The sequence below is a fragment of the Ranitomeya variabilis genome, chromosome 3, assembly GCF_051348905.1.
Source record: "Ranitomeya variabilis isolate aRanVar5 chromosome 3, aRanVar5.hap1, whole genome shotgun sequence".
In the NCBI taxonomy this organism is placed as follows: Eukaryota; Metazoa; Chordata; class Amphibia; order Anura; family Dendrobatidae; genus Ranitomeya; species Ranitomeya variabilis.
Genome location: NC_135234.1, coordinates 580,573,432 through 580,717,610, shown reverse-complemented (window position 1 = coordinate 580,717,610; position 144,179 = coordinate 580,573,432). Strand labels below are relative to the sequence as shown.

Below are 144,179 nucleotides of genomic sequence, written 5' to 3'. Positions count from 1 at the left end.
CTCTAATTCCTATAGCAAAAAATAAAATTGAAAGAACTAGCAAAAAGGCCTTCAGTATAGGCTCTGTTGTGAGTGTGAACCTAGCCTTACTTTTCTAGCAATTTGAGCACTATTTTTCTAGCATTCTCATGTAGTAGAATTAACAGAATGAGAAGTGTAGTATTTTTTTGCACAGTTTTGCTTTACATTTCAAAATCCAGCTTTTCGATGCATATGATTCCAATCAATACACCACATCTATAAAATTTTGTCATAGACAGACTTTTGTAAACCAATTTTAATAGAATTAGGCAATCGAAGGTTAAGATTACACATGCATCATTTTGCAGCACAGATAATGATGATGGATCCGATGATGGATCCTATTAATTTTTATGGGACTCAAACTGATGCCAAAGAACATCAGTTGTAATCAGTTCTCTCATGATCTGTTAATTGGAAATGGAATTGAAAATCTGTTTCAAACACATCAATTTGTCATCAGTTTTCAATCAGTTTAGATCAGTTGGTGAGAAAAATACACCCTATTGTCTTCGGAACCTTAAAGAATGTTGATAGTATTTCCAAGGAAGAAATATTTACCAGATGTGTACGGCATCTGTTTCTTCGTCATGTAACAGTCGGTACAGTCAGTGGAGGCAAACATTACAGTGTTGTACTATAATGTACTTCATATTTACAGCATAGAAAGAAGTATACAAAGATCTTCCGGCATATGCAACGTATTCCTCTGTGTAGGTGTTTAGTGGAATACATTGTCCTTAGACTTCCAACAAAACATTGTATACCGTATTACAAGACAAAGTGATGCAGAAGCCAATTATCTTCTGTTGGCCCCCATCAGGTAAATGAAGCTCTATGGATCTTTAAACATGATGTGAGCATACTGTTAGTTTTTCCTAAAGTCAAGAACCTTAGTTATGTAACAGCTAGTTTTAATTAGAAATTGCAAAGATTACGTGTACAATAATTCAATCTTTGAGACTATTCCTTAAGAATTAAAGGAAATGATCTAAATTGTAGAAAAAAATATCATCAATTTATTCATTAGTCAACAAAAAATGTATTTTACAACTATAAGTCCCCCATAGTCACCCATAGTCCTCCCACAGTATAATGGGCCTCACATAGTTCTCCATGCAGAATAATGACCCCACATTAAAAAAAAAAAAATACTCACCTCTCCCTGGTCCCCCACTGATCCAGTCTCCTCAACATGACTTCTGCAGCTCTGCACTCAGCACAGTGTATGCAAAATAGTGATGTCATTGTGACTGGTATGCTGAGCCATCAGATGCAGAGGGAGAATGATGGAGGAGGAAATGTCAGCTGACGCTCTCTGCTCCATCAATGCTTTCAACTGTACCAGCATCCAGGACGCAGATACAGTTGAAAGTGCGATGCAGGGTGTGAGGGGCCGAGGCACGGTGTCGCAGGCAAAATATAATCACCCTGCTTTGTCAGATTTGGCCCACAGGCCAGAGTTTGTAATTTGTGAACTGGAGCCTAGCTGCACGATTGCAGACATTAAAGTATTTGCCAGTGTTTCAAAGAAAACATACTGTAGTTTGAAGAGCCAGCACTATTATAAGTGATTGACAGTAGTGTAGGTATGCTTAGTGAGAGACCTGGGAGCAGTGAAGGGGAAGCCAACCCTGGGTGGCACTAGACTAGCCCCATTTCTGCTTATGGTCCACTGCCGGATCTTTAAATGATAATTACTCTGGAACGCTTCAGCGCTTTAGAGAAACATGCCTGGCTGTAAATGTGCTGCCGGGCTCTAGGTTGGTTTGGAAGTGTGAGTCGACTGACAGGTTCCCTTTCAAAGTGTTCAGACTTAAAATATGTTTATATTGAATGTGTGCACAGATGGGGCTCTTTCATACATGTATATGGATGAACAATAGAAACACACAAGTAGCCAATAGTATCATAAGCAAGAAAAGCGTCCTACTTGCAAGATTAGGCCATTGTAGAATGTGTTATAGAGAGCTCTCTCTGTGTTAGTTTTTTTAAATTACTGAATATTTATACATTAAGATGGAACACTTTAGAGCCAAACCTGTCCACTACCCTGCACTTGCTCACACAAGACTGCTTCTGCCCCTTGGTTTGAGAAATCGATGGTGGTCTCAGGGTCCAGACTCCTGCTTATTAACAATACAGAACTATTTAAGAGGAGCTACAACATATTAAAATTGAATTTTGTTCCATGTTAAAACAAAACAACTTGCAATTTTTATTTTTATTTTTGGCAAATTTAAATTAAAAAGAAAAGTACATAAAATTAATAATAATCTAAACCAAAGATTAAATTTCTTAAGTGGCTGCTACTTTACTCTGCATATTAATTTAGTTTCTATATCCTCTTTGCGCCATCCTCGTCAATCATCCCCGTTGATTATACACTACATAACAGCTATATGGCTCTTGATGAGCTGCACGCTCCACTTATATTTTGGGGACGTGGTATCTGCCTCTGTTGTCTGCCTACTGCTTCGGTTGTTTTAGTGGATTCTTCTGCTGTGCGACAATTACTAAAGCTCGCTTACACAGCCGAAACCCAAAACAACGGTAACACATTTCCCTGTCTGTGCACGTTCAATTATTTATATATTTCTATAAATTTGTTTTACAAATTAGGAAATACATAATGTGAACTTGTTATAAAACATGTCCGTATTCCTTTACGATTAATGCATTGCAAACCTAGGCAAAAGCTAAAAGCCTGTGCCTTTAATGTTCATGCAACAAGCACTTTTCATAATTATGACAGTAACAAATGGAGATGTGAACAGAATTACTTCCCTACTTCAAACTCCACACTCGCTGCTTGTCATGTTGGAGAATTTCTCACCTGGAGCGCTGCATTATTTTATACTTGCTGTGCAAACGACATTAGAAACAACTCAATACTTATTGTTTGGGCTGTTTTTCAACAGATTACTGTGTGCGCGTGTTTCCTTAGCCTGAGATCCACTTCTAATATACAGTTGTACCAAGGGTCGTCTGGCAAATTTTAGCCGGGGCAAGTATAAAGCTACGGCCCATGAGCGGCATGTCTCAACTTTAGACTTGGGGCTCATGCTGCGCTCTGTGTGCATAGTCCATGACCAAGGAACGACTACTAACAACTCGTTTCAGAAAATTCACAGCCTCTTTCTGATGTATCATTAGAAATTAATCACAGATGGTTTACTTATTGTTAATCGCTGCATATTTTCTGCAGAGCCATGCTGCTATTAACAATAAGCTAGCAATTTGTAATTAATTTCTAATTATATAGCGAAAAGATGCTTTGATTTGAATGACCCCCTATGTGATCACAATTACTTACACCCTCGCATTTATATTCCACCATACTGTAACAATAAATATTCCCTCCCTTCTGGATTATACTATATCGCCTAGCAGTGATCACCCATAGTATAACAATTAATTCCGCCATTCAGGATGTAACATTCCCCCTACAGTAATCAGTAGCTCCTACCCCCGATTAGAACCCCCTTAATTGTATCAAATATTATAATAGCATAATAATTAATGATCCCTCATGCATTTAACATACATCCCTTCAAAAATCATTCTCCTTTTCTTGATATTATAATCTCATACACCCTGTAGTATAAATATTATTCTTACCCCACCACAGATTATTAGAATATCCTCCATACAGTGCACCCCTGTTGTATGGAAATGTATACATTCACCAAAATCAATCATTGCTTACAGTCCCTTATATACAGCCTTATTCTGTAGCCCCCTTCTGCAGCACATCACTCCTCTCAGCTCCTCTATTTACAGCCCTATCATTCTGCACATCGCTCCCGTCAATCCTTTACACATACTATGTCCTCCTGCAGTATATAACTCATCTAAATCCCTTTATATATAGTCTTACCTTGCAGTGCATCAACCCTTTCAGATTTGACTATACTACCTCATATTGCAATATATCACTCCTCCCAGCCCCTGTATATACAGTAACATCATCCAGTATATAATTTCTTTCAGACCATTCTATACAGTTTGTTACTGCGGCATATTACTTCTCTCAGTGCTCCTATGTAAAGTCCAATCATGCAGTGTATCACTCGTCAACTATATACAACATCCAACAATATATTACGCTTCCCATCTATATACAGCCTCTTCCTTTAGTACTACAGTCTTTGCTTCTTAGCCCATCTATATACAGCTCCATCATGCAACCACCTCTTGCAGTACTTCAGATCTCTCAGTTCTCTGCTCGTCTTTATGAGGTAGTAAGAGATGTGCATCATGTAGCTTCATGTGCATGTATTACAGATTCTGATACAACTGCAGATTTAAAGGTACAGCACCGCTGAAGCACTTAGCGGCCGGGTAATCCTAAACAGTTGCTAGCCTAGTAACTGAATAGAATTGCCCAGCTTTTGGATGTTTTAGTGACACAGTCTCTTGCTTTAAATCATTTGTCACCACTTTACAATCTATAAGATGATCTGCAACTTTTACAGATAGTGATAATGCCACTCAATCAGCACCAGCATCACTGTCCCTGCCTTCTGACAAATCAAACATGAAAAGGAAGTCAATAATCAGATGTAGCCCAGACTTCCTCTTCATGATCGATTTGTCCGAAGGTGGGGACAGTTTTAAGCTGGCACTAATTGGGTGCTGGTGCCAGGTGTCACAACATGAGAGCCCCGGGAAGAGCGAGTGCTGACACCACGGGAACGGCCCCTGCATGGGAGGTGAGTATAAGCTTAATTATTTTATGGGGGCCCAACATTTTGATCAAGAAGAGGTTGTCCACTATTAGGACATAATATTATACTGCAGCAAATTTCCTAAAGCATCATAACAGTAACATAATATGAATAAAAATCTCTCCAAAAGGTTTTAGCTTACTTTTCAAATGTTTTTTATTCCGTTTTTGCATCAATATCAGTCTTTATATACCTCAACATTGAGAGAATAATGAATTTGTAGCACCAGTAAACAGTCCAACAGGCTTGGCATTGAACATTTCACTGGGAAAACAGAAGGATTGGTTGAACTAGATCAAGTCTTTTTAGTTATAATAAGCACTTAATATCACTGAAGCGTAATTATGATTAAAGACACAACTCCAAACTTTTCTTAGAGCATAGAAATATGCTGCATTGTTAAAATGTCCCTCTTGATCATAATGAAAGTTTTACAATAAATGCATAATGCGGAGTTAACCCCTTACTGACCTCGGACGGGATAGTACGTCCGAGGTCAGCTCCCCTGCTTTGATGCAGGGCTCCGCGGTGAGCCCGCATCAAAGCCAGGACATGTCAGCTGTTTTGAACAGCTGACATGTGCCCGCAATAGGCACGGGCAGAATCGCAATCTGCCCGCACCTATTAACTAGTTAAATGCCGCTGTCAAACGCAGACAGCGGCATTTAACTACCGCATCCGGCCGGGCGGCCGGAAATGACGTCATCGCCGACCCCCGTCACATGATCGGAGGTCGGCGATGCTTTAGAATGGTAACCATAGAGGTCCTTGAGACCTCTATGTTTACTGATCTCCGGCAGCTGTGAGCGCCACCCTGTGGTCGGCGCTCACAGCACACCTGATTTTCTGCTACATAGCAGCGATCTGATGATCGCTGTTATGTAGCAGAGCCGATCGTGCTGTGCCTGCTTCTAGCCTCCCATGGAGGCTATTGAAGCATGGCAAAAGTTAAAAAAAAGTTAAAAAAAATGTGAAAAAAATAAAAAAAATATAAAAGTTTAAATCACCCCCCTTTCGCCCCAATCAAAATAAATCAATAAAAAAAAAATCAAACCTACACATATTTGGTATCGCCGCATTCAGAATCGCCCGATCTATCAATAAAAAAAAGCATTCACCTGATCGCTAAATGGCGTAACAAGAAAAAAATTTGAAACGCCAGAATTACATTTTTTTGGTCGCCGCAACATTGAATTAAAATGCAATAACAGGCGATCAAAAGAACGTATCTGCACCAAAATGGTATCATTACAAACGCCAGCTCGGCACGCAAAAAATAAGCCCTCACCTGACCCCAGATCACGAAAAATGGAGACACTACGAGTATCGGAAAATGGCGCATTTTTTTTTTTTACAAAGTTTGGAAATTTTTTTCACCACTTAGGTGAAAAATAACCTAGTCATGTTAGGTGTCTATGAACTCGTACTGACCTGGAGAATCATCATGGCAGGTCAGTTTTAGCATTTAGTGAACCTAGCAAAAAAGCCAAACAAAAAACAAGTGTGGGACTGCACTTTTTTTGCAATTTCACCGCACTTGGAATTTTTTTCCCGTTTTCTAGTACAAGACATGGTAAAACCAATGATGTCGTTCAAAAGTACAACTCGTCCCGCAAAAAAATAAGCTCTCACATGGCCAAATTGACAGAAAAATAAAAAAGTTATGGCTCTGGGAAGGAGGGGAGTGAAAAACGAACACGGGAAAACGGAAAATCCCAAGGTCATGAAGGGGTTAAAATACAGTGTGCCCTCTTTGATTGTCTCCGTTGATGTTAATCTAAATCCCAGTTCAATCTTTATTTCTATAAAATGCTGCCCACTCTCAGGCTAGGCTACGCACTCTGGGCCCTGATAGTCTGAGACACTCCCCTATGCCCTTGGTTGGACTATATTAAACTAGGAGTGATTTTCTCAGGTTAGAATATGCTCAGCTTAATTTTGCAACCTGAGAACTTCACCTCTGCTCTTGAGGGGATCAGCCAAGAGTAGGAAGAGCGTCTCAAACTACCAAAGCACACGGTGCTTAGTCAAGCCTAATAAAAGGAAGTGTTTCGTAATGTTTGATAATGTTTTTATTTAAGACTTAATAAAGCTCTACATTTAGGAAAGGAGACTAACCTAATATTAATGTAACCAGTTACGTAGTTCCCATGTAATGGTCAACATTAACTACTGATGACCACTTATGTGGGAGGGAACATCTGCATCATGATATCATGTTAGTACCTAAAAATCTTGAAGTAGACTCTTTAGTTCTCCATAGAAGGTTTGTAAAATTTAATGTAAACCAAAGCATGGGGCCTTAGTAATTTAATTAAGTATAGTTGAGCTTCTATAGCTTTATGATAATGACTTGCCCTAGGAATTTTGTTGGAAACTCAAGTTACTCACAGTCGCCAGTCTAAGTTATCCGCCCAGTCTATGCAGTTCCTATCTGTATTTCTGGACCGTTATGTCTTGAGTTAATGAAATTTTAATGCATATGCAATTCGGTTGAAAAGTAATGGCTTAAAAATTGAATTTTGCGTCATGTAAAGCTTCAAAAATCACATTCCAGTACCCAAATGCCCAATGATAAACATAGCTTTACTGTACTGAGAAAGATAGAGATACAGATACAAAAAGAACAAGCCACAGAGAGGAAAACAAAAAGAGACAGAGATTGATTTTCCTTTTTTTGTCCCAGCTACAAGGAGTGAAGAAAGGACACTTGCTCTATTAACATACATCTATGTATTCCAACTGAACTAATCAATGTTGAAATAGTGATTATGTTCTTATGTGAATTATATTATGCGTTCTGAATAATAATGGTCTCTCGGAGTAAAGGTGTGCTCAGACCATCCAATTCACATTCAGCTCAATTCGCCGCAGTAACCATAGCATGCTTCAGTTTCGATCCCCTCATTAAAATACTTAAATATGACCACTTAAAAACTTCTCTTCTAATGCAAGGAAAAAAATGACCTTCATTACAGCAGCACTGCCGGAGAAAGTATGTTGCATTGAATTAATGCATAGAGCTCTTAGAAAACCTTTTTTTTTAAATGGAAAATATCAGAACATTGGGGTAAATGGAGAGAGAACAATGCAGAAAGAATGTGTCAGGAAATGTCTTATGTTCATATTCACATGACATGCAAATATACATTTTGTATGCATTTACTTAGTCTCTGACTACATTTCTGAAGTCACAATTAACCAGCCTACCTCCTGTTGATCGTCAAACAGAGCTTCCCCACATGAGGCTACTTCCATATTCTGTTTCCATTACATTTGTAAAAAATGAGAATATTCTTCTCTTGATTGTAGCATCAAGCTCCAGTGGATGTTTTTAAGCTTCATTTCAACTGACAATTCTGTATTGAAGTCCATATTAAGAATGCAGTGAGAAATGTATCAGATCAAAGGATGACTTATTGTAGCAACAGCGGGCAAAGGAGGAAACAGCTTTAGTATTGTCTTTATGGAATTCTTGAAAAAAAATAGTCATAAAAATACCATTTTAAGTGTCAAGCGAAACCATTAGGATTATTAAATTAAATATAGCTGTAATAATAATAGTATTATAATCAGTATAGTTTATGCTATTATTATTTTATCATTACTTATTAGTTTTGAACAAATTTCTCAAAAAAACTGAAGTTGACTGCTCGAATTTGAATGGGAAAATCTACATGTAGAGAATTTATTTTCAGGGTCTTCCAGCATGTTTTACATTTCCTTCGCTGACTAGGCTGTAAAGTTATGATGTCACATAATGCACATCATGATGTCGCGTGGTGTGTTACACACACTAGTCAGTGCAGGAAAGGCTAAAAATGTCCAGCACAGAAGATACTAAAAATGGCCAAGTAAGGACCGCATCAGTGACCAAAGAAGACAGATTATGATCAGGTATTGTTTGTTTTTTTAAATCCAAAATGGCAGCCAAAATGTAGCGGGTTCACTTAAACTGAATTTGGCGAATCAAAAGTTTTTGTGAAATTCGAGGTGAATCAAAATGATTTATCTGTTATATTTTGTTTTGTGGTTACTCGGAGCGACTTAATCATATGCTTTGTAGTTGTGTGTAATCTGAATAAATATCTTATTCATATATGTTGCATTACTTCCTATGATTATTAGAAGAAATTACGGAAGAAGACTTAATTGATGAGAAACATGCCTTCGATATGTAAAAATGAACTGTTGAAACTATATTTATTCATGTATAGTGCACTGGTTCAATTTATTAATGCCATCTTGCGTTTGTATTTCTGTTGATTAGTAAAGCATGAGAAGAAAAGTAAATTATAGCCCTTTCACATAATTAAAATCAATGGCCTGTTTACTGATACAAAGTGGCCTGAGCATAGGAGAATCTATGTGGTGATATGGGTTACACAAACTAGGTCAGCCGAATAATATATATGGTATATCTCACAGGGTAAATAAAACAGCTTTCACATGATGTGACGTTTTGGAAAATGCACCTTTTTTAACCAGGTACCCAATAAACTGTTATTATTATATTATCAAAAATTGAAAGAGCTGATAGAAATTGTGCCTGGGTGCCTACATTGAACACATTTATAGACCGCTGTTCAGTAAGCGTTGGGCAACTTGGTCTTTATTCAGATAGTTTATGTCACAACTTATGGGTTTTTTGCTACATGGACTAGTTTAGCAGATTGCATCACTTCATATAGTTGCATATACTTGCACCCAGTAAAAAGGTATACTTTCATTTTTACAGTGACATCCTATAGATTTAATATGTATAGTAAATGGGATTTCCCACTACACTGATCCTGATGATCGATCCATAAAATAGGTGATAAATCTCAGATCGGTGAGGGTTTGACACCTGGCACCCTCACCAATCAGCTCTTACGAGCTTTGGGAAGGCCAATCTAAAAATTCTGACAGTGAACAATGTGAATAGAAAGCAATGGTAATGGGAGGCACCTGCCAGAAAAAAAGATTGCCTTTTTCTCACAAGGGACCCAATGTAGAGTCCATAGGGTGAGCGTAGGTTTTTGGAACACCAGGAGCCCATTAACATTTAACATAATAGTAATGTAGAACTACTATAGTCCAGACCTATATTTACATTTATCTATCTATATTTATCAATCTATCTATCTATCTAAATACAGTCATGGCTGAAAGTGTAGGCACCCTTGAAATTGTTTCAAAAAATGAAGTATTTATCCTAGAAAATTATGGCACTTACACATTTGTTATGCACAATCTTATTTCCTTTGTGTGTATTGGAACAACACAAAAAAGCCAGAGAGAAAACAGCAAATTGCACATAATTCCACACAAAACCCCAAATACTGTCTGGACAAAATTGTTGGCATCTTTCAAAAATTGTGGGTAAACAACTTTGTTTAAAGCATGTGATGCTCGTTCAGATTCACCTATGGCAAGTAACAGGTGTGGACAATATGAAAATTACACCTGAAACCAGATAAAAAGGAGAGAAGTTGACTCAATCTTTGGATTGTGTGCCTGTCTGTGCCATACTATGGATAGAGAAGAGAAATGTCTGAGGACTTGAGAACCAAAATTGTTGAAGAATATCAACAATCTCAAGGTTATAAGTTTTTCTCCAGAAATCTTGATGTTCCTTTGTCCCTGGTGTGCATAACAATCAAGAAGTTTACAACCCATGGCACTGTAGCTAATCTTCCTGGATGTGAACGGCAGAGAACCTCATCGTTGACACTGAGACATAAAAAAGCTAGACTGCAGTTTGCCAAAATGTACGTTATCTATGTACATATCTACACATCTATGTTTTGAGAAAGCATCTTGTGGACAGATGAGACCAAGATAGAGCTTTTGGTTAAAGTGCATCATTCTACTGTTTATCGAAATGGAATGAGCCCTACAAAGAAAAGAACACAGCACCAACAGTCAAATATGTGGAGATTCAAAGATGGTTTTGGTTGTTTTGCTGCCTCTGGCACAGGGTGCCATTACATCATGAAATCTGAAGATTACCAACAGATTTTGTGTTGATATTTAGTGCCCAGTGTCAGAAAGCTGGGCTTGTATCCTAGTTCATTGGTTTTCCAGCAGGACACCTGGGGAGAGATCTTAAAATTGCTATTGGCACTAGCTGCCTTCAAATAGGAAAGACCTAGAGCAATTTGCAAAAGAGTGGTCCAAAATTACAGTTCAAAGGTGCAAGAAGCTTGTTGATGGTTACAGGAAGCTATTGATTGCAGCTACTTATTCCAAAGTGTGTGCAGCCAAATTAATTTGAGGGTGCCAACAATTTTATCTGGCCCATTTTTGCTGTTTTGCGTGAAATTATGTCCAATTTACCTTTTTTCTCAGTTTTTTGTCTTGTTCTAATACACACAAAGGAAATAAACATTTATAACAAAACATGTGCAACTGCAAAAATTTTCTTGGCGATCTACTTCACTGTCTGGAACAATTTCAAGGGGTCAACACTTTTTGGCCATGACTATATATATATATATATATATATATACACTCACCGGCCACTTTATTAGGTACACCATGCTAGTAACGGGTTGAACCCCCTTTTGCCTTCAGAACTGCCTCAATTCTTTGTGGCATAGATTCAACAAGGTGCTGGAAGCATTCCTCAGAGATTTTGGTCCATATTGACATGATGGCATCACACAGTTGCTGCAGATTTGTCGGCTGCACATCCCAAAGATGCTCCATACAAGGCAGGATGGATCCATGCTTTCATGTTGTTTACGCCAAATTCTGACCCTACCATCCGAATGTCGCAGCAGAAATCGAGACTCATCAGACCAAGCAACGTTTTTCCAATCTTCTACTGTCCAATTTCGATGAGCTTGTACAAATTGTAGCCTCAGTTTCCTGTTCTTAGCTGAAAGGAGTGGTACCCGGTGTGGTCTTCTGCTGCTGTAGCCCATCTGCCTCAAAGTTCGACGCACTGTGCGTTCAGAGATGCTCTTAGGCCTACCTTGGTTGTAACGGGTGGCGATTTGAGTCACTGTTGCCTTTCTATCAGCTCGAACCAGTCTGCCCATTCTCCTCTGGCATCAACAAGGCATTTCCGCCCACAGAACTGCCGCTCACTGGATTTTTTTTCTTTTTCGGACCATTCTCTGTAAACCCTAGAGATGGTTGTGCGTGAAAATCCCAGTAGATCAGCAGTTTCTGAAATACTCAGACCAGCCCTTCTGGCACCAACAACCATGCCACGTTCAAAGGCACTCAAATCACCTTTCTTCCCCATACTGATGCTCGGTTTGAACTGCAGGAGATTGTCTTGACCATGTCTACATGCCTAAATGCACTGAGTTGCCGCCATGTGATTGGCTGATTAGAAATTAAGTGTTAACAAGAAGTTGGACAGGTGTACCTAATAAAGTGGCCAGTGAGTGTATATATATATATATATATATATATGTATATATATATATATATATATATATATATATATATATATATTCAGAAATTTTGCAACGATAGGATTCAACTGTATTGCTCTCATATGCAAAACTGCCAGGGCGGGATTTATCGATTCAATGGAGAAGAGTAAGACATAACTAATTACATATTATATAAATGTAGAGGACTTGTACATATACCCCTACATATTCTAACCTGTTCGGTGTAGATTCAAGAATCACTCTTGGAATTATATTATTCACATATAAATATAAATGAGGAATAGAAATTCCAGAGTTACTAACTGTGCAGCTATTCTTTAAGAAACAATGTGGAGAAATATTGGGCTTAAAACAAGAGATCCATGACAAGCGGTGGGATAATAAATGTAATGACTCTTTTTTCATCTTTCTGATGTTTTCATCTCCAGCTCCACATGAGGTTTTTGTCCACCCAGAGAGCACTCTGGGATTCTTTAATAATAAGAATGACAAGTACACCTCCCTTCTCAGGCTTCCTACCAGCCATTGTCCTTATACCAGGTTAAAAATGTATCTCATAAACCTTACTTTTTTCTGCTTCCCTTTTTTCCTCTCATTTTTACATTCTTAATAATGAAATTCCTTTTTGTATTATAATTCAACAGATTGTTCGGCATTACAAGTTATATTACACTTTAAATGTCAAGTAAAGCTATAGATTGGCGAAACCGAAATGTAAGAGAACTGTATTAATAGCGACTCATTATGTTAATAATTCAGTTGCTTGGAGCATTGTGAGCCCTAAGAGATCCCTATTCGTAGAATAAAAGATGCCATATGGGACACCTGCATTTTGGTGAGAAAAACAGTATGGAATTTGGGCTGGGTCTACATTTACATTGCTTCAGTTTTGTATTTTGTACATTTTATGATTTTTCAGTATTTTCATCAAATTTTTCTAGTGTTTAAATCTATAATTTAATATCTGTTTTTAGCTGTTTTTTTTTCCTTATATTGAATATATACAAATAAAGAATCTTAATATAAATGGCATGTCAATGTAAATGATGAATCTGAATTACAGACCCCTTTTTTCCAGACTCTGTTGACTTTTGGGGGCGTTACATTGGTATGATACCTAAAGAAGCATGTTATTACATTATCCTAAGAAAATGCATATTCTAATAACCATAACCAATAATCATTTATGTTTCAAATTTCATTCATTCTATTTTGTTATACCGCTCCTTACTATCTGAAAGTTAAATTATTGGAAACCATTCTAGTTCTAAAGAGCAATTCTAATAAATCATCTGTCGCTGTTTCTAAGTCAAGTATTCCTTCTTTAAAGGGAATCTGTCACCAGAATTTTGACATCGAACCACCACCAATGATTGGCAGATTTCTGCCTATGCACAGTGTACACAGAAAGCTTCCAATCAGTGGTGGGGGCGGGGTTATACAGAGCTCAGCATTCAGAGAACTTAAAGGGAACCTGTCACCACGTTTTTGGAAGATGGGATAAAAATAGCGTTAAATAGGGGCAGAGGTGGGCGTTACATTAGTGTGTGTGTTATGCGTTTATTACCCACCTAAGTTGCCGAAATAACTTTGCAAAGTCTCCGTTTTCGCCTGTCAATCAGGCTGGTCAGGTCACATGGGCGTGGTGTCTTCACCCAGATTTGGCGTAGTTTTCCGTTGGTGGCGTAGTGGTGTGCGCATGCCCAAAGTCCGGAATCCTCTTCCAGGGGATTTAAAATAGCGCGGTGTTCGTTATTGCATTGGTGATCGGTGGGCGCGGCCATCTTCCTTTGGCCGCGCGTGCGCAGAAGCGGCGCTCTGCTGGCCGCGGCTTCAGGAAAATGGCCGCGGGATGCCGCGCGTGCGCAGATGGATATCGCGGCGGCCATTTTCCTGAAGCCGCGGCCAGCAGAGCGCCGCTTCTGCGCACGCGCGGCCAAAGGAAGATGGCCGCGCCCACCGATCACCAATGCAATAACGAACACCGCGCTATTTTAAATCCCCTGGAAGAGGATTCCGGACTTTGGGCATGCGCACACCACTACGCCACCAACGGAAAACTACGCCAAATCTGGGGGAAGACAACGCCCATGCGACCTGACCAGCCTGATTGACAGGCGAAAACGGAGACTTTGCAAAGTTATTTCGGCAACTTAGGTGGGTAATAAACGCATAACACACACACTAATGTAACGCCCACCTCTGCCCCTATTTAACGCTATTTTTATCCCATCTTCCAAAAACGTGGTGACAGGTTCCCTTTAAAGACGTGAAGCAGAAAAATCAATGATTTATCAAAACTACAGAATTCAGACCAGTGAACTATACATCACTGGAATTTGCTGCTTTTAAATGGTGAGAGATCTCCTTTAAATAAAATACATTAAGGTTTCTATTTCTATGATATGAGAATTAGGACATTGCTGGTACCCCATAGCGTGTTATTTATTAAGAACATTGTTTTTATCTAGTGATGAGCGAATATACTCATTACTCGAGATTTCTCGCGCATGCTCGGGTGTCCTCCGAGCATTTTTTAGTGCTCGGAGATTTAGTTTTTCTTGCCGCAGCTGAATGATTTACAGCTGTTAGCCAGCATAAGTACATGTGGGGATTCCGTAGCAACCAGGCAACCCCCACATGTACTTATGCTGGCTAGCAGCTGTAAATCATTCAGCTGCGGCAAGAAAAATTAAAATCTCCGAGCACTAAAAAATACTCGGAGGACCCCCGAGCATGCTCGAGAAATCTCGAGTAATGAGTATATTCGCTCATCACTATTTTTAATTTGATATTTTTCAGCTTCCTCTTTACTTTGTGAGCACTATACACAGGCCTACCTTTGTACACGGTAATATGTATATTCATACATATTCGTGTGCATGCTTACAAAAGGCAGATTTATCTGGAAACAACACGTTAAAATTAGGGTTGAGCGAAACGGGTCGATCATTTTCAAAAGTCGCCGACTTTTGGCTAAGTCGGCGTCTCATGAAACCCGATCCGACCCCTGTGCTTGTCGGCCATGCGGTACGCGACTTTCGCGCCAAAGTCGCGTTTCAATGACGCGAAAAGCGCCATTTCTCAGCCAATGAAGGTGAACGCAGAGTGTGGGCAGCGTGATGACATAGATCCTGGTCCCCACCATCTTAGAGAAGGGCATTGCAGTGATTGGCTTGCTGTCTGCGGCGTCACAGGGGCTATAAAGGGGCGTTCCCGCCGACCGCCATCTTACTGCTGCTGATCTGAGCTTAGGGACAGGTTGCTGCCGCTTCATCAGAAGCAGGGAGAGCGTTAGGCAGGGTCCACTAACCACCAAACCGCTTGTGCTGCAGCGATTTCCACTGTCCAACACCACCTTCGGTGTGCAGGGACTGTGGAAGCTATTTTTTTTTTTTTTTCCCCTCAGCGCTGTAGCTCATTGGGCTGCCCTAGAAGGCTCCGTGATAGCTGTATTGCTGTGTGTACGCCACTGTGGAAACCAACTGCTTTTTTCAAAGCACATATCCTCTTGTTCCTTCCTTTCTGCACAGCTATCTTTTCTGTTTTTCCACACTTTTTATTTAATTTGTGCATCAGTCCACTCCTATTGCTGCCTGCCATACCTGGCTTACATTACTGCAGGGAGATAGTAATTGTAGGACAGTTTTTTTTTTTTTTTTGTTTTTTTTTTTTGTGGGAGATTAAGATTGGCATTTCTGCTACAGTGCCATCCCTGTGTGTGCCATCTCTCACTGAGTGGGCCATAGAAAGCCTATTTATTTTTTCCGTGATTTGTGTTCTAAAATCTACCTCAACACAAAAACAGTACATCAATCAGTGGGAGAAAAATATTGGCCTCAGTCAGGGCTTGTGTGCCACTGCTGTGTGTGCTATCTCTCATTCAGTGGGCTATAGCAAGCCTATTTTTTTTTTTTTTTTTTTAATATTATTTGGTTTCTAATTCTCCCTGAAAAAAAAAAAAAAAACCTAAAAAAACAGTGGGAGAATAATATTGCCCTTTCAGCTTGTGTGCCAGTCTTGACTCCTGGGTGTGCCACCTCTCTCCCTCTCATTCAGTGGGCCATAGAAAGCCTATTTATTTTTTTTTTTAAATATTATTGGGTTTCTAAAGTCTCCCTGAAAAAACAAAAAATACATAAAAAAACAGTGGGAGAGTAATATTGCCCTTTCAGCTTGTGTGCCAGTCTTGACTCCTGGGTGTGCCACCTCTCTCCCTTTCATTCAGTGGGCCATAGAAAGCCTATTTATTTTTTCCGTGATTTGTGTTCTAAAATCTACCTCAACACAAAAACACTACATCAATCAGTGGGAGAAAAATATTGGCCTCAGTCAGGGCTTGTGTGCCACTGCTGTGTGTGCTATCTCTCATTCAGTGGGCTATAGCAAGCCTATTTTTTTTTTTTTTTTTTTTTTTTTAATATTATTTGGTTTCTAAAGTCTCCCTGAAAAAAAAAAAAAAACATAAAAAAACAGTGGGAGAGTAATATTGCCCTTTCAGCTTGTGTGCCAGTCTTGACTCCTGGGTGTGCCACCTCTCTCCCTTTCATTCAGTGGGCCATAGAAAGCCTATTTATTTTTTGGTTTTTTTAATATTATTTGGTTTCTAAAGTCTCCCTGAAAATAAAAAAAAAAAATACATAAAAAAACAGTGGGAGAGTAATATTGCCATTTCAGCTTGTGTGCCAGTCTTGACTCCTGGGTGTGCCACCTCTCTCCCTCTCATTCAGTGGGCCATAGAAAGCCTTGTTTTTTTGTTTTTTTTTTAATATTATTTGGTTTCTAAAGTCTCCCTGAAAATAAAAAAAAAAAACATAAAAAAACAGTGGGAGAGTAATATTGCCATTTCAGCTTGTGTGCCAGTCTTGACTCCTGGGTGTGCCACCTCTCTCTCTAATTGTGGGCCATAGAAAGCCTATTTATTTTTTGGTTTTTTTAATATTATTTGGTTTCTAAAGTCTCCCTGAAAATAAAAAAAAAAAATACATAAAAAAACAGTGGGAGAGTAATATTGCCCTTTCAGCTTGTGTGCCAGTCTTGACTCCTGGGTGTGCCACCTCTCTCCCTTTCATTCAGTGGGCCATAGAAAGCCTATTTATTTTTTGGTTTTTTTAATATTATTTGGTTTCTAAAGTCTCCCTGAAAATAAAAAAAAAAAATACATAAAAAAACAGTGGGAGAGTAATATTGCCATTTCAGCTTGTGTGCCAGTCTTGACTCCTGGGTGTGCCACCTCTCTCCCTCTCATTCAGTGGGCCATAGAAAGCCTTGTTTTTTTGTTTTTTTTTTAATATTATTTGGTTTCTAAAGTCTCCCTGAAAATAAAAAAAAAAAACATAAAAAAACAGTGGGAGAGTAATATTGCCATTTCAGCTTGTGTGCCAGTCTTGACTCCTGGGTGTGCCACCTCTCTCTCTAATTGTGGGCCATAGAAAGCCTATTTATTTTTTGGTTTTTTTAATATTATTTGGTTTCTAAAGTCTCCCTGAAAATAAAAAAAAAAAATACATAAAAAAACAGTGGGAGAGTAATATTGCCCTTTCAGCTTGTGTGCCAGTCTTGACTCCTGGGTGTGCCACCTCTCTCCCTTTCATTCAGTGGGCCATAGAAAGCCTATTTATTTTTTGGTTTTTTTAATATTATTTGGTTTCTAAAGTCTCCCTGAAAATAAAAAAAAAAAATACATAAAAAAACAGTGGGAGAGTAATATTGCCATTTCAGCTTGTGTGCCAGTCTTGACTCCTGGGTGTGCCACCTCTCTCCCTCTCATTCAGTGGGCCATAGAAAGCCTTGTTTTTTTGTTTTTTTTTAATATTATTTGGTTTCTAAAGTCTCCCTGAAAATAAAAAAAAAAAACATAAAAAAACAGTGGGAGAGTAATATTGCCATTTCAGCTTGTGTGCCAGTCTTGACTCCTGGGTGTGCCACCTCTCTCTCTAATTGTGGGCCATAGAAAGCCTATTTATTTTTTGGTTTTTTTAATATTATTTGGTTTCTAAAGTCTCCCTGAAAATAAAAAAAAAAAATACATAAAAAAACAGTGGGAGAGTAATATTGCCCTTTCAGCTTGTGTGCCAGTCTTGACTCCTGGGTGTGCCACCTCTCTCCCTTTCATTCAGTGGGCCATAGAAAGCCTATTTATTTTTTGGTTTTTTTAATATTATTTGGTTTCTAAAGTCTCCCTGAAAATAAAAAAAAAAAATACATAAAAAAACAGTGGGAGAGTAATATTGCCATTTCAGCTTGTGTGCCAGTCTTGACTCCTGGGTGTGCCACCTCTGTCCCTCTCATTCAGTGGGCCATAGAAAGCCTTGTTTTTTTGTTTTTTTTTTAATATTATTTGGTTTCTAAAGTCTCCCTGAAAATAAAAAAAAAAAACATAAAAAAACAGTGGGAGAGTAATATTGCCATTTCAGCTTGTGTGCCAGTCTTGACTCCTGGGTGTGCCACCTCTCTCTCTAATTGTGGGCCATAGAAAGCCTATTTATTTTTTGGTTTTTTTAATATTATTTGGTTTCTAAAGTCTCCCTGAAAATAAAAAAAAAAAATACATAAAAAAACAGTGGGAGAGTAATATTGCCCTTTCAGCTTGTGTGCCAGTCTTGACTCCTGGGTGTGCCACCTCTCTCCCTTTCATTCAGTGGGCCATAGAAAGCCTATTTATTTTTTGGTTTTTTTAATATTATTTGGTTTCTAAAGTCTCCCTGAAAATAAAAAAAAAAAATACATAAAAAAACAGTGGGAGAGTAATATTGCCATTTCAGCTTGTGTGCCAGTCTTGACTCCTGGGTGTGCCACCTCTCTCCCTCTCATTCAGTGGGCCATAGAAAGCCTTGTTTTTTTGTTTTTTTTTAATATTATTTGGTTTCTAAAGTCTCCCTGAAAATAAAAAAAAAAAACATAAAAAAACAGTGGGAGAGTAATATTGCCATTTCAGCTTGTGTGCCAGTCTTGACTCCTGGGTGTGCCACCTCTCTCTCTAATTGTGGGCCATAGAAAGCCTATTTATTTTTTGGTTTTTTTAATATTATTTGGTTTCTAAAGTCTCCCTGAAAATAAAAAAAAAAAATACATAAAAAAACAGTGGGAGAGTAATATTGCCCTTTCAGCTTGTGTGCCAGTCTTGACTCCTGGGTGTGCCACCTCTCTCCCTTTCATTCAGTGGGCCATAGAAAGCCTATTTATTTTTTGGTTTTTTTAATATTATTTGGTTTCTAAAGTCTCCCTGAAAATAAAAAAAAAAAATACATAAAAAAACAGTGGGAGAGTAATATTGCCATTTCAGCTTGTGTGCCAGTCTTGACTCCTGGGTGTGCCACCTCTGTCCCTCTCATTCAGTGGGCCATAGAAAGCCTTGTTTTTTTTTTTTTTTTTAAATATTATTTGGTTTCTAAAGTCTCCCTGAAAATAAAAAAAAAATACATAAAAAAACAGTGGGAGAGTAATATTGCCATTTCAGCTTGTGTGCCAGTCTTGACTCCTGGGTGTGCCACCTCTCTCTCTAATTGTGGGCCATAGAAAGCCTTTTTATTTTTTTCCTTCATTTGTGTTTTAAAATCAACCTCAACACAAAAACACTACATCAATCAGTGGGAGAAAAATATTGGCCTCAGTCAGGGCTTGTGTGCCACTCCTGTGCGTGCCATCTCTCATTCAGTGGGCCATAGAAAGCCTTGTTTTTTTGTTTTTTTTTTAAATATTATTTGGTTTCTAAAGTCTCACAGAGAAAAAAAAAAAAATAAATTAGGTGGGAGATTAATATTGACATTAGTGCTTGAGTGACAGTCCTGCGTGTGTGTCATCTCTGTGATTTGGTGTCACAGAAAACAGAGTGTGTAACATTGTGCCTGATTTTCCTTGTGGTCTCACCAACCTGTTAAGGGATATTGAAATCATACTGAAGTTATAGCTCACCGTGTAAGTTGTTTGACAGCAACAAATAAAGTTAGTTTGGTTACGATTTTTAAACAATGAGGAAGTCTGGTGCAAGAGGTCGTCGTGGGCGTTCATTGTCAGCTGGTAATGATGGTAGTGGTAGTGGAGCATCAGGTGGTCGTGGGGATAAAAATATTCCACCTAAGTCTGGAGCTGTGGAGCCAGTTTCGTCGTCAGGCTACACAAGGCCTCGAACGCTCTCTTTTCTGGGAGTAGGAAAACCGCTTTTAAAGGCTGAGCAGCAACAGCAAGTTTTGGCTTACATTGCAGACTCAGCCTCTAGCTCTTTTGCCTCCTCTTCCGAAACTGGTAAATGTAAAAGCAGCGCGTCGCTTGTGGATGTTCACGGTCAGGGACAAGTCGCTTCCTTGTCCTCCTCAGCAAAAACTACAACAAGAGAGAAGGATGCAGCAGGCGACACAACGGGTCACTCCATGGAGCTCTTTACACATACCGTCCCTGGCTTAGAAAGTGAAACATTTAACAGGCCATGCCCATTACAAGTAGATTCTGACATGGAGTGCACTGATGCACAGCCACAGCCAGAGTACTATGCTGCTCCTTTGACTCAGACCACCACATTGCCCTCTCAGGGTACAGATCCACAATCAGACCCTGATGAGACTATGTTGCCCCGCCACAAACGCTATACCACCGACCGACACAGTGACACAGACGAAGTTGCACACGAGCTTGAAGAGGAGGTAATAGATGACCCAGTTATTGACCCCGATTGGCAGCCATTGGGGGAACAGGGTGCAGGCGGCAGTAGTTCAGAAGCGGAGGTGGAGGAGGGGCCGCAGCAGGCATCAACATCGCAACAGGTTCCATCTGCCGGGCCCGTATCTGGCCCAAAACGCGTGTCAAAGCCAAAACCTGTTGGAGGACAGCGTGGCCATCCGGTTAAAGCTCAGTCTGCAATCCCTGAAAAGGGATCCGAGTCTAGGAAGAGTGCAGTCTGGCATTTTTTTAAACAACATCCAACTGATCAGCGCAAAGTCATCTGTCAAAAATGTTCAACTAGCTTAAGCAGAGGTCAGAATCTGAAAAGTCTAAATACTAGTTGCATGCATAGACACTTAACCACCATGCATTTTCAAGCCTGGACTAACTACCAAACGTCCCTTAAGGTTGTAGCACCCTCGGCCAATGAAGCTAGTCAGCAACGCAACATCCCTTCCGTCACTGTAAGGCCACCATTTTCCGCACCACCGGCAGTATCTGTGCAGGTTTCTTTGCCAGCCAAAAGCAGTCAGGGTCAGGGAATCACCAGTTTAGTAGGAGGAAATATTGCATCTAGGGCACCGGCGGAAACAATACCGTCTCCAACCGTCTCTCAGTCTGCCATGTACACCGGCACACCCGAAAGTTCCACGATCTCCTGCTCTCCAGTCCAGCTCACCCTACATGAGACTCTGGTTAGAAAAAGGAAGTACTTATCCTCGCATCCGCGTACACAGGGTTTTAACGCCCACATAGCTAGACTAATCTCGTTAGAGATGATGCCCTACCGTTTAGTTGAAAGCGAAGCTTTTAAAGCCCTGATGGAGTACGCTGAACCACGATACGAGCTACCTAGTCGACACTTTTTTTCCAGAAAAGCCATCCCAGCCCTGCACCAGCATGTTAAACAGCGCATCGTCCATGCACTTAGGCAATCTGTGAGTACAAAGGTGCACCTGACTACAGATGCATGGACCAGTAGGCATGGCCAGGGACGTTATGTGTCCATCACGGCACACTGGGTGAATGTGGTGGATGCAGGGTCCACAGGCGACATCAATTTAGGGACAGTTGTGCCTAGCCCACGGTCTAGGAAACAGTTGGCTGTAGGCGTTCGCACCCCCTCCTCCTCCTCCTCGTCCTCCTGCAGAAGCTACAGCTCTTCCACAGAACGCAGTCGGCCAACCACTCCATCGGCAGATGACACTGTTGCACACCAGTTGTCCCATTATGGGCCAGCTACTGCCAAGCGTCAGCAGGCTGTATTGGCTATGAAGTGTTTGGGCGACAACAGACACACCGCGGAAGTTCTGTCCGAGTTCTTGCAACAAGAAACGCAGTCGTGGCTGGGCACAGTAGATCTTGAGGCAGGCAAGGTAGTGAGTGATAACGGAAGGAATTTCATGGCTGCCATCTCCCTTTCCCAACTGAAACACATTCCTTGCCTGGCTCACACCTTAAACCTGGTGGTGCAGTGCTTATTGAAAACTTATCCTGGGTTCTCCGACCTGCTCCTCAAAGTGCGTGCACTTTGCTCACATATCCGACGTTCGCCTGTACACGCCAGCCGTATGCAGACCTATCAGCGGTCTTTGAACCTTCCCCAGCATCGCCTAATCATAGACGTTGCAACAAGGTGGAACTCAACACTGCACATGCTTCAGAGACTGTGCGAACAGAGGCGTGCTGTTATTTATTTGTGGGAGGATACACGGGCAGGCAGTAGGATGGCAGACATGGAGTTGTCAGGTGTGCAGTGGTCGAAGATACAAGACATGTGTCAAGTCCTTCAGTGTTTTGAGGAATGCACACGGCTGGTTAGTGCAGACAACGCCGTAATAAGCATGAGCATCCCCCTAATGCGTCTGCTGATGCAAAGTTTGACGCACATAAAGGAGCAGGCGTCTGCACCAGAGGAAGAGGGAAGCCTTGATGACAGTCAGCCATTGTCTGGTCAGGGCAGTGTACAGGACGAGGTAGCGGGCGAAGAGGAGGTGGAGGACGAGGAGGATGATGGGGATGAGTATATTTTTAATGCGGAAACTTTCACGGGGGCACAGGAAATTGGTTGCGTGTCACGGCCGGGTTCTGGTTTTTTGAGGGACACAAGTGACGTAGATTTGCCTGCAACTGCCCCTCAACCAATCACAACCGGAGATTTGACAACTGGAACTTTGGCCCACATGGCGGATTATGCCTTACGTATCCTAAAAAGGGACACACGCATTACGAAAATGATGAACGATGACGATTACTGGTTGGCCTGCCTCCTTGATCCACGCTATAAAGGCAAATTGCAAAATATTATGCCACATGAGAACTTGGAACTAATATTAGCAACCAAACAATCAACTCTTGTTGACCGTTTGCTTCAGGCATTCCCAGCACACAGCGCACGTGATCGTTCTCACACAAGCTCCAGGGGGCAGCAGACTAGGAGTGTTAGGGGTGCACACATCAGAAGTGGCGTTGGACAGAGGGGTTTTCTGACCAGGTTGTGGAGTGATTTTGCTATGACCGCAGACAGGACAGGTACTGCTGCATCAATTGAAAGTGACAGGAGACAACATTTGTCCAGTATGGTTACTAACTATTTTTCATCCCTTATCGATGTTCTCCCTCAACCGTCATTCCCATTTGATTACTGGGCCTCCAAATTAGACACCTGGCCAGAATTGGCAGAATATGCATTGCAGGAGCTTGCTTGCCCGGCAGCAAGTGTCCTATCAGAAAGAGTATTCAGTGCTGCAGGTTCAATATTAACCGAAAAAAGGACTCGTCTGGCTACCCAAAATGTTGACGATCTAACATTCATTAAAATGAACCACAACTGGATTTCGAAATCTTTTGCCCCACCTTGCCCGGCCGACACCTAGCTTTCCTATGAAAAGCTCTTGCCTGTGAATTACTTTTCTAATGTCTAATTTGCTGCAGCTGATTGTACAGCATACGACATGTTTACACCTCCCTAAATGGCAAAACTCCCCACACGGGGCCGTGGTATCGCGACTTGGCGCAAGCACCCGTGAGACTGCTGTTTGTCTGAAGAGGTGGGTGTGCTCGCTTTTGGTTGACGGCATTGCTACTGGGTCCCTCATAGTACAATGTAGTGTCTCTGGCGGTGGTGGTGCGCACCCAACGTCAGACACACCGTTGTAACATGAGGGGCCCTGGGGCGGTCCCGCCGGCCTCAAGAGAGTTCCCCCCTACCCCAGCTCAAAATGTGCTCTACCACGTGCAAAATTATGTCGCACAGCTCCACCAATCTTTAGTCTATTCGCTGACATCATTCAATGTCTGGCACTGACAATACAAATTTGTAGACATCTATGATGCAACTTAAAGTAGTCTGTGTCTGTGTCCTATATTGGCACCATTAAATAGTTACTGCCAAATTACAATGTCAGAAACTCAGTAGATGAGCCCACCCCTGTACCTAAGTATGCCACCTTTTTTTTTTGTTTTGGTTGTTTTGCGAGACATTAACATCTATTTATATTTTGGGAGTACTGGGACAGACACTCCTTGCACTACTCCTCCACTCACCACCAAGCTGCCTGTGTATCCATGTAACCGCTGTAAAACTGCCATGAGCCTATTGTTTGTTATTTTAGGCCTTTGATAGCCTGTCTGCGGTCCCTACTTTAAATACTCCTCCACTGACCACCAAGCTGCCTGCCCGTGTATCCATGTAACCGCTGTGAAACTGCCATGAGCCTATTGTTTGTTATGTTAGGCCTTTGATAGCCTGTCTGCGGTCCCTACTTTAAATACTCCTCCACTGACCAGACCACTGCTGCCCGTGTACCCCTGGAACCAATTATAAAGTGCCTACAGCCAGCCCATTTTCTTATGTTAGGCCTTTGAAGCCTGTCTGCGGTCCCTACTTTAAATACTCCTCCACTCACCACCACCAAGCTGCCTGCCCGTGTATCCATGTAACCGCTGTGAAACTGCCATGAGCCTATTGTTTGTTATTTTAGGCCTTTGATAGCCTGTGTGCGGTCCCTACTTTAAATACTCCTCCACTCACCACCAAGCTGCCTGCCCGTGTATCCATGTAACCGCTGTGAAACTGCCATGAGCCTATTGTTTGTTATTTTAGGCCTTTGATAGCCTGTGTGCGGTCCCTACTTTAAATACTCCTCCACTCACCACCAAGCTGCCTGCCCGTGTATCCATGTAACCGCTGTGAAACTGCCATGAGCCTATTGTTTGTTATGTTAGGCCTTTGATAGCCTGTCTGCGGTCCCTACTTTAAATACTCCTCCACTGACCAGACCACTGCTGCCCGTGTACCCCTGGAACCAATTATAAAGTGCCTACAGCCAGCCCATTTTCTTATGTTAGGCCTTTGATAGCCTGTCTGCGGTCCCTACTTTAAATACTCCTCCACTGACCAGACCACTGCTGCCCGTGTACCCCTGGAACCAATTATAAAGTGCCTACAGCCAGCCCATTTTCTTATGTTAGGCCTTTGAAGCCTGTCTGCGGTCCCTACTTTAAATACTCCTCCACTGACCAGACCACTGCTGCCCGTGTACCCCTGGAACCAATTATAAAGTGCCTACAGCCAGCCCATTTTCTTATGTTAGGCCTTTGAAGCCTGTCTGCGGTCCCTACTTTAAATACTCCTCCACTGACCAGACCACTGCTGCCCGTGTACCCCTGGAACCAATTATAAAGTGCCTACAGCCAGCCCATTTTCTTATGTTAGGCCTTTGAAGCCTGTCTGCGGTCCCTACTTTAAATACTCCTCCACTGACCAGACCACTGCTGCCCGTGTACCCCTGGAACCAATTATAAAGTGCCTACAGCCAGCCCATTTTCTTATGTTAGGCCTTTGAAGCCTGTCTGCGGTCCCTACTTTAAATACTCCTCCACTCACCACCACCAAGCTGCCTGCCCGTCTATCCATGTAACCGCTGTAAAACTGCAATGAGCCTATTGTTTGTTATTTTAGGCCTTTGATAGCCTGTCTGCGGCCCCTACTTGCAATACTCCTCCACTGACCACAATGCTGCCTGGAGTGCCTGCCTGTGTATCCATGTAACCGATGTAAAACTGCCATGACTGCCTACTGTTTGTTATTTTAGGCCTTTGATAGCCTGTCTGCAGCCCCTACTTGCAATACTCCTCCACTGACCACACCAATGCTGCCCGTGTACCCCTGGAACCTATTTAAAAGTTCATAGAGCCTAGTTATATATTTTATTTACTATTAATAAGGCCATGATGGACTACGCTGTACCACGCTACAAGCTAACCAGTCGACACTTCTTTTGCGAGAAAAGCCATCCCAACCCTCCACCAGCATGTAGGAGACCGCATTGTCCATGCACTCTGGCAATCTGTGAGTACAAAGGTGCACCTGACAACAGACGCATGGACCTGTAGGCATGGCCACGGAAGATTACGTGTCCATTACGGCGCAATGGGTTAATGTGGTGGATGCATGGTCCACAGGGGACAGCCTACTAAGTCTGTCTGCAGTCCCTAATTCAAATTGTGCTCCACTGTCTAAATCGGAACTTCCACCTTCTGGCTTTCGGCCTATAGTATCAGAAATTAAACTGCATTTGGCCTTCAACTTTGGTTAGGGCCTACTAACGGCTTCTGCCCCTCCCTGGTGTTGCCCTCAACTAAATAAAGCTGAGCTTCAACCTTCCGGCTCTCATTATGTGGTTTTAAAAAAAAAAAAGGTGGTTAGGGCCTACTAACGGCTTCTGCCCCTCCCTGGTGTTGTCCTCAACTAAATAAAGCTGAGCTTCAACCTTCCGGCTCTCATTATGTGGTTTTAAAAAAAAAAATGGTGGTTAGGGCCTACTAACGGCTTCTGCCCCTCCCTGGTGTTGTCCTCAACTAAATAAAGCTGAGCTTCAACCTTCCGGCTCTCATTATGTGGTTTTAAAAAAAAAAAAGGTGGTTAGGGCCTACTAACGGCTTCTGCCCCTCCCTGGTGTTGTCCTCAACTAAATAAAGCTGAGCTTCAACCTTCCGGCTCTCATTATGTGGTTTTAAAAAAAAAAATGGTGGTTAGGGCCTACTAACGGCTTCTGCCCCTCCCTGGTGTTGTCCTCAACTAAATAAAGCTGAGCTTCAACCTTCCGGCTCTCATTATGTGGTTTTAAAAAAAAAAAAGGTGGTTAGGGCCTACTAACGGCTTCTGCCCCTCCCTGGTGTTGTCCTCAACTAAATAAAGCTGAGCTTCAACCTTCCGGCTCTCATTATGTGGTTTTAAAAAAAAAAATGGTGGTTAGGGCCTACTAACGGCTTCTGCCCCTCCCTGGTGTTGTCCTCAACTAAATAAAGCTGAGCTTCAACCTTCCGGCTCTCATTATGTGGTTTTAAAAAAAAAAAAGGTGGTTAGGGCCTACTAACGGCTTCTGCCCCTCCCTGGTGTTGTCCTCAACTAAATAAAGCTGAGCTTCAACCTTCCGGCTCTCATTATGTGGTTTTAAAAAAAAAAAGGTGGTTAGGGCCTACTAACGGCTTCTGCCCCTCCCTGGTGTTGTCCTCAACTAAATAAAGCTGAGCTTCAACCTTCCGGCTCTCATTATGTGGTTTTAAAAAAAAAAAATGGTGGTTAGGGCCTACTAACGGCTTCTGCCCCTCCCTGGTGTTGTCCTCAACTAAATAAAGCTGAGCTTCAACCTTCCGGCTCTCATTAAGTGGTTTTAAAAAAAAAATGGTGGTTAGGGCCTACTAACGGCTTCTGCCCCTCCCTGGTGTTGCCCTCAACTAAATAAAGCTGAGCTTCAACCTTCTGCTCCAAATTACCATTTTAAAAAATGCAATAGGCTTTTCCGGCCTACTAAAGGTGTCTGCCCCTCCCTGGTGTTGTCCTCAACTGAACAAAGCTGAGCTTCCACATTCTGGCTTTCGCCCTATACTATCAGATATTAAACTGCATTTGGCCTACTAGTGTGGTTAGGCCCTTGAAACAGTGTCTGCTGCTCTTGGGTTTGCTACTCCACTGAACAAAGCAATGCCGCCTGTTTAGTCCTGTTACCAATTTTGAACTGCATGTAGCCTACTTTATTCTTTGGCCCTATATCTGTTTCCTCCTCATCCTGCCCATTGCCCAGCCACTGCTAAATGAGTCTGCTGGTACATTGACCGAGACCACTACATTCCCCTTGTACTCTACACAGCCAGAATCTGTCCCTGCTGAAAGTAAGGTTCCCCTTCCCGCATGTTATACCACCTTACACAGGGACAAAGAGGAAGGTGCAGATGAAAGTGCAGGTTCCTTCATCAGGTGGGGGGGCATACTCGTTGGCGACGTCACTGGCACAGGGCCCCTCAGAGTACGCAAAAGTGTCGCTGCTGGTGGGAGGCGCCCCCGCCATGCAAACACACCGCCGTACTTTGAGGGGCCCTGTGCCAGTGGCAATGCGAACGAGTGGGCCCCCCCCCTGCTTGCTCAGGATCACAGCACTTGCAACTTTTAAATAATTACCTTTCCCTGCAACACCGCCGTGACGTAGTCCGCATTTCCTGGGCCCACGAAAAACTTGAGCCGGCCCTACTCCCCCCACAACTTTTGCCAAATGACCCCCAATTCCCTATGCCCAACTATTATTATAAAGTTAATTAAGATTGACAAGCTTCAGAAACAAGAATGGATGTTTTTGGCATTAAAATGGGCACTGTAGGTGTTTTCCTGGCCTCCACTCACTGCCGACTATGCTTCCCCATTGACTTGCATTGGGTTTCGTGTTTCGGTCGATCCCCGACTTTTAGCGATAATCGGCCGACTGCACTCGACTCGACTCTGGACAAAATCGGGTTTCCCAAAACCCTACTCGATCTTAAAAAAATGAAAGTCGCTCAACCCTAGTTAAAATATGTGCGCTTCTCCGGTGACTTCTATGGAAAGCTTTAGTGCTAGCTGTGCACTTTCCATTCTGCATATTTTGTATTTCTAGCTAACTGCAGGCAGGCTTTTCTCTCTTTTGTATAGAAACCTTCACAGGCCTGAGAAATTCTGTCATTCACCAGAAATGAAATCTCCGCTCCAATGGCTGGCTAGTGGCTCCTTTGAGAAATGTGCTGTAGTATAATGTAGAGTTTGGGGCTGCATCATAGCGGCAATCTCAAGGACACAAATGGCTAGCTTCTCGGAGATTCTGTGGATAATGCTAAAGGCAATTTGGTCATCCACAAAATGCGTAATAGTCTGATTTATTCATTTGTGTTCCAGCTGTTATTTATTTCAGACCGTAAGCAGCTTACTTCTGTTATGTGTTTATGTCGCTCGCTCCTATTACAATATGACAAGCCGTGACTTTATTATTGGAGTCAGAAAGTATTTTGTCACACTGTGGCAAGTTTTAGCGAGAATGGAAAGAATACGGCCTTTTTTAGGGTATGCCCATACTAGCAGATATTGCTCTTTGCTTTACTGTGTATATGTTTCTGCAATTTATCCAAATTGGTTGAAAAATAAAATAAATGTTTTTTTTGCATCCATTTTATTATTCTTTTATTGGATAGGATTCCATTTTCCGGACCTAAACGATAGGGCATAATTCATATTTTACATATTTGACAGTTGTAAGACTCATTTTTTGTTTCGAAAAATGCATATAGCAGGAATGCTTCTAACTTTTGCGTTTAATGGAAATCCATGTTGGATTCCATGTAGTGATATCTGTCACCCATAGGAAAAAAAAGTGCTGTATACTTTTTTCTAGTGACGACTGGTGAGATATTCCATTGAGCAAAAACCACATAAAATCTGAATGGGTGACTGTAGAAGTTTGAGTAAGCATTTAACATATGTGCTTGTAGCTTTCCAGGTGTATATAGAAAACGTGCTACCAACGCAATGTAAAATCAATATTAGTAATGTTTACTACGTTTGTTACCAAATATATGGTAGAAAGGGGACGTACAGAAACCATGAAAAGACTGGGATTGGGTAAACTCAATGTTTATTTTATAGTTGCCTAATGCACAAGTGCCAACCAGTAGGTTATTTCTCACATGACTGGCTGGTCTTCTATGTCATTAATGTTAAACCATAAAAGGATAGTCTTCCTTTATACCAGAATGATATTGAAGTGTCCCAAGTGTCCTGATTTCCTGCAGCCGGTTAAGGAACACTAAGAACGTGGTTGGACTGAAGTGAGGGATTAGGTCTTTTCCGCTTGTTAAATCTACATTTTTTTTAGGTTGAATGATTACAATTCCATTTAAAAATACAAGGTCTTAGTATTAACTTACTTTTATGTAGGTCTCATGGCCCCAGAGAATGTAGGGCTAATTAAATATAAAGGTATAACAATAAAACAGTAATTCAGTCCTGAAGATATACACCAAATGATGATGACATCTGACAGGAACAGTAAAATCCCCTAAGTCAGCTTGTAAAATATTAAAGAGACTTATATAGGAAGCTATTCACCACCTGATTGCAAATATAAAATATTCTGGTTTCTTAGTTACATTTATCCTTTAATCCATATGTTCCTAAGGATATTTTGTATTAATTCTGTAGGAATTTTTCCAGAAAGCTCTTGGATATATTTTACTGTAGTAGAAGATTAAGGCTACACATATTCATGCCTTTAATTTTAGAGTAGGGCCACCATCTGAAACTGAAATGCAAAGAGTCTCGCTTCAGTTCGGATTCTGTGTATGCTACCTTGTGCGATTTATCTGGAATTGCGTGGGTTTTTTTTAAGAACGTGTAGTTGTGTATTCACAAACCAGATGATACACAAAAATTAATGTGTGCATGTTCATGTGTGGTCATTTATGTGGAGCTCTACTTGAGAGCTAGTTGCATTATGGATCTTCATAACAAAGTTTAAGGGGGTTGTCCACTACTCAAGAAACTCCTTCTTAATCACTATACTTACCCCATGTAAAATAATAACAGATATACTCACCTGCAGTATCGGCACCAAGTCTCCCAGGGCTTGCGTGACATTGTTGTGTCATGTGAGCCCTGCAGCCAATTAGCAGCCTCTTCACTCTCATTTCCTTTGAACAAAACTTAAATTCAGAATAGGTCTAAATGCAGCTTTCATTTTTCCAGGTGTCAGTTTCATCTGAAGGAAGAAAGAGTGAAGCGGACGTTGATTGACTGCAGAGCTCACATGACATATCAGTGTCATGTGAGTCCCGGGAGACTTGGTACTGGTACCGCAGGGGACTATAACTGTTATTATTTTACATGGGGGAAATGTAATGATTGAGAAGGGGTTGATTGAGTAGTGAGCAACTCCATTAAGGCTGCTATCCTGCAGTAGACTGTATTCTGTGATTGACTTTTGACAAGGGATGTTACAATATTGCTTAGCGCATCAGGAAATAGGGAAAATACACTACATTTCTAGCAAAATTTATATAGCTGAAAAAAATATTGTGTGGTGTGTGCCAATTTGTATTTTCACAACTGCTTCAACATGTTTCAAAATGTCTAAGTAAAAGGGACATAAGTAAAAAGAAATTGTAAAATGTGACAAATGTATTAAAACATGAACAATTATTAAAACTGTTCTAAAAAAGGTACTGAAGAAAGAAAATCAACAAAGCTAACAGATTTATCATTCCATGTGTTCTAGCACAATTTCCACCCACTTGTGAATTTTATGTGTCTCACAACACTATTGGTAAATCTTGCCTAAAGTGTCATCCCATTAAAGAGTGCAAGCTGCCATCAAATTTAGCTCTACTGTGTCACCATCCCCTGTAGGGTTCAGGCAGACATTTTTATTATTTCACAAATTCCATAGTCCTTTTTTTTTTAGTTTCTGAAATATGCAAGGGCTAGGTAACTAAGGGTATGTTTCCAAATACATTTTTTTTTAAGAAACAAAAATCAAATGCATTTCTTAAGGGAAACCCTGCTTTTCTTTTCATGTATTTTTTTCTTAAAGCGATTCTTAAGTAGTTTTGAAGACGCTATTAAAGCAATTTTTCCCACATGGTATTATGCTGTCTTTTGACTTGACACTATCAAGTATGAAGCAGATTCCACAGGAAACCACCTCAAGGAAGCTTCTTTCTTTTCAGGACCTTGTCGGAAACCCTGGACGGAAAAAAAACTCTCGAAAGCTGCCAGATGAACATCAAAGTTGATTTTCCATTGAAATAATTTGGAAGAGTATTCAAAGAGTATTTCAAGAGGTGTTGATGTGTGGTTTTTAAAGCAGATCAGTCTCAAATCTCTGTGTAAATAACCTTTAATACTATCACTAGTAAAACCCTCTTAATTGATAAATTCTGTCTAGAAAGTATGATCTTTAAAGTAATTAAGATAGGAACCCCAAATTGTTGTAATTTTAAACTATAAAAAAGCATCACATATATTCCAAATGTGAAAATTCTCTCATTTTAATTCATGTGACTATAATTTGGGATAGTAATATTATTTTAAAACCCAGGATCAAAAATACACATTCTATAAAAACTTAATGTGAAAAAAACAAAACAAATAAATTCAGCACAAAGTCTCCAAACTGTATAAAACAATTCATCAAACTTTATTGTTAATTTTACAATTACATTTAGGAAAGATCTCTATATTTCATATAATTAAACGTATCATATGGAAAAAAAATACACATTTTAAAGCAAAAGACAGAACAGGTTTGAAAAAAAGTCACAATATATACATGAATGAGTGCAATTAGCTTTCAGACATCATATATAATAATCCCATTCATAAAATAAATTAATATGCACACAATTTAATGGAAAAAGAACACAAGGTAAATTGGCACACAGAACATTTGCAACTATCATAAGATCTTAATTAAGCATCCATTACTTTATATAAATGATCGTTTACAACGGCCCATTATATTACTGACAGTTTCAATTTGTATTTCCAGTAATGCTTAGCAAATACAGGTTCACAGAGCAATATTTTCAAATCAGTGTACTGCTAACATCATGCAGCTATCACAGGCAAGAAAATAAGATGGAAATATCTATTTCATTATCCTTTAGAGCTCTACTCACAATAGCAACAATCTACAATATTCTCAAATGCAGAATCAACTTTATATGATGACTTTTACGGAAACATTTCCTTTTCATATTTCAGAACAATAACACATCCATTTTCTTAATTAACATAAATGGATTTGGGATTAAATGAAAAAAAAAACAACAAAACAAATTACATTATGATATATGGAAATAAATTCATATTTAAGCACTGTCTGTAATGATTGCGTTTATTAAATTATACCTGTATTTCAATGCTGATGGCATGGAAGTGAAATCCGCTCATAATTTAGAACGTGGATAGCAAAGTAATCAACCAGTGACCATTCTACAAAATTATGCTGATGGACAAACCCAACGGCAGTTACTACGATTCCCAAGGATGGCATCGAAAGATGGGAAAGTTGGTTCTGCTTTTTATCAGAAATAGTAGATTCTTGTCAATGGGCTATGTCTGATTCGGCAGTTTAGTAATAGTATTAATATTTTCACAGCCGATGGACATGAGTGCACTGTTTACATAAGATAGGATGGCACTGGTGATAAAAGACATGATGTTGGCTATTCATATAAAACCAGTAGTAGACATGAGAGAACCCGAAATTAAAAGTTTGGGGTTTGTATCGAATAAGGATGAGCAGACCTGTGGTTCTGATATATGACACAAGCTTTAGTGCAAATTTCAGTTTGAGTACCAAGACTGGACCCAAATTGGAACCAGAACACAAACCCCATTGAAAACAAGTGGGACCTGAACTTTTGATTTGGAAAATCTCTCACTGCAACAGACTTTCCCCCGGAATTCCGAAAAGTGCAACGGACTCCCGGGAGAAGTCATTGTTTGGCATTTAGCACCAGACAATAACTGTCCAGTATGAACCACGACCTTTTAAGACTGGGTTTGTTCATCTCTTGTACTGAACAGTTAGTGTCCGAGGCTAAACACTGAACATGGACTTCTCCTGGAAGTCCACTGCAATATTTGGAGTTCTGAAGGAAGTCCAGGAGAGAGAGAATTTTCTCTCTCAAAAGTTTGGGTCACCATTATTTTGAATGTGGTTCGGGTTCTGGATCAAGTTCAGGTACAGTTCTGGTACCCCAACCAAACTCTTGAATAAAGTTCGGTTCGGGCACCAGAACCTGAACTTCCACAGGTCTGCCAATCCCTAAGCAGTACATGACTAAACAGGAAAAAATATCCAGATATTATATCTCTTAGTGAAAAGTTTTCACTTTGTCACAGTCAATTATTAAAGGTACCTTCACACGAAGCGACGCTGCAGCGATAGCGACAACGATGTCGATCGCTGCAGCGTCGCTGTTTGGTCGCTGGAGAGCTGTCACACAGACCGCTCTCCAGCGATCAACTATGCCGAGGTCCCCGGGTAACCAGGGTAAACATCGGGTAACTAAGCGCAGGGCCGCGCTTAGTAACCCGATGTTTACCCTGGTTACCAGCGTAAAATCTAAAAAAAACAAACAGCACATACTTACATTCACGTCCCCCTGCGTCCACTTCCTGACTGACTGAGCGCCGTACAGTGAGAGCAGAGCGGTGACGTCACCGCTGTGCTGCTTTCACTTTCACTTTGCGGCGCTGAGTCAGAGGAGGAAGCAGACTGCAGGGGACGCAATGTGAGTATGTGCTGTTTGTTTTTTTTACATTTTACGCTAGTAACCAGGGTAAACATCGGGTAACTAAGCGCGGCCCTGCGCTTAGTAACCCGATGTTTACCCTGGTTACCAGTGTAAAATATCGCTGGTATCGTTGCTTTTGCTTTCAAACACAACGATACACAGCGATCGGACGACCAAATAAAGTTCTGGACTTTATTCAGCGACCAGCGACATCACAGCAGGATCCTGATCGCTGCTGCGTGTCAAACGAAACGATATCGCTAGCGAGGACGCTGCAACGTCACGGATTGCTAGCGATATCGTTATAATGTCGTTTCGTGTGAAGGTACCTTAAGTAAAATGTGTAGCAAAATAATTAGCAGAAAAAAAGCATCATTTATTTTTTAAAGTGATAGCACTGGCACAATCAATTTGAATCCATAAGCATTGAATTAATTTCATATATAAAGCTGGAATCAGACATTACATTTTGTGAGTTTTTGTTGCAGCTTTTTGAGCCAAAAGCAGAAGTGGACTGGAAGAGAATGGGAATTGTGAAGGAAGAACGTATGCGTCTCCTTCCTGCTGGATCCAATTCTGGTTCTGGCTAAACAAAGAAAAACTGCATCACTAACTGCATGGATGTCTCCAGCCTAAAGCTATTGTTCTCTGAAAAAGGCATACTTCACTTTATTTATTTAAAAAAATATATATATTATTTTTTTACATGTCACAGAACTTCACAAAAACTTAAAAATATCATTGCATATTCACCAATGACCAGTGTTAAAAGTAATATTTTTTTTGTGGAATGCTCATTAATTAGTAATATGAATTTTGTGACTTTTGTAAAAAAAAAATGAATAAATGAAATTGCATATATTTAATGTACATCAACAGTAATTCTTTTTATTTATTTTTTTCAATATATTAACAATGCAAAAGGAAATTCTAAACTTGAACCAAACCGATATAAATGAGTCCTGTACTTTGCTTTAATTTTATTTTTTTTATAATTCGATGGGACAATATTATAACTATTCCATAGGTGAATAATTTATATTGATTTTTTTTTTATTCTTTGCCTTTACTGTTACATATTCTAGGGTTGCATGGGGATTCTTGTCAGTGTGAGATATTGAGGCCATAGTATGAGAAGCACTTAATCAACATCTCTGGTGCTAATAAATCCTTTGCGTTGTCGGTTGCTGCAGTGTTTGTGGTGTCTCCTGGATCTCACCATCAGTCAGATGGAAATGTCATCAGAACTATTAACATTTAGTTTATGTTAGGAATGCATATGCAAATTGACTATAAAATAAGCTTCAATACGTCAAGCCTCTGGCTGTGCACAATGGGAAGAGGAGATAGCTAATATTCATATTCATTGATTAATATAGAGCTGCCGGTAAAAGTAAGGCAGGTTACGTATGTAGTACAGAATGAGAAGTACTACAGGCATGACAACAAATACATGTATGCATATATAGTGTAAGGGTACAATATATCATATGCACTCCAATAAGTCACATATATCGTCTGGAGAACACTTGCAGCATAAAACACTGAAATCCTAGATATATGTTTCTATTTTTTGCTGTATTTATGCTGAAATATGTATTTATACCATATGTTGTGTTAGGAAAAATGTCGCTATTACAATAGGATTTCCCATTGGACTGCACGGATTAGTACTGAAAGCTCTGGATGTCATAGATGGCCATTGTTTTCAATCGGCACTTCATCATAGAAGGCTTTGTAATAGAATCTTTTGCATCAGCATCTGGCACTGAGACCCTACTGTCAGTGCTTTCCAAACTGGACAACCCCCGTATGCAGTAATTTCACACAAAGTCATTGGCACAAAGCTAGTGCGTGATAAAAAAATAACAAAAATATCTAGTGATCTCAAGGGCTGAAACACTAAGGTTAATGGTCCTATATGCCAACAAAGACAATCACTGAGACTGCCTTTGTGTCTTTTCCCTTCAATACCATAAATGTGAATATATAAGAAGCTCCTACATAAAAAGAAAGCTGATTTTAATCTGTGTACTGACTTTTTTCAGCACCAAATGCTCATTACGCAGTATAGATACATATTTCTTCCAGCACTTGCGGGAAAATATTGAATAATTTGAATTTTAAATTGCTTTTAAAAAGTTGTTTGGGCATTAAGTGTTCATGAATCAGTAGTACAAATAAAATAAAAATTTTCATATTTCTCAACATGGGAAAAAAAAAGCTTCTTCCACTCATCAGCCAGTCCTCCTCCTTCCCTGCCTCATGCACTGATCAGTCACTCTCTAATAACTGATGCTGCTTCAGTCTATGAAGAGAGGATGGGGCAGGAGAGCAGCTGCAGAGAAAGAGAGAGAGAGGCACATACACACACATATACTGCTGATGCTTCTAGTAAGTGTACTTTCTCACCCCCAGAGCTGGATTCACAGCTACACTGCTCAGAACTTCTGTTCATTGTCCTCTATGCTCCTGTTGCTGCTTCTCCATGTGTCTTAGAGATTTAGGGCAGCAGGATCTCCTCTTCTCTGTGTGGGCAGTCTATGGGAGATACCATTGCAGCTAGTCTTCCCTCACTCTGGAGCTGAAATCAAGGAAACTGAAAACTAGAAATCGAGCCTACAGAATCGAAAAACTGCCAAAAAATGGCAGATACAAGTCATATAATGGGCAGAAAGAGTGTAAGACATGTACACACATGATAATTCAATTGAAAAAATGTGATATAGAACTTATAGTTAAAAATGCATCACACTAATTTTTGCAGTGGTATGTGATTTGAACAACCATGCAGACAACAGTATTTCAGTTGGGGAGGCCAATTATCATTGCTTGCTTATGTGTTCACCACTTACCTAACACTTGACTATGACTGTGTGTGTATATATATATATATATATATATATATATATTTATATTGGTCTGTACATTACAATTTTATAATGACCTATTGTATAAGATCAAATGGATCTTTCAATATGCCTCTAAACATGCAAGGCCAACATGTAAGGCCTCTTTCACACTTCAGTCTTTTGGCGTCAGTTTGAATCCGCCGTTTTCGTCAAATAGCGGATCTGCCATTTTTTTCCCATAGACTTGCATTAGCGACGGATTGTGGCGGATGGTCGTCCGTTCCATCCGCCATGTGACGGATCTGTCGAGATTTGGCGGACATCATCTTGACATTGACAGACATTATAACGTTTTTTGTCTGCGCCGAAATGGCGGTTCGTGACGAATCCGTCGCGTCCGCCATTCCATAGAATGGCCGCCTATGGGCGACGGATCCGTCGCGACCGTCATTTGGCGGATCCGTTGCCCCAATCCGCTATTTCAATGCTCCAAAAAGTAGATACTTTTCCCAGACAACCCCCAAGTAACGGATCCGTCAAAAAAACGGATCCGTTAGAACCATTTTCTCAACAATTGTGACGGATCCGTCGATCCGTCACTATGTCGGAGCAGACTGACGCCAAACAACTGAAGTGTGAAACTAGCCTAACACACCACCAAACATAATCTATGGGTCTCTATATGTTTAATGTCTCTATATGTGTAATATTTTCCAGGTGGTAAATCAGTTGTAAATATTGTAATCTGGACCCGTTGAAGCGCACACTGCGCAAAATGGCCGTCATCCACCTTCCTTCCCCGCATCCCTCTGCACACCTGCCGTTCCCATGGATTTTGTTTGTTAAAACCTTATATGGCTTAATAAAGACTACGACTTCACTGCAAAGGGGTGAGTGCCGCATTTTCTTCAATTTTTGTATATATTGTAATACAAAATTTATCATGAGGTTGTTCTATAGAAGCACATGTAATGTTTAGGGTAGCAGGTGACATTTCCGTCTCATTCCCAAAAGTCAACTGAGATAAGTTTTGCCTTTTAGGACAGTTTAAAGTGGATGGCCACTTTATCATTATTTTAATAGTAAGTGTACACAAAATTAGTTCCTTAAAGCATTTATTAAAGTAAAGATAAAAAGGGATCAACCCCTTTAATTCCTAAAAGTGCTGCAATATTTTGTAATATGGGCCCTAAAGCATGCTGTTTTGTGTATTTTCCTTTCTTTTGCCAGTGTTGCCACAATTTATTGCATATGTGATAACAATTTATAATTATGGACATTATCCATCCCACATAATGCTTATTTTCTATAAATGGAAGGTTATAATTGTATAATGACTAAAATGTGAAAAATAATTTTACTTCTTCACATAAAGAGCAGAATCAAGCACAGAGAAAAGTGCACATTGAGTCAAGTTGTGTCATTCGGACTCGATCAGAACTGGATGTTTTCAGTCTTTAAATAGAAACAAAAATGTCTCCGTTCACTGACTGCAAGAAGAAACCTTAAAGGGCATCTGTCATGTGAAAAAACGCTATTACCCTTCAGATATGGGGTTAATCGGCAAGTTAATGAGTTAATCGGCAGACTGAGAGCCCCGTTGCCGGGAGGAAACAAACTTTAATCCTCCTGGCAGCACTCAGTACAGAGTCGGCTGTCAGTCAGTGCTGGGATGTGGTTTCAGCCACCATTCATTATGTACTGAGCCATCATTCAAGTTGAGTCGGCTGCACCTCTATGACTGAAAGGGCTCCTTTTCACTTGCGAGAAATACGTGCGAGTCTCGCATGTTAAAACCCTCTGGTGCCGGCACTTGGGAACGGAGTGTGCAGCTCCATGTATTGCTATGAAGCCGCACGCTCCGCTCCGGAGTGTCGGCAGCAGAGCTTGGTTTTAACCTGCGAGACTCGGATGTATTTCTCGCAAGTGAAAAGGAGCCAAAGACTGAGGCTAGTGGGAGAAATAAAGTTAACTTCCTCCTGGCAGTGGGTCTCTCAGTGAGGTGGCTGCATGGCTTCAGGAGGCCATTACCTTGCAGATTAACCCCAAATACACAGTTTAATAGCGATTTTTCAAGACAGGTTCCTTTTAAGAGCTTCCTAGCAAACTTCATTAGAACGATAATGCTTTTTGGATGTGAAAATGTCCTAGATTATTTCGATTTTATCTTTAGAACATTGAGGTTTTGAATGCAGAGAATCCGTTATTGGTTGATAGGAAAAAAGACTTTTAGTTATGTCAATCTAAAGGTCCACTTACACTGCACGCTTATCATGTAGGAACGCTCGTGTCATGACAATTGTGGAGAATAAGTAGGCTGATGATCACTCGACGAGCTAGTCAGGTGAAATAAACTTTTGTGCTGCGCAGGACGTATACTGCCGAGAACAATGAGAGTCTTTGCGCACTGAGAGATGTATTATAGATCGTTCAGTGCACATCTGATGCTGGGTCAGCCAATGTAAGCAGGCTTTTAAATGATTACCGGCTGACAAGCCTATTGTCAGTCAGCGGTTATCACTAAGTATAGCCTAATGTAAGCGCACCTTTACTTTTCTTACTTTTCTTGGTACAATTCCTTTGATATTACATATTTTCTATTGCATGATAATCGAGTAAGTTCTTCTGCACCCAGTACGTCACATGGATTATAAATACAGAACCCATATAGGTACTGTATATATTCAGCCTTTATTGGAGCCTCCAACTTTACATGAATTTTTTATTAAACTAAAAAGCAAAAACAATTCTGCCAAGCTTCAATGGATTACATCTTACCATGTTATATCGTTATACCATTTTGTGTCTCTATAAACATGTCACTGTCGTGTGCTTTAGCACTAACTGACCAGATACTCGAGAAAGCTGTCAGCTAAATGCTACTCTTTGGGGTTTTTTTAAACAGGGAGAGAGGAATAAAGCTTAATGGAATCCTGTCACCAGCAAAAATGCTATTAACATGCAGATATGGGGTTAATCTGATGTTTAATAGCGTTACTTACCTGCCCGGCACCTGCACGTAGCCAAATACTGTGGGGGAAAAAATGAACTTTATTCCCCCCAGCAGCGTTTGGTTTTGGTCACGGGGCAGCACTGGTGCTGGTTCAGTCCCCGCTGAGAATAGAGTGGTGGTGGTAATCGTGCCCCCGGCCCAGACTGACACTGGCTCTGTATTGGGACCGGCTGCCAGTCAGGGTCGGAGACACAGTTACAGCCGCCACTCTGTATTCTCAGAGCGATGACTGAACCGGCACCAGCACCATGCCCGTGATTCAAACCAAATGCTGCCGGCGAGAATAAAGTTACTTTTCCCCCTGAAGCGTTCGGCTACATGCGAGCACTGGGCAGGTTAGTAATGCTATTAACCTGCAGATTAACCCCATAAGATATATTACAAAGTTGCTTATTTTAACATGTTCTATTGATTTATGAATACAAAATTAAACTGATGACTACACTTTAACTTAAGGGACACTTAGTTGGGAATGAAAGTTCATAAGAATGATCATTCACCAAATTCTACGTCAACTATCAGACCATCTGAACAGGCTGGAAAATACACAATGAACAAGCACAATGCACACATAGAAATCATCGTATTCAGCAGCATAATTTAACGTAAAAACAAATGATGTGCTGCACAAAACATGATATTGTATGCTCATGAATTGTATTAATGATCTTTCTGTGAACATTGATCCTGCAATCGGCCTATTTAAACATGCCCGTAAGTGACCACCGACTGGATTGTACGGAGCCCATTGATGTTACTTTTAACAGCCAATATGACTTGTGTAAAAGGGCCAAACCGTCAAAAAATGGGCATGTTGAGATCCAACTAGCATGATAATCAATCTCTTTTGCCGATATCTGGCATTGCAGATAGTCGCAAAATAGATCCCAAAATCACTCCACAGCCGCTCCAATTGTCTTTTAACTATTGTAAGGCTGTGTGAACACGTTGCAGATCTGGTGCTTTTTTGGTGTGCTTTTACCTTGCTGATTTTCTACATATATCCTGAAGCAATCCTGATGCCAGCAAAGTGAAAGAAAAACCTGAAGTGTCATGCACACGTTTATTTTTGACTTGCAGATTTGGTGCAGAAAATAATTAGCTTCATGTTAATTCTCTGTGCTTTTTTCCTTGCGTTTTTCACCATTGACCTCAAATCAACAAAGAATGCAGCCAAAAAGGCAAGCAAAAAACACAAGAAAAATGGGCATTTATGCATCTGCGTTTTTTTTCTGCCAGAATATGCAGAAACAATGCAGAAATTTTACTCAACATGTGCACATACTCTTAGACTGCAAAAATTACATCAGATTCCCAAACTATTGTTTAAGTGCTTCATTGTTAATTCTGTGCTTAATGCTGCCCTCTAGTCTGCTAATATTTAATGTAGCCATCTCTTTTCCACAAATCAAATGACCTTAAAATAAAATGCAAGTCAAGATCAAGATGTGGTTAATAGTGACATAAGTGACTGTGACAGTTTAAGCCACAAGTTGGATTCAGCCAGGCTTCCACACGCTTCCTTCTCATGACATGTATGTACAAATAGCACTTGCCAATAAGTCTGATGTTTCACAGCACCAGTTCAAGATCTATACAGACATATACCCCAAGGTACATTTTGTCATACTTCATTAATCCTTTCAGTCTTTCCCAATGTATTGAGTAGCTCTATGATAATTCTTGATTATTATAGGAGACATACTGAAAAGACTTGACTCTCCTGGAGGCATAATCTGACTACAGGAAATCTGTTAAACTTGTCTCTTGAATGTCTGCATGGATCAAATTTGCTACTTATGATCTTAACGAGTCGCACCTCTGTCAGTACAAATTATCGCTAACATCCAGAACAGCAATGCAAATTAAAGAATCTTTACAAAAGAACTAGACACATGTTTTTCCCTACTATTTGCCACTTTTTTCCTTCTTATCCTTAACTGATCTAATTGTATACTGAAGCTGCATTTACACTGAAAGACTTGTTGTTGGAGGTGCATCGTCCTGTGTGAACAAGGCTCGCCCTGCCGAGAACCATGGCAGCCTATGCGCACTGAGCAATCCATTACCGATCACTCGGACTGCATCGTTTACTTTGGCATGCGGATTAGTGATGAGCGAATATACTCCTTGCTCGGGTGACCTCCGAGTATTTGTTAGGGTTCAGAGATTTAGTTTTCATCACGGCAGCTGAATGATTTACAGCTAGTAGCCAGGCTGAGTACATGTGGGGGTTGCCTGGTTGCTAGGGAATCCCCACATGTAATCAAGCTTGCTAATAGCTGTAAATCATGCTGCTGAGGCGATGAAAACTAAATCTCACAGAAGTCATAAAAACTCGGAGACCACCCGAGCAACGAGTACACTCATGCTAATGCCGATGTAAACAGTCTATTAAGTGACTGCCAAACGGTAAAATTTACCAATCGGCAGTCATATTGTGCTGCTGAATGGACGGTATAAAAAACTGCATTTACACTGCTGATCACCTGATAAACAAGCCAAATGCTTGTACATTTGATGAAAAGATCTTTTGCACAATACATAAGATCATTTGTCTCGGAGATGCACTACCCTGTGTGAAGAAGAGTCATTCTGTCGAGAACCATGGCATCCAGCGTACACTGAGTGATCTATTATATATTGTTCAGTGCGCATCACTTACTTTAGACTGCATTGTAAACAGGCTATTAAAGGGCGCAGACTGGTAAAGTTTTGCGGATTACAGATCATATCATGCGACCAGTCGGTCCAAGTAAACAGACCCTAAGTAGTCATTAATATACCCCCAAATATTTTGATTACTACCACGAAGATCCACACATCTGCCTTTGACTTGCATATTTTTTTTACACAAATTTACAGTTCAATTGAGTAGTAGAGATGAGTAAACTCAAACTGTAATGTTCAGGGTTCATGCCAGACACCTAGTGTCCGGTACTGATCTTAGATCAAGGAATTCTTCTGGAAGTCTGTTTTACAGTTTAGGAGGAGAGGGAGAGGTTCAGGTTCAAGTTCGGGTACAGTTCTGGTACCTGAACCAAGCTTTGGTCGAACCCAACAAACCCAAAATTCCACGGGTCCGCTTATACCTATTGAGCATATTTCAAAGCAGTTAAGTGATTCAGTATCCTGACTCATCACACGAAAATAAAGCCTTGCCCATTAAAGTGTACAGCCGTGCAAATACAGGACTATGTAAATAAAGTTAAATATTCGAGAATATAAAGTATTTAAAGCGACCTAAATACATTTGTAGGGAAAATATGATACAAATACCAATGAAACAATCAATGAGCTTGAAATAAAGACCGTGGAACCAAAACCAACCAAGGTGACTATTTAACATATGAATTACATATAATGCAATCATCATTTTTCATATATACTGTTGAAAGAAAATTTAGTGTATCAGTGTTAAGATTATAAGATTTTCAGAGTTATAGAATGATTTCAGATTTATTTGCCAACTGGTTCTGTGATACTGAAATGTTTAGTTTTATTGTAGGTATGAGCAGGGAGGGATGATAGGCTTTCTGGATCACAGCGTGCTAGATTAGGAAAATGTTTTTGTAGAAACATAATAAATATATACATAGACATATAAATATATACATAGACATTAAAGATGAACACTGAGATTTAAAGTCCCCAACCCTGAGACCTGCGATTCTCCTCCTACCTAGTCAGGCATGACGTCTTTTTTGCGGAGCAATGCAAGCATGACATTGTGCCAGGCATACTAATTAGAAGAGACACCGGGGATGCCAACAGTGTCATAGGGCTCTAGTCCGGAGCCACAGATTACCAACGTGACCGCTCCACCAGTGTCCTGCAAATTTTATTGCTCAACAACTATAGATGCAAATTTCTGATATCAAATAATCCATATATAAGTGTTTTATATTATTGGATTATAAACAAAAGCAATTATTTTCTGTAGAAATTTATAAATTTATCTATCATAGTCAATATCCGATTTTTTTCTAATGAAACATTACTTTAGCAAAAAGAGTCTCATGAATTAAATATTTTCTGGTATTTTCCAGTTTGCACTGCTAAATAATATTTACTATGGTAAGCGAAACAGAATTTCCACATCCAGCAGACACTTTACCATTAGGCACAGAGAATCAGGGCACAGCACATTGCCAACTTCCTATTTCCTTCTCATAAACAAGACGAGCCCAGGGGAACCTGTGCAGATTAATTAACTGTAGTAGGTTATACACACGGGGCTGCGTCACCATGGGGAACAAGAAGCTATATCCGATTTCTGCTGCATGATTTGGGATTTATGCTTCATGGACATGATCTTCACTTCAGAGTGACGGAGAGTCAGACAGCATTTCCCATGAAAATTAAGCATGAACTTTTTACACTAGGATTAACAGAAAGCCAAGCATATATAAAAAGAAATGGATGAAAGGGTAAAATGAGTAAGCGCAGAGCAGATGGACCAAGTGGTAATGTCTGTAATTAATCTTTATGGATTTAAATAGGAAGGTGTAAACAGCAAGGATGTGATGTGCTCCATAACAAGCAGATGTAAGTTTACATTACGCCAATATTTACTACATTGCTGCAGAAGTCCTAGTTATAACATTGCTGTCACGTAAATGTGTGTGTCTGTATGTGTGCGTATTTCCATGTATGTCTGTGCATGTGTACTTCTGTCTGTGTGCGGGTATGTGTGTAAAAGTAAATGTACATGTGTGCCTGTGTGTGTATTGTGAGTGAATCTGTGCATGTGTCAAGTGTATATGTGTGCCTGCCTGTGTACATCATTGTGTGAGTGTATATGTTTGTGTATGTGTGTGAGTGTATACGTGGCTGTATCTGTGCATATGCATGTGTATATGTGTGAGCATATATGTGCATGTGTGTGAGTGACCTGTGCCAAACTGACATGTTTATATGTTTGTGTATGTGTGCTAATGTATATATATATATATATATATATATATATATATATATATATATATATATATATATATATATATGTGTGTCTGAGTATATGTGTATGCATATTGTGAGTGTATAAGTGCATATAAGAGTATATGTGTATCTGTGTATGTGCCTCTGTGTATGTGTGTGTATACTGTGCTTATATGTGTATATGAGGGAGTATGTGTATCCGTGTATGTGCCTCTGTGTATGTGTGTATACTGTGTTTATATGTGCATGTGAGGGTGTATGTCTACATTGTGTGTATGTGCGTGTGAGTATCAGGGAATGGATGTGTATATGAGGGTGTATCTGTATATGTGACTGTGTATGTGTGTATATGTGTATATGATGGTGTACATGTGTGTGTGTATCTGTGTATCAGCCTTTCTGTATGTGTGTATACATGTAAATATGACCATGTATGTGTGTAAGTGTATCTGTGTATGTGCCTCTGTGTGTATGTTGTGTGTGTATGTGTGTGAGTGTATCTGTATATGTGCCTGTGTGTATACTGTGTGTGCATATGTGAGTATATGTGTGTGAGTGTATCTGTGTATCAGCCTCTGTGTATGTGTGTATACATGTACAGTATATGAAGGTGTATGTGTGTGAGTGTATCTGTATTGTGTGTGTATATGTGGGTGTATGTGTGTGAGTGTACCTGTGTATGTGCCTCTGTGTGTGTATATTGTGTGTGCATATGTGAGTGTATGTGTGTGAGTGTATCTGTGTATTTGCCTCTGTGTGTGTATAGTGTGTGTGTATATGTGGGTGTATGTGTGTGAGTATACTTGTGTATGTGCCTGTGTGTGCATATGTGAGTGTATGTGTGTGAGTGTATCTGTGTATTTGCCTCTGTGTGTATATTGTGTGTATATGAGGGTGTATGTGTGAGTGCATTTGTGTATTTGCCTCTGTGTGTATATGAAGGTGTATGTGTGTGAGTGTACCTGTATATGTGCCTCCGTGTGTGTATATTGTGTGTATATGAAGGTGTATGTGTGTGAGTGCATCTATCAGCCTCTGTGTATGTGTGCATACATGTATATGAAGGTGTATGTGTGTGAGTGTACCTGTGTATATTGTGTGTGTATATGTGAGTGTATGTGTGAGTGTATCTACGTATGTGTCTGTGGTATGCATTGTGTGCAGGCACATTGTTGACATGTATCCATTTCTCTATCATGCCTTGTTATTTCAAGCCTTATTAGCTGCCAATATCTGACTTTAGGTCTCATTACATAACACATGCAAACTACTCAGTGCAAGTTCAGATGTATTTACGGTAATTCATTTTGTTATATGATACCTCATACACAATCCTTACCATACAGGATTGTGAAATAACACAGCTTTGAGTTTAGTATTTATATGCATTGTTACTGTAAAAAAGTATATGTTTAAGATAATGGGGATATTTATTTATCACTAATCCATAACAATAATGATAATAATCCATGTTTCACAGCACACATGTGGCAGTGCTGAAATTACCATGTATCACTTCAGCCACATCTCCTTGTGCTTCGCCCCAATTACCTTTTGGAAAAATGACAGGGACAAAATGCCAAAATAATGCTACATTTCTGAGCAAATATCTCCTGTGCCAAATTGTGTTAAATTTCACGTTTGTGTCTGACCACCCCTTAAGCTAACATACACACATTGTGCCAATTGACAGGATATATTCATCTTGCACTGTTACATTTCTACCTCCGTGAAAATGCTGTCGCTGACAAAGTCTTTACTGCTCCCTTTAGTGCTACAGAAAAAGTACATTATGCTGCCAAAAAATCGCCACTGATTATGGAAGTCTTTTCAGTGATAAAAGCTTTACTACTTGTATAAATAAATATATATTTTTTGTAGTAAAGACAATAGTTGGTATAATAACAGCTCTAGCACATATTAACAAAAGGAACTAAATCATAACTCCTTATGTTTTATGAAAATAGTGACTCCCATCTTTTCCTCTACCTTAGCGGTGTATAGCCTTGGGTGCACCTCAAGACACCTTGTTCAAGTATTACTGTCACCATATAGTTTTCCCTTTATATTATATTCCTTTCTTTTATTCCTCTATTCCCATCAATTCATTTTTTTCATTTGCAGTAAAGACAAAAACAGTCAGTGATCGACCTGCAAAGTTAGTACACCTCCCGCTGTGATCTGATTGTTCGTGTTTACCTTGCGCATTGCATTATTATCCATTATTATTGTCTTTATTCACTATGGTATCTTTTTTTTATTCGAGAAGTTAAAGAAAAACATCTACACAAATATACTAACATATTGTATCTAGTCTTCGGCACTTGTTATTGATAACCATGCCCCGAATTACCATTGAAAATGTTCCTTTTTTCTTTTAATAGCTAGAAAACATCTCAGTGTTAGATATTGCAGCTCACAAACGACCTATATAGCAGAATCCATCACCCAAGTTTTCTGCTGTGCTCCGATGTTCACATTCAGTTTCTTCTGCAGCTGTTTGGCTAAGTTCCTTGTCAAACATTAGGTCATCTGGAATGATGACTGCAAATTCTCTTTCCTCTGTACCGGTGTCAGCGTAACATTAATCCTCAGCATCTCTTAGACTTTTCGAGGCCCATGTGGGCCATCTAACATTTTGTGGCACAGAACTGCAGGCAGAACACTTTAGACAACCCTACTAATCTACCTAATTCATTAATCATAAGTTTACCCAGAGGAATGACAACTTTTTCTTTGCAGAACCTTCTGCCATTTGTAAGAAGTATACCTTTCCTTCTAGATGGTGTCTTTTTATAACTAATGAGTATCTTAAATAGAACATTTTCTTGGAGAAATCCCTGGCGTTTCGCATAGTTAACCTGTCCTTATCCTGCGTATACTCTGGTTACCATATATCTCTGCCAACTATCCATCAGCCATTCCAAAGTCGAGTCAATTGACCTTGAGACATACAGCAGTTTGGAAAATCAATCATTTTTATGTTAGATTTATAAAAAAAAGGGACACTCTAAATGGTGCAGCATTTTCAGAAAATGAAACATATTGCTTAAGTGTAAAACATCTGCCAAAGTATCAGACATATATCAGAAATTCATAGACAGACACATACTGTTCTCTACATTGACCATCAACCGGGGATGCAAAATACTTTTGGGTACCTTGTGGAGTGGCTGACATCTAACTTTTGGGCTTTGAAAGCCTTTTGCATTTTAATGTACATGACATATTGTATTATCGTGGTGATACGGTAATATTTTTTTTCCACATTTTGTAATGCTGATGACTTAAAAGAAGCAATCCCACTAACTTTCCTATTGATTAAATGTATGTGCATGTAGTTTAGTGTGAGTGTAATAATATAGTCATCTACTGCCGCTCTCTCCGGTGTCCTGCACCGATGTTCTGCTCTTCTGAATGCCGTCACCGCTCTCCGTGCCCCAGAAATGACTTTTACAATGTAAGTCCATGGAACATCAGAACGAAGCTCCATAGGCTTCCACTGTAAAAGAGGCTTATGACTGAAATGTAGAGTATAGAATGCGCCAGCAAGTCTCATTTGCGGTGATGTCACTCAGAAAAGCAGAAGAATGGTGCTTGACACCGGCGAGAACGGCGGTAGGAAAGTATAGTAATGCACTCATACTACATTACATGCAAATAAACAATCCTTTAATCAATAAAATATTGGTGGGAGTGCCTCCTTAATGACATATACATTGTAGGAGTTGGGAACTCTAGGTCAAATTTTTTGAAATATCTGGGAAACTATAATATAGCTATCTTACTAATATATACTGCTTAAAATGTCTGCACTGTTGGAAGCATTCTGTCATCTTAGTACATTCAGACGTCTACCTGCTGTAGATGAGCAACAGTCTTCAATGATGATGACAATGATGGTGATAATAATAATACATGCAGCACAGATTCATTAATTATATTAAAATTGGATTTAAAATGGCAAATACGAAATTCTCTCTCTTTGTAATGTTTTTATGTTTTTCTTCCTTGATCTGCAGGAAAAATGTGGAGAAATCCAGTAACCAGGGCGCCAGATATCATTCTTTTGGTAACTTTATTGGTACAGAAAAATCACAAGGTTTCAGCCACGCAGGGCCTTTATTAAGGCTTGATAAAGGCCCAGAGTGGCTGAAAGTTGCTATTTTTCTGTACTAATAAAGTGACCAAAAGAATGATATCTGGCGCCCTGGTTCCTGGATTTCTCTGTATTGCTACAACTTTGTGAAGGGTTGCATCAAGAGTTCATGGACAACAGAATGGTGCATGGGACTTATTTATTGCAGATGTTGGAAAAATATTCTGCTACTACATTGAAGCCATCCACAGAATGCTGTTTGTGGTCCTGCTCTTAAGTCCCTGTATTCAATATTTTTATTACTGCTTATTATAGGACTTAATGACTTTACACTTTAATATTCACTGCAGTCAGGTAACAAACATTGTCCCACAAGTTGAACGGGTATTCCCACCCCACTCACTTCCACATTGGAGATTAGCACTGCCGATGATGCCTCATCTGCCCCTACCTGCTGAGACACATGCGTGAGGTATCTAACTTACTGATCTTTTTGATATTTTGATTTGATCAGATGAAGGATTCAGGACTAGAAATAGGAAAAACCCAATGTGGCTAAACAAAGAAGTAAGACAGGCAATTAACAGTAAAAAGAAAGCATTTGCACTACTAAAGCAGGATGGCACCATTGAAGCTTTAAAAAACTATAGGGAGAAAAATACTTTATCTAAAAAACTAACTAAAGCTGCCAAAAAGGAAACAGAGAAGCACATTGCTAAGGAGAGTACAACTAATCCCAAACTGTTCTTCAACTATATCAATAGTAAAAGAATAAAAACTGAAAATGTAGGCCCCTTAAAAAATAGTGAGGAAAGAATGGTTGTAGATGACGAGGAAAAGGCTAACATATTAAACACCTTCTTCTCCACGGTATTCACGGTGGAAAATGAAATGCTAGGTGAAATCCCAAGAAACAATGAAAACCCTATATTAAGGGTCACCAATCTAACCCAAGAAGAGGTGCGAAACTGGCTAAATAAGATTAAAATAGATAAATCTCCGGGTCCGGATGGCATACACCCACGAGTACTAAGAGAACTAAGTAATGTAATAGATAAACCATTATTTCTTATTTTTAGGGACTCTATAGCGACGGGGTCTGTTCCGCAGGACTGGCACATAGCAAATGTGGTGCCAATATTCAAAAAGGGCTCTAAAAGTGAACCTGGAAATTATAGGCCAGTAAGTCTAACCTCTACTGTTGGTAAAATATTTGAAGGGTTTCTGAAGGATGTTATTCTGGATTATCTCAATGAGAATAACTGTTTAACTCCATATCAGCATGGGTTTATGAGAAATCGCTCCTGTCAAACCAATCTAATCAGTTTTTATGAAGAGGTAAGCTATAGGCTGGACCACGGTGAGTCATTGGACGTGGTATATCTCGATTTTTCCAAAGCGTTTGATACCGTGCCACACAAGAGGTTGGTACACAAAATGAGAATGCTTGGTCTGGGGGAAAATGTGTGTAAATGGGTTAGTAACTGGCTTAGTGATAGAAAGCAGAGGGTGGTTATAAATGGTATAGTCTCTAATTGGGTCGCTGTGACCAGTGGGGTACCACAGGGGTCGGTATTGGGACCTATTCTCTTCAACATATTCATTAATGATCTGGTAGAAGGTTTACACAGTAAAATATTGATATTTGCAGATGATACAAAACTATGTAAAGCAGTTAATACAAGAGAAGATAGTATTCTGCTACAGATGGATCTGGATAAGTTGCAAACTTGGGCTGAAAGGTGGCAGATGAGGTTTAACAATGATAAATGTAAGGTTATACACATGGGAAGAAGGAATCAATATCACCATTACACACTGAACGGGAAACCACTGGGTAAATCTGACAGGGAGAAGGACTTGGGGATCCTAGTTAATGATAAACTTACCTGGAGCAGCCAGTGCCAGGCAGCAGCTGCCAAGGCAAACAGGATCATGGGGTGCATTAAAAGAGGTCTGGATACACATGATGAGAGCATTATACTGCCTCTGTACAAATCCCTAGTTAGACCGCACATGGAGTACTGTGTCCAGTTTTGGGCACCGGTGCTCAAGAAGGATATAATGGAACTAGAGAGAGTACAAAGGAGGGCAACAAAATTAATAAAGGGGATGGGAGAACTACAATACCCAGATAGATTAGCGAAATTAGGATTATTTAGTCTAGAAAAAAGACGACTGAGGGGCGATCTAATAACCATGTATAAGTATATAAGGGGACAATACAAATATCTCGCTGAGGATCTGTTTATACCAAGGAAGGTGACGGGCACAAGGGGGCATTCTTTGCGTCTGGAGGAGAGAAGGTTTTTCCACCAAAATAGAAGAGGATTCTTTACTGTTAGGACAGTGAGAATCTGGAATTGCTTGCCTGAGGAGGTGGTGATGGCGAACTCAGTTGAGGGGTTCAAGAGAGGCCTGGATGTCTTACTGGAGCAGAACAATATTGTATCATACAATTATTAGGTTCTGTAGAAGGACGTAGATCTGGGGATTTATTATGATGGAATATAGGCTGAACTGGATGGACAAATGTCTTTTTTCGGCCTTACTAACTATGTAACTATGTAACTATGTAACTATGTAAGGTACATGCACGATTCCTGCTGTTATTCATAGATATGACATCTTCAGAACCGTTCACCTCCAGATGTGGAAGCGATTGACACTGGAATACCAATTTAAGGCATGAGCACATTGACAATATTTTTGACAGTCTAAACTGCATATATTAATAAATTGATCTCTTATATCTGTGAGGCTGATGTAGTCCAGCTACAGTTTGACTTAAGAAAACTTCAAACAAGATAATGGACATTCTAATAAGGCTTTTCAAAGTAAGTACACCCGTCACCTCAGGCACAAGAGGGCTATTTATTAATGTTTTGATTTTGAAATATAATGGAGAATCCCCAACAATTTATATCGATGAGCAAAAATATTCCTTGAAATTATGTTATTAACACAGCATGAAAACCTTTATAACTGTTTCTGATAAACATGTTGTCCTCATAAAAATGGTGTTCTACCTAAACCCACATATGTTTCTGCAAAATTGACTAAAACCTCCATGTTCCAATTAAAAAACATGAATTTGAATTAGAAATTAACAAAAAAGAACACTTGGAACCTGCAATTATTATTCCCATTTGAAATAATAGAAATAATTACAAAAAATCTTTCTATCCAACCTATTTGCAGTTACCAAGTGACCTCTTACAATACTGAACCACTGACTAATTAGCTGCACAAGTATCTGTGTTAAGTGACATGCTGAACAACAGTGTTTAATTAGAGCAATAAACCCTTTCTTCATGTAAGAGGTTGAAAAAACTGAAAGCCACATTAAAACACCTCGGTGACAAATATACAAGAAGAAGCCATATTTCCAATTGGTAATGTTCTAATAAAAGTTCATTAATAGTGGTATCTGCTGAGAGGCAAACTATAAAAAACAGCTTTCTGTAATAGTTGTAGATTAATTTTAAAACTAATGCAAATGAAAGTGCTATCTGTTTACTAGTTGTCTTATTTTCCCCAATGCCATGAATTTACCCCATCTCATATGTAACCAAAAGTAGTCATGTAGTTCTCAAAAAATAGTCATGATAATAACAATTACATAGGCCAAAAGACAATATTAAAAGACTTTATATTGTACCACCCAAAAAAGTGGATTGGCAGGATATATATATACATATATATATGTATATATATATATATATATATATATATATATATATATATATATATACATATATATATATATATATATATATATATATATATATATATATATATATATATATATATATATATATATATATATATATATATATATCCTGCCAATCCACTTTTTTATATATAAACACACAAACAATGGGGAAAAAAGTATTTAGTCAGCCACCAATTGTGCAAGTTCTCCCACTTAAAAAGATGAGAGAGGCCTGTAATTGACATCATAGGTAGACCACAACTATGAGAGTCAAAATGAGAAAACAAATCCAGAAAATCACCTTGTCTGATTTGGCAAGAATTATTTAGCAAATTATGGTGGAAAAAAAAATATAATAATAATAATAATAGTATATATATATATATATATATATATATATATATATATATATATATATATATATATATATATATATATATTCCATATATTTACTTTTAAGTATCCGCTCTGATTGAGAGTCTTGTCCTTTTTGGTAAAAACCACAGCATTTATTTAAATAATTACGGTAATTGCTACTATTTTAGAATTACAATGTTCTTGTCTATGTCAATCAAAGGGATGTGTTTTTGAATATATGGCAGATGTAATACTTCTATGGCCTTCAAACACTGGACATAATAATGACATCTATTAATATATTATCTATATTTATGTCATATACCACATTGATCACTGTGCTTGAATAGGCCTACTATATGGAGAACCCTCATAATTTGTGTCTATCATGAATGACCAACAAAATGGAAAAATAAGTATGGAAGGACAAAAGTTATAGAGTAACACATATACAAACTATAGAAAGAGTATACAATGAATGGATAATCCAAAAAATGTACGTTGCTCCTTGTTGTGGGTTGTGTCGTTCAGTCCCATAGAATGTAAGTCCGCAAGGACAGGGTCCTCTCCCCTTTGTACCAGTCTGTCACTGTAAACTTGTTTACTGTAAATGATATCTATAACCCTGTATGTAACCCCTTTCTCATGTACAGCACCATGGAATTAATGGTGCTATATAAATAAATAATAATAATAATAATAATAGTTTGATGTTCTAATTTACAGACAGAGAGAATTTTACCAGAGTTAGAAGCATGCTCCATTTACAAAAGTCTACATATGCCATGGTATTGTGATATGGTTATGTTTCTGGTCTACACATTACAAATCCTTCATTAGTGTGCCTGAACCCTACCGATTAGGGCAGGATTACCAAAGGTCAAGATGTGTGATGAGACAACATGTACAACAGTGCCAAACCACCAAACCAAAAATATTTTGTGCAATGATCAAGACATGTAGTATCATTACCATGAGCAAAATACTAACACCAGCAGAGCAGCGTGATTACCCAGCTATTAATCAGAACCGCTCTTTATCTTTAAGGGAATGTGTCATCAGAAAATGACAAATGACAAATCAGGTTTTTAATTTAAACATATTTTTTTGTGTATTATTAAGTATGTATCCTTTTTATGATTTTTTATTATATTATATCACTAGTATCTCTCTAAAAATAAAATTGCCAAAAATCTTGAAATTTTCACATTGGCCTCTAAGGCTTATATTAGACTCATTTTCTGTTCTCTATAGAACACTTTACAGCAGTCTCATTATCATCATAGACAGGAATGCAAGAAAAGCTAACACTTCATACAGCCTACAATACAGGATCCACCATTCACAATAAGTGGTGTCACAGTTCACCTCCACATCCTCCTTTCACAATTATCTATGCCCAGTTTAGACTATGTTTAGTTTAGAAGCTGGGAAGGCTTCTATACAAATGATTGGGTTGGGGCGATATAAAAAAGGTTATTAAAAACATTTTTTGAAAGAAATGTAATATAAAAACCTGTTTAAAACAATAGGACATTTTCTCATGGTGCGTTCCTTTACATAAAGTAATTTAGATAACAGAAATATATAAAAGAATAAGTTCCAGCAGCTTTGACATACTGCGCAATGCCTAGTACATGGACTAAATAGGCTGTGCCATGTTTGCCAATTTGCCTGCTGTGTTCCCTTAAGTATTTGCTGATAATATAATTTCCTGCCATCAAGGATCGCACACAAGGAATCCTTCTTACAATAGGAAACATCAAAATGTACATTTTCATTGACATCTCCAGGTATTTCGTTACCACTGATCAACAAATGTTATTTAGAATAATTTTCTAACCATAGATTTCTATTTTATCACTTATGCCACCGGAATCATCTGTGTGCCGATATCCGCAATAAATGGCTGAAGAAAATAAATACGAGGAATTCTTACACCGAGTATCCGAGGCATTGGAGGCTATCCAACTATGACTGATGGCTAAATGTTCAGGAGTCAAACCATTCCCCTTCCGTAGGACTCTAATGCCTTTTTTTATATTCCGTTTTAGCAGCGCAGAAGTGCTGTTCCAGCTTTCTAGACTGTTTGTAGATGGCTACACAAGATTCCTTGGCCGATTACGGCTCAGGGCAAAAGGACTTAATCTGTGAATGCAACATTGTGTGATAAATGCTTCTTAATATAGGCCGTGGGAGGTCTTTGGCAGAACTAAAGTATTTTGTCTTCCATATAGATTTGTATATCAGGAAGAAGTCTATATACAAGAATCATCACAGATGTAATTATTTTCGAACAGGAGAAATAATGGATAGTGATGCATTTGGTAACAAACCATTAAGGGAAAATGACTTGAAGGGGATGTCTGAGATTATACAGCTCCACTCTTGTCTACTGGCAGTTTTGGCACAGCCTCATTCAAGCTATTATACCACAGTTCATGAACAAGAGAGAAAAAATATAAAAGCAATGTTTTCAAACCTCAACTATAAGCTCGTTAGAATCTTGAGTCCCTAGAAAAAAATTGGCTCTGTTCTTAGGGAGTGGAATTTGTTAGGTTATTCCCAACTTGGAAGGTTATCTGACCATTTGGACTCCCAATGATCCCGAGAATTATGCTCTATAATGACCAATTAAAATGGAGCAGTGGATATTATTCATTGACTAAAAGTATTTTAAAGATACACAGCTCAAATAAAAATTGAAGTGGTGGCAACCATGCAGGGACAATGCTCCATTCTAATGGAGAATTTTTAGAAATTTAGAATCCCATTCTTGAGATTGGTGGCTGAATCTCCTGCAATTATTAAGTTATCATATAGCACGTGGCTTGGTAATAACAGGTCTAGTTGTGAAAAACTGTTTAACATTTGCTCTGTAAATACACATAGTTACTATTCCCATACCATCCATAATCCAAAAAAACAAAACAATGAATCCTGGCCCAAATCTCAAGCATAACATATTTTCTTCAAACATCTAGCTGAGGACAACCTAGTTGGCACTTACTTTTGAACCAATCACTTGCCAGAAAGGTCTCCTTCTTATGGGTTATGTTCAGAATTAGTCCTTCTAATTTGCTGAAGGTTCCTCAATCCTACACTGTACCTTGTATACAAAAATCATCACTTTTTGAAATCCATTGCAAATTGAGATGAACAGATCGCTTCACGCAACCCTGGTCCATGGTGCAGGTCACTACTGTCTGGCCGTGGACAGGAGTTGTGCAAATTTCCTGAGCATCTGTGCTCTCCAGCACAGAATTTGATTTGCCACCCTGGTGTGGCACTATCTTTGCAGTGTGCGGCACACAGGGTGACATCTCACCAGCCCGGCTAATCATAACCAAGCCTATGATCCAGAAGGTAAGGAAATGCACATCACTCCTTTCCTTGGCTGTAAACTATAGCTCTCCACACATATTGTAGTTTCTTTAAAATAAGTTTATATTTCCTACACCAAGAATATATGATTCCTTCCTTTTCAGTACTTCCTTTCGCATTGTGGATTTATCTGATCCTACAGCAGCTTCAATTTAATCCTTCACAACCAAATTATTTCTTGCTTTGTATTTCTAGAACACATATTAAATTGCTCTTTCACAAACAATATACACAGTATTTGTCTGGTGGACTGGGCCATTTGATTTTTACATTGTATGCAATGTAATTATTTTACACAGGCATATTTTTAGTACTTATCCATCCTTGAAATTTCTACATTTCTGTCTGCTAATCCGTAATGAGCACCAAACATTAATGAAACTTCTTGAGAAAAGAGAAAAAACAACGCAAGTTATTACATTTATCACAAAACAATGCTGTGTGATATGGATTTTTATTCAGTGTCTCAAGCTGCACAATGATATATGACACCGAGCAATTGTCTGAAAGCTAGAGTGAAATTGAATACTTTGTATATCCATATGTGGTCTGCTTATTGCTTAAAATTTCAGTCATTGATATAATCCAATGTATTACATTTACGTTGTATCATAAGAGGTATGTACATAGTTGAAAAAAGCAAAATCCTTTGAGTTTCTATACTTATACATGTTTTGTTTGTTCAGGACAGAGATATAGTTTTTGCAGAACTAATAGTTTTTATAGGTAGTGTTTTGGGGTACATACATTAAAATAAATTATTATTTTTGAGGGGTGAGTAAAAAAACAGCTCTCCCACCAATGTCTTTTTCAATTTATTACTATGATGTTCACCATACAGTTTACATGACGTGAACTTTATGGGTTGTTAAAATTACTGTGATAAAATAAAATTGTTTTTAACTTTTCCTAATTGTTCACAAGGTTTTTTTTTTAATAAACAAATTGCGTTGTTGCATTCCACGATTCATGATTGTGCATTTTTCCATGGGGATAATTTTTCATTTATGAGTTTTTGTAAACTTTTTATGGCTGTTTTTGCAGGTGAGGAAACAGCTATTCTAGCATTATTACTTATTTATAGCATTTAATATTATGGGTTGTTGTAGATGAAGTGATAAATTAAGTGCCATTTCCGTATTATTTTTAAAACGTTACATTTTATCAAAGTAAATACGTTTGTTGTCTGAGTATTTTTTGTAATTCCGCTTAGATCTCATGATCAGTTATTGACACTTAGTTCCTGCAGATTAATCATTAATAGATTAATTAGATGAGTTATTAGCAAGTTTTCTCACTCCTTTTCTTTAAAAGAAAAGACAGCTTCATGTGTGACAATCAGATAGTACATATGTTTCCCCATCCCCTGGGATCATCCTCAGCTAGTAACATGAGGAAGATCACAGTCTGCCAGACAATTCCCTGCGGGTCTCTCATTTCCTTATCCACAATATTGAAAATAAAACTTAAAATGCAGTGCCCCAACCTGTTCTAGGTCAGGCATGAAAAGTAATCCAGATCTTGAACTTGAAAAGTAACCTTAGGGTATGCGCACACGATCAGTAAACGCTGCAGGTTGGACTCTGCGTACTTGTGAAGCATCCAACCCGAAGTGTCCAGATGTTACAGCATAGTGGATGGGATTTCAAGAAATCCCATCCACTATGTGTCCACAGACACCAGTGGATCACCCGAGAAGACAAACATGTGGCGCGTCTCTTTGGACTGCAGCATGTCAATTTTTCTTGTGGTGACGAGAGTCTCTGCAAGAGAAATTTCACCCATACAATGTATTGGATGTGTTGAATCCTCACAGTTTAGTGAACACATGCAGAATCACCTGTGTTCAATAGACGGCAGTGCTTTCAATGCAGCAAACATGCACTGCATCCAAAGCGCTGCCAGTTCGAGATCGTGGAAAAAAGTGAGTTTTCAAAACTTTTGTTTTTACAGAAATCTGTCTAAAAAGCTTAGCTGACTCACCTTCAATGTGCTTTTTTGTCAAGATTTTATTTCTCAGGGTATATGCTCCTGTAAATTTACCTTCTTTTGGTGAACTTGGTGTCAATACTACTACAGCCTCGGGAATAAGGACTGGCAAGGGACTAGGGAAGCATCAATATTAGGGGATAAGCAAACTGAGTATTATTTATTTTGATGCTTAGGCCATTTATAAGATAAATCATGGGATTGGACAAATCATTTAAACACTAGAGGCATAGTTCTGAGTAGTACAGAGACAGACAAACACCATTTGTCCTAATAGGAATCATCCTTGTACTAGATATACATGATCTCTATAATTGTCATTGGATCATATAAGAAGTAGCATAAAAAGTGTAGAAGTAGACCGGAGGTCTGAACTTGAAAATAATGTCATTAGCATCATTTTTGACAGCTACAAGGATTACAGTAGAGGACTAACACCATTTTCGGTTAACAAACCAGAATACTCAAATGCCCTGAAATTTCTTCTTCATGAATAAAATGCGCTCCCACTTAGAAACCACATGATGTAAAAAATTTATAACAAATGATTGCTAGCAGCCTGCTAATTTGTGTATGTCAGGGATATGGACTATAGGCAAGTAAGCAAGATTTGTGAATATAGGGCATCACTCAGCTGGGTGACCACCATTGTTGCATTATTTAATAGGAATTGAATTGTATGAGAGTATAAAAATAACCCAAGCATTAGACTGATTTATTGTTAATTCATACTTACTAAAACAAAATGCAGAAAAGTTTATAGGACATGAAGTCATTCACGTGAGATAAACTCAAATGTTACTTGAAAGTAAATAATTTCTTATTCTTTATGAACTTATCATTCTTATGTGATTCTGTCCTTTTAAAAATAGACATTTTTTATGATAAATTCTCTTTAAAGGTTGGACTTCTGTCAAGTGTGAAAAATGCATTGATGCATTTGTGCAAGATGGGCACATCTTAAGTAACTGAAATACCTTTCCTCATCTACTAAAAAATAAATTCAAAGGAATTTAATATTTTGAGAGTAGACATTCTAGATTTCTTGCACATATAATTGGGAAGAGGTCTGGGTCGGAATAATCTTGGCATAACATGCAGAGTGATGACCTTGGGGTTCAAATGTTAGCTGGGTCTGTAGTGTTTTAGAAGCTATTGCATTAGATCAACGTGCTTGAGTATTTATTAAAGTCATGATGAAAGCTAATCCATGAAATAGAGATTTAATATTACACTGGAACTCAAATTGCTTCTGGAATCATTGCAAGTTATACTACTAAGCCCTTAAGTTCCAATACTTTAAGTGGAGACGATTATTGCCTAGAGTGAAGTGGAAAGTGTTTTATTGACTTCCAACAGCAGATACATTTATACTCAACCTCCCCAAAATGAAGCCATAAATTAACAGTAGTGAGTCTTAAACAATTATGGAGAGTATTAAAGAGATATCAACGAGGACTAAGACAAGAATGAAAGCATTGCTACATGAACATACATGGCACATGCATATTCGATTAACACTGTGATTATAGCTATAGATTTGACACAAAAAGAGTAAAGATTGGTAAATTTAAAGGGAACCTATCATGTTCAAAAACACTATTTACCTGCAGATATAGGGTTAATCTGCAGGTACTGTAAATAATGATAAAATCCTAAAAGGCTAAATTACCGGAACAGCCATTATAAGGAGAAAATTAACTTATATCCTCCCTGTAGCCACTCATATCTAGTGATAGTGGAATTGCAAGGAGTGCTGGTTTTGGAGTCAGTCTGATCTTGCAAATTGTCTCTTCAAAGAGGAAAAGAACTAGAACTCTAATGCCACCTATTGGAAGTAGCAATCCTAAAAGTGAATGTCAACCCTCTCGCGAGTCTTGTCACATGACTTAGGATAAAAGCCAAACCAGAAACTCAATTTGTCTAATCTTCACACACATGCTTTGAAATAGCCTGTCAAAGCGCAAAGACGTGATTACAGCCACACTCACTGTGTAGTAAGCAGTGACTAACTATAACAGCTCCCTGACTTGCCCCGATAACTGGAAGTGAGTAGCTACAAGGTAGGATAATATGGTTTTAACATTATTTACCTTCACAGTAACCCTATATACTGTATATTCTAAGGAAACAGGAGATAAAGTCCTGGATGGTAGGAATGTGTCACCGAGGTGGCTGACCTCGGTGATGTAAGTCCCGGAAAAGATACACCAGAAATGGTAAGTTACTGAAAGGAATTTTATTGGCATTGGATTGTGGGTCAGGGATTTGGGAATGACCAAAAGAGCCTGGGTGGGAAAGGTCTCTTCCATACTTCCAGTCTGTGGCTTGCAGGTCTTATAAAAGGCAGCTGGGTTTACTCAAGTTTGTCTGTTATGTTGGAGCTGGAGAGTGACCATTAATGGTGATCACATTGAGTTTCAGCAGTGCAAGTATTGTTGTATGGGTGATACCTCGCTGTTTACTTTGTCCACCCTGAAAAACAACTGTGTTTTTGTTATTTGGAGTGAAGGAAAGCATTTCATTTTGGAAGTTTATGTAGAAAAATAAACTTTACTCTGTTTGATATTAAACGTCCATGACGATGCCTACCCTAGCACCTACTAGAGATTTTTAACCCCTATGCTATATATATGGTTATTAAATATTACATCCCTCCAAGAAAGCCAATATGAAATGCATTTTGGAGCTGATGGGTGCACGTTGGAAAATGACAAATATGGGTAAGCACTATTCTTTCCTGATTAATTGTTGGACATATACTTAGGTATGCATTACAGCATAACCACCCTTTGGATATTCGTCACTACTTAGAGATCAAGGCCTGCCTGTAGATTATTATCTTATGTCATAGTTGTGACTAGATTTTGAATCTGATTACTATATACAGCTCATGGGTATACATCTATGGTTATTGCCAATTTCTGCATCCATTTTTCTCCTTAATTTATCAATTTTCTTGCATTTTTTTTTGATTTGGTGTTCTCTCCATTGATCAATTTCAATACTCTAGTTATCCCTTGTGCCTTTGATTTGTTTATTTGATTTATAATAAAATTTATTACATTTTTTCACATTTACTACACTTTCATTTTATTGGCGTTATTTCCCAAATTCTTTATAGATTTCATATATTATTTGGAGTTTCTCATTTTAAATTCATTGGGAACATGGTTTCCCTGTTTATACACACCCTATGTGTTTGGATATTGATTATAATATCCCTATATCTGTACGTAAATAGAGTTTCTGGATAAATGTGTATTTGACATCTTAAGAGGCTACACTTTCACTTTCATAGACATGTATGTACTTATGCATCACTACTATCTCGTATACAGGTTGAAGGGTATATCCGGACTATTCCTATGTTAGGCTCACAGCGGTGTATATTTACTAAAATGGTCTCAAAATTAGAAAACCTAGAATTAGAGTAGATGTGCATAATTTAGCTCAGTGGCACAGTGGCTCATCCATATAACCCAGTTCCAAGTAAAATGCAATTACCACGGCAGAGAAGCTTTCTTGGTTTCAGAAGTATCACTCTTTCCAGTCCATAACACGACGGCTGATGGAGTCCAGATCCATCCATCATTGGCCTCCAACGATACATGTGCATAAGCAGTGTTGTTCATTGAAGGCCACTAAAAGACAGATTTGGTCACATTCCTCTCCATTGGCCATGTTCCGGACTGGAGTGCCATACTATGAAGGGGTTGCATTTTTCAATTGAGGACATTATTTTTGCTCTGGTAATTACATTCTAATATTGCGAAGAAAGGTTAATTAGTTTAAATAGAAAGGTGCCAATCCCTTTAAGCTTTACTACATAACGAGATGACTGACTGCAACTTAAACCTAGCATGAAAAAGTGCCAGTGCCAGGGAAAGAAGCCATACAAGAATGTGTCGGGATGTGTCAGAATGTGAAAATGGCACATAATCAGCCACTTCTCAAGCAATCACTGCGACGTCAAAAAAGAAATTTTCAGCACTCGCTGCGCCACAGTCACATTCATGTCTCTGTTCATAAAATAATCATAGCCTCGACATTTGCCTTTAATTTCTGCATAAACGCTTTACAAATATGTAAACTTCTGTGGTGTAGGATCCTAATGCAAACACTAATGGTATCCATACATCTTAAAGAACCTTTGATGTACAATAATTCCTTAATTGTACAGCCAGCGGAAAAATGTTAAATTATGGATGGAAGCCAGGTAAATTGGGCCATTATTTATCAATGAAATATTCAGTGTAGCTGGTTACAGCAACAATTTCTGAAATAAGAGCTAGCATTTCAAGTACACACAATGTAAGCACTACACATGCTGGACGGCCCGGATATTCGGTGCTGTCATGGGTGATGCAAATGTTTACACTAAAAGAAAGAAAAAAGCATTTATTGTGCACAGAAGATGGGGAATCGAATGACCCACCTGCATTTTTGTTCCCAATGATAAAGTGACAATTTAAATATTTATCTGCCGAAGTAATTGTGGATTTTAAGAAAGCCAAGGCTGAAGAATACCCGTGTATCTGAAATATTTATTTTGTATTTTACCTATGCACTTGACCTCTAGCTTTCACTAATAAACAATGGATGAATCTTACTATACATGAGGAATTTGCCTATTGATGTTCTAAATAGAATGCTACATTCTCAGCACAAGAACGGCTACTCTGCCTGGAATCTAAATTCACTCCTAACTACAGAATAGCATTTTCCTTGGCAGAGAGATGATCTCTTGCCTTTGTGCATACTTATCTATTCAGATGTTTTTCTTTCTTTTATTTCTTACATTAAAAATGTATATTTTTTAGCCAAAAACAAGTCACATATTTATCCACCGGCTCTTAAATTAAGATGAGTTTAATCTCTGGCTGAGGAAGTCACCCTGTAATTCTTATATAACAGGTGTAGTGTGCTGGATAATGTCGTTGGTAATGGAAAATATTGTGGATTTAAGCCCTGTGTAGCCGGCCTCCAATAAGGATTATAAAAGGGCTGTGATTTAATATATCAGATAGGTTCACAAATCATGCGGAGACACTGAAATCGTCTGCCAAGTGTATGCCCCAGGCTCATGCAACAAATGTTTAGACCTCCACGAACTTCCAATATTTGTACAGCATTCTTTTTTTTTCATACAGTTTTATTAAAAATAATATCTGACTGCAAAGATATAACAATTTACTTCATTCTCGGAAAATGTACAGAAAAAAGGACATTATTTCTGTACATGCCTGGATAGTGATTGCCTATAAGCCTCCACCTCCCTGCGCCATGACCTCTGCACATATCTCAGAGCATGTCTAGAAAACTCTTCCACAGAACTCAATGAACATCTCCTTTCCACAAACTGCTATGATCCAGAAGGCTACTGTAAAGTATATCTCTGAATGCCGCTAACAGTATTTTAGGCAAAATGTCTATCCCAGAAAATAGAATAAAAAAAGCAAAGCAAAAACATTTAAAAACTAGTATGTATTACTATCTTGTTTTATCTTGCAAAAGAAATATAGTTGATATCCCCAGTAACTCTTAAATCTATTTTTGCAAATCTCTATGCTTCTAATATCTGTTTATAATAACACATGCAATATCCTTATCTGTAGCCACAGATTTAATTATAGTGTCCTAGTAATATGAACTGATTTAATTATATTAGTTGCTAAATTGAAGTTGTTATAGCCTCTCTGAGAGTATTTCCATATTTTACATTCTGACTGCAAACGTCTGCAGAAAGCTTATATTTTAAAATGAGCTAGCAACTGAGATCATACAAATTGGTCTTATGTATTATAGAACCATGCAAGTAAATTAGCAAATTGCAAACAAATGCAATGGTGCGGTGATATCAGTAATTGTACATGCTGAAGAATGGTTTACAACAAATAAGACCAGTCCAATCGCTATCAATACTGGTCCAATATTGTGTCTTCAAATTCCAAGTCTGTGGAGAATTGCAGGATTCCTTTTGCCTTGTACTATGAAGCCATGAGCACTCTGTGGCATATTTATCAATACTAATCGTTAGACAATGCAAACTTAGAACAAACAGTCTTAAAATGTGGCAAATTTATCAAAGTCGCTCATGTTGTTACTCCAGCTACTAGTTGACTTTCTTTGCGTCAGACATTTGTGCCAAAACCGCGTTGCACATTAAGACAGTCCCCTGTCCAATAATCCCTTCCCCTTTCCATTGAAATCACACATCCTTGTCAGACAAGGTTTAGAAAATGTCTAAGACATATAACTATGGTCTAAATAATGAAATACAGTTTTTTGGCACAAAATATGCCCAATTTCTAACACATTTGCTTAATAAATATGCGCTTTTTTGTCATTACAAGTTGCCCCAGGACAGCAGCATGTTACAGAAATATTCTAGTGAAGAATACATACTTAAAGCAGACCTTATCAGTTTTAGAATGTCAAACAGGCCCCATCATGGAATAATGGCTGCAAAACTGAATAAAACATTTTTTTTTTTTTTTTTTTAATTGCTCATATCTATTGCAGAAATATTAGCTTGTCAATCTTAGATGGGAATTTACACTAAGACTAAGAGGGCTTTAGCAGAGATTTCTTTCTGGGGGCAGATACTAATGCATGATATTGACCAATCATAAGCAGGAGCCGTCAGAGGGGAAAAACGAACACACAAGAGAAGGTTAGAATGGGGTTTCTCTGTGTGATGGATGCAATGACACACAACCATGTTCTCCTCACTTATCCAACTGCCAACATTTACTGTGCATACAAGTGGTAGAGAGGAATAGAGCAGAGCTGTGTGTTGTTACAAACACCTCTTGCAGCTCTCATCTTACAGCACTGTCAGCTCTGCTCTACTACCCCTCTTGACTACTGTGAGATAAGAGCTGCAAAAAGTGTTTGTAAAGACACACAGCTTTGCTCTACTGCCCACCCCTGCTTTTTATCACAGTCCCCTCTTACTGACTGATAAGTCGTACCACTCCTACGATCGCTTATTCGTCATATGTTGGCCTGTTTAATCAAGCCGGTAATCATTTGACGAATGAACAAAATGCTTGTTTATTGGACAAAATCATTTTTAAGTAGGCTTTAAAAGCATTGTTCTTTGTAGCACATATACGCTGCAGAGAAAATTACATTAAGAATTGTATTAATGACTGTTCTGTGTGCACTGTCTAAATACACCAATAAATTACCACCGATGATCTTCCATTAAGCTGATCTGCAGTTGTTTAATGGCCATGATCAGTCTGTGTAAAGGGTTCTAATTTCTCTCAAGGTCGTGTGCATCTCTGTGTGCTATTTCTTCTTCCAAATAAATTGTTTTCACATGTACAACTTAAACCATTGATGAAAAATGTTCATTAGTATTAAGTTATAATAAATAAAAAAAATCTCCCGACATTCTCATAATTACGTTGCACATGAATTGGTATCACATTGAAAACAAATATCATAACTATTGATAAGCGACACCAAAGTGTTATATTGCGTAGCTATTATAGTCAATTACCTACTTGTCTAACAAATAAACCTCATGTTTTTCCTGTACTGTTTTAACTCCTGAATACCTAAGAATGCAGCTCACAAAAAGCCGTATATCAGCATAACTGGATTCATCACTGTAGACTTCTATGTGTATATGGACTATGAACAATTGCCACCTAAACACACATTTTTACTTTTTTCTTACTAGACGTTTTCTCTTTTACCAAGAGAATTCCCAGCTTTAGTGTTAATTAATTTAATGTCTCTGACAAACCAATGCAGCACATCACTACATCTGATAAATATTCAAAAGAATGTCATCTGTGTGGAACATGTTCTCCATACAATATGGCTTTATGCCTTGCAGTGAAAAGTCTGGAGAATTACATGTCCTTTCAGAACAGTCATAGTCTTACCTTGTGAATACCAAAGCATTTTTGCCAGTTACCCAGCCTAACTGTATTGTACAAAAAGCAGAGCAGAGCATTAAAGACATACTGTATGTGGGGAAACGCTCCACTCCACCACTGTTTCGGAATATACACCCGGCCACATATATACTGCACAAAGGAAAAGATTTACTAAGCTAAAAGCATCAAATTCAGCAAAAGTACTAGTGTACGTATCTTGTACCACATGTATGGTACATATATACATACACACAGGCTCGGACTGGCCCATAGGGTAACAGTGGAATCCCCCGGTGGGCCCCCAACCCCACTGTATGGGCAGTGCTTGTATAATTCACTTGATTCACTCTCTACGGAAAAAAGCAACATCTCATTCATTAATCAAACTACCCAGTTAATTATTATATATATAGGTATATTTGTGAATGAGGGTAGTGTAATATTTGTATGCAGGTGAAAAGTGGGCCCCCCAAAGTGAATGTTACTGGTGGGCACTTAGCACCCCAGTCCAACACTACATACACATGTATTCTGTGTTTTAATATGACAGAGCATGGCTTTGGAAAAACGGTATGACTTAGAAAGAGAGGTTACAGGCACTTGCATATATACGCCAAGAGGATCGTGACACTTAAAGGTTGCTGTAATTGACAGCTGCATTTAAGGTGTTAAACAAGAGCTAGTCTAGGTGATGACTGTATAACACATCCGGGACTTCTCAGCCAGTTCTGTGAGCATGCACCTGACATCTACTGCAGATGGGTTATGATTTGACAAAAGGCCTCATTTAAAAAAAACTGTCTAAAAGAAAAACTGTATTTGGGCAACTGCACACAACGTTTATGAGACTAGTACTGTACTTGCATTGTTTTTTAAACAGAAGATGCAAAGTTTTCCAAAAGTGTCTTCTTCAGAGTCTTTTTTGTTATCTTTGACATATTGTTCCTTTGTTCAGTAGATCAAGTGACATGAGCTATTGTTTGTGAATCTGTCCATTGATCTTTGTTGTATGTTAATTTGTGGAATGCCTGTTGATTATATATTGCATCAACTCGTTTGCATATTTGTCCTCCAAATTGTGCAGACTAAAGGTACCGTCACACTCAGCGACGCTGCGGCGATATAGACAACGAGCCGACCTAAACTAGATCGCTGCAGCGTCGCTGTTTAGGTCGCTGTAGAGACGTCAAACACAGCAACTCCAGAACGATGCAGGAGCGATCCAGTAACGTAACGGCGACTCACTTCTCATTCTCGCTGGTTGTTAGCTCCATGTCAAACAGCCGGAGTGTACCGACTGGCTAGAAGGAGACGCTGCAACGCCCCCTATGCTCATTGCTGGCGTTGTTGCTTTTGATGTCAAACATGACGATACACGCCGACCTGGCGACGAAATAAAGTTCTGGACTTCTAGCTCCGACCAGCGATGGCACAGCGGGATCCAGATCGCTGCTGCGTGTCAAACACAACGAGATCGCTATCCAGGACGCTGCAACGTCACGGATTGTTGTCGTTCTGTTTGCAAAGTTGCTGAGTGTGATGGTACCTTTATACACAGTCTAATTGAACAATTGAACAATGAGGGATTACCAATCCTGTGGGAGAATGCCCTGAAATAAGAACTGTGGGATATAAAAGGGGCCTACCCCTATCACCAGAGAGACTCAACAGGACATCAGCAGAGGAAGAACAGCTCCAACTGGTGGAATACAGATCTGTTCCACTGCCCATCACTGAACTCACAAAAATATTCAGAGTGTTGGGACAATCAGGTCACCAGGCGGCATACCTCACTGTGCTCGATCACATTCCTAAGCTTGCCGCTATCTCTTCTCTCTGGGTGACCAACAAAAACGCAGTGCTACTGTTTGGGGTAGTTGGTCCTGGATGCCCCAAAGTGGCGAGCCAGCAGAAGGTTGAAACTCTGTCATTTGCACCAATAAATCCAATATATTATTACTATAGCGTGTTACCCTTACACTGCATTGTCTGAGTAGTGTTTTGCCCACTGGTAAAGGCGTTCAGTGGGATGAGCCCTGACCCATGTGGTTTTTCTAAAGAGCACCCACTGACTGATTTTATTGAGTGCTTTTTCACGTGGGCACATTTTGGAATCCGCTTGAAAAAAGCCGTTTTACACATTCTTTGTTGCCCCTACCACTCAATGAAAGCTCAATTATTATTTCTTTAACAGATCTCATAAAATAAAAGCTTAGGTGTGATTAGCTACTATGGCAATCATAGTCAGTTTTCCCTTTAGACAGTTTTCGTTAATCTGCCCTATAAGGTGTAAAGTTAGTAAAACTGTTTACCAAGTGTAAGATGCATGATATGTATAACATAATGTGCACCACAATGATACAAATGACACTTCTTCAGATTGCCTGGTCTGCTTGTTGAAATATTAAACTGGATTGGTAAATCGGCCCCAGAGTGAGACAAATTGATATGAAGATCAGTCATTATTCCATAAGCTTGGCTTTATACCTGAAGAGGTGCGCATTATATTGAGGAACACGTTATACATTGCGCTGCCCTTCTCCCAAGGTCAATAAATATGCACTTGTATGTATATATACTTTACAATTAAAAGAACATCAAATACAGAAAGAAGTGGCTCCAATTGTCAGTGGGTTCATTTTTAAGCAATGCACCGAGTTTTGGATTACTTTTTCCATTTTCTCCGAATATATTATTTTCATAGTTTTCATTAAATATGACTCATAGGAATGTACTACATACAGGTATTACATTTCTGTTACATTTATTTTGCAATCTAAAATAAATTTCCATTAACATTATAAGATGTAAACTAGCTTATCTGCTGTTACACTCCATGCATTCCCATTGACCCCTCCAAAAAAACTTGCTAAAAAAGTAATTTCTGACTGGAAGTAATTTATCTGAACCTGTATACACCCACATATGTTGTGAGATATAATTTTAGCAATGGACATTCCTCTTCTATGTTTAATAATGCCTGTTCACAAGAAAAAAAATATTCGATTACACAATATGTTACAAATATTCACTTTCCCTGTAAAAAATATTGAAAACTGAATAACAGAATTTATTTTATAGGAAGAACAGTTCATGAGAAAAAGAAAATTATAAGGGAAAAAAAATTGCTCTCTTAATTATAGGTCTTTGCAAGGTGTAATAACAGTCATTTTTTGAGCCTATATTGTAGGTAAAATTAGAAATGGATAATTATCAACACAACAGAGCTGTTTTCTCGAGAAGCCGTCGTACAGTAAGAAGTAACGGCACATTGCTTGTCAAAGGGTAGTCTATTTTAAGGCCATTGTAGAGTACCATTCAGATAAGCCAGCTAGTGACTGTGTATATAGACAGCCTGCTGGGAAAACTGAACTTCACAGAGTTAAATATTGTATACTAGAATGGCCATTAGAACATACCGGAGCTGCTATTTGTTATCAATGGGAGTCAAGTGATACAGATATTGTCAGCTGTTATACAGGTCAGAAACAAATACTACTTCATTTAAACCCCAAGGCTACGATCACTCCCGGCATCCAATATCTGTATTGTTAAATTCATGCTCTACTTTTTTTTTTAGCCTGGGACAGGGAGTGATTCTTGAAAATAGTGTTTGGCTGGATTCACATATGGCTGGCTCTTGCATCTTAGTATCTATTCAGCACTCAACTAAAACAATAGAAGGAAACTTAAGAAGTAACTGATCTCATTATATTCAAAGGGATCGTTCCCTCCTGTCTGGCTCATCAGGTTCTACACCAGACAGGTGCAGGTGTCGGTCGAGTGACCTGATCACAACATTTAATTAAACAATCGGATTTGGCCACAATGCAGCAATTCGGACTACATTGCGGAAAAGCATGACGTCAACTGATGTGTTTTTAACATTAGTCTTACCATACATTCTGATTCAATGAGTTGTATCAGACTGAAAAGACTAAAGGCCCAGATTAATCATTTGTATTTGATTAAAGTCGCTTTTTTCTGTGTCTTGGGGCATTGGTTGCCAAATTCATCAAAATGGCGCAAACAAATCATGAATTTGGCGCAAAGTTAAGATTTGGCATTATTCCTGTCTTGAACTACTCTTGCAACTTTTGGCACCAAAATGTTGGCATTCTCGGGGGCGGGAAAGGGACTGCAATGAAAATGAGCCAAATGTTAGGACTACAGGCTAAATCATCTGGAATTCCTAGACTCCACCCAAGAGAAAAAAACAATTGAAACAAAAAGATGATCACAAAAAAATATAATAACGAATTGGGTGCAAAAAAAGACTCAAAGCACAGAAAACTAACCAAAAAACAGGCAGTAGAGCAGTGATAAATTGGCACCAATGTAATATGTGTGATCAAAGCCTTAGTGCATTCCAATGTACTTTATATGCGCTACGGTATTTATATGGAAGTGGTGGTAACATAATGTTGTGTCTTCAGATCCTGCCAACCTGATTTTCTAGGTTTTCAAATATTGTGGACAGTTTTACATAAATCCTGTGCATTAAAAACTGATATTCGCTTACAGATGAAAATACTATTTTAAACCTACTAGGACAGATTTACTAAAACTAACATTTTTAAGACTTTTCACCCTTCCCGACATGCCTAATTTCTGTTTTCTTTTTTTCCCTTTAAAAAGCAGGTTTTACTTTTGAAGAACATCATTCATTGTACCAAATACGGGACTTGAAAAAAATTTCTGACATTGATTTTTGGGAATTGTTTTTACAGCGTCCTTTATGCCATAAAAAATAACCTTGGATCATGATTGTTAAGGTGTGTTTTATATTATTTTATTGGTTGAAAATAAATTTGTAGACATTTTTTTTTATTGTGTGGTCATATTTTGAGATCCATAATGTTTTCATTTTCCAGTTAATGAATCTGTGTGACAGCTTCTTTTTTGCAAGGTGAGCCAAAGTTTTTGCTATTACTATTTTTGGGATAAATATGCATTTTTTTATAACTTCTTACTGCAGTCTTTGCAACGTTGCGGTGATCAAACAATTTATTTTTAGGGGTTTCCATTTTTTTTCTCTTTCCGGAGTTTACCAGTTGGGCTAATTAATTTAATATTTTTAAAGATCAGACTTTTATGGACATGGTGATATGTGTATTTTTTATTTATCTTTATTTTAAAGAGATAAAGGGAATTAATTTAATTTTTTTGCATTTTTAAAAACTTTATGGGTGGCCAATGGGCACGTAGAATGATGTGCCCCAATGCCGATGCACTGTTATTGACCCCATCAGATATATACAACGGCATTCGACAGGTTAACAGTTGTAGGCAGAGCTCAACTCTCCCTGTGGCTGTCAGAGGCAAACCCTGGCTGTGACACTCCCAACACGCCATACACATATAACGGATGTCGGAACGGGGCTAATATCGGTGCACTTAACTTAATAAAACTCCCCTTTTATTGTCATGTAGATCGATATGTGAAATAATGAGGATTCTAATTAGAGATGAGTGATCCTGAACACAGACTTCTCCTGGAAGTCCATTTTACAGTTCGGGAGGAGAGAGAAAGAATTTTTCTTTCTCCTTAGTTCGTGTCCCGATTGATTTTTATGAGGTTCAGGTTCATGTTTGGGAACAGTTCTGGAACCCGAACTGAACTTTGGACTAAAGTTTGGTTGAACCAGACAATGCCTAACTTCCATGGATCCGCTCATCCCTAATTATAATCACAATAATAATTACAAGCCTCCTCAGACCAGCTTAATAAAATATCTGATACATCTTTGTTTCTAGCGGACGCTGGAAAATGTTTCCTATATCTATGGACTGTATGGCCAATTATGGCGGTTGGCAACCGTGAGCAGTTTACATCACATGTTGTATTGAAAGCACTGAAGCGCAGATTTAGTGATTTCAGCTCACAGTCATTTACTCTTAACTAAGATTTCTCAGGTAGAGATTTGTTTCTACAAATTGCATTGCTGATGGCGCAGTGTACTATATCTGTGCATATGCTAAGGGTGAAGCTTAATCTATTTTCCTTGGAGTGTTCTTATTCAAAGCAAAACAGGAGCTAAATGATAATTTGTTTTCACGTTAGAGAAGAAAATTCTCTCCAGATTACAAATCCAGCACATTTCGTACGAAGCAATATAAAAAAGCTGGGGCTAATATCACCGTTCTCATCAGCCCGGATTCTGGTACAGTTTTGTTCTATATATTTTCCTGCAAAAAAGCTATAGCAAGACTTTACATTGTAGTGAAAGAAAGGACTACTTGCAACAATGCGTAGAAGAACTGAATGCTATTTAGGGCATAATGCTTTATCCACACATCTTTTTTTTTCCATTTCTTGCTCCATCTTCAAGCTCTGAGTTTTCTGGGTAAAATGTAGAGAAAACAGTGCTTGTGGGTTTCCAAAGAAATGGTATAAAAATGCTGTTGCCAATAATGGTGCCATTATGCATGAACATAGCACTGGACTATAGCATATATTGTGTATTTTGAATGAAACATAAGTATATGTATTATGGACCTATAGCTATGGGGATCCATGAAGCCCTTCAGTTTCATATGGATGAGTTATTCTGTATGTACCAATAATATGGCCTGTTACACAGGGCGTAAGCTCAACCATATTTCTACCATATCACATCTCCAGAGGAACATAATGATGCACAGTTCAGACAAGTAATGCAACCATGCTGCTGATCCAAACTGTCAAGCAATTAGGAACACACCGACCCTGGGAAACTAAATGCTGGCAGGCTACTGATTGGTGAACTCCAGGAGATTAAAGTTGAAACAACCCTTTAGAAGAGTTATTTAGGACTATATAATTTTTTTACTACGGACCTAAGCACTAGCAGGCAGGTAGTTACTAATTACCGGTCTATTGTGTCTGGTGCCGATCTCTGCCAGTACAATGTGGTTACAGACAGCTTCTAATGGTGAGTCAGTGGGTTTTACTGATGTCATGTCGACAGAGTTGTGGCTTCTCTTCTGTTCTGCTCTGTTGACAGGGAGTGACTGATGTAATGCTGATTGACAGCTGACACCCACTGCATAACTGTGGGAAGCCGGATATTAATCAGCATGACAGTGGAAGTCATGTCTCATTGACAGAGCAGCCCGTAAGAAGAAGAGCTGCTCTGTTGACGTTGACCTGTTGAATTGCCTGCAGGAACAGTTAGTGACTAGTGATAAGTAAGTGTACTCGTTGCTCGGGTTTTCCCGAGCACGCTCGGGTGTCCTCCGAGTATTTGTTAGTGTTCGGAGATTTAGTTTTCATCACGGCAGCTGAATGATTTACAGCTACTAGCCAGGCTGAGTACATGTGGGGGTTGCCTGGTTGGTAGGTAATCCCCACATGTAATCAAGCTGGCTAACAGCTGTAAATCATGCAGCTGAGTCGATGAAAACTTAATCTCCGAGCAGTCATAAATACTCGTAGATCACCGCGCATGCTCGGAAAACCCAAGATACGAGTACACTCGCTCATCACTATTAGTGACTACTCAGATGCGGTGCTGGGTAGGACAGGCAGGTAGTTGCCTCGGTTAGCAATTATCTGCTTGTTAGTTTTTAGGCTCATATTAAAAGTCCAGGACAACCCCTTTTAAAAAAGTGCATATTGCAAATCGACCTGAGCGTCAAACCATAAACTCTTACTTCTGATTTTATTTTATGTCTCGTGATGCAATTTAAAATATTGTAACTAATATGTAGAAACATATTCTGAAATGTATGACGTTATACTCTTTCATACTAATTTAATAGTAAAGGTCTGAAGCCTAATTCTTGATCTAAGTTATACATTCTTTTTTGGGGTGTATTAGTAAATAGCAAGAGGAAACTACACACCTGAAACAAAGAAGCCAGAGGTTGTAAAACATGTAAAATAAAAGGCTCTGTTATAAAGTAGGATCTATGTACAAGTATAAAATCATATAAAGCTTTTATTACGGAAAACCCTTTAACCGCATTGTTTATAAGCCTTTCGTGGCCTCTCGGTTATGGGAGCACTTTTTGACTCCCGTGTATCTATTGCTTTATAGCTTGTGCTTTAACATGATACTTTGGCTTAAATGTATTTTTGTAGCTGCTGTATCGTTCTTGGCAGTGTATACTGTTTTTATTGTTTTTAATTCATAGAAAACAATTTATCGTAAAATGTAGTATCTGTCAAAGTTATTTATATGGTTGTATATTTATTATATCTTACGACATTAGATTATACCAAACATCTATACGTGTAGAATGTAATTATATTAATAGTGACTCATCAGCATATAATACAGCCACATATTACAGATGTGGCAGGGAGGCAAAACGAGAATCTACTGAATCAGACACAGATCACCACAGAACCCAATGCTGATCTACACCACTGAGGAGGTGGTGATGGAGAACTCAGTCGAGGGGTTCAAGAGAGGCCTGGTTGTCTTCCTGGAGCAGAACAATATTGTATCTTACAGTAATTAGGTTCTTTTAGAAGGACGTAGATCTGGGGATTTATTCTGGCGGAATACAGGCTGCACTGGATGGACAAATGTCTTTTTTTTGCTCACTATGTTGCTCACTATGTTGCAGCTCTAATATTAATGCTCAATTTCACACATATTACTGCTTTTTATTCATTTTATTTTATATTTTTTTAGCAATATAGTGAATGTTTATATATCAGACTTTAAGTCAGAGTTGTACAACCTTTATTGGTTCAAGGACCATATTGTCATACAGAACCAATTCCAAGGGCCGCACTTTGTGTGACATTTATAGTATATTGAAAGTACATATCATAAGGCTATATTCACGCTAGGAGTTTTATCAGCATCAAAACCTGCTCTCTTGGTAGTAAAGAAGCTGTAGAAATAAGCAGGTTTTTCATGCATTTTTTAATGCATTTCTTGTGTTTTTTGCGGCATTTTTGTCATGCCATATTTGTCTCTTGTGCGCAAAAAATAAAAACAATCTGATTCTACTTCATCAGGTTTTGGTACAAAAAACGCAGCAAAACCTGATACCTGAATTTTTTGCTGCGCTTTTTCAGCATTTTTTCCCCACATCTTTCTTTCAATGGGTGAAAACATGCTCTATTCTGCAAAAAAACTATCAAAGGTACAAAATACTGACACAAATAAACCAATGTGTGTGCATGAGATTTCTGAAATCTCATAGACTTTGCTGGTACTGTAAAAGGCAGCTGAAAATTAGCATAAAAAATGCTGCAAAAAATGCCCAGTGTGAACATAGCCTAACCGTGCAATTTTACTTACAGGTTTCTCGCCTCCACCAATCAGCTCTCAAATACTAAGTTCACACAAAGTTTTTTGATTTACAAATAGATTCTTCTGTCTGCTGTTTTTGTAATTAAGGAATCCAATAACAATGCACTTTCACACCGATTCTTTAATATCAATTAAAAATAATTTGAGATGAATAAATAGGTTGAAGTGAAATGGAATTCTACTCAAATTTTTTAAAAATATGTATTTATAACTGAAAAAAATGACCTGGAGTATAAGTTGGTATACATGCAAAATAGGAGCATGTTCACACTGGCAATAAACAAACAAAACGTAAGACAGAGACAAAATGAGCATAAACCCTGTGCTAAGTAAATCAGTATAAGCAATGCTGCATATCAAGAACACAGGGTACTTCGTAAACTCAGATTTTGATTAAAAAAGCATAAAAGTCATCCCATCAGCATCAAGATGTTCCACAATGGACTATCCCAATTGTACAGGGTATATGTTCATTTTGGTTTTGTCTTTTTTTAACCATGTATTTATCAAAAAGCAGAATTTTCTGTAATTTGCTGCTCTCAAATCTGCACCATAATGGTCCATGAAAAGGTTAAAAAAAATAAAAATGATTACACTCAGCTCTTCGTCCCTTCCACTACTCACCACCACCTGACCCTGTATGTTCTGATCAACCAACACTCACATTTGAATATTCGGTCATTTTACACTGTGCCAGACTTCCTAGTGTCATGGCACCCAGGAGGGTTCTGCGCATGCGTGCAGAAGGTCACGGTCAACATCATGATGTCATGAGTTACCACTGACCTCCCGTTCAACTGCACAGCACTCTTTAGGGTGCCATGATACCCGTTAGATTCCAACTGGATTAATGGAGGTTCACAAGATGTGAAGAGGACTGTACAGGAGGCGGTGAGTAGTGGAGGGGCTGAAGAAGTGAGCGGAAGGTGAGTATATTGCTTTTTTTTGTTTTGAATATCATGTTTATTATGCTCTGGTCCCTGCCGAGAACCCAGACCATAATTTGAGACATTACATTTGCAAAGATTGACATCTCCATAAATCAAATTTCCCAGAAAAAAATGCACAAACAGATTAATTCAAATTATGCCTGATCCGCTCATCTCTACAACACTAGGTAAATTTGGATGAAAGGTGAACACTATCTCATGTCTTTTTGACTGTAGTAATGGTGCAGTGGAAGTATAAATGTTATTGATCACAAACCATCCAAGCATATTTATATAGCCTGTAATTTCATAGATGTATTTTCTGTCAAAACGATAGCTTTCAGGCATGCTGACGACAATGTGACCTAAGACTGACAACCTAGAACAAAATTCACTGACATTTCACTTGTCAAACTTGCTTCTTCCTTAAAAATAATCAGGGAATCTTTTTTTAGTAGTAAAACTATTTGTGTACACTCCCTGACAGAAGTTATGTCACTTATCCATGTTATGTAAATAAAAGCTTATAACCTGACGTTAAATTCATTGCTTGGTTGTATAAATTATTCTTTTGAAAGCTGAAACCCTCCGAAATGTGGTTTAGGTTAAGAAAATAAATTGGCATCAATGCAGAAATATTGATCAGTTAATGGACACAGAATGGTCAGATTTTGCAAGACAAAAGTTGTCGCCTGGCCACATAATGCACCCAATCCTAGTTTACATCCTCCCCTGTGCTCAGTAAATGATCGGTTAAATAGTGGGTGTGAAAAAACAGAAGCCCAGCACCCCATACCTTCACTTGAACTGCAACTTGAGCATCAAGTACAAAGAATTAAAAAAATATGTGAAGAGACTGGAGATGTGTTTGACAAGCCCAGGTCCGGCAGACCCCGCAAGACAACTGCTCAGGAGGAACATTTGTTGGTTAGAATATCCAAAGCAAGCCCCTCTTCCACTGCAGCAGAGCTCCAACAGGCCTGGATACCTCAAGTCCCTGTGTCAACTAGAACAGTTTGTAGGATTCTATCTCAAAATGGCCTCCATGGTCGAATCAGTGCCCAGAAGCCAGCACTAAAGAAAAGGCAAATAAAAAACCATGTGGCATTTGCAAAGTCCCACAGCCTGCTAAACGGATGGATGCTGAAAAAGAGGGAGAAGGTGGATTCCTCTGATGAATCTTTGGTAGAATTACATCACAGCCACCGCAAATACTGCAGGAGACCTACTGGAGCTCGTATGGATCCAAAATACACCCAGAAAACAGTTAAATTTGGTGGTGGAAAGATCATGGTCTGGGGTTACATTCAGCATGGGGGTGTGCAAACCATTTGCAAGGTGGAAGGCAATATCAATAGCCTAAAATATCAAGAAGTATTAGCTACCTCATATTCCAAATCATAAAAGGGGTCAAATTCTGCAGCAGAATGGTGCTCCATCTCATACATCCATCTCTACAACAAAGTTCCTCCAGGCAAAAAAGATCAAGGTACTCATGGACTGGCCCGCCCAGTCACCAGACATGAACATCATTGAGCATGTTTGGGGTAGGATGAAAGAGGAAGTTTGGAAGACAAAACCAAAGAATTTAGATGAACTCTGGGAGGCATGTAAGACTGCATTCTTTGCTATTCCTGGTGAATTCATTAATAAATTGTATGAATCATTGTTGAACCGCATAGATGCAGTCCTTCAAGCTCATGGAAGTCACACAAAATATTAAATATGACTCTAATAGCACCACAACTTCATTCACCAATGTTATGCAATATATATTTGTATTTTAAGTTAATTATTTGTTTGAATATCACATTAATTTCTGTGGACGACAACACTTTTGTCTTGCCAAAATCTGACCATTCTGTGTCTATTAACTAATCAATATTTCTGCACTATTTTTATTTTCTTAACCTAAACCACATTTCGGAGGGTTTCAGCTTTCAAAAGAATAATTTATACAACCAATGGATGAATTTAACGTCAGGTTATATGCTTTTATTTACATAACATGGATAAGCGACATAACTTCTGTCAGGGAGTGTACAATAGTCAGGGGCTTACCGACATTACAGAAGACTACACAAAGTGCAGTCAAGCTGATATTAGTGTGTTCCTGCTGCGCTTACTCCTTGAATGGTCAAATGAAATGAAGGTTGTCAACGGCATGAGAATATTATCTATGTGTATAATGTTTTACATTATCACATCTCAAATCAATAAGAAGTAAATTTAGGGTTGTGTGGTATTTAGAGGGTTTTCTGGGATAAAACTAAACTTCTACATTGCTTTATGGCACTGCAGGTAGCCAAATTCTGACACTGTGCAGATTGCACACTGTCTGGATTCTGCTCTGTTGTCTGCTCGAATGGTCATCACGTGGCCGAAGTATGTGATTTGCATAGTAGCATTCAGGTGCTGACTAGCTTCTTATCCACTTCGCTCAGTAGAATATTGGCATTTAAAGGCATTAGCTTCACATTAGTGATGAGCGAGTATGCTCGTTGCTCGAGTTTCTCCGAGCATGCTCGGGTGGTCTCCGAGTATTTCAGCATGCTCAGAGATTTAGTTTATGTTGACGCTGCTGCATGACAGCTTTGCGGCTGCTAGACAGCTTGAATATATATGGGGATTCCCTAACAAACAGGCAATCATGTTGGTCACATGACGACTGCTCAAAGAAATCAATCATATCGTGACCCTGACATTGTGCATATTACAAACAGTAAAAATTCGTCTCCTTGCAGCGCCATAGAAAAACTGCAGAATTTTTCTTTTAGAGTATGTGAACACGTTCAGTATTTGCAGTATATATTTCTGGGCCAAAAAACAGAGGAAAAACACTGTGGAAAATATGATCAACGCGTTTTTACATTTGATATATTTACACTTGTTTTTTTCTTATTCATTGACTTGCTGCAGATTTTTAAGAAATGGTTCAAATTCTCAAGTAAAAAATAAGTAGCATGTCCATGAGATTTCATAAATCTCATTCTCAATCACTTTTCTGGTACAACAAAATGTTCGGTTATTTCCTAGAAAAAAAAAAGTGTGGAAAAAACGAGCCACAATCAAAGTGTGAGAACAAGTCCTAAGTATGGAAAACCCCTTTAATAGTGGAACGCCCTACTTTTGTTCACTAACTTTCAAAGAAAATAATAAAAAAGATAACCACTTACATTTGCATATCTTAATGTAATGAAAACATATTTGCCTCTGAGATCTAAGTACTTTTTAAGTGTAGTAATTTCTGCTAGTGTACGCTGTTACTAATGCTATCTCTGCATGATGTCGTCTCATTTATGTTATGCCTCTTAACCACTCGGTCCTTTCATATATTCAATGTGAAGAGTGGTGACATTTGCAGTGTTAATATTGGAATCAAATGTTTAAAAATCTTATATTTCTATGCCTTAAACAGTTCATTAAAATCATTTTGTATACAACCAAAACATTATTACCAAGATCAACGTTTACACTGATCCTACTCTGTAAAAGGGTTGAGTGTTAATGCGCTAATGTTCTACTGTGTCTCCGATTATCGGGAATGTAAGTTTGGCATTTGGGATGTTTTCTTTACTAAGGAACTTTAAACTTTGTGAGTACTTTGAAACGTTAATCAAAAAAAGGTTGAAATATTTATTATTTGATTTTGTCTAAAGAAGAGAAACTTCTTTCTGTCTAGAAACAAAAAATTAGAATAAAAAGTAATTAAAAGGTCTTATGTACCCAAATGTGATACAAGTAATGCACTGCGCTACTAATGTAGTGCAGTGTAAAGGCTACATTAAGGCCGGGGTCACACTTGCGAGTGCAATGTAAGAAACTCGCAAGAGTCTCTCGCATCAATACCCGACATTGCCACCGGCACTCGGGACTGGAGCGTGAGGCAGCATGTATTTCTATGCAGCTGAACGCTCCGTTCCGAACTGCCAGTGGCAGTGCCGGGTATTGATGCGAGTTTCTCGAATTGCACTCGCAAGTGTGACCCCAGCCTAACACAAAACAATTTTCTAACACCAAAAGCACTAGGACCAATGTTATTTAATTGGCCAAGTTGTTCGAATGACAATCAGCCATACTGAAAAAAAAATCAACTCAACTCAGCATGAAATCGCCTCTTCCTAATTTCGGATGAGTCTTGCCTATTCAATTCTATGGGTATGGGTGCACAAAAATAAAAGAATTTCCCATGTAGGTCATCCACATTACATTTGATTTTTTGAAACACATTGCAATTATTAATATAGGAATCTGCTTTTGGCTTCTAAATGTATTCAGTGCTGAGATTTAAAAGCGGATGCTATACGGAAGCCATAAGGATTGCATACGGGTGACAATACAGATGGAAAATTGCTTTTTTATAAATGAAACTCTGAAGTATTTTATATGATTATTTGAACATGGTCTATGATCATAGCCGTAGAAACTCATCGGCAGCCTGCAATTGCATCGCAAGAGTCAATGGGTTGACAGAGGGAGCTCCCTCCTTCTGTCAAACTCTATACATGTCCCATTCACTGGCACATGTAAGCAGTTAATGAATCCATAAACTAATGGCAGATTGTGCTCACTTGTGGCTGGTGTGACCTTGCGTGCAGCAGGGAGTGGGCAGGGTGAGATAGTGGAAGTTGAACTCTGTAAGGCTACGTTCCCACGTTGAGCTTTTGGTGAGTTTTTGATGTTGCAGATTTTCTGCACTCATTAAGTAAAATAGGTTACTTGCATTTTTTTCAAAAATACACATGAAAAACTCATCAAAAGCTCATGGTGGGAACATAGCCTAAAGGTTGAGAAAGGATGCAGTTCACTCTCTGAATCCAAGATTCAAGTTTTACCTTATTTCTATGTTAAATAGATACAATTTATATAACAATGATATAGACAGCTAGGAGGTTGGACATTTTCACTACAATAATTTTCCATTCTTCACAGACAAGTAACAAAATAACTGTTAAAAAATGACAATAAGACCATTTTCTTATTTATGAGTAATTTCTACCAGTCTACGATGTATGTGAATGTTTCGTGTACATGTGTAAACACCGCAAAATGTTATTTTTCATTTTGTCTGCATTACTGAATAAAATAATAAATCTTTCTTCAGATTGTTATCTCAGGTCTCCCCACAGACTTTAATTACATTTTTGAAGCTAAATCCTTGTGGTAAATTTATCTCAATAAAATCAAATCCTTTGTGTTTTATCTTGAATTTTCATTTTCACTATATAAACATTTATGGAGAGATTTCTTTCCATTGCCTACTGTTCCGCTAGATAAATAATATATTTAACTATGTTTATGTGTGCTTTTCTGCTTGACTTATTATATAAGATTATTTCAAATGCATGGTGAGATTCTGACACATGTAAAGACATAGTGACATCACAAAACTCCGTGGCTCCTAGGTGACATCACTAGGTACACATCTGCATACATCACATATCTAAAGGAGTGCTACAAGACACTGTAGGTACAATAACAGTTATCTAGCACATAAAAAGTGTGTAAAAAATATCAATACTCTTACAATATATTTATTAGGCTGGCCTGACATTCACAGCCTGGGAACAGACCCCAATGTCCGGAAGGCCCACGAATCTCCTGACTCAACCTCAGCATCCTTATATATGACTATGAGGCTGCTGACTACAGGTCAGGATGCCATTGCCAATAAAGATTGTGAATATCAAACTAAGCCTTAAGCCCGCATACACAATTGATGGCTGTTTGACAAACGATGGTTCGGCCGATTGTTCAGCTGCCAGCCATCTTGGCCGGCTCTCCCATATGCGAGAATGTTCATTCGGCCAAGTGCTTCTGTGTTCCCGTGAGAAATATGCCACCAAATATGTCTTATCTCTGGGGGTTCAAAACAATCCGCCATCCAAAATCAGACATGACAGATCGTATTGATCTGGCGTGTCCGATTTTGCATTGTTTCCCCTCAACAATTCCCTCGGTAGATTGTTTCCATAGGCATCAAATTGTCCTTAACTTCTTACATTAAAGTATTGTCTGAATCCGTCAATTTTGGTGGGTTCAGTCAACAATAGTCTTAAGTGTATGGGGGGCTTAATGTTTGCAGCTGTTATGTGCTAGCATCCCGATTACACAACATTTTGTACGACCAGGAACAACAGCCATTTTACAATGCAGTAATTGCAAAAGCAATGCTGACTGCTGATATTGTAAGTCCCATGATATTTGTGCAGGTGGATGCTCATTTAGTTCAGTAGAGAAGTTGCGCAGGCACCACAGTGGTGGCTACATCGGTTATAAGATTTATATCAACATAAAAGTCCTGATGGCAAGGCTGAAATCGAAAATTAAAAGGCAAGAGGTGTGTGAGATGTGTTCCACCAATAGCTTAGTGCTTTGCTGAAAGTGAAGGAAAATGGCCAATATATTCATGATGTATAAGCGTAGCACATCAACCATCAGGAAGGAGGCTCCTACATCTATAAATGCATCTCGTCAGTGTAAACCAACAATGAAGCAAAATGGGAAAACAATATCAAGGAAAGTTTTTAAAACACATTAATTGACCTCATACATGCGTCAAATAACTTTTCATGAAGTGAGGCTACACTAGATGACCCACTCACTACTTCTGGACCTTGTTTTTGGTCATATTGATAATCATATCATTGGATAGTTATGTCAAACTGTCAGAATTTTTTTTTTTAAATATCAGTATATCAGTTTATAGCACTAATGTGACATGTAAGAGCAAGATCCAGAACTGATCAGTAGAACCGAGTTCATGAATGAGCACCCCTCCTCATGATCACAATGTGACCTGTAAATTAGCATTGGATGGCGGTAATTCTAATGTGATAGCGGACAAAATCAGCATATTTATATCTCGGTATGCCAGAAATACACGCATCTGCAGTTAACATCATTTCAATAATTACCATAACTGGATTTGCTCTTGGGGATCAAGATCAAATTCTAGATACTCTAATACTATTGAAGACATCAAATGCTTTTTGTTAATAAGCTTTATATATACTTTCTCACTAAATCCTTTTAGCACTGTTTGCTTAGGATGTCATGAACACTGACAGAAAATGACATCAGCGTAAAACTATTGCTTTATATTCCCATGAATTACACTGTGAATGTGTCCTCACAAGACTTTCGGCCAAGAGAATTTGTTCACAGTAAACTGGCACCGGAGACATCGGCATTTAGGACAGCACAGAGAGCACATCCTAATATAGAACCTCTTTTTCCACGTCTGAAATCATGATCATAATATCTAACCACGTACAAGATAACCAAATCCAATCAAATCACATTACGCTGTTAATCCACTGACTTTTGGGGGTCAGATTTACTGACAAAATATTCTCCTTTTTAATATGTGTGATGTATGCTTCATTTTCTAGCAAAAGTGCGGTAAAAAAAAACTATTCTTAAAACGTACCAAGACTATGAAGAGCTCCCCATTTTTTTTTTATTTTTATCAGAAAGAATGGAGAACAGGCTTCAAATGCCCAGATAGTGGCAGCAAATATGTTAATAAATCTGTTGAATGAACATCATTTCGGAACTCGTAAAATTTAGACAGACCTTTAAAATACTTTTGTTAAGACTGTAGTTAGGTTAAATATTTTTCATAGGTAAGAAAAAAATCCTAACACCTAAAGAATATCTCCACAAGGGTTGGACTTATAGGCGCTGATCTGCGGAGCCTGTTAGCGACTGCTACACGCTAAATGAAGCTGAGCGGTGCAGTTCTGTTCATTGTTTCCATCTCGCCACCATGGAAGCTAATCACAGCTGATCAGTGGAAAGGCTGGGTGTTGGACAGTAACGATCTGATACAGGTCTGCAATATCATATTTAACTAATTCCATAAAATGTAACAGAATAGGTGACATACAAAACTGCAAAATAATGTTTTGAGTTAGTTACACAGCACTCTTTATGTGTTAATGAGTTTTTCCAGACTAAACATAAATTTCTGCAGAGCCTCTTGCTCTCTGAGGATGTCCAAATTATATCAGGGTGCAATATGCATGCTGTCAGGATTTTATTTTCTTTTTTTGTCTGCTCGAGCAATTGTCGCATGAGGTGACTGCTCATATTGTATTTGTATACTTGCAGTCACATGCACACTAGCTACTTTTTCAGCTTCTCTCAATTTTTTTGGAGAGCAGAGAATGACTGGTTTGTCAGTATGGGACCAAGAGTTTGCAAATTGTGTATGACCGTGATTACTGTTCGAGCAGATAGAGTGGAATCCTGACAGTGTGCATATTTCGTTTGGCAATCTGCGGAGGTAAGGGGGCATTGTAGAAATGTATGCTTAGCCAGAAAAACCTTTGTCCTACATATATAGTGTTGTGTATACCACACACAGAAAACATACCACTATGCCACATACATCGCACTGTTAGTTGTCAAGTCCCAGCAATGAAGAGGCAACTGTGGTCAGCCAAGGTCAAGGTTTGCTTCTTTCCTTAGGCCTCTTTCACACTTCCATCTTCCAAATCTGCACAGGATCCGTCAAGACGTTGAAAAACGGATCCTGTGCAGATTGTGGAAAATGTGTGCACTGGGCCCGTCTTTCTGACGGACCCGTCGAGGCTATGTGCACCTGTTATGTATGTGTCTTCGCAGTGGTTTTCCGTTGCAAAAACGCATACACAACACAAACCAGGTTTAAAAAAAAAAAAAAAAAAAAATTCGCAGTTTTCTCACCTACCGGCTTCCAGTGCAGCGATGCTCCTGGCAGCTAGCGTTACTTCCTAGTAATACATTGCGAAATCTCGCGAGACCGCGACTTCTCGCGAGATTTCGCAATGTATTACTAGGAAGTAACGCTAGCTGCCGGGAACATCGGTGATGCTGTGCGGGAACGCCGGTAGGTGAGAATATTGCGATTTTTTTTAATTATTATTTTTAACATTATATAATAATAGTAATAATAATCTTTATTTATATAGCGCCAACATATTCCGTAGCGCTTTACAGTTTAACAGCTTCAAACACAACAGTCATAAGTAACAATGTTACTATTATATCTTGTTACTATTGATTGATGCTGCATAGGCAGCATCAATAGTAAAAAGAGAAAGAGAGCGAGCGAGAGAGAATTTCCCTAACGGGAAATTCTTCCACGGATGCTCTCTTTGAAAAAGCGGGACCCGTCGCTGGATTCCTGCTTTTCACAGGCAGCTGACCGATTTTCCGACGTGCAGAAAAAACATTCCTCTGAACGTTTTCTCTGCCCGACGGACCGTTTTTTTATGCAGGATCCAGTGAAAGACAGATGAAACGGATGGCCATCCGTCACAATCCATAATAATAAATAATACAAGTCTATGAGAAAATGCAAGATCCCGCATTCTCAAAAAACGACGGATTGTGACGGGAGCTGAAAGACGGAAGTGTGAAAGAGGCTTTAGTTGTTTTTGCACTCTCTTCCCCACCCTATCCTGTCTGTTCAGTAAGAGCGGCCACCTTTGTAAAAGGAATTATCCGGGATGTTTATTATTTGTTACTATGGGACTAAGAACTAAACAGTAGGTAGTTGTTAACTAGCAGGGATGGTCCCGTGCACAACAGGCAGGTAGGTAGCAACTCCCTGCCTGTTAGTTCTTTGCCCCACACACAAAAATAATAAGAACCCTGGATAACCCCTTTATGCTAGAATATCTAGCAAGAAGATCTGGCTATCATATGATAAAGTTACACAGGCAGAAGAGGAGGGGAGGTAAGACCTTCAACAATGTTCCTTTTGAGCCTTCATCCATATTCCTACCTAACTACACCTGTGGACTGTGTCCTGCCACCCACCCAGCTTATTTACAGGTAACATGTATTGCATTGAGCAGCTTTTGCAGAAATATAGATGAAATGGTGCCACTACGATAATTAATGCATCTGAAACAAACTTCACTAAAAAAGATTTGTCTATTTTGTATTCCAGCCTTTGGAGACTAATTATAGTTTAGAATGAAGGTACTTCTCCATCTGTTTGCAATGACAATATAGTGATTGTGACTTTAAAAATCCTGTGCTCAGAATCACAGAGAGATGATAAACAGGACAGATGAATCTTTACAGACATGGAAGGTTTCATTTACATCTGCGCTTTCCATCCTTTTGTTCCATTATACCCAAAACAGAAACCCACCGATGATGGACACCAATGGAGCCTGATAGACTTCATTGACTTTACTGGGTTTGTTGGGTGCCTGCCTTGGTGGCCATCATTTTACCAGACAAAATAGAAACGCATGCTACACTAATTTGTTACGTATTTTTGTCAGAATCTGTGGCTGAGGCTTTAGTGTCTATTCCCTGCATTTGCTTGTTGGAAGACACCAATGATCAATTCACTATACATCCATTAACCCATTACGTCTATATTATCAGAATAGAGCACAACATTTTATATACAGTACCTGAAATGCAATTTTTATTTTGGATCATCCTGTCATTATATGAACAGTGTCTTGTAGGTTTCTAAATATTAATATATCATGAGGTACCTTGGGCCATTTCACTTCATCAATCCAGAAAATAAATCATTTTAGATTTCCTACAGAAGATTTGCTAACAACAAACCCAAACTGGTCCAGAGTCTGCATTATATCACACTGCTAAAGTTCCTAGGGACATATTGGCCACCTACACCCTTTACTGTTCTCTTTCCTGTGCCTCAGGCCTACATTAGTGACTCTACAGAATCCTGCTCACAATTCGGAATGAGCCATCTTCTGATACATAGGGCATGATGTTACCAGACATAATGTGTTCAGGCAGCGAGTTATACAATGAAGGCAGCAGAAAGAAGACTATTCTCCTCTACAAAGTGAGTTAGAGGGATCATTGGGGTAATAGAATCAAATTGTTACAATGCGGTCTAGGTTAGCGAGTAGAGGCAATGATTTTAGGAGTCTATTTGGGATCTCTTTAAGCTGTGGCTAATGACGTCTAGCTACACCCTCCCATTGCCGTCTTTACAGACATAAACATGGACACTTGGGTAGTGCAAACATGTGGTTTTATAAAAGGATAAAAAAGCCCCTTTTTGGTTTTATGTTCTGTTTATAGAGAGCATTACTGATATTTAACACTAAAACTATTCTTTATGTTGATTAAACTAAGTCTACGGATAACATGAAGAAGAGGAGTAGGTCATGTATTGGAGATTCGGCCATTTTCTCTACATATGGAGGCTGACAGTAGCTGTCTGGGAATTAGATATTGATGACCTATCATTAGAGTAGAACATCAATATTAGTTTAGTGGGGTCTGACACAAAGCAAACCCACTAATTAGCAGATTCTTGGTTATCAATATACCAGTCCTGGACCATCCCATTAAAATATTGCTAGATTCACTTTTATATTGAAATATATGGCAAATATAATCTCTCTTAGATGTTTAGTAGTGATGAGCGAGTATGAGTGTGCTCGTTACTCGAGCATGCTCGGGTGTTCGAGTATCTTGAGCGTGCTTGTAGATTATGTTTGAGTCCCCATAGCTGCATGATTTGTGGCTGTTAGACAACCTGAACACATGCAGGGATTGCCTGTTTGTTAGGGATTCCTCACATGTATTCAGGCTGTCTAGCAGCCACAAAACATGCTGCTGCGGGGACTCAAACATAATATACGAGCACGCCCAAGATACTCAGAGACCACCCGAGCATGCTCGGAAATCTCGAGTAACGAGCACACTCGCTCAGCACTAATGTTTAGTAATCAGCTTGCGGTGCATGACAAAGTCAACTATAAGACTCTATGCATACCTGATATGTACATATAACAGAAATATCAAAAATCCATAATAAACTGTAATGAGGAGTATTATAACGGAGCGTAGCCACAATGAACAGTCTATCACCTGCAAACGGCAGATTTTTGCCAAAGAAACATTTTGTTGGTGACTCAATTGCCTACTGCTGATGGTAAAGTGGAAAGATAGTATTAAATGTGTGCACATGTTTGGTAACGGCTCTATCTTCAGCAGGTAAAATCATACAGTCTTTATTGTAGCCATTAAAAAAAAGTGAGTCTAAGAACACACATAGTGTTCGAAAAGCGTCCAGTTCCTATTCATCAGTGCCCTCCGTATTCCGATTATATTCTATATTAGCTATTTCCTAAAAAAAAATTTCCTTGTTTTTTTAATGGCTACAATAAAGACTTTGTGAGTTTATCTTGCTTCTACGTCCGGCAGAGACATGATCTCATACTTCATCCCAAGATCATTAATGGGACTCAACCAAGGGTGAGCTGAAAAAAACTATTTCTTTACCAGTATTAAATGTGTCCAGTCCATGGTAATTTCACAAGGACCATATTAGAGGAGATTGCTTGGACTGAAATGGCTGACCATCGGGTTTCATGACCTGAGCTAACTGCCTCATATGTGGCTATGAGACAGTTAAGTTAGTTAGTTAGCTTGGTGGGCTCTGAGTAAAGAGCAAAATGGTCAGAAACGCGCCAACCCATTGCATTTCTTTCCAGTTTTTTGCCTATTTTTCTACCTGTTTGCAATGAACTAACGCATTTTGAATAAATATCCCATTTATTACATGGAACTATGTGCTGGCGTTTTGGGTGGACTTATATATCAAATCCCACCCAGGACATCTGCAGGAATTTGTATGTTCTCCCAGAGTTTGCATGGGTTCTCTGGTTTCCTCCCACACTCCAAACAGACTGATAGGGAATGCAGATTGTGAGCCCCAATGGGGTCAGCGATGATGATGTCTGTAAAGCGCTGAGGAATGAATGGTGCTATGTAGGTAAGCTAAATTAGCAAGCATGTGGCCATTAGTTTAGGTGAGGAGACCCAGCGGTCAGGCCGGGTATTCCGATGCCAGCTCGGCCTGTGAACACGGATCATGTAAATGCAGCCTTAGACAGAGACATTTTGCCAGTGGCATTCTTGTTATTTCTCTGCTTTCCGAAGATGGTCCTGATGCTGTTGTCGAGATGAAACTACCCCTTTAACAATGTAAAATAAAGTCTAAAATGTAATCTTAATCTAATCTATTCAATGATTTGCTACATTCATTTGAAACCGATGTAGATGAAAAGCTTGCACAAGCCTCTTTAAGAGAAAAAAAAGAAGAAAGTCTGTGAGTCATAACGATGAAAAGAAATCACATTTATACCCAAGTCACACACACAAGCGCTGGTTTTACAGCCTGATGTACACGATGATTTTGCATTACTCGGCACTCATTTACATTTTACAACATTTAGGCAAAATAAAATTAGAAATAAATCCCCAAAAATTTGTTCTTGGTAACATCCTTTCAAATCACATTGAGAAAATCTGTAAGCGGCAAGAGACAAATAATATTAATCTGTTCTGAGAATGCAGCCCCTAAATAAATAAATAAGTAGCGCACGGGGATGCGATGAATGATTTACATCCATGCATTTCACTTTGCCAGCATTATGTTGTTTATATTCCGCCGATCTGCCTCAATCACTTTCAATGTGATACCGCATGCAAGCTGCTGACATGCATCACTAGTTACAGGAACAAAAGGAGAGAAGCATTTTCACATCCAATTCACATTATAGTGAAAAATGTTAAAGCCAAAAGTATGATGGATGAACATGATGCAGAAAATGCTGCCATTAAATGGGACTTGTGGATTTCGTACGCGCGGCTTTGCTAGACAGACAGAAGCATTCCCCTTCTGAATTGCTAAAAGCACAATGTCGGGCTCTGCAGCAAGTGCACAAAATGTCTTTAACTGGGAGCGGGGTGTAATGAACTGGTAATTATACAGCTGCTATTAATAGCACCTAGTACACACAGGCAAGGGTCTTCCCAGCTATCACAGCACATCATTTTTCACAGCCCATTTTCTTCTATGTTGTCTACTTATCACCATAGACCAATATGAGATTCTCTAGAAGGAAGAGACACTATCGGATACATATTCTATTCATTCTTGGATGTGACTACATTACACATTTCCATGGACGTTCGCTATTTTCTATTCAATAGGATTATTCATGCTTCATACATAGAAGCGATGATAAAAGTGCAGGAGGAAAAGAAGCACTTTATGGTTTTATTCTGAAATAATATCCTTACGGTTTCTTTTCCATTTTTCTGATCACTTTCATTGCCCGCTGCTAGTGAAGGAGAGTATAATGGAACATTGGTGGTTAATGATCAGGATTGCCAACATTATTTCTTATTGTTTCGGGACAGTTTTTTGCAGTTCTCAAAAAATTATGAATAGAAAGGTAAACGCGGCCCTTCCGGTAAGTCGGTGCACAAGTGAGATCCTACGCCATTAAGCAATACATAGAAATTTGGCACTCAGATGTGATTCACAGGGATGCAATGTTATTTGTAGAAATATCCAGAAAATGAGATGTTTCGGTCTACAACTCAACCTTCATCAGTCAACCGGATAAGAGAGTGATCGCGTTCGCAGTGCTGGGTAGGCCATGTGGCATCCACCGCTACTTAGCAAGGCATACACGGTCACTCTCTTATCCAGTTGACCAATGAAAGTTACGTTATAGACCGAAACGTCTTATTTTTAGTTAATCACTGCATATCTGTCCGAGTTTGAGCTGATATGTGGATAGCACTTGGCCATGCAAGCCAATGAGTGCATGGGAAACTTTGGACTGCACTTGGATGACATCTGAGTACATTCCAATTTCTACGTACTGACAGAATGGAGAAGATGGAGAAAATTTTTACTCCATCTTCTCTTCATCCAAGAGAATAGGATCACACTATGCTGTCATTCTGATCAAACTATGATCAGAGTGTGATTAGCATCATCGGCCCGATTTTCTTAGATGAGAGAATCTACAGGCGTCTACACCTACCCTTACATATAGACCCTTCTAAAATATAAGGCCTGCATGCTTTTTTTGATAAATGTATTACAGGTTGTAGGCACTAGATTCTGTGATGGGGCTTTGATCCAGGGAACTAGTCTAACTGTCGTATGTGGAGACGGGAAGGAACTATTCCGCCCAATATGGGGTAATTAGCACCTGTCTCATGGGGTTTTCCTTCCTTCGGCTCAACATGTTTAGTTATAGGATGAACTCGATGGTCCTGAGTCTACTTTCATCTTTAATACTATGAAACTATAAAACATAGCAGACATCATATTGATGAAACCAAAGCAGCATATTCAACACCAGTCTTCCATAGGCATTAGATAAGACCTGGGAGAGATTCCTCAGCACAGACATATTGGGGTGGATTTTCTGACCAACATATACGCAGGTATACAAATTGTAGTTGGCGTATGATGAAACATTTAGTGAACAATCAAGAATGTTCTCAGAGGGAAAAACAAGATAATCTGGTAGTTATTATACCTTTTAATGACTCACATTAAAATAAGTGATGTTACAAAGCAAGCTTTCAAGACCACTTAGGTCCCTTCTTTAGGAATGGTATAACAAAGCTGGCTTTGTAACATCATTTCTTTTATTTTTGTTAGCCATTAAAAGGTATCATAACTAGTGATGAGCGAATATACTCGTTACTCGAGATTTCCCGAGCACACTCAGGTGACCTCCGAGTATTTTTTTAGTGCTCGGAGATTTAGTTTTCATCAATGCAGCTGAATGATTTACATCTGTTAGCCAGCATAAGTACATGTGGGGGTTGCCTGGTTGCTAGGGAATCCCCACATGTAATCAAGCTGGCTAACAGATGTAAATCATTCAGCTGAGGTGAGGAAAACTAAATCTCTGAGCACTAAAATATACTCGGAGGTCACCTGAGCGTGCTCAGGAAATCTCGAGTAACGAGTATATTCACTTATCACTAATCATAACTACCAGATTATCTTGTCTTTCCCACTGAGAGCATTCTTTTTCCAACTGGCTAACAAGGTACCAAACCCCCATTTTCGTTTTAAGTGAATAATCAATAATCATCATGTAATGACAAAAGTTTTTTTGTCATTCCGACCTCACACAAACGGCCTTTTCAATTTTGGCCCATAATAAATACAATATTGAGTATATCCTTTGAGTAAGATAGTCATATCTAAGAAATGGTATTCAATGGAGAATAAAAAAAAAAGTGGAAAGAAAAGCATTACCATTGTACTTGGCTTTTTATACAAAGCTGTAATACATTTGTTTACATGAAATAAAAACAACGTTTCCCTACAAAAAATCCTGCAATGCAATGTTTCTGAAGTACCTCAAATGTGGCATACAAAGCACGGAAAAAACATGCAAGAGACGAGTATTTTCCATGGAAGCTGGCTACAAGAAACCTAGATGTAATCTGAGAGCACATTCTGTTCCGTCTTTATAGGAGGTAGAATAGAAAATTTAGGGCAGGAGCATAAAGATGATGGAAAGAACTCATCCCACGTGCAAGAAATACATTACAACAGTTCTGCTCTCTGCTTCTTTATGATATATCTTTTAAAAGTCATCCCAAAGGAACAACTTCCAGTTGGAACAGGTAAGTACAGTACTTGATATGAGCAAACAGATTTACAAGGTTTGAGATTTGCTGTGAGCATGTTCGAAGCATTTCATTAAAAAATATATATAATAATCGAAAAAGACAATAGGGGGGCAGATTTTTGCATTGTCCCGTGAACCAGAGGGGCCTCAAAAGGGCCTCTACATACAGGCAGCATGGTGGCTCAGTGGTTAGCACTGCAGCGCTTGGGTCCTGGGTTCAAATCCCACCAAGGACAACATCTGCAAGGAGTTTGTATGTTCTCCCCGTATTTGCGTGGGTTTCCTCTGGGTTCTCTGGTTTCCTCCCACACTCCAAAGACATACTGATAGGGAATGTAGATTCTGAGCCCCAATGGGGACAGCGATGATAATGTATTAAAAGCGCTGTGGAATTAATGGCGCTATATAAGTGAGTAAAATAAATAAGGGAAGCCTGTATTAATGATAATCTGTATTAATGATAGTCGAGGAATCCTGCTACAGATACCTTGCCTTAGGGTCCAGAGTTATGCCACTGAGAGCACCCCGACTGTTATATAAATCTATTTACCACGTAGATCTCAGTGTAGCCTAAAAATACAGATGCATAATATAGATTATAAATTTATGTTTTAGATTCTTCTGGAAAAACAAAACAGCTTTGTAATATTACCTTTCCAGCAAATTATTCAGCTACAAGCAAAGATTCTGAATTTCAGAATTGCTGAATTGAGAGCAAATAATAATAATAATAATAATAATAATAATAAATTATATATATATATATATATATATATATATATATATATATATATATATCAGACTTTGCATCATGCATCCTCTCTTACTTCACGTAGACAATATGAGAACATATTTCAGACTCGTCTCTGTACGTTTTGCCAATCAAATACTAAATGTCATTATCCCTAGAACGCACTGGTTGTGCAAAGGACAATGAAAATCTCCAATTTCAAGCTAAATCCTATCAAATGCTTGAAAGATTACAGTGCATTTCCAGAGTTCACATTCACTTGCTTAACCAGTGATTTTTTTTGAGTGCGGTTGTTAAGAAATATATATATCTAAAGAATTGTCTTTGGCCTGAACTTACCTCCCTGGATATTTATAAATATAAAGTGACAGGCCAATGCTAGCTCCAGCGCTTGTTTGAGAATATAAACCCGAAAATCTAGATTGCCATCTTGACCCAAGAAACAAAAGCAGAAATGATAAAATATTGCAGTGTCGGGCGCTGAAAGTACGACAGATCCCCGCGCATTTCACAGACAGGAATAAATCTGACTAGACCTGAGATTTTTGAACCTTTACTTGGGATGAAGCTTTGCTGCTTCACAAATCGTGGCAAGGTGCAAATGGAACATTTATCACACATTTTCTATGTATTCTCAAGGGGAAATGCCAGAAAATGGAGTCCGAATCATAACCTAGAATACGTTTAGGCATTTGTAGACTCTGATTGATAAAAACAATGTCATATAGTCATATTACCTCTTAGTGACCACCGATACATCTTTTTACAGACCTGAGATATGAGAACAGCATCCCTTGATGCGTGAAAAAACAGCAGCTGTCAGCTGTACGCTATAGCTAACACTACAATTGGTGATGGCACCAACCATAGCCATTTAACCACTTAGATGCCGATATTTCCAACACCACATAGATGGCTAACAGAGTGTGGCGGTTCCATCTTTAACCCATTGGCACACTGAGATCATGATTGTGTGGTCTCGATGCTTGTCATGGCAATTTATGGCCGAATAACGGCCTTAGAGTCTGCCTTCTATAGTGGCCTGTTCAGCAATTTGCAACACTGAGGTGGTAAGAATAACATTTTATGAATTCCCGTCATTCCACTTTGCATTAATTAAATAATAATGGAGAGGGGTCTATAAGAGCCACTGGTGAATGAGCTGCTAAGAACGCAGCATCATTGATTGGTCAGTGAGGCTGCGTTCCCAGCAGGGCTGCGCTGCTTTGACCTCGTACTGTGGGAAAAAGCCAGTGATGAGCTCACTGCAGTTCAAGCTCAGTGAGTTCACACAGCTCACTCACCAGTGGTTCTCAGCCTGGACAGTCGGATCTTGGCACAGTGCAGGTTTAAAACTATTTATCTATCAGACATGGATTAAGTGGGACAGAACGATGGAGAGGTGAGGGATAGTGTTGTTTTTTAGTTTAGTTTTATTACTGTTCAGTGGAATTAGGCATTAGGTGAGTATAACTGTGTATATTATGTTGAACTGTGTTTTGTTTTATTTCTAATAAAGGACTTTATTTGGGCTGTGTCTTTATTTATCATATAACTATAGGATTAGTAATGGAGAGGGGTCTTATAGACACCTCTCCATTACTAAGCCGTGGGCTTGATGTCACCAGACAATACAAAGGTGACATCAACCCCACAAATATGAACCCCACTTGCTACCGCTACAGGTCAAGTGGGAAGAGCCAGGCAAAGCTCCATAATTGGCTCATTTAATAGATGCACCTTTTCTGGTCAACTGTGGGCTGCTATTTTTAGGCTGGAGGGGGCTACCTCTTTTCTTGGTAGCCAGCTTTGCTGAAGCTGACAGCTGAGGGTTGCAGCCCCCAGCTGTGAGTTTTGCCTGCCTGGTTATAGAAAATAGAGGGGAACCCAGGACATTTTTTTGTTTAATATTTATTTACAGTGCCGGAGCGACTGATGAATACTCCCATCAGCCAATCCTGCTGTCACTGTTATTAGTGGCAGCAGGCGTATGCTGATGAGTAATAGTTCCATCAGCCGCTGCCTGCTGTCATTGTTCTTACATAAATACAACTCTCATCATTCTCCCCTGCTCGCGCTGATCGCCAGCAGAGCAGGGGAGAATGATGCGAGCCATCTTCAGCATCTGGCACCGGTGAATAGTGCTTACGGTAGCGCTTCTTCCTTGGCACCCATCCGTGTGGTACTGATGCATCATACAGGCGGCATATGGTTGCCACATGTGCGCCGCAAGTATTACACACATGGACACTGACATCTCCGGTACCGATTTTTCTGGTACCAGACATATCAGGACGTGTGAAACTGACCTTATGTAAAGTAATGGCGTGCACACTGAAAAAAGGAAAGAGCCAGGTGCAGGCTGAACTTGGAATTAATCCAACTAAATCATAAATTCAGGGAAAAAACAGCCGCACTCAAAATTTGGATTTTCAAATGCATATCATGAGCAGACATTTATTAGGGGTCAGCACAGTAAAACATAAAGGTATTGAGGTAACGTTTCGACCCTAAGACGGGTCTTTTTCAAACCTCGCTGGAAAAGATAAGAGATACAAAAAATTAGACATTATGCAGGAAAAAACCTTATACTACAAGAACATCCCAATGCAAATATACACAGTGTCAGGTATAAACCAAAATCAATTATATACAATGACATATAATCAGTCCAGTATGTACACAGGTGGAAATATATACAAGATTATGCTAAAATATATACAAACATGTACATAAAATGTCCATGCAAATAAAGTTTTAGCCCCTAGAAGTAATGATTATGAATTGCGTATGCATAAAACAGATTTCGCCCTAATACAGCGGAACAGAAGCTAGCCAGCATCACATATGATCAATATACACACAAAGGTAAGAAATATATGCTCTAATAGAATTACGGAAGTGTAAACATGTAAAACTGACCTTGGGAGAAGATAATACGAAAAGGGAGAAGAACCGCAGTACGAAGCAGCCAAGGATATGCTCCAAAGGAGAGCTGTGAATAGAGAAGGTGTACTAAGATAAAAGCCTCAAAAGAATTCTTTTGAGGCTTTTATTATCTTCTCCCAAGGTCAGTTTTACATGTTTACACTTCTGTACTTCTATTAGAGCATATATGTCTTACCTTTGTGTGTATATTGATCATATGTGATGCTGGCTACCTTCTGTTCCGCTGTATTAGGGCAAAATCTGTTTTATGCATACGCAATTCATAATCATTACTTCTAGGGGCTAAAACTTTATTTGCATGGACATTTTTTGTACATGTTTGTATATATATTTTAGCATAATTCTGTATATATTTCCACCTGTGTACATACTGGACTGATTATATGTCATTGTATATAATTGATTTTGGTTTATACCTGACACTGTGTATATTTGCACTGGGATGTTCTTGTAGTATAAGGTTTTTTTCCTGCATAATGTCTAATTTTTTGTATCTCTTATCTTTTCCAGGGAGGTTTGAAAAAGACCCGTCTTAGGGTCGAAACGTTACCTCGATACCTTTATGTCTTACTGTGGTGACCCCTAATAAACGTCTGCTCATGATATGCATTTGAAAATCCAAATTTTGAGTGCGGCTGTTTTTCCCCTAAATTTATGAAACTGGCCTTAGCCAGCACGTGATCACATGTATGCAAATCACCAACCACCCTCACCAACAATCCCGGTGAATCCTACTTTGCTGGTCTCTTAACATTTGTTCCTGTATGAGAGGGTTTTCTACTTTTCTTTTGATCTTGACAAATAAATGTTTGGTCATTTTGTGTGTGGCTCACCTTCAGCAAAAATAGATTGTTAATTGTCAAGTTTAGTTTAGGTGTTATTATTTGGAAAAGTATACACATTTCCAGTTTTGATCTGTTACATACTGAAAGAAAAACAGCATATTTGACATTAGCCTGGGTTCTCCCACACAAACACACACACAATATATATGTGTGCTGCTAAGCCTTTAGGGAAAACGTAAAAGGAACCTCTCACGTAAAAATGCTAATAACCTGCAGATTTGGGGTTAATGGTGTTATGATGCCATTCGGCGCTAGCACTAAGACCCCCGCTGACGGGAGGAAATTAACATTATTCTCTCTGGTCTCGTTCGGTTTCTAATCATGAGGGTGTCGCTACACTCACTGACAGCCGGCCTTAAAAATCAGCTGGCTGTCAGTCAGTGCTGGAAGCATAGTTAGAGCCATTGCTAGCTATACACAGAGTAGTGACTCAAGCCACACCTGTGATTGAACACCGAACACTGCCAGGGAGGGAAAGTTAATTTTTTCTCATCAGTGGGGTTCTAAGTGCTGGCATGGAATGGTGTCAGAACGCTATTAGGCTGTGTGCCCATGTTGTGTTTTATATGCGTTTCGCCACGTTTTTTGCCGCAGCGGAAACACTTAAAAAACGCATTCCCATGCAATCCTATGGGATTCCGCAGTTGCTGTGCCCATGCTGCGGATTTTCCCGCTGCGCAATCGCATAGCAGGAAAATCCGCAGCATGTTGATTATTTCTGCGGAATCGTGGCAATTCCGCCGACATAGGATTGCATTGAAACGCTCACTTTACGCATGTGGCTATGTCCACCATGCGAAAAGTGAGCGCTTCATGTGCGGATGGTATGCACAGTTTGAAGGAGAGGAGACTCTCCTCCGGGCCCTGGGTACAATATCCCTGTAAAAAAAAAAAGGATTAAAATAAAAAATAGGGATATACTTACCTTCTGATGGCCCCTGGAGTCCTCCCGCCTCTCAGCGCTGCATGCGGCAGCTTCTGTTCCCAGGGATGCATTGCGCAAATCACCTGAGATGACATCGCGGTAACGCGACCGTGACGTCATAAAGGTCCTTCGTGCAAAACATCCTTGGGAACGGAACTTACCGGGAGCGTCACTGAGGAGATTGGGGGCCATCGGAAGGTGAGAATAACCATATTTTTTTATTATTTTAATATGTTTAACATTCTATCTTTTACTATTGATACTGCATAGGCAGCATCAATAGTAAAAAGTTGGTCACACTTGTCAAGCACTATGCTTGACAAGTGTGACCAACCTGTCAATCACTTTTCCAAGCGATGCTTCAAATCGCTTGTAAAACGCAAGCATTCTGCAAGCTAAAAACGCTTGTGTTTTGCGGGAAAACGAATGCGAATTCCGCATGCATTTTACCCACGGCAGGGAGTTGCGGAAATGCTGCGAACATTTCCGCAGCATTTCTGCAACGTGGGCACATAGCCTTACCCTGCAGACTAACCCCATATCAGCAGGCTAATAGCGTTATTTTACATGACAGTGTCCCTTTAAGAAATGTAAATGTCCTATATTCTATGTATTTGGATAACTGCAGTATATATAGACTATTTCAGAACAAGGGGACATCTAGTATATCGCTTCACTTTTTTAGTTCTCTAGGATTTCAGGACATACACGTTCATTTCTTTTTATTCCATACAAAGGTGGTTTTAAATTTTAATACATTCATTTTACATGAAAAATATGACTGATTTCAGAGGCCAAAAGCAGTAGGTCAGTAATGGCTGCAATAAATAATTCATTTCTTGATAATGTAAAAAAAAATATCTTATTAATAGTACAGTGATACCTGAAGACCGCTGTCACCCGGGCTGCTCTCGAGGGGCTTATTCTACATTACAGAGATCAGCAGACATGTCGTCTTATACATGTGGCACTGCAGCAGGCATGGTGCAAAAGTCACTGACGTGGGGGGATTATAGTCCCGCACAATATAGGACCTCTAGAGAGTCATACACAATCATATACCTAGGTGCTCCATTGGACTTTTAGAGGTTTTCTTGCCTAGAAGACTATATCCATATGATGGGCCGTACAGCAAGACCTTATGGTGAAACAAAGAGTGCACAGTACTATGTAAGGACTCGATGTGTGGCCATATTAGCTTCGTGCTCACACGGCTCGTCCCTGTCAGGGCACATGTAGATCATACTGTAGGACCACTTCATTCTCGCCCTGTGTTACAAGTTATGAAGAGATGAGCAAACCAGAACCTGAAAGTTCGGGTTCGTACCGGACAGTTAGTGTCTGGTGGTGAGAGAGAGAAAAGAGAGAGACAACAGAGAGAAAAGAGAGAGAATTTTTCCACTCAAAAGTTCCAGTCAAAGGGGTTCTGGTTCAAGTTCGGGTAAAATTCGGGTACCCAAACCGAACATTGGAATAAAGTTTGGGTAGGGTACCAGAACCTGAACTTCCACGGGTCTGCTCATCCCTAAATGTTGAGCTGTCAATATATACTTGCATTTATTACAGTAATTCTCCAATATACTTTATTAATAATAATAATAATACATAGTTTAATACTCAATGTATTCAGTAAAATGTCAACTGGGGGTCAGCATTTTGGGTATACGGCAGCCAGGCCTGTGGTTTGGTACCTTGCTAGACTCAAAAGCCACAGTATAACAATGGTGCCCATACTGGATATAGGAACCAAATCAGTATTTCTTCAGGTCACACACACAACGTGGTTCCCAGGAGGGAAGATATTTTTACTATATCATAATATAATATGAATTCTAAATAAATGGAGCCAAACTAGGTACAGTTCTCAGGGACCACAGCTAAGTGTGAGGGCTGGGATTGGTTTATATGACATGCATCAGGTATGTAACCAAATTATACGAACAAGAAAAATATAAATATGTTAAGTAAATGACGTTTATAGTCTAGTAGGCCGTAGATCGGATTTCTACTTTAAGGGTCTTTCTGGAATTTTAATATTGATGAATAACCTATGAAATTGGTGGAAGTCAGACTCCTAGAACTCCACAAATCAGCTAAAGTCGCCACATGACTGTGGGGAACTGTGGACTCAACTTTTTTTGTACCAGAACAGCGCCATATATAACTTGTAGTGTCCATACCTGGTATTGCAGCCAAGTTTGATCCAAATAGGTTGGAGCAGTAGGCTGCAATACCAGAAAAAGCCATGATAAAGTGTATGGAGATGTGAAAAAATAAGAGGTTGTAGCTAGTGATGAGTGAGTATGCTCGAGCTTCTCCGAGCATGCTCGGATGGTCTCTGAGTATTTTGGCATGCTCGGAGATTTAGTTTATGTTGACGCAGCTGCATGATTTGCGGCTATTAGACAGCTTGAATACATGTGGGAATCCCTAAAAACAGGCAACCCCCACATGTATTCAAGCTGTCTAGCTGCTCATGCAGCAGCGTCAACATAAACTAAATCTCCGAGCATGCTGAAATACTCGGAGACCACCCGAGCATGCTCGGAGAAACCCGAGTAACGAGCATACTCGCTCACCACTAGTTGTAGCCCCTTTACTTAGCTGATCAAGGGGGTACCAGGAATGAGAACTGCACCAATCTTATATTGAATGATTGACTAGCTATCCTAAGAATAAGGTCTCACTCAAACCTCTAGATTTCATTTATGTGTTATATCTCTATAGAATACGCATCCATAGTCTGTAGGCAATATCACATGTCCATTTCTTTTTGTGACATGTCTGTTTTTGAATGAATTTGCAAATCAAACTCTTTAATTGTATTGAAAGTGTCCGTGAAAAATTTGGATGCCATTTATGCGTCAAAAGGAACGATAACTGAAGGCAGCACCCAGGTGAAAAACAGTCCGTATTCTCCAGTACTCAAACCCCTGCACCCCCAAAAAACGATGTTTAAATGAGACCTAAGTTATCTATCATAATGTCCCACAGAACATCCCCTTTAAGCCGGCATTGTTTTCTTAAGCATTTAATACCAATGTCATATTTTTGTTTGGTTTGTGGATATTCAGTCACACAAATGTACATGAAGAATTTAGTTTTCATTAAAATTTTATTTTATTCTACCAAATGTCATAAAAAACAAAATCAAACAAATAAATAAATAAATAAATAGACACTTTTTGGATATTACTACCAATATAAAAATTTACTTTTATGCAAATTGTACAATATTTTTATACTATTGTGTGGTTACATAGTGCTTTTTACTTGTTACAGGAAAATGTACAATACAGAAACATTTACAATAGCACCTGTCAAATGGTTTAGGGTAAGCTCGCACGTAGAAGACTTGTTACAGAAATGACAACAACTGTCCAATGCATATGAAGGAACAACCCTGCTTAAGATATATGGTATTTTCTGTAACAAATCGGCCACATCAGAACATACTTTTAAAGGGAATCTATAACCAGGTTTTTTTCTGCCTAATCTGAGAGTAGCATAATGTAGAGGCAGTGACCCTGATTCCAGCGATGTGTCACTTAATGGGCTGCGTAGTGTGTTTTTTATAAAATTCACTATTTTATCAGTATGAGATTATCACTATGTGACTACTTGGCCTACTGCCAGGTACTCCGACCCCGCCCCCCACCATTGATTGGCAGCTCTCTGCTCTGCTTATGCAATGTACTCAGAAATCTACCAATCAGTGGTGTGGGCGGAGTTATACAGAGCTCAGCATTCAGACCACTGGTAGATCTGCAGACGGTAAATCCGTTTTTATTCAAAACTGCTACAGCCAGTAAAATAAATGATACATCACTGAAATCAGGCTCTCTGTCTCTACATCATGTTACTCCCAAATGACATATCAAAAAATGGAGACAGATTCCCATTAAAGTTCACTTGAATTAACCTTGACATTTGTAGTAAAATAGACATAGAACACAGGAAACGATACTGTCTTAATAATGTCATTGCTAAATTTTAGGAAATCTTTGCGAGGCCAGGTCCAGACTTGGTTTAACATGCTTAGTAGTCAATTTGGTATCAGTTTTAATGGAAAAAAAACATAAAATATTCAAAGAACTATTTCTATAAAAACCCTCATTTGCATAACAGCAACCCAGAATTCTCATATAGTAGCAAGGCACATTGTCCACTGCAAAATAATTACAATAAAAAAGAAACAGTAAGAAAAAAGCAGAAAACAGTGCGGAAAACTACCCTAAGAGGATCTACTCATTCAGGATAACCCTAGGAGTCAATCGCTCTCACTAATGTATATGCCCTATAGGTTGTGCCCATTGGAAGTCTGGAAGAAGGTTTCCTATAGAAAATCAATGAGAAGGTTCTCTCAAAAGAAATATCTATTGGCCGACAGTTATGATATGGTCCTGCCATCTTGAGTAATCAGGCCTGCTTAAGAACTGATGGAAATAATACACTTGTCACTTCACTGGAAGGCTGCGTTCACACGGAGCGTCCAAAAATGTCAGCAGCTCTTTGCTACTATGCTCCTACATTGTTTCTCTATATGAACACTTGAATGTACAGGGAACCCGCTGCTCACCATCAAAACTGTGCTGCCATTACCATCATCTGCGAGAAATAACCGTTTCCCCACAAAATGTAGTGACTGCGCAGGGAAGCAATCTGATGACCGCACTCACAAGACTGCTGCAGTTTTCGATTGTAACGAGACCCCTGCAGCTATAAAAGTATTTTCTGGGCCAGACTTATTTTTTGGCAGACGCTGTATCTTGCCAAATCTTAACAGCTCTGCTTGATATTTCTGACCCCTATAAAATGATTACTTACTTCTATGAAGCACACTCTATGGGGCCATCTAATTTTTTTCCTTGGACACAGCCTATCCGAGAGAAAAAAAACAAAAATCAATGCATGCCCGAGTTTTATCTGATTTTCGGATCGCTCTTGGCCATGCAAGTCAATGAGTCGGTGGAAAACATCAGCCTGCACTCAGATGACGTTTGAGTGCAGTGCGATATTCACAGAATGGAGAAAATGGACACATTTTTTCCATCTTCTCTTCATCTGAGAATATCAGATCACAATGTGATCAGAGTGTGATTAGCATAGTCAGCCATATTATCTTGGATGAGAGAAAATACAGTGGTGTGACCCTAGACTTAGGATTCAGCATGATACCTGCTTAAAATAAGCCACTGCCCTGAAAACCCCTTTATTTAGGCTAAAATCAATTAAAACGAGATATACAGTGGATCAATTAAAAAAAATGCTAATTTTATTCATATTAAATTCATGTTATGGCCTACATCTACTTTGTTATGATTATTTTCTAGGCTTTTGTACTGTTCCTATGTCAATTTAGGGTCTGTGGATGTACTGTAGGTATCTCCTTACCCTGCTGGAAAAAGCATTCTCCCTCAAGATTCCCTGGCTCCCTGACGTATTACAAGGTCAGCCAAGTGGTTTCAATGAGCACAGGGAAAAGTTTTGTTTCTCATACAGAAATCCAGAAGAAAAAAAACAAAAAACAAAAAAAAAAACAGAAGACAACCTGGCTGCTTCAATCAGATAACAGCTGAGCTCAGCACGGAACTGGGACCCCTTTATTCTCAGAATAGCTTTTAAATGGAGGGGACAAGACCACCGGTGAAGGGAAAAACAAGGGAATATTGGAAAATATAGACATAACCATTATTACCCTGCTGCTCCAGCGGCCCCCAATGATAGTGTACATCTCAATGATGGTCCCCAGTGCACTACTGACATCCCACCATGATCACTTGTTCTCTGCAGCTAATTTTTTGGCCTAAGTGTTCGTGCTCCCATACATGCAAACATCCCTTCTGAGGACAGTGATTGCTTGCATAACCCATGGGAATGATGGACGGCATATCTTAGCCACAGGGATTCAATCGGTAAGGTTGATTTCTTTATTTTAGAAGACTCCATACTCTTTTCTCACTTAAAAAAAATTCCCAGAAAACTCCTTTAAGGTCAGCGCACAAAAGTGAGATCGGTTTTCCATCAGATTTGCTATCGTTTGTTATTAAATTTAGCAAGAAAGAAATGGATCACTATAAATCACAATGGAGCCATTTTTCATCTCATGACCTTCTGTTCTGTTTTCTCATACGGTTTGACAAATGAATTGACAAAATGTAGCTTATCTTTTCAGGCAGTTGTCCAATACGTTTGGATCAGTTGCACTAAAGTGACAAAAATGGCACAGTGAACCTGGGATAAATCAGTATTTGTGTCCGCCTCGGCTTTAGGCTTTGGCAGTCCACAGCATGCCATACACAGGAGTTAGCCGACAGATGCACAGCATCCGGATGGGGAATATGCCAGTCCCGAAATCCCTACTTGGGTGTCACAGTACTGCTTCTACTACTGATGTGAGTATTAGTGCTAACATAACGATAATGTGAGTCATTTCTATGTAGTTCTACTGAAATTATTTGTTAAAGGGAACCTGACAGCGGATTTATGTTGTCCAAGTCATGGGCAGCACGAGTCAGAGCCATGGCTGCATGATTGGTATTTCAGGGAAAATCTACTTAGAAGATATGGGAGAGATGAAACTAGTTTAGTGCTCCATGGGAAGTCTCTCCCATGGAGCAAGAGACCTGTCAATCGCCTAGAGAGGTGTGGGGAGAAGACAGTTGGGAGGTTAGTTGACATTTCAGAGAAAATATAGTTAGAAGACTCACCAATTGGCTTTAACCATTATCGGCTTTTTCCCTGTATCATTCCAGGTGATTGACAGATCTAACCCATAGTGAGACACCTGTCAATCAACTGGAGCAGCGCAGGGAGAAGACAGTTGGGGGTAAGCGGGGCACTGGACCAGCATAGTCACTCTCTCTGTGATCCCTGGCCAGATCTACTATCTATATTTTGTCTGAGAATCTGGGGCGTTTCAGTGAAAAATATACCAAGCTGCAATCGTACAGCCAGGCTTTTATTCATGCTGCCCATGATTTAGTCAGTATGAATGAATCAGCTAACAGGTTCCCTTTTAAAAGTTTTAAGAGACTTTGATATTGAAGGCCTATCTTTAGAAAAGGTCAAATCAGATAAGTTGGCAAAGATTTCCCACACCCTCGTCAATCAGCTGATATAATGGTCTGGTTGATATTGTAGTAGCGGGGCCTCGCATCGCAATAGTAACGGAGCCTCACATTGCAGTAGTAGCCGGTCCTCGCATTGCAGTAGTAGCAGGGCCTCGCATTGCAGTAGTAGCAGGGCCTCGCATTGCAGTAGTAGCAGGGCCTCGCATTGCAGTAGTAGCAGGGCCTCGCATTGCAGTAGTATCGGGACCTCGCATTGCAGTAGTAGCGGGGCCTCACATTGCAGTAGTAGCAGGACCTCGCATTGCAGTAGTAGCGGGGCCTCACATTGCAGTAGTAGCAGGACCTCCCATTGCAGTAGTAGCGGGGCCTCACATTGCAGTAGTAGCGGGGCCTCGCATCGCAATAGTAACGGAGCCTCACATTGCAGTAGTAGCCGGTCCTCGCATTGCAGTAGTAGCAGGGCCTCGCATTGCAGTAGTAGCAGGGCCTCGCATTGCAGTAGTAGCAGGGCCTCGCATTGCAGTAGTAGCAGGGCCTCGCATTGCAGTAGTAGCAGGGCCTAGCATTGCAGTAGTAGCAGGGCCTCGCATTGCAATAGTAGCAGGGCCTCGCATTGCAGTAGTATCGGGACCTCGCATTGCAGTAGTAGCGGGGCCTCACATTGCAGTAGTAGCAGGACCTCGCATTGCAGTAGTAGTGGGGCCTCACATTGCAGTAGTAGCGGGGCCTCACATTGCAGTAGTAGCGGGGCCTCACATTGCAGTAGTAGCGGGGCCTCACATTGCAGTAGTAGCAGGACCTCGCATTGCAGTAGTAGCGGGGCCTCACATTGCAGTAGTAGCAGGACCTCCCATTGCAGTAGTAGCGGGGCCTCACATTGCAGTAGTAGCAGGGCCTCGCATTGCAGTAGTAGCAGGGCCTCGCATTGCAGTAGTAGCAGGGCCTCGCATTGCAGTAGTATCGGGACCTCGCATTGCAGTAGTAGCGGGGCCTCACATTGCAGTAGTAGCAGGACCTCGCATTGCAGTAGTAGCGGGGCCGTGCATTGCAGTAGTAGCGGGACCTCACATTGCAGTAGTAGCGGGACCTCGCATTGCAGTAGTAGCGGGACCTCGCATTGCAGTAGTAGCGGACCTCGCATTGCAGTAGTAGCGGGGCCTCACATTGCAGTAGTAGCAGGGCCTCGCATTGCAGTAGTAGCGGGGCCTCGCATTGCAGTAGTAGCGGGACCTCACATTGCAGTAGTAGCGGGACCTCGCATTGCAGTAGTAGCGGACCTCGCATTGCAGTAGTAGCGGACCTCGCATTGCAGTAGTAGCGGGACCTCGCATTGCAGTAGTAGCGGGACCTCGCATTGCAGTAGTAGCGGGACTTCGCATTGCAGTAGTAGCGGGACCTCGCATTGCAGTAGTAGCGGGACCTCGCATTGCAGTCCAGTCCCATTCACTTGAATGGGACCAGGCAGCAAGTTGTAGCACCAGACACAGCCACTGCAAAACATCTGGTACTGTGCTGGTAAATAATGAAGGGAATGCAGTGCTCCACTTTATGGGTAATCTTAAGGGGGCAATGAGACCCTGACATTCTCACGTAGAGTCCTGGAAACCCCTTTAACTAAAAGCGGCACCTTTATCCTTTAATTTTGTGACACGGCCTCTTACATGAAGCCGGGTAATGTTACATTGTCTAGTTCATAACATAAAAGATATGCTAATCAGCTCATACAGTGACCTTGCATTTACCTTCAGAAAATGTTCTTTAAAATAAACTAAAATGGCAACATTTTTGAAAAATAATGAGCCAGACTGTTTTGCATGCAAAAATAAATTATTATTTGAAACACTTTCATCATTCAATTTACAATGTGTCACCTATGTTTAAAGCAGGACGGTGCGGAGCTGTTACAGATGACATTTTCCTACATTAACAAATAGAATTATAGTATTAAAAAGGCAATTTATTTTAGCTTTGTGAACCTGTGAACTCGCTGGCACTTCAGACTAAAAACAAATAACAATTACTGACAGTTACATATAACTTGCTATTTTTCAGATCAGCAGTAACTGTTAACCTCCTAAATACCAAGGGCCTGACATCCCAGAAGGGATTATGCTAATCCAGTTCCACACATCCAGCTATACCACACAGGCACGTTTCACTTTACAGCTCCCGACATAGTGAAATCCCCCTCATTCATAGCAACAAGAGCATGGGGGGGGATAAGTGCATTTTCCATTGTGGCGTTCTACAACTCGACTGCAGAATTACAGGAAGTAAAACAGTTGTAGGTCTGTCATTTTCCTTTTCTCGTCATGTAATTTAATAAATTGTGCTATATTTTCTTTCGTAGAGGATTTGATTACAAATATAGAATAGGTTTTTTTTGTACAGCACAAATCAATATGAGCAATATTTACACTATAAATGTAGTAGAACTGATTAAGCCATGATTCTTATGGGTACGTGTAATACCCCATTGCATTGAAACTGTAATCCAGGGATGGAAAATGACTGGCATCATATTAACGTAGAACAATGACTTGTACCGAATGTCACACTCAGCTCTGCTACAATATTGCCCAAATCATATAAGCAATAAAACGTATATATACAATTAAACCTCTTTGAGAAGACCACCCTCATATCCAGACCCCCCTGTTATGTATACTGACCATCTTTAGTGAGATTACCCTCATATCTAGACCCCCCTATATTATGTATACTGACCATCTTTAGTGAGACCATCGTTATATCCAGACCCCCATATGTTATGTATACTGACCATCTTTAGTGAGACCATCGTTATATCCAGACCCCCATATGTTATGTATACTGACCATCTTTAGTGAGACCAGTTATATCCAGACCCCCTATATTATGTATACTGACCATCTTTAGTGAGACCACTGTTATATCCAGACCCCCTATGTAATGTATACTGATCTTTAGTGAGACCACCATTATATCCATACCCCCCTATATTATGTATACTGACCATCTTTACTGAGAAGACCACCACCCATCCATCTTGAAGACCACTTCATAAAGCAATTTTGGGAGGTTTTATTGTTTATTTTTATGTGTATGTTTTCTAAATAATCCACAAGTTTTGCACAAGACACATATACACAGCAGCGGCCACAACTAGATGTCACTCTCCTAGGACCCAAACTAACAGCTAAAGCATAGAGTGAGATCAGAAATCTGCTGGATAGATTGGTCACTGGTTCATATATTTCACATCTGTTTTCCATAACCAAGAATATTCACCGGGGGCAGGAAACTAATTCCCCAATTGTCACAAGTGACTTACGGGAGGGCAATAAGCAGCTTACTGTAAAGCCTCCAGCTACAAGAACACGGCCGCCTACAAAGCAAGCCTGATATTAGACAGTACAGAGAGAAGACGGGGGGAGATCTGATGCAAATGAGAGATCTGCTACCTCCTGTACTAAGGGATGAAGAGCTGCAAATGTAGCCCAAAGTGGCCGAGAGGGCTTCATGTGCAGCAGACACAAAGTGCCATCAATATTTCAGACCATTCCTGTTGTGCCAGGTGAGTACCCGCGCCTACGAAGGGAGTGCTCGGCTGAGATGGCATCAATTATGGAGCAAAAATATGTTTGGAACTTATTTGTGTATATGCTCAGCTGTAGCTTTGGGGCATTTATTTATTTTTTTCCTTTTATTTGCCGCTGGGAGAATATTACAATCAAATCAAAGCAAATCTTCAGAATTCAAGCCAACATTATCCACCACATACTTGTGATTGAATATATATATATATATATATATATATATATATATATATATATATATATATATATATATATATATATATCCAGAAAAACTGCAGCACTGCCTAAATGGGTGCAAATCTCCCCAAAGGAAACTGGCAAAGCCTCCTATCACAGATATAAAAAATCCAACCAAGGGAAAAAGTGAGATGTTGCATAAAGGATCCTTAATTTTTTGCTATTTTGCATGTGCCGACTAATATATATATATATATATATATATATATATATATATATATATATATATATATATATATATATATATATATATATATATATATATATATATATATATATATAATTAGTCGGCACATGCAAAATAGCAAAAAATTAAGGATCACTTACGTAACAATATCTTACTTTTTCACTTTGTTGGAGATACTATATATATATATATATATATATATATATATATATATATATATATATATATATATATATATTTATTGTGCATGACGTTCACATGGCTCAGGCAGCTGTGCACCACACTGTGCTATTTGCCTCCAACTCTCCACATGTGAAACTTTCCCAATTGTTGAGGCCCAACGCCAGAAGTTCCATGACTTCTTGGGGACATGAGCTGACGCTCAGGACGTCGGTGCAGCACTCCCTATCCATCCTGGATCTGCTTTACAAACCCAAGGACTGGTCGCTCCAGTGCAACTGTCATTAAATAAAAGGTTTCTTTGGCTGCAGTCAGTGTGATCCATTCCTCCCCCCCATCTCTAATATACTGCAGGCTTGGCAGGGCGCCAGCCGAGCCACATAGAGCCTTACTGCCATCTACAGGCCGTTCCGGCACTCTCATTTAGAGGCAACAGACAAGTCTCAATGAAATAAATTAGACAGCTCTGCATTTAAATCTTTATTAGTGGGGAATTATTGGACTGAAAGCTAATGCTGGATTTTGTAAAATATGACTTTCCCTGCTCGCTAATCCCTCTTTAGATGGCAAATTTCACAGCTAAAATGAGCTTTGACAGATTGCTTTTCCTTTACTTAGATGAAGAAATATTTACAATGGATTGATTTTGTTCTGCATAATTTTGCTCTAATTATTTGAATAAATCCATTTCCTCAAAGTTTGCTTTAGAAGAATAAGCATAAAACAGCATCTACTCATTGATACCAGAACCTACACACTTCTAGGACAGTCTAAGGAAACTTTTCAGTATGACATAATGGGAACCATGGGGGCAATTCATATCTATGACCCTGTGCACTCGGACATTCAACATAGCTCTTGTGGTGCTCAACACAAAGGACCCTATGTACTGGCATAAAGACCATGACGTACAGATTTATCTAGACACATCGAAAAATAACAATTATGGACAATGATAGAATTCTGGAAAGATATTTGTAGGCCATAAAATTACTACTGTGCAGCTAGGGATACTAGCAAAGGCACGAGACGCAGAAATGCACACAGAACGCAGATTTCGGGGCAAGCATGTGTTCACTATCATGCCATTAGCCTCCTTGACACATATATTTAAAGAAAAAAAGATGTGAATTGCACCCAGTCATGCATCTTCTCACAATTAGATTTGTAAAATACAACAATATATCAACATATTTTCTAGCAAGAGTAAAAAAAAAGTTAACCCCTTTTTAGGCCATATTATTTATGTCCATGGATTTATTTTTTTTATAATCCAGTCCTCTGAAGGCTGCACAGTGGAACATAGGTGACATAGGTATTGTGGTGTTAGCAAGTCCAAGGATTTTTTTTTTTTACTTTTTATTACTATTGTCGTGTAAAATGTTACAGTGGGATTTGTGACATTTAACATGCACATATATGGTACAGTACAATCAAGAATATACATAATTATATATGCACAGACATATATATGCATATATATTCCGGATCTCTGAGCCCTTCAACATCAGCCAAGACTCAGTGAAAATGAAATCAAAAAGTTAAAGGGGTTGATTTTTTTTCCCTCTAGGTAACATGAGCAAGCCAAAGAAGAGCGCATGAAGACATACTGGCACTTTAATACTGGTTGATTGGGCACTTGTATGCAGTACTTATAGACCAGTAAAAGTGCTCATTTACCTGTCTGGTGTGTAAAGGACCTTTAGTCTTGAAGCCTCCCTGGGAGCTGCACTCTGAGGCACTGAAGTGATCTGAACTAGTGGAAGAGCGTTTGGAGAGGGTATCACAACCCCCCACAAAGGTGTTGTCCAAAGGGAGTTCCTGAATCACATGATGCTTTTTCACCGACACCGGAGTATCTGCTTTAAGATGAAAAGCAGACTGCGGAGAGGCAGATTTGTAATGCTTAGCTAGGTCAGGGCTGTTAGGCTTGAAGGTGGTTGGAGGAGCTGTACCCCAATCAAAGCGTCCCATCCCTTGTTCCTCCAGCTCGGCTGGAAGACTAATCGTCCCGTTGATCGGTTCATGACCAGTATCATCAGGTTTAGATTCCTCAATCGTTACAAAGTTCAGCAGAGAACTTTTAGGAGACTTTCTTTTCTTCCTTTTCTTTTTCTTGTTCTGCTTGCTTTCCTGATTTGGTGACATCCACTCTGCTCCTTGTTTGCTCCTCTGGGCAGCTTTAAACCTTGACACATGCCGACATCGAACAAGAACAGTCACGAAGATGACGACAATCACCACCATGGCACCGGCCACTATGGCAATCATAATTGTCAGGTAATCCTCGTTTTGGTAGGGCTGACTGCTATCTCCAATATTTCTGTCTAAAGGAGTTTCCATAGTCCTGCGGATCAAATCGTAAATGTAGGAGGCATTCCCAGCTGTCTCATTGACGTATAAAAACACAAGTACCAGAGTGTGCAAAGGCTTGGGATATCCTAAGTCACTTATGTTGACCACGAGTCGGTGCAGGCCTATATCTGTTGTAGAAGGCTTCTCTTCAAGGGTAATGTTGCCTGTCACTGGATCTATTCGAAACAGTCCTTTGTTGTTCCCACTAACAATGGTGTATTTTAATTCAGCATTCATGCCAGTGTCAATATCAACGGCAAACACCTCTGCAACCACCGAGCCTGGAATGGCTGAAAGAGGCACCAGCTTAAATGATGTATTGGATGGAGGGTAGATAACTACAGGGCTATTATCATTAGCATCCATTATATTGATTGTTACTTTGGCCGTGGAGGAACGTGGAGTCTGTCCTCCATCAACGGCTTTGACATCAAATGTGTAAGAACTTTGTTGCTCTCGGTCAAAGGACACATTAGACTTAATCAAACCAGAATATGGATCCAGGACAAAATTTTCATTGTCACTAAGTATTGAGAGTGTGACGGCTTTGTTTTCTCCTGCGTCTGAGTCCGTAGCTGTTATCACCCCCACCGTACTGTACTTTGGTAAGTTCTCCGATACAAAGAATTGAAAGTGGTTGTGTGTAAACTTCGGACTGTTGTCATTTTCGTCTAGGACAGTCACAATGACGGCCGCTTGGCTCTGAAGTGGTGGAGTACCATTGTCTCTGGCCGTGACCGTGAAAATGAAACGTTCCTGTTCCTCTCTATCAAAAACTCTGGAGGCTGTCAAAACTCCAGTTTTCCGGTCCAGATCGAAGAAAGAAGCATTAGGGCCAAGCTGATAAACAATGTCTGCGTTCTTCCCACTGTCTTCATCTGTGGCACTGATAGTAGTTAAGTATAGACCTCTGCGGTTGTTTTCAGACACTGATAGCTCAATTACAGGCTGGGTAAAAATTGGAGGATTGTCATTCTCATCCTCTAGCTCCACTCTCACCAAGGCTGTCTGGTTGAGACTTGGCTTGCCAGTGTCGGCTGCAACTATTTTAAAACTGTATTCTTTGGTGCCCTCATAGTCCAACAATGAAGAGGTCTCTAGCAGGTACTGGTTATCATACACAGCCTTCAGGTGAAAGGGGACTTCTCTTTCAATAAAGCAGATGACCTTGCTGTTTACATCGGTGTCTTTGTCTGACACTGTGATTAGAGCAATCTTAGTGTTGGTTGGGTCTTTCTCCGATAAATACACCGTTCCATTGATGGGGCTTATAATATACCTGAGATCAATGTTAGGGGGGTTGTCATTCACATCAGTCACATTAATGGTAACTGTTGCCCTTGCAGGTGTGGAGCTACCATCTGTAGCTAGGACAGTTAACTTGTGAACAGCAGTGTCTTCCCTGTCTAACGGTCTCTGAACTGTAATTAATCCCGTAGTATTATTTAAAGCAAACAGTCTTTTGGTAGCAGATGTCACTTGGGCACCATAAATGTATTTGATTTCAGCATTACTACCTATGTCAGCATCTGTTGCATGCAACTGAATGACAGAGGTCCCTATGGGAGCATTTTCGGGGATGTGCACCTCTATTTGACTCTCTTTAAATACTGGTTTGTTGTCATTCACATCACTTACTGTGACTTGGAGGATAGCAGTGCTGGATTTTTGAGGGTTTCCACCATCCTCAACTTTAATCTTCATGACATAAGTATCTTTCTGCTCCCTATCCAGGACCTGCTGCACTATGAGTTGTGGCCACTTCTCGCCCTCGGGTGTCTCCACTATATCCAGTCCAAAGACACTTTGGCCATTTAACAGTCCATAGTGTTGCACTCCATTGAAGCCTGTGTCAGGGTCCACTGCTGATGGAATTGGGAATCGACTGTTTATCAGAGTATTCTCAGGAATAGAGATATTAATCACAGTTGATGGGAACATAGGAGCATTATCATTGGTATCTGTGACGATTATTTTGATCTTGATAAGCCTGAAAAAGTCATTAGGGAGAATGACCACTTCAAGTTCAAAGAAACATTCATTTTCATCAGCCAGAGAAGATCCGGCGCAGAGCTTCTCTCTGTCTATCCTGGTGGACGTTGTGAAGATCTCTCCGGTGGTGCTGGACACCTTGACCAAAGGAGAGTCACCTGCTTTAGAAACCAGTCTGTACACAAGGCTGTTGCTGGTCCCAGTGGCAGCATTGATATGGGAGATATTCAGGTCCTTTGGTATGTTTCCAATCGGTACATTTTCAGGCAGTTCCTCTCTTATGGTGTAAATAAGTTCTTGGGCAATTGCAGAATCCAGCCTTAAGCAGGCAATAAGAGCAGCCAACAGGTAAAAATCCCTTAGGTCCATGATAATGTGCTTCCTTTGTTTTCTTGGATTTTAGGATTTAAGGGTTGTCACTGAGGAATGGTGCCGATTTGCAAGAGGAGGCGTGCATGGACTGCAAGATGCCTTACATCTCATTTCTAATTGGAGCCAGCAGCTGTCAACACAATCACACAAAACAATCAGATTTGGAGCATTTAAGCAGATCTAAGTACATATAGGCATTCTCCTGCACAGCGCCTCATTAGTATGCATGCACTAAGTGGCTGCTCCAGCACAACTCCCAACATCTGCAACATGAGACCTTCTACTCCACCGGCACCAGCATCCTGGACCCCGCATGCCACCCCCTGCTCATCAGGCAGAATGCTCTCCCCACACATGGATCACCCTAATCTCCCCCTACACCAGCATCCTGGACCCCGCATGCCACCCCCTGCTCATCAGGCAGAATGTTCTCCCCACACATGGATCACCCTAATCTCCCCCTACACCAGCATCCTGGACCCCGCATGCGACCCCTCTATTTTATATGAGGCAGAATGTTCTGCCCACTCATGAATCCCCCAGATCTCCCCCTACACCAGCACCCTGGACCCCGCGTGCCACCCCCACTCCTGTACCCCCTGATCTCCCTCTGTCTGCTGTACCATGGGCATCCTGCATCTCTCTCTGGTGCCAGTGACATCCCAGGTCCTCCCCGGTCCCCGGCAGCTGCCAGGTCTAATCTGTGCTGTAGAGTCCCCCAGTTTTCCCCCAGCCTGCCAGGAGCAGAGAGGAGGCTGCACCAAGCCCTCGCCTGACACCAGCCCCTGCTAGCAATACCTGCATCACTGCGAATCTGCCAACTCTCACTTAATAAAGGCTGCACAACTTACAAGGCTTCCGCGTCCAGAGGCAAGTTCTCCTGATGAGCCGGGAGAAGCGTCAGGACATGGATGGTGCTTGTGGTGGAGAGACGCAGTCTGCTGCTCGGGTGACGGTCACATCTGCGGGCTGGAGCTAATACTGGGGCAGGTAAAGCAGGAGAGGCTCTGCTAGGGCAGATGACGGGAGCGATCCTCCTCGGAGAGACTGTGCCGGCACTAAGCGCCTCTGCATCCGGCGGCTCCAGCGCTCAGGGATGTGCTCCGGCAGCTCCGGCACAACACGGGACCAACCCAGCGGCAACCATGCTAACTTCCAGCCGTAGACAACCTGCAGGCTGCATCATTCCCTCCGCCGGCACCGGTCGCAGTATGATCCATGGCTGCAGATCGTGAGGACGTGCGGAGGAATGCAGCCACTTGTATTTCCCATCAGCAGCGGCTGATCACCGTGGAGCCGCCGGCAGCCAGCAGGACGGGGCAGCGAGCAGGACGGAGCGGCGAGCAAGACGGAGCGGCGAGTCCGCAACTTGGAAGGCGTCAGAGTGAGGAGCGAGCGTCTGCTGGAGGAGAGAGTTGTACCATTCCCAAACGGATGTGTGAGGAGGCGGAGAGCCGCGCGCCGTCCGTGCACCGCCGCTGCAGACGATGACCGCCCGCCCTCTCTCGTTTTCCCTCTGAACTGGATTTCTTGTTATAACTCTCAATAAACCCAAAGGGAGGGCGAGACGTCTGCGCGGAGCCGCCCACTGCGCGCTGATTGGCCGTCCCGGAGTATGTGGCTGAGAGGGACACAGGCAACTGACGTCATGACAATGTGATCTGTCACATGCGCGGGAGGAGCCGGGCTGCGGGCTGTGCTGCCGGGGGAGCGCTATGTAGATGCTTCACAATAGGAGCGTGTCCTCGGGAGCAGGTGATGGAGAAGTGGCGGCGTGAGCCCGAGCGGTGGGGTCCGCTCTCATATACGGCTGTGCGTAGTGTGTACTGCACATACAGCTCTGCATCGTATATACTGCACATACATGGCTCTGCATAATATATACCACACATACATGGCTCTGCATAGTATATACTGCACATACATGGCTCTGCATAGTATATACTGCACATACGGCTCTGCGTAGTATATACTGCACATACGGCTCTGCGTAGTATATACTGCACATACGGCTCTGCGTAGTGTATACTGCACATATGGCTCTGCGTAGTATATACTGCACATACGGCTCTGCGTAGTATATACTGCACATATGGCTCTGCATAGTATATACTGCACATACATGGCTCTGCATAATATATACCACACATACTGCTCTGCGTAGTATATACTGCACATACGGCTCTGCGTAGTATATACTGCACATACGGCTCTGCGTAGTGTATACTGCACATATGGCTCTGCATAGTATATACTGCACATACATGGCTCTGCATAATATATACCACACATACATGGCTCTGCATAGTATATACCACACATACTGCTCTGCGTAGTGAATACTGCACATATGGCTCTGCATAGTATATACTACACATACATGACTCTGCATAGTATATACTGCACATACGGCTCTGCATAGTATATACCACACATACGGCTCTGCGTAGTGAATACTGCACATATGGCTCTACATAGTATACACCACACATACATGGCTCTGCATAGTATACACCACACATACTGCTCTGCGTAGTATATACTGCAACATGGCTCTGCATAATATGCCACACATACTGCTCTGCATAATGTATACTGCACATACGGCTCTGCATAGTATACCACACATACTGCTCTGCGTAGTGAATACTGCACATATAGCTCTGCATAGTATATACTACACATACATGGCTCTGCATAGTATATACTGCACATACGGCTTTGCGTAGTGTATACTGCACATATGGCTCTGCATAGTGTATACTGCATATACAGCTCTGCATAGTATATACTGCACATACGGCTCTGCATAGTATATACTGCACATACGGCTCTGCGTAGTGTATACTGCACATACGGCTCTGCGTAGTGTATACTGCACATACGGCTCTGCATAGTATATACTGCACATACGGCTCTGCATAGTATATACTGCACATACAGCTCTGCATCGTATATACTGCACATACATGGCTCTGCATAATATATACCACACATACTGCTCTGCGTAGTGAATACTGCACATATGGCTCTACATAGTATATACTACACATACATGACTCTGCATAGTATATACTGCACTTACGGCTCTGCATAGTATATACCACACATACGGCTCTGCGTAGTGAATACTGCACATATGGCTCTACATAGTATATACTGCACATACATGGCTCTGCATAGTATACACCACACATACTGCTCTGCGTAGTATATACTGCAACATGGCTCTGCATAATATGCCACACATACTGCTCTGCATAATGTATACTGCACATACGGCTCTGCATAGTATACCACACATACTGCTCTGCGTAGTGAATACTGCACATATAGCTCTGCATAGTATATACTACACATACGGCTTTGCGTAGTGTATACTGCACATATGGCTCTGCATAGTATATACTGCATATACAGCTCTGCATAGTATATACTGCACATACGGCTCTGCATAGTATATACTGCACATACGGCTGTGCGTAGTGTATACTGCACATACATGACTCTGCATAGTATATACTGCACATACAGCTCTACATAGTATATACTGCATATACAGCTCTGCATAGTATATACTGCACATACGGCTCTGCGTAGTGTATACTGCACATACGGCTCTGCGTAGTGTATACTGCACATAAGGCTCTGCATAGTATATACTGCACATACGGCTGTGCGTAGTGTATACTGCACATGACTCTGCATAGTATATACTGCACATACAGCTCTGCATAGTATATACTGCACATACGGCTCTGCGTAGTGTATACTGCACATATGGCTCTGCATAGTATATACTGCACATACGGCTCTGCGTAGTGTATACTGCACATATGGCTCTGCATAGTATATACTGCACATATGGCTCTACATAGTATATACTACACATACTTCTCTACATAGTATATACTGCATATACATGGCTCTGCATAGTATATACTGCACATATGGCTCTGCGTAGTGTATACTGCACATATGGCTCTGCATAGTATATACTGCACATGTGGCTCTACATAGTATATACTACACATACTTCTCTACATAGTATATACTGCATATACATGGCTCTGCATAGTATATACTTCACATACGGCTCTGTGTAGTATATACGGCACATACGGCTCTGCATAGTATATACTGCACATATGGCGCTACATAGTATATACTACACATATGACTACATAGTATATATGGCACATACGGCTCTGCATAGTATATACTTCACAAATGGCTCTGTGTAGTATATACGGCACATACTGCTCTGCATAGTATATACTTCACATACGGCTCTGCCTAGTATATACTGCAGATACTGCTCTGCATAGTATATACTACACATACATTTCTCTGCCTAGTATATACTGCACATATGGCTGTGCATAGTATATGCTAAACATATACCGCACACATACATGGCTATGCGTAGTATATACTGCACATACGGCTCTCCATAGTATATACTAAACATATACCGCACACATACATGGCTATGCGTAGTATATACTGCACATACGGCTCTCCATAGTATATACTAAACATATAACACACACATACATGGCTATGCGTAGTATATACTGCACATATGGCTCTCCATAGTATATACTGCATACATACAGCTCTGCAGAGTATATACTGCACATACGGCTCTGTGTAGTGTATACTGCACATACAAGGCTCTGCATAGTATATACTTCACATACGGCTCTGCCTAGTATATACTGCAGATACAGCTCTGCATAGTATATACTGCACATGCATTGCTCTGCCTAGTATATACTGCACATATGGCTGTGCATAGTATATGCTAAACATATACCGCACACATACATGGCTATGCGTAGTATATACTGCACATGCGGCTCTCCATAGTATATATTGCATACATACATGGCTCTGCCTAGTATATACTGCACATGCGGCTCTCCATAGTTTATACTAAACATATACCGCACACATACATGGCTATGCGTAGTATATAATGCACATACGGCTCTCCATAGTATATATTGCATACATACAGCTCTGCATAGTATATACTGTACATACAGCTCTTCATAGTATATGCTGCATACATATGGCTCTGCATAGTATATACTGCACACATAGACGGCTCTGCATAGTATATACTACACTTATACACGGCTCTCCATAGTACATACTGCACATATGGCTCTGCATAGTATATACTACACTTATATATTGGGTCTGCATAGTATATACTGCACAAACAGTTCTGCATAGTATATATTACACACATGCATGACTCTCCATAGTATATACTACACACATGCACAGCTCTGCATAGTATATACTACACTCCTACACACACCTGTCACATATACACAGTATCTGACACACCTGTCACGTATACACATACACAGTATCTGACACACACACACACACACACACACACACACACACACACACACAACATACACACACCTGTCATGTATACACATAGTATCTGACACACACCTGTCATGTATACACATACAGAGTATCTGACACACACACACCTGTCACGTATACACATACACAGTATCTGACACACTTGTCATGTATACACACATACACAGTATCTGACACACACACACCTGTCATGTATACACAGAGTATCTGACACACACCTGTCATGTATACACATACACAGTATCTGACACACACACACGTCACGTATACACATACACAGTATCTGACACACACACACACACATCTGTCACGTATACACATACACAGTATCTGACACACACACACACACATCTGTCACGTATACACATACACAGTATCTGACACACACACACACACATCTGTCACGTATACACATACACAGTATCTGACACACACACACCTGTCACGTATACACAAACACAATATCTGACACACACCTATCACCTATACACATACACAGTACCTGACACAAACACCTGTCATGTATACACATACACGGTATCTGATGCACACCTGTCATGTATACATCTGCACTTCTCCCTACACTACATCCTCGCTTCATTCCTTGCACAGACACTTTAACTCTGTCCTTGTAGTTAATCGCACAAGGCAATATCTATAATGCAGCATGGAAAGATTCACGATCACTAATCCCCCGCCTTGTCCCTCCCTGCACGCCCCCACCAACAAGACCCCTGGGCCAGTAATCAATCCATAAGGAGGAAAGGGTTGTGAAGGGCAATGAAATCCATTAAAAGGCCAGTGTGCCTTGGGCAAGAAAAATGATTTTCTTTGAGTGTGCTCCCCAGCCAGGATTGTGGCTTTTGCAGGCTGCTGAGGAGGAGAGGTGGGTGTACACTCCGGAGAAACAGATGAGTGTTTGTATGGGCTTGAATGGAGCTGCCTCATTGTGCGGCCACACACCCTGAAGCCGTGCGACGTATCTGTCAATGCTGCTCTGCATTACTGAGGAGGAGGTATTGGTGATGAAGCCACTGCTGGCTCTGTTACATTGTAACTGTCCGTGGTGCTAACACCTGCCACCCCACCATTCCATAGTGTCTCCGGCTTACTATTGTACAGGAGCTGTGTGCGGTGCTGACACCTGCCACCCCTACCATTCCATAGTGTCTCCGGCTTACTATTGTACAGGAACTGTCTGCGGTGCTAACACCTGCCACCCCTACCATTCCATAGTGTCTCCGGCTTACTATGTACAGGAGCTGTCTGCGGTGCTGCCACCTGCCACCCCTACCATTCCATAGTGTCTCCGGCTTACTATTGTACAGGAGCTGTGTGCGGTGCTGACACCTGCCACCCCTACCATTCCATAGTGTCTCCGGCTTACTATGTGCAGGAGCTGTCTGCGGTGCTGACACCTGCCACCCCTACCATTCCATAGTGTCTCCGGCTTACTATTGTACAGGAGCTGTGTGCGGTGCTGACACCTGCCACCCCTACCATTCCATAGTGTCTCCGGCTTACTATGTGCAGGAGCTGTCTGCGGTGCTGACACCTGCCACCCCTACCATTCCATAGTGTCTCCGGCTTACTATGTACAGGAGCTGTCTGCGGTGCTGGCACCTATCACCCCTACCATTCCATAGTGTCTCCGGCTTACTATGTGCAGGAGCTGTCTGCGGTGCTGACACCTGCCACCCCACCATTCCATAGTGTCTCCGGCTTACTATGTGCAGGAGCTGTCTGCGGTGCTGACACCTGCCACCCCTACCATTCCATAATGTCTCCAGCTTACTATTGTACAGGAGCTATCTGCGGTGCTGACACCTGCCACCCCTACCATTCCATAGTGTCTCCGACTTACTATGTACAGGAACTCTCTGCGGTGCTGACACCTGCCACCCCTACCATTCCATAGTGTCTCCGGCTTACTATTGTACAGGAACTGTCTGCGGTGCTGACACCTGCCACCCCTACCATTCCATAGTATCTCCGGCTAACTATTGTACAGGAGCTATCTGTGGTGCTGACACCTGCCACCCCTACCATTCCATAGTGTCTCCGACTTACTATTGTACAGGAGCTGTGTGCGGTGCTAACACCTGCCACCCCGACCATTCCATAGTGTCTCAGGCTTACTATTGTACGGGAGCTGTCTGCGGTGCTGACACCTGACACCCCTACCATTCCATAGTGTATCCGGCTTACTATGTACAGGAGCTGTCTGCGCTGCTGACACCTGCCACCCTTACCATTCCATAATGTCTCCAACTTACTATTGTACAGGAACTGTCTGCGGTGCTGACACCTGCCACCCCTACCATTCCATAATGTCTCCAACTTACTATTGTACAGGAACTGTCTGCGGTGCTGACACCTGCCACCCCTACCAATCCATAGTGTCTCCGACTTACTATGTACAGGAGCTGTCTGCGGTGCTGGCACCTGCCACCCCTACCATTCCATAGTGTCTCCGGCTTACTATTGTACAGGAGCTGTGTGCGGTGCTGACACCTGCCACCCCTACCATTCCATAGTGTCTCCGGCTTACTATGTGCAGGAGCTGTCTGCGGTGCTGACACCTGCCACCCCTACCATTCCATAGTGTCTCCGGCTTACTATGTGCAGGAGCTGTCTGCGGTGCTGCCACCTGCCACCCCTACCATTCCATAATGTCTCCAACTTACTATTGTACAGGAACTGTCTGCGGTGCTGCCACCCCTACCATTCCATAATGTCTCCAGCTTACTATTGTACAGGAGCTATCTGCGGTGCTGACACCTGCCACCCCTACCATTCCATAGTGTCTCCGACTTACTATGTACAGGAACTCTCTGCGGTGCTGACACCTGCCACCCCTACCATTCCATAGTGTCTCCGGCTTACTATTGTACAGGAGCTGTCTGCGGTGCTGACACCTGCCACCCCTACCATTCCATAGTGTCTCCGGCTTACTATTGTACAGGAACTGTCTGCGGTGCTGACACCTGCCACCCCTACCATTCCATAGTGTCTCCGGCTAACTATTGTACAGGAGCTATCTGTGGTGCTGACACCTGCCACCCCTACCATTCCATAGTGTCTCCGGCTTACTATGTACAGGAGCTGTCTGCGGTGCTGACACCTGCCACCCCTACCATTCCACAGTGTCTCTGGCTTACTATGTACAGGAGCTGTCTGCGGTGCTGACACCTGCCACCCCTACCATTCCATAGTGTCTCCGGCTTAAAATGTACAGGAGCTGTCTGCGGTGCTGGCACCTGCCACCCCTACCAATCCATAGTGTCTCCGACTTACTATGTACAGGAGCTGTCTGCGGTGCTGACACCTGCCACCCCTACCAATCCATAGTGTCTCCGACTTACTATGTACAGGAGCTGTCTGCGGTGCTGACACCTGCCACCCCTACCATTCCATAGTGTCTCCGGCTTACTATTGTACAGGAACTGTCTGCGGTGCTGACACCTGCCACCCCTACCATTCCATAGTGTCTCCGGCTTACTATTGTACAGGAGCTGTCTGCGGTGCTGACACCTGCCACCCCTACCAATCCATAGTGTCTCCGACTTACTATGTACAGGAGCTGTCTGCGGTGCTGACACCTGCCACCCCTACCATTCCATAGTGTCTCCGGCTTACTATTGTACAGGAACTGTCTGCGGTGCTGACACCTGCCACCCCTACCATTCCATAGTGTCTCCAGCTTACTATTGGACAGGAGCTGTCTGCGGTGCTGACACCTGCCACCCCTACCATTCCATAGTGTCTCCGGCTTACTATTGTACAGGAGCTGACTGCGGTGCTGACACCTGCCACCCCTACCATTCCATAGTGTCTCCGGCTAACTATTGTACAGGAGCTATCTGTGGTGCTGACTCCTGCCACCCCAACCATTCCATAGTTTTTCTGGCTTACTATGTACAGGAGTTGTCTGCGGTGCTGACACCTGCCAACCCTACCATTCCATAGTGTCTCCGGCTTACTATTGTACAGGAGCTGACTGCGGTGCTGACACCTGCCACCCCTACCATTCCATAGTGTCTCCGGCTAACTATTGTACAGGAGCTATCTGTGGTGCTGACTCCTGCCACCCCAACCATTCCATAGTTTTTCTGGCTTACTATGTACAGGAGTTGTCTGCGGTGCTGACACCTGCCACCCCTACCATTCCATAGTGTCTCCGACTTACTATGTACAGGAGCTGTCTGCGCTGCTGACTACTGCCACCCCCACCATTCCATAGTGTCTCAGGCTTACTATTGTACGGGAGCTGTCTGCGGTGCTGACACCTGACACCCCTACCATTCCATAGAGTATCCGGCTTACTATGTACAGGAGCTGTCTGCGGTGCTGCCACCTGCCACCCCTACCATTCCATAGTGTCTCCGGCTTAAAATGTACATGAGCTGTCTGCGGTGCTGGCACCTGCCACCCCTACCATTCCATAGTGTCTCTGGCTTACTATGTACAGGAGCTGTCTTCGGTGCTGTCACCTGCCACCCCTACCATTCCATAGTGTCTCTGGCTTACTATGTACAGGAGCTGTCTGCGGTGCTGACACCTGCCACCCCTACCATTCCATAGTGTCTCCGGCTTAAAATGTACAGGAGCTGTCTGCGGTGCTGGCACCTGCCACCCCTACCATTCCATAGTGTCTCTGGCTTACTATGTACAGGAGCTGTCTGAGGTGCTGACACCTGCCACCCCTACCATTCCATAGTGTCTCCGGCTTAAAATGTACAGGAGCTGTCTGCGGTGCTGGTACCTGCCACCCCTACCATTCCATAGTGTCTCTGGCTTACTATGTACAGGATCTGTCTTTGGTGCTGTCACCTGCCACCCCTACCAATCCATAGTGTCTCCGACTTACTATGTACAGGAGCTGTCTGCGGTGCTGACACCTGCCACCCCTACCAATCCATAGTGTCTCCGACTTACTATGTACAGGAGCTGTCTGCGGTGCTGACACCTGCCACCCCTACCATTCCATAGTGTCTCCGGCTTACTATTGTACAGGAACTGTCTGCGGTGCTGACACCTGCCACCCCTACCATTCCATAGTGTCTCCGGCTTACTATTGTACAGGAGCTGTCTGCGGTGCTGACACCTGCCACCCCTACCAATCCATAGTGTCTCCGACTTACTATGTACAGGAGCTGTCTGCGGTGCTGACACCTGCCACCCCTACCATTCCATAGTGTCTCCGGCTTACTATTGTACAGGAACTGTCTGCGGTGCTGACACCTGCCACCCCTACCATTCCATAGTGTCTCCAGCTTACTATTGGACAGGAGCTGTCTGCGGTGCTGACACCTGCCAACCCTACCATTCCATAGTGTCTCCGGCTTACTATTGTACAGGAGCTGACTGCGGTGCTGACACCTGCCACCCCTACCATTCCATAGTGTCTCCGGCTAACTATTGTACAGGAGCTATCTGTGGTGCTGACTCCTGCCACCCCAACCATTCCATAGTTTTTCTGGCTTACTATGTACAGGAGTTGTCTGCGGTGCTGACACCTGCCACCCCTACCATTCCATAGTGTCTCCGACTTACTATGTACAGGAGCTGTCTGCGCTGCTGACTACTGCCACCCCCACCATTCCATAGTGTCTCAGGCTTACTATTGTACGGGAGCTGTCTGCGGTGCTGACACCTGACACCCCTACCATTCCATAGAGTATCCGGCTTACTATGTACAGGAGCTGTCTGCGGTGCTGCCACCTGCCACCCCTACCATTCCATAGTGTCTCCGGCTTAAAATGTACAGGAGCTGTCTGCGGTGCTGGTACCTGCCACCCCTACCATTCCATAGTGTCTCTGGCTTACTATGTACAGGATCTGTCTTTGGTGCTGTCACCTGCCACCCCTACCAATCCATAGTGTCTCCGACTTACTATGTACAGGAGCTGTCTGCGGTGCTGACACCTGCCACCCCTACCAATCCATAGTGTCTCCGACTTACTATGTACAGGAGCTGTCTGCGGTGCTGACACCTGCCACCCCTACCATTCCATAGTGTCTCCGGCTTACTATTGTACAGGAACTGTCTGCGGTGCTGACACCTGCCACCCCTACCATTCCATAGTGTCTCCGGCTTACTATTGTACAGGAGCTGTCTGCGGTGCTGACACCTGCCACCCCTACCAATCCATAGTGTCTCCGACTTACTATGTACAGGAGCTGTCTGCGGTGCTGACACCTGCCACCCCTACCATTCCATAGTGTCTCCGGCTTACTATTGTACAGGAACTGTCTGCGGTGCTGACACCTGCCACCCCTACCATTCCATAGTGTCTCCAGCTTACTATTGGACAGGAGCTGTCTGCGGTGCTGACACCTGCCAACCCTACCATTCCATAGTGTCTCCGGCTTACTATTGTACAGGAGCTGACTGCGGTGCTGACACCTGCCACCCCTACCATTCCATAGTGTCTCCGGCTAACTATTGTACAGGAGCTATCTGTGGTGCTGACTCCTGCCACCCCAACCATTCCATAGTTTTTCTGGCTTACTATGTACAGGAGTTGTCTGCGGTGCTGACACCTGCCACCCCTACCATTCCATAGTGTCTCCGACTTACTATGTACAGGAGCTGTCTGCGCTGCTGACTACTGCCACCCCCACCATTCCATAGTGTCTCAGGCTTACTATTGTACGGGAGCTGTCTGCGGTGCTGACACCTGACACCCCTACCATTCCATAGAGTATCCGGCTTACTATGTACAGGAGCTGTCTGCGGTGCTGCCACCTGCCACCCCTACCATTCCATAGTGTCTCCGGCTTAAAATGTACAGGAGCTGTCTTCGGTGCTGGCACCTGCCACCCCTACCATTCCATAGTGTCTCTGGCTTACTATGTACAGGAGCTGTCTTCGGTGCTGTCACCTGCCACCCCTACCATTCCATAGTGTCTCCGGCTTACTATTGTACAGGAGCTGTCTGCGGTGCTGTCACCTGCCACCCCTACCATTCCATAATGTCTCCAGCTTACTATTGTACAGGAGCTGTCTGCGGTTCTGACACCTGCCACCCCTACCAATCCATAGTGTCTCTGGCTTACTATGTACAGGAGCTGTCTGAGGTGCTGACACCTGCCACCCCTACCATTCCATAGTGTCTCCGGCTTAAAATGTACAGGAGCTGTCTGCGGTGCTGGCACCTGCCACCCCTACCATTCCATAGTGTCTCCGGCTTAAAATGTACAGGAGCTGTCTGCAGTGCTGGCACCTGCCACCCCTACCATTCCATAGTGTCTCTGGCTTACTATGTACAGGAGCTGTCTTCGGTGCTGTCACCTGCCACCCCTACCATTCCATAGTGTCTCCGGCTTACTATTGTACAGGAGCTGTCTGCGGTGCTGTCACCTGCCACCCCTACCAATCCATAGTGTCTCCGACTTACTATGTACAGGAACTGTCTGCGGTGCTGACACCTGCCACCCCTACCATTCCATAATGTCTCCAACTTACTATTGTACAGGAACTGTCTGCGGTGCTGACACCTGCCACCCCTACCATTCCATAGTGTCTCCGACTTACTATGTACAGGAGCTGTCTGCGGTGCTGACACCTGCCACCCCTACCATTCCATAGTGTCTCCGGCTTACTATTGTACAGGAACTGTCTGCGGTGCTGACACCTTCCACCCCTACCATTCCATAGTGTCTCCGGCTTACTATTGTACAGGAACTGTCTGCGGTGCTGACACCTGCCACCCCTACCATTCCATAGTGTCTCCGGCTTACTATTGTACAGGAACTGTCTGCGGTGCTGACACCTGCCACCCCTACCATTCCATAATGTCTCCAACTTACTATTGTACAGGAACTGTCTGCGGTGCTGACACCTGCCACCCCTACCATTCCATAGTGTCTCCGACTTACTATGTACAGGAGCTGTCTGCGATGCTGCCACCTGCCACCCCTACCATTCCATAGTGTCTCCGGCTTACTATTGTACAGGAACTGTCTGCGGTGCTGACACCTTCCACCCCTACCATTCCATAGTGTCTCCGGCTTACTATTGTACAGGAACTGTCTGCGGTGCTGACACCTGCCACCCCTACCATTCCATAGTGTCTCCGGCTTACTATTGTACAGGAGCTGTCTGCGGTGCTGACACCTGTCACCCCTAAATATCATAATGTCTCCAGCTTACTATTGTACAGGAGCGGTCTGCAGTGCTGACACCTGTCACCCCTACCATTCCATAGTGTCTCCGGCTAACTATTGTACAGGAGCTATCTGTGGTGCTGACAACTGCCACCCCTACCATTCCATAGTGTCTCCGGCTTACTATTGTACAGGAGCTGTCTGCGGTACTGGCACCTATCACCCCTACCATACCATAGTGTCTCTGGCTTACAATTGTTCAGGAGCTGTCTGCGCTGCTGACACCTGTAACCCCTACCATTCCACAGTGTCTCCGGCTTACTATGTACAGGAGCTGTCTGCGGTGCTGACACCTGCCACCCCTACCATTCCATAGTATCTCCGGCTTACTATTGTACCGGAGCTGTCTGCGGCGCTGACACCTGCCACCCTTACCATTCCATAGTGTCTCTGGCTTACTATGTACAGGAGCTGTCTGCGGTGCTGACACCTGCCACCCCTACCAATCCATAGTGTCTCCGGCTTAAAATGTACAGGAGCTGTCTGCGGTGCTGGCACTTGCCACCCCTACCATTCCATATTGTCTCTGGCTTACTATGTACATGAGCTGTCTGAGGTGCTGACACCTGCCACCCCTACCATTCCATAGTGACTCCGGCTTAAAATGTACAGGAGCTGTCTGCGGTGCTGGCACTTGCCACCCCTACCATTCCATATTGTCTCTGGCTTACTATGTACAGGAGCTGTCTGCGGTGCTGGCACTTGCCACCCCTACCATTCCATAGTGTCTCCGGCTTACTATTGTACAGGAGCTGTCTGCAGTGCTGACACCTGCCACCCCTTCCATTCCATAGTGTCTCCGGCTTAAAATGTACAGGAGCTGTCTGCGGTGCTGGCACTTGCCACCCCTACCATTCCATATTGTCTCTGGCTTACTATGTACAGGAGCTGTCTGCGGTGCTGGCACTTGCCACCCCTACCATTCCATATTGTCTCTGGCTTACTATGTACAGGAGCTGTCTGCGGTGCTGGCACTTGCCACCCCTACCATTCCATAGTGTCTCCGGCTTACTATTGTACAGGAGCTGTCTGCAGTGCTGACACCTGCCACCCCTACCATTCCATAGTGACTCCGGCTTAAAATGTACAGGAGCTGTCTGCGGTGCTGGCACTTGCCACCCCTACCATTCCATATTGTCTCTGGCTTACTATGTACAGGAGCTGTCTGCGGTGCTGGCACTTGCCACCCCTACCATTCCATAGTGTCTCCGGCTTACTATTGTACAGGAGCTGTCTGCGGTGCTGACACCTGTCACCCCTAAATATCATAATGTCTCCAGCTTACTATTGTACAGGAGCTGTCTGCAGTGCTGACACCTGTCACCCCTACCATTCCATAGTGTCTCCGGCTAACTATTGTACAGGAGCTATCTGTGGTGCTGACAACTGCCACCCCTACCATTCCATAGTGTCTCCGGCTTACTATTGTACAGGAGCTGTCTGCGGTACTGGCACCTTTCACCCCTACCATTCCATAGTGTCTCTGGCTTACAATGTACAGGAGCTGTCTTCGGTGCTGTCACCTGCCACCCCTACCATTCCATAGTGTCTTTGGCTTACTATGTACAGGAGCTGTCTGCGGTGCTGACACCTGCCACCCCTACCATTCCATAGTGTCTCCGGCTTAAAATGTACAGGAGCTGTCTGCGGTGCTGACACCTGCCACCCCTACCATTCCATAGTGTCTCCAGCTTACTATGTAGAGGAGCTGTCTGCGGTGCTGACACCTGCCACCCCTACCATTCCATAGTGTCTCCGGCTTACTATTGTACAGGAGCTGTCTGCGGTGCTGGCACATACCTACCATTCCATTGTGTTTCCGCCTTACTATGTACAGGAGCTGTCTGCGGTGCTGACACCTGCCACCACTACCATTCTATAGTGTCTCCGACTTACAATTGTACAGGAGCTGTCTGAGGTGCTGACACCTGCCACACCTACCATTCCATAGTGTCTCCGGCTTACTATTCTACAGGAGCTGTCTGCGGTGCTGACATCATCCCTACCATTCTATTGTGTGTTTGGCTTACTATGTACAGGAGCTGTCTGCGGTGCTGACACCTGCCACCCCTACCATTTCATAGTGTCTCTGGCTTACTATGAACAGGAGTTGTCTGCGGTTCTGACACCACCCCTAACATTCCATAGTGTCTCCGGCTTACTATGTACAGGAGCTGTCTGCGGTGCTGACGCCTACCACCCCTACCATTCCATAGTGTCTCCAGCTTACTATTGTACAGGAGCTGTCTGCGGTGCTGACACCTGACACCCCTACCATTCCATAGTGTCTCCGGCTTACTATGTACATGGCCTCACAAGGCCCATTCATACAATAAAGAGACCGGAAACAATAAGTGGAAGAAATGGCCGTGTCATTTATTTTGAGTAACTTTAAAATTCATAACATACATTACTTCATCTTTAAATTATTAACTCTTAAATAACCTTCAATTTAATCACGATGCAACCAATCCACCCGAAGGGCGATTTTCCTCACGAAATAAATGACACGACAGGGAATAACCATTAAAAAAAAAAAAAAAAAAAAAGGGGAGGGGTGGGCGGGATCTTCGGTTCTTCCAGGATAACCGTTGAATGACAGGAAATTCAAACTGAAAGGGCTTTTATACCAACACAAAAGCCCGCCAAACTGAGAACCACCAATGAAAATGCTTGAATTGAACCGCCAATTCAAGCATAAAACCGGATAAAACTTGCTCTTGGCTTACCTAGCCAAAGCTTACCTCAGGAATCACAAAGTTTAAACATTACTTTTAAAACCTAAAACAGCTTATTTTCAGAGCCTGTGAGGCCATGAGACCCCCCCTATAATGTAAAATTATGGACGGGGGAGGGCTAACATGGCCTCACAAGGCCCATTCATACAATAAAGAGACCGGAAACAATAAGTGGAAGAAATGGCCGTGTCATTTATTTTGAGTAACTTTAAAATTCATAACATACATTACTTCATCTTTAAATTATTAACTCTTAAATAACCTTCAATTTAATCACGATGCAACCAATCCACCCGAAGGGCGATTTTCCATAAGCCAGGGCTCAAAGAGACCTGGCCCCCCCACCAAAGCACAGCCATCTTTCCACTATTGTCTGAAGGTCTAAGTTAAAAATGTCCAAGCCTATGTCAGAGAGATGGACTAAATCGTTGCGGTATAAACCCAATAAAAAACCTTCCAACTCGGCATGTCTAAAAGAGAAGCCGTTAATCATTGGTAAAAATTTACACATATTTCTGTTGACTTTCTTCCGAATTCTTTCAATAAAGGAAAGTTCTTTCGTAGACCAAATAAACCTGGGGATGATTTCGGAGAAAACAAAACAAGTGAGAGGAGAAAACTGCTTAAAGTAAACAAAATCGGATCTCATAAAGGATAAAAGATCCAAAGTTTTTGTTTTCCCGATATCATTGCCCCCTAAATGAAAGATTATTAGATCCGGATGAGGAAATTTGACAAAACATCTGTTCAACTCATAACTTAGATTAAACCAATATAGGCCTCTTATACTGTGCCAAAATACTAAAACCGAGTCCTGGCTAAAAGAAAGATTTTCAGAATAAAAACGTTGATTAGCTCTCTTCTGAGCCCAATACACATAAGAGTGTCCCACGATCCATACCACCTTGACACCTGAAAGAAATCAAATTTAGTTATCATACAGGTCATGTCTCACATAAAGTCTAAACCTTCCCGACTCCCATCTTCCCAGTTGCATAATTTGAGAATTATGTAGACCAGCTCTCGCTGCCTCCGTGGCTGCACCTATACGGAAAGAATGTGAGGTGAATTTTAAATGATCTTTTTTTAAAAATTGTAAGCATTTTTTTAAAACTGAATTGAATTGGAAAATAGTAGCTGGGGACCCGTCTAAATGAACAAATAAAGGCCCGGGGACAGAAGGTCTAACGCTAAGCCAGTTAGCAGTAGTAGATAAAGGGCAGAAGGGTTCACCAGGTTTAGCCTCTATCTTCAATCTAACGCCCCTTCCTAGCTGATCAGTTTTGGAACGCCTAACAAATAAAAACAGATGCGGGTCCGTAATGGTCACATCAGAGACCATAAGCCCAGAGGGATTACATTTTTTAGCAGAAACTAATTCTCCGACACGTAGCGCCCCAAAATAAGCTAAGGAAAACGCAGCGGAAAACAAAATAGCTTCGAAAGAATTGGTACAAACTTCATGAAGTGATAAACAAAGGTCTCTTAAAAATGGGAGGGAGATCGGGCGTCTATTGTCTGGTTTGAAGCTTGACCGTTTAAATCCTTTCAAAAATTGTTTGATAGGAAATAATCCAGTCAAAGGGTTTTTCCCAAGAAGTTTTAGAAAAAATGAGATACCCGCCAGAGATTTGGCAACTGCCGAAAAGGATAAACCTTTGTTACAAAGAAATTCAAGAAACCTCAAACCAGAGATAGGACTGGATATGCTAAAATTAAAATTGTTTAAATTACAAAAATTAATCCATTGTTGCCATGCGGCCGAGTAATCAGCCCATGTTCTAGGTGACAAAGAATTCTCGATAAAGTGAGGAATTAAGTCAGAATTAAATCCCAAATCTGCTGAGGGCAAGCTGTTGGGTCCAAATCCGCTGAAGGAACCTGTTGGCGAAAAATATGCCAATGTTGGAAGCAAATGGAGTCAGTAATAAACAATAAGCTACTTGTTCCAATTTTTGCCTTGAGCCAGATATTCAACTTTAAACAAAGTAAAACTAACTGCCTTAGAATTTTCATGGCCCAGAAATTCTTAGATGATAGGGTGTTAATCCCAAGAATAACACCCGGATGGTTTGACAAAATCAAAATCCTGTTATCTCTCAAAAGGTGCCCCCACAACGTTAAACCTAGAAAAATGGAAAAAATTTCCAAAATCATAGAATTCTTTACTATCCCGTTCTGGATCCAATGATCCGGCCATTCGAGGAAGCACCAATGAGGAGAAAACAGGACACCACAGCCCGAATCAGCTTTACAAGAGAAAGCAAAATTCAAAGTATCAGAAAGGGTAAAGGTAGATTGCCAACAACTTTTGCCGTTGTAACTTCCTAAGAAAGTCCGCCAAATCTTGGCGTCTTCCTTTAAGTCAGATGACACTCTGATATGCGATTCCTGGGAAGAAATTCCAATGGTAGAGTCGTACAAGCGTCTGGAAAAAATTCTACCCATTGGAATGACCCGTAGAGCAAAGTTCAAGAGGCCCAAAAGGGATTGGATTTCTTTAAGCGTCACTTTCTTACTCTGTGAAAATTTATCCAAGGCGGTACAAAGTTTTGTAATCTTTACTTCCGGAAGTCTAGATTCCATCCGAACTGAATCTAGGGTAATACCCAAAAATTCAATGACATTAGTGGGTTGGCAAGTTTTGTCATGAGCCAGAGGAACCCCAAATTTGTCACACATTGAAGAAAAAGTATTCAAAGCCATCTGGCAAGCTTGCGAAAATGGTGGACCGACAAAAAGGAAGTCATCTTGGTAATGTAGAATCCCAGCATTTTGAATGCTGGATTCTATTACCCAATGCAAAAAACATGAAAAGCTCTCAAAATAAAAGCATGACAACGCAAAACCCATGGGTAAACACTTATCGAAATAAAATTGATTCTCAAAGTGAAAACCCAGGGAGTTAAATCCAGAGGGGTTAACGGGAAGGAGCCTGAACGCGGATTTTATATCTGCTTTTGCCATCATGGAGAATCTGCCAAATTTCTTAAGTAAATCTATGGCGGAATCGAATGATGAATATGAAACGGAACACTCGGCTTTATCTACTTCGTCATTCAGGGAGGCACCTGAAGGGAAGGATAAATGATGAATTAAGCGATAACTCCCAATTTCTTTCTTGGGAACAATCCCAAGGGGTGAAATCCGAAAATTAGCGAAAGGGGGGTTCGGAAACGGGCCCGCAATCCTTCCTAAAACTAATTCCTCTAAAATCTTTTTACTCGCCACCTCACGGTGGTGGATCAATGAAGAAAGGTTCCTAACAATAGTACAGCCATGGCCCTTAAATTGAGGGACATTGAAGCCAAAACAGAACCCATTAAACAAAAGTCTACTAGTCTCCTGTTTTGGGTACAAGTTTAGCCACCACAGCATTTCTTGGAGATTCACTGGCGTCTGCGCTTTTAGGAATGGGTTCTTTGGATGACTGTCTACGAAAGCACTTAAACAAGGGGTGCGAGTTCGCACAAATAGAGCATTCGTGGCGAAACCTGCACGAATTACCCCATTTGCATGTGGACTCGTTAAAAGCGAAACAGACGCCCTTTTTTGAAAAGCTGGAAACTGTTTGTTTATTAGAGTATTGCCTTTGTGGCAGCATCAGATTTAACCACAAGCCTACATCTTTAACCCCCCAATTAATATCTGGGTGCACAGCCAATTTTTGCCTAAAGGCCTCGTCATAATGCAGCCATGCAACACCTCCAAAGTTACGATAAGCCTCCAAAATAATATCGATGTGCTGGAATAATTTAGAACACAGACCAGGAAACTTCTCCCCCAGAACAGCTGAATAGATCGAAAAGGCCTGAATCCAGTTATTAAAGGACTTAAAAGCAGAACGCTTAGAATCCTCATTTTCAGGTTTACTTTCTCTCTCAGATCTATTCAGCAAGTCCTTGCGGGGGAGTAAAGAAAATAAGTCCACGTAAGAATTACTCCAAATAAGGTCTTTGACTGATGAGCTCAAGTGAAACCCAAGTGGAGAGAGTTCACAAGTCAAAGCCTCCTTAAATGTATTCTGAGGTAACAAATTAACTTCAGGGATAATGGATGGGGAATCAGAGGGTACACTACCAAATTCCCCTAAGGATTCGGCTAAGACACTTTTTATAATATCCCTGAGTTGATCAGGATAGACAGACAAGGGGACATTTACAATCTCACCCCTTGCTTGTACAACACCTCTGGGTATCAGGTCAGCCTGAGGACCAACGCTCGAGCCTACAAGGGGAGGCGAGCACATCTGAGGGTTTCCTGGAGCAGGAGATAGTTGAATGCAGACTGGGTCTTCTGTCGCCAAGTTGCTGGATGTCGCTAAAGTCTGATGGCTAAGGTTCCAGGATGAGACCGTTGCCTCAGCCTGTGTAAAAGGTGCCGCCGCAGCGCTTTTACGGCTGCCGGCGGTGAGCAAGATGGCGGCGCTTGATGATGAGGTAGCCGGCGTTTCTGAATGTTGAGGCTGAGAATCTCGCGCGGCGCTGCGAGACCCGCTTGATGGACGGTTCCGCTTCCTACTCACATTATTCGCCCGGCTATAGGGAGTTGCCGGCGGAAGTGACGGAGATATCGATCTCCGGGGCGTCTTCCTTCTGGAACGGCCCGGACCGCACGCTGTCACAGCTACCGCTGTATTAAGGAGCGGAGGCTGCGTCTCAGATACCGAATCCGACGGAGTGGTAACAGCAATAGCAGGTGAAGGTAATGGATCACTAGCAAGGCAGCTTCTTAGCCAAGCCTCCCCATCCTCTTTGCCAGCCCTCAGAAGCAGCTGCTGCATAAGGTTGTCCATCTTCGGTTCTTCCAGGATAACCGTTGAATGACAGGAAATTCAAACTAAAAGGGCTTTTATACCAACACAAAAGCCCGCCAAACTGAGAACCACCAATGAAAATGCTTGAATTGAACCGCCAATTCAAGCATAAAACCGGATAAAACTTGCTCTTGGCTTACCTAGCCAAAGCTTACCTCAGGAATCACAAAGTTTAAACATTACTTTTAAAACCTAAAACAGCTTATTTTCAGAGCCTGTGAGGCCATGAGACCCCCCCTATAATGTAAAATTATGGACGGGGGAGGGCTAACAGGAGCTGTCTGCGGTGCTGATACCTGCTACCCCTACCATACCATAGTGTCTCCAGCTTACTATTGGACAGGAGCTGTCTGCGGTGCTGACACCTGCCACCCCTACCAATCCATAGTGTCTCCGACTTACTATGTACAGGAGCTGTCTGCGGTGCTGACAACTGCCACCCCTACCATTCCATAGTGTCTCAGGCTTACTATTGTACGGGAGCTGTCTGCGGTGCTGACACCTGACACCCCTACCATTCCATAGTGTATCCGGCTAACTATGTACAGGAGCTGTCTGCGGTGCTGGCACCTGCCACCCCTACCATTCCATAGTGTCTCTGGCTTACTATGAACAGGAGTTGTCTGCGGTGCTGATACCACCGCTAACATTCCATAGTGTCCCCAGCTTACTATTGTACGGGAGCTGTCTGCGGTGCTAACACCTGCCACCCCTACCATGCCATAGTGTCTCTGGCTTACTATATACAGGAGCTGTCTGCGGTGCTGACACTTGCCACCCCTACCATACCATAGTGTCTCCAGCTTTCTATTGGACAGGAGCTGTCTGCGGTGCTGACACCTGCCACCCCTACCATTCCATAGTGTCTCCGGCTTACTATGTACAGGAGCTGTCTGCAGTGCTGACACCTGCCACCCCTACCATTCCATAGTGTCTACGGCTTACTATAGTACAGGAGCTGTCTGCGGTGCTGACACCTGCCACCCCTACCATTCCATAGTGTCTACGGCTTACTATAGTACAGGAGCTGTCTGCGGTGCTGACACCTGCCACCCCTACCATTCCATAGTGTCTCCAGCTTACTATGTGCAGGAGGTGTCTGCGGTGCTGGCACCTGCCACCCCTACCATTCCATAGTGTGTCCAGCTTACTATGTACAGGAGCTGTCTGCGGTGCTGACACCTGTCACCCCTACCATTCCATAATGTCTCCAACTTACTATTGTACAGGAACTGTCTGCGGTGCTGACACCTGCCACCCCTACCATTCCATAGTGTCTCCGACTTACTATGTACAGGAGCTGTCTGCGGTGCTGACACCTGCCACCCCTACCATTCCATAGTGTCTCCGGCTTACTATTGTACAGGAACTGTCTGCGGTGCTGACACCTGCCACCCCTACCATTCCATAGTGTCTCCGGCTTACTATTGTGCAGGAACTGTCTGCGGTGCTGACACCTGCCACCCCTACCATTCCATAGTGTCTCCGGCTTACTATTGTACAGGAACTATCTGTGGTGCTGACACCTGCCAACCCTACCATTCCATAGTTTCTTCAGCTTACTATTCTACAGGAGCTGTCTGCGGTGCTGGCACCTATAAACCCTACCATTCCATAGTGTCTCCGGCTTACTGTTGTACAGGAGCTGTCTGCGGTGCTGACACCTGTCATCCCTACCATTCTGTAGTGTCTCTGGCTTACTATGTACAGGAGCTGTCTGCTGTGCTGACACCTGCCACCCCTACCATTCCATAGTGTCTACGGCTTATTATTGTACAGGAGCTGTCTGCGGTGCTGGCACCTATCACCCCTACCATTTCATAGTGTCTCCGGCTTACTATTGTACAGGAGCTTTCTGCGGTGCTGCCACCCCTACCATTCCATAGTGTCTACGGCTTATTATTGTACAGGAGCTTTCTGCGGTGCTGGCACCTATCACCCCTACCATTTCATAGTGTCTCCGGCTTACTATTGTACAGGACCTCTCTACGTTGCTGACACCTGCCACCCCTAACATTCCATAGTGTCCCCGGCTTACTATGTACAGGAGATGTCTGCGGTGCTGACACCTACCACCCCTACCATTCCATAGTGTCTCCGGCTTACTATTGTATCGGAGCTGTCTGCGGTGCTGACACCTGCCACCCCTAACATTCCATAGTGTCTCTGGCTTACTATGTACAGGAGCTGTCTGCGGTGCTGACACCTGCCACCCCTACCATTCCATAGTGTCTCCGGCTTAAAATGTACAGGAGCTGTCTGCGGTGCTGGGACCTGCCACCCCTACCATTCCATAGTGTCTCCAGCTTACTATGTACAGGAGCTGTCTGCGGTGCTGACACCTGCCACCCCTACCATTCCATAGTGTCTCTGGCTTAAAATGTACAGGAGCTGTCTGCGTTGCTGGCAACTGCCACCCCTACCATTCCATAGTGTCTCCAGCTTACTTTGTACAGGAGCTGTCTGGGGTGCTGACAACTGCCACCCCTACCATTCCATAGTGTCTCCAGCTTACTATGAACAGGAGCTGTCTGCGGTGCTGACTCCTGCCACCCCTAACATCCCATGGTGTCTCTGGCTTACTATGTACAGGAGCTGTCTGCGGTGCTCACACCTACCACCCCTACCAAGTGCTGACACCTGCCACCCCTACCATTCCATAGTGTCTCCGGCTTAAAATGTACAGGAGCTGTCTGCGGTGCTGGGACCTGCCACCCCTACCATTCCATAGTGTCCCCAGCTTACTATTGTACGGGAGCTGTCTGCGGTGCTAAAACCTGGCACCCCTACCATTCCATAGTGTCTCCGGCTTACTATATACAGGAACTGTCTGAGGTGCTGACACTTGCCACCCCTACTATACCATAGTGTCTCCAGCTTACTATTGGACAGGAGCTGTCTGCGGTGCTGACACCTGCCACCCCTACCATTCCATAGTGTCTCCAGCTTACTATGTGCAGGAGGTGTCTGCGGTGCTGTCACCTGCAAACCCTACCATTCCATAGTGTATCCGGCTTACTAGGTACAGGAGCTGTCTGCGGTGCTGGCACCTGCCACCCCTACCATTCCATAGTGTGTCCAGCTTACTATGTACAGGAGCTGTCTGCGGTGCTGACACCTGTCACCCCTACCATTCCATAATGTCTCCAACTTACTATTGTACAGGAACTGTCTGCGGTGCTGACACCTGCCACCCCTACCATTCCATAGTGTCTCCGGCTTACTATTGTGCAGGAACTGTCTGCGGTGCTGACACCTGCCACCCCTACCATTCCATAGTGTCTCCGGCTTACTATTGTACAGGAACTGTCTGCGGTGCTGACACCTGCCACCCCTACCATTCCTTAGTGTCTCCGGCTTACTATTGTACAGGAACTATCTGTGGTGCTGACACCTGCCACCCCTACCATTCCATAGTGTCTCCAGCTTACTATTGGACAGGAGCTGTCTGCAGTGCTGACACCTTACACCCCTACCATTCCATAGTGTATCCGGCTAACTATGTACAGGAGCTGTCTGCGGTGCTGATACCACCGCTAACATTCCATAGTGTCTCCGGCTTACTATGTACAGGAGCTGTCTGCGGTGCTGATACCTGCTACCCCTACCATACCATAGTGTCTCCAGCTTACTATTGGACAGGAGCTGTCTGCGGTGCTGACACCTGCCACCCCTACCAATCCATTGTGTCTCCGACTTACTATGTACAGGAGCTGTCTGCGGTGCTGACAACTGCCACCCCTACCATTCCATAGTGTCTCAGGCTTACTATTGTACGGGAGCTGTCTGCGATGCTGACACCTTACACCCCTACCATTCCATAGTGTATCCGGCTAACTATGTACAGGAGCTGTCTGCGGTGCTGATACCACCGCTAACATTCTATAGTGTCTCCTGCTTACTATGTACAGGAGCTGTCTGCGGTGCTGACACCTACCACCCCTACCATTCCATAGTGTCTCCAGCTTACTATTGTACGGGAGCTGTCTGCGGTGCTAACACCTGCCACCCCTACCATTCCATAGTGTCTCCGGCTTACTATATACAAGAGCTATCTGCGGTGCTGACACTTGCCACCCCTACCATACCATAGTGTCTCCAGCTTACTATTGGACAGGAGCTGTCTGCGGTGCTGACACCTCCCACCCCTACCATTCCATAGTGTCTCCGGCTCACTATGTACAGGAGCTGTCTGCAGTGCTGACACCTGCCACCCCTACCATTCCATAGTGTCTACGGCTTACTATAGTACAGGAGCTGTCTGCGGTGCTGACACCTGCCACCCCTACCATTCCATAGTGTCTCCAGCTTACTATGTACAGGAGCTGTCTGCTGTGCTGACACCTGCAACCCCTACCATTCCATAGTGTATCCGGCTTACTAGGTACAGGAGCTGTCTGCGGTGCTGGCACATGCCACCCCTACCATTCCATAGTGTCTCCAGCTTACTATGTACAGGAGCTGTCTGCGGTGCTGCCACCGGCCACCCCTACCATTCCATAGTGTCCCCGGCTTACTGTTGTACAGGAGCTGTCTGCGGTGCTGCCACCTGCCACCCCTACCATTCCATAGTGTCTCCGGCTTACTATTGTACAGGAGCTGTCAGCGGTGCTGACACCTGGCACCCCTACCATTCCATAGTTTCTCCAGCTTACTATTCTACAGGAGCTGTCTGCGGTGCTGGCACCTATAAACCCTACCATTCCATAGTGTCTCCGGCTTACTGTTGTACAGGAGCTGTCTGCGGTGCTGACACCTGTCATCCCTACCATTCCATAGTGTCTCTGGCTTACTATGTACAGGAGCTGTCTGCTGTGCTGACACCTGCCACCCCTACCATTCCATAGTGTCTACGGCTTATTATTGTACAGGAGCTGTCTGCGGTGCTGGCACCTATCACCCCTACCATTTCATAGTGTCTCCGGCTTACTATTGTACAGGACCTGTCTACGTTGCTGCCACCTGCCACCCCTACCATTCCATAGTGTCCCCGGCTTACTATGTACAGGAGCTGTCTGCGGTGCTGACACCTACCACCCCTACCATTCCATAGTGTCTCCGGCTTACTATTGTATCGGAGCTGTCTGCGGTGCTGACACCTGCCAACCCTAACATTCCATAGTGTCTCCGGCTTACTATTGTATCGGAGCTGTCTGCGGTGCTGGCACCTGCCACCCCTACCATTCCATAGTGTCTCCGGCTTACTATTGTACAGGAACTGTCTGCGGTGCTGACACCTGCCACCCCAACCATTCCATAGTGTCTCCGGCTTACTATTGTACAGGAACTGTCTGCGGTGCTGATACCTGCCACCCCTACCATTCCATAGTGTCTCAGGCTTACTATTGTACGGGAGCTGTCTGCGGTGCTGACACCTGACACCCCTACCATTTCATAGTGTCTCCGGCTTACTATTGTACAGGAACTGTCTGCGGTGCTGACACCAGCCACCCCTACCATTCCATAGTGTCTCCGGCTTACTATTGTACAGGAACTGTCTGTGGTGCTGACACCTGCCACCCCTACCATTCCATAGTGTCTCCGGCTTAAAATGTACAGGAGCTGTCTGCGGTGCTGGCACCTGCCACCCCGACCATTCCATAGTGTCTCCAGCTTACTATGTACAGGAGCTGTCTGCGGTGCTGACACCTGCCACCCCTACCATTCCATAGTGTCTCTGGCTTAAAATGTACAGGAGCTGTCTGCGTTGCTGGCACCTGCCACACCTACCATTCCATAGTGTCTCCAGCTTACTTTGTACAGGAGCTGTCTGCGGTGCTGACACCTGCCACCCCTACCATTCCATAGTGTCTCTGGCTTAATATGTACAGGAGCTGTCTGCGTTGCTGGCACCTGCCACACCTACCATTCCATAGGGTCTCCAGCTTACTTTATACAGGAGCTGTCTGTGGTGCTCACACCTACCACCCCTACCATTCCATAGTGTCTCCGGCTTACTATTGTACCGGAGCTGTCTGCGGTGCTGACACTTGCCACCCTTACCATTCCATAGTGTCTCTGGCTTACTATGTAAAGGAGCTGTCTGTGGTGCTGACAACTGCCACCCCTACCATTCCATAGTGTCTCCTGCTTAAAATGTACAGGAGCTGTCTGCAGTGCTGACACCTGCCACCCCTACCATTCCATAGTGTCTCCTGCTTACTATGTACAGGAGCTGTCTGCGATGCTGACACCTGCCACCCCTACCATTCCATAGTGTCTCCGGCTTACTATTGTACAGGAGCTGTCTGGGTGCTGGCACATACCACCCCTACCATTCCTTAGTGTTTCCGGCTTACTATGTACAGGAGCTGTCTGCGGTGCTGCCACCTGCCACCCCTACCATTCCATAGTGTCTCAGGCTTACTATTGTACGGGAGCTGTCTGCGGTGCTGACACCTGACACCCCTACCATTCCATAGTGTATCCGGCTAACTATGTACAGGAGCTGTCTGCGGTGCTGGCACCTGCCACCCCTACCATTCCATAGTGTCTCTGGCTTACTATGAACAGGAGTTGTCTGCGGTGCTGATGCCACCGCTAACATTCCATAGTGTCCCCAGCTTACTATTGTACGGGAGCTGTCTGCGGTGCTAACACCTGCCACCCCTACCATGCCATAGTGTCTCTGGCTTACTATATACAGGAGCTGTCTGCGGTGCTGACACTTGCCACCCCTACCATACCATAGTGTCTCCAGCTTTCTATTGGACAGGAGCTGTCTGCGGTGCTGACACCTGCCACCCCTACCATTCCATAGTGTCTCCGGCTTACTATGTACAGGAGCTGTCTGCAGTGCTGACACCTGCCACCCCTACCATTCCATAGTGTCTACGGCTTACTATAGTACAGGAGCTGTCTGCGGTGCTGACACCTGCCACCCCTACCATTCCATAGTGTCTACGGCTTACTATAGTACAGGAGCTGTCTGCGGTGCTGACACCTGCCACCCCTACCATTCCATAGTGTCTCCAGCTTACTATGTGCAGGAGGTGTCTGCGGTGCTGGCACCTGCCACCCCTACCATTCCATAGTGTGTCCAGCTTACTATGTACAGGAGCTGTCTGCGGTGCTGACACCTGTCACCCCTACCATTCCATAATGTCTCCAACTTACTATTGTACAGGAACTGTCTGCGGTGCTGACACCTGCCACCCCTACCATTCCATAGTGTCTCCGACTTACTATGTACAGGAGCTGTCTGCGGTGCTGACACCTGCCACCCCTACCATTCCATAGTGTCTCCGGCTTACTATTGTACAGGAACTGTCTGCGGTGCTGACACCTGCCACCCCTACCATTCCATAGTGTCTCCGGCTTACTATTGTGCAGGAACTGTCTGCGGTGCTGACACCTGCCACCCCTACCATTCCATAGTGTCTCCGGCTTACTATTGTACAGGAACTATCTGTGGTGCTGACACCTGCCAACCCTACCATTCCATAGTTTCTTCAGCTTACTATTCTACAGGAGCTGTCTGCGGTGCTGGCACCTATAAACCCTACCATTCCATAGTGTCTCCGGCTTACTGTTGTACAGGAGCTGTCTGCGGTGCTGACACCTGTCATCCCTACCATTCTGTAGTGTCTCTGGCTTACTATGTACAGGAGCTGTCTGCTGTGCTGACACCTGCCACCCCTACCATTCCATAGTGTCTACGGCTTATTATTGTACAGGAGCTGTCTGCGGTGCTGGCACCTATCACCCCTACCATTTCATAGTGTCTCCGGCTTACTATTGTACAGGAGCTTTCTGCGGTGCTGCCACCCCTACCATTCCATAGTGTCTACGGCTTATTATTGTACAGGAGCTTTCTGCGGTGCTGGCACCTATCACCCCTACCATTTCATAGTGTCTCCGGCTTACTATTGTACAGGACCTGTCTACGTTGCTGACACCTGCCACCCCTAACATTCCATAGTGTCCCCGGCTTACTATGTACAGGAGATGTCTGCGGTGCTGACACCTACCACCCCTACCATTCCATAGTGTCTCCGGCTTACTATTGTATCGGAGCTGTCTGCGGTGCTGACACCTGCCACCCCTAACATTCCATAGTGTCTCTGGCTTACTATGTACAGGAGCTGTCTGCGGTGCTGACACCTGCCACCCCTACCATTCCATAGTGTCTCCGGCTTAAAATGTACAGGAGCTGTCTGCGGTGCTGGCACCTGCCACCCCTACCATTCCATAGTGTCTCCAGCTTACTATGTACAGGAGCTGTCTGCGGTGCTGACACCTGCCACCCCTACCATTCCATAGTGTCTCTGGCTTAAAATGTACAGGAGCTGTCTGCGTTGC

The 144,179-nt window shown here is 41.4% G+C and overlaps 1 protein-coding gene across 2 annotated transcripts; it reads right to left on the bottom strand.

The window, feature by feature from the left end:
* Window positions 1-35,193: 35,193 nt before the first annotated feature.
* On the bottom strand, window positions 35,194-116,302 carry PCDH9 (protocadherin 9). 2 transcript variants are annotated; one of them, XM_077297269.1, is made up of 3 exons: window positions 115,592-116,302; window positions 111,702-114,870; window positions 35,194-36,992 (listed from the first exon to the last, which is right to left on the bottom strand). In XM_077297269.1, exons 2-3 carry the CDS (start codon window positions 114,735-114,737, stop codon window positions 36,912-36,914), a joined length of 3,117 nt encoding a protein of 1,038 aa, XP_077153384.1. In that variant the 5' UTR covers window positions 114,738-114,870; window positions 115,592-116,302; the 3' UTR covers window positions 35,194-36,911. The 2 variants fall into 2 exon arrangements, with proteins under 2 accessions (XP_077153384.1, XP_077153385.1); XM_077297270.1 differs by lacking the exon at window positions 35,194-36,992 and having other exon boundaries at window positions 111,376-114,870.
* Between the last annotated feature and the right edge of the window lie 27,877 nt (window positions 116,303-144,179).

Coding starts and splice junctions, on each gene's coding strand:
- PCDH9 (XM_077297269.1), bottom strand. CDS start 114,737: ATGGACCTAAGGGATTTTTACCTGTTGGCTGCTCTTATTGCCTGCTTA. Junction 36,993..111,701: donor GTCCTTTACACACCAGACAG/GTAAATGAGCAC, acceptor CCTTGATTTCAG/CTCCAGAGTGAGGGAAGACT.